At 49.0% G+C, this 142,215-nt stretch overlaps 1 protein-coding gene across 4 annotated transcripts; it reads left to right on the top strand.

Annotated features, from left to right (window-relative positions):
• Positions 1-29,358: 29,358 nt before the first annotated feature.
• Positions 29,359-135,138, top strand: SLC8A1 (solute carrier family 8 member A1). Of its 4 annotated transcripts, none has more exons than XM_071424064.1 (9): positions 29,359-29,722; positions 39,487-41,322; positions 121,387-121,490; positions 123,561-123,581; positions 124,326-124,343; positions 125,949-126,079; positions 126,694-126,793; positions 130,314-130,589; positions 132,638-135,138. In XM_071424064.1, the coding sequence occupies exons 2-9, from the start codon at positions 39,494-39,496 to the stop codon at positions 133,012-133,014; spliced, it is 2,856 nt and encodes a 951-aa protein (XP_071280165.1). In that variant the 5' UTR covers positions 29,359-29,722; positions 39,487-39,493; the 3' UTR covers positions 133,015-135,138. The 4 variants fall into 4 exon arrangements, with proteins under 4 accessions (XP_071280165.1, XP_071280185.1, XP_071280155.1 ...); XM_071424054.1 differs by lacking the exon at positions 121,387-121,490 and adding an exon at positions 120,935-121,041 and having other exon boundaries at positions 29,361-29,722; XM_071424084.1 differs by lacking the exon at positions 123,561-123,581 and having other exon boundaries at positions 29,360-29,722.
• The last annotated feature ends 7,077 nt before the right edge of the window (positions 135,139-142,215 follow it).

Genomic DNA, 142,215 nt, shown 5'->3' with positions numbered 1-142,215 from the left:
CTGCAGCCTTTAGAGATATCTTCACCAGCCTAATGTAGCTCCATCTAATTTTTCTCCCTTTTTACCATGCAGCATGGATGCCAATTTAACAACCTGACAATCATTAAGATCTTTCAGAGCACTGCTCAAGTTACCAGTTATTCAAGTTCTCTTCTTAGGTAGGACATGAAAGATCTCATTGGTTTAATCAATGAAAGCTTCTGTCACCCAGCATCTGCCCTTCCCTGCCCCCAGCAAGGAAGGGGAAATTTAAAAAACCCTCAAAAAAAAAAAAAAAAAAAAAAAGAAAAAAAAGCTGAAGTTCTTAATTTAGACAAGGAAGGGGGGAAGGAAATCATACCATAAAAGTTTATGAGGGAAAAGCAAATGAAGGGGCTGCTCTGGAGAACATATGTTCGTTCTGCAGAGACACCCCAGCTGACGCCAGCAGAGCACCGGCTGCTCCCAGGCTTATCTTAGCTCCTGTTGACTCAGTTCCAGGCAGAGAGGGAACCTTAGCACCACCACACTGCAGTTCCACTCTGCAGTGGGGTCGGAATTATTAAGAATCTCTCACTGCTTCCAGATACACTGGAAGCACAGGCTTGAAAATGCTTGGATATTCTAAAAGCAGAATCCTTGCACTTCTGGCAACCTTGAGATCTTAGACCATTAAGAATAACTGTGTGGGCTTGAAAAGAACAAGTTTAATCTAGAAGATCTAGCTAGAGTTCAAGTTAAGGCTAGAGTTAAGTAAAACCATAATCTTGTTGCAAAAAAATCCTGTTGGGGTTTATGCAAATTTTTAAATTGTATTACTAAATCCACATCACAAGATACCACATCTCCTACTCTGAACTGGCAAACCTGCTGCTGTAGAAAAAACCATGTTATGTGGTCACTCAGGTTTCCAGGAGAGCCATCCCATGGCCATACACCTGCAGGACTGTTGACCAGGGCTGACTGTGGGGAGTGGACAGGCAGGTAAGGTGGGCTATTTCTAAACCTAGGGCTAATTTTACAAAGAGGTTTTCTTAAATAACATCACTTTCATTAGTGGAAACAGCATATCAAGGGAAAGGGAGGCCAGGACACTTACACAAGGACTCACTGATGCAAAAGTCTCAGTTAAAAGGTTTTTCAAGTGCTGTGAACAGGGCATGGATACCCATGGCCTACACTAAAACAGAAAGCCTACTGGTATCAGGAAGGCCCAGGCATTTTCCTGAAAATTTTGCACTCTTTTGGAGATATCCCAGTGCCCTGCCCTCTCACAGTGCTCGTAAATGTGCCTCAGCCAGCCACTTCCAGCTGTGGGTTGTATCCACCTCTTTGGAGAAAAGGAGAACTTTCCTGCTACTTTGCAAATGTTATCCCACTGTCCTTGCCATAGGAAGGAGGGGAAAATAGTGCCTCTTACTGCCCCTCCTCCCAAAATACAGCTGTCTAAAACCCTCCTCGGGCAGAGGCACAGCACAGAAAATTTTAGCCCCAGAGGTGAATGTCTCTGAAGGTTATGGGGAAATGAAAACAAATGGGATTGAATAGAATCTGACTCGTGACCTCAGTGCCAGTGGTTGCTACGAGAGCCCAGAGCAGGGATTGCTTGTGACAGGCTGAAAGCAATCTTCCTCACACCACTCACACCACTCACACAGATTAATCAAAGACCTTGGAAATTTTGATTTATAGATCATATATTCCTAACAAGGATGTATTTATTATTATACATCAGAAAGCATCCATACAAATGAGACATTGCTAAACTAGAGCTGTCAGATATTTATTTTTGCAGTCAATAGAAGTAATGTTATTAGACTATCCAAAGGCAGCCTTCAAAAGCAAGAAAAATAAATTCCAAATTGGTTTAAATGAATGAATTCATAGTAATCACAGCTGAAATATCAAGTGATCAATCTCTGTCTCCATTGCCTTCCAGTGCTGAATATTTAATTAGCAGAAGATGAAACACAGTGCGAAGGTTAGGGTGTCTGATGGCGAGGTAAATCTGGAGCCAGCCCACACCCATGAAAGGAGCACTTGGCTCTCTGCTCTAGGCCTCCTGCTGGGTAAACAGCAGTCATCAGTGCCAGAAAAGTTCCTCTGCTCAACTTCTTGGAAATACAGGGAATTACAGGATAATCGAGGTGGGAAGGGACTGTGGTCAGGCTCAGATTAGGTTGCTCAGGGCCATGTCTGGCTGAAATTTGAGGGTTCCAAGCAGGGACATCCTACAGCCTCTCTGGGCTTCCATGCCCATGTTTGAACATCACAGAGAAAGAAGATTTCCTGGCAAATCTTCCTGTCTTCTTCTGGCTGCTGACACTGTCCCCTTTCCTATGCCTCAAGAAGAATGGGGATGTTTCTGACAGTACAAAAGGAAGCAGCAGGCAAAATCAGCTCCTCTCTTCTTCTTTCTGCCCTCCAACTACCACCAAACAGGGGGTAGATTTAGATCAGGTATAAGGAAGAAATTTTAGAGGGACATTGTGGATACACCATCCCTGGAAGTGTTCAAGGACAGGCCAGATGGAGCTTTGAGCAAGGTGGTCTAGTGGGGGTACCCATGCCTGTGGCAGAGGGTTTGGGACTGGATGATCTTTAAGGTCCCTTCTAACCCAAACCATGCTGTGCTTCTGTGATTCTATTATTCTGGGCAGATAATCTTGAGGAAGGGGAAAAAAATGAGGACACTTAATCAATGATGGGACAGGCCGTGCAGGACTGCAGATCTGCCAGCCTGGAGCTCGTTTTCAGACCCCTGAGAACATGCAGGAAATTATTAATGATTAGCTGGTAATTATTTTAATGGCATATTAAATCTCTCCTGTGTTGTATGAAATGCATTAACAGCATTAAGGAGCAGCTTGTGAAGTATAAGCAGCCATAGCCAGCAGTAAGAAATTCTGCTTTCTCCTCTGCTTTCCTCTCTCTTTCCAGGGAGGTGGTAAAGAAGGAAGCCATTCATGGAGGCTGAAGGTAGGAAAGAGAATTTTGGGTTGCCTCAGAGCTGTGCACTTGCAGCTTTATGGCCCCAGCACTGGCAGTGTGAGTAATTTCATGCTTTTTGGAGGGAAGTGATACTTTTAGTCTTTGTATTTCTGTTTTATAGGCCAGACTTTCTGAAATGTTTCACCCTTGACAGGTTTACAGACCTGACATCTTTCTTTCATATTTAGTCATGTTCATGCACAAATTACCTAATTCCAGTCACACCAACACTGACATTACACCCTTGCTTTGCTCTCTGGCTTTGAATATTTATCTACTCCAGTTTATACTGGAGGTTGCAACAGGGAGGTGCAAAGCAATGCCTTTCCCCAGCCCCCATGGGAGAAGCTGCTGCCTTCAGCAAGGCTTGAACATATCCAGGGGAGTCTGGAGACAACCCCTTCCACAGGGAGACCAATAAAGGACATCATCATTGTCACCCCTGGACTTCTCCCCTGACCCTGCAGGTCCCTGAGAGCCCTGGAACATCTATGGACCATACACAAAAAAGGGAGAAAATTCTGCATCTCTTCAGCAGGGCAACAGGATCTGGAATGAGGGGCCCTGCAGCAAGAAATGGGCAGCTTCCAGTTTCTCCAGCACAGGCATGGGCCAGGATTTCAGCTTCTGCACTGCCTTCCAGGAGCCAAAGATGCCAGAGAGGCTGGCCAGAGGACAGCACAAGGGGGACACCCCTGGCACACTGAGGAAAGCAAGACTGGAAAATGTGGGGGATGAGGACCATCTCTGCTGGGGCTCCACAGAGGGGCCAGCCCCTCTGACTGTGAGCATCCCTGGCTTTGTCAAGCTAGCATGGAGCTAGTGGATAATGGTGGCTTTGGATCAAAATGCATGTTCCCAGTGAAAGCAATTTTGCTGAATTTAGACTCTTTAATTTCAGCAATACTCATCAGAGGCTCTTCATCCTGATTACAATGTTCATCTCCAAAAGCACTATTTCCACAGAAGTGCTGATTAATGTTATCACACCAACAAGGTTTCAGAAATGAAAACACTCTGGAGAAAAGTTGTCAAAATCCCATCACCTCGACATGACTGCAGATGCAAGGGAACCCCTGATCTCCAGGATGGGAACTCCTTCCTAATCCCAGAGGGCTAAAGATGATCTCTGTGATTCCCTGGATGACAGATACCTTCAGGCAGAATTCTGTGACCAAGCTTTCTTCAGATAAAGCATTGCTTTTATCCTGGCAGCTCCACTGGCCTGGGTGAAGCTGGTCATGGTTTCACAGCAGGGGAAGAAACCAAAATATGGGATCTCCTTTCTAGTCAGGACAAAGGAGTCCTGCCTGTAAAGATGCAAAATTTCTGAAATTCACAATATTCAACCATTCAGGGCTCAAAAATCCCGTCTGGCTGCAAGGAAGATTGGCAGAGCTATGCTAGTGACATTCAGTTGTGGCTGAACCAGACCTTCCTCTGGGTGGTTTGCTGTGATTAGAAGTGTGAATCTCCTTTCTGTCTGCCTTTCTCTTGCCTTCATCCATCATAAGACTGTGAACATTTTGAAACCTTCAACTGTTGTGTTACTACACTTCTGTCATGTTTGCTTCTGTTTTCTGGGACAGGTGCTGTTTCTTTTTTGCCATTGCAGTTTTGCCATGTGCATCACTAGTGAGAAAAATAACTGCTTTCCCTCACTGCATTATAGCTGTACCCAGAACCCAGCAGAATCAGACACTTCTGCCATAAGTGTCTCTGTACCTCCAGTGACAGACAGAAGTTGCCCCATCAGTCCAAACAGACACAGCAACAGAAAACAAACTCACTCCATTTCTGCTTTGCACAGGAATGAACAAGAACAGAACAAGATCAAACCCAGTTTCTGCTTGCAGGCTGAGGTTCCAGATGCTAATGCACCAGGCAGCTGTGAAGATATGGGGTGATTTCCATAGGAAACTCTTTCCCTGCACTGTCCTTGTGTGCTGGCTGTATAAACAACTGGACTGCAGGATCAGCCAGGGCCTGAGGCTATGAGCTGGGCAGGGTTTGTAGCCAGAGGCAGTGAGTTGGACCAAGCCAGCAATTCAGCAGGAAAGCCATGCAGAGCAGAACCTTGATCTTGCCACTTTTTGCAGGTTGAGAATGATTTTCTTTAATTACCCAGACTCATACAAATTACACAGATTAGAGAGATGGGCAATCACCAACCATGTGAAGTTTAGCAAAGGCAAGTGATGGATTCTGCACCAGGGATGGGGCAGCCCTGGATGTACAGCCTGGGGAATGAGAGGCTGGAGAGCAGTGCCATGGAAAGGGACCTGGGGATCCTGGTCCATGGCAAGTTGAACATGAGCCAGCAGTGCCCTGGCAGCCAGGAGGGCGACCTGTGTCCTGGGGGACATCAGGGACAGCATCCCCAGCTGGGCAAGGGAGGGGATTGTCCTGCTCTGCTCTGCTCTGCACTGGGGCAGCCTCACCTCGAGTCCTGGGGGCAGCTTTGGACACTAGAAACATAAAAAAGATATAAAGCTGTTAGAGAGTGTCCAAGGGAGGCCACAAGGAAAGTCAAGGAAGCCATGTGAGGAGTGGCTGAGGTCACTTGGTCTGTTCAGCCTGAAGAGAAGGAGACTGAGTGGAAACCTCAGTGGGGTCTTCAACATCCTCACTGAAGCAGGTGGAGGGGCAGGTACCGATTTCTTCTCTCTGGTGACCAGCGACAGGACTTGAGGAAAAGGCATGCAGCTGAGTCAGGGGAGGTTTGTGTTGGATTTCAGGAAAAGTTTCTTCACCTGGAGGGTGGCTGGGCACTGGAACAGGCTCTCCAGGGCAGTGGTCATAGCACCAAGCCTGACAGAGTTCAAGAAGCATTGGACAACAGTCTCAAGCACAGGGTGTGACTCCTGGAGTGTCCTGCACAGGGCCAGGAGCTGGACTCGATGACCTTCATGGGTCCCTTCCAACTCCACATATTCTGTGACTCCATGGTTTTATGAATTTAAGAAAACAGGGTGGTGTTTGGGTAGCACACAGGAGAACCAGAGAGGAGGAAGGTGAAGAAGTGGCTTAGACCACAGTGGTGGATAGGGAAGAAAATAAAAGCGTGGTGATTCTGCCCAGGTCCCTCAGGGGCAGCTGGACAAAATTCCTGTGCACTGTACAACCAGCAACTCCTGTTTGCCAAGACCCACTGCAGGTATGAATTTTTGCTCCTAGGCTGATCTTTTGATGTCATGTTTGCAGATCTCCCTTGATGATCACGATGAGAAAATGAGAAACAAAGGGACTGTGTAATGCAGAATGTTCCCTCGCTGGTAACCAAGTGTGCTGTCCTTTACAGACTGTTTGTCTCTGTTTGTGCTATTGTACCACGGTTTCTTGGCTTGCCTCGCATAGTTTCCGTGGTGCGTTGGGTTCTTTTGAAGCAGATTGTGTTACATAAAGCAGCTCGGTTTAGTGGCGTATGAATGGTGCCGCCGTCCCCCTGCCCTGTGCTCCGGGCAGCGATGTGATATGAGAGAGAGATGATGCTCCTGTCACAGCCAGCTCCGAGCAGCCTCGGAGGGCTTTTATCAGGCAAATGACGGGGCTATCAGCACCTGATCAGGTGTAAATGGTGCAGCCCCTCATGACAGGCTGCTCTAGGCAAACAAATTAAAAATAAAATAAAATAAAATAAAATAAAATAAATTAAGGAAAAAGGTAGGAGGATTTTTTCTCCTTGCTTGGCAACCAGCAGTCCATTTTTTTTACAGCTGTGGCTTTCGAGTTTCAGATGACAACCCAAATATTTTCACTGAAAGCAAAACTCTCAGGGAAACCCTCTGTCTCTTTTACTTTTTTTTTTTCCAAAGGCAAAACTTTCAACAAAATTGTTGAGCACATCCAGTGTTAAAACATTGTCTGGATCCTCTGCTTGCTTCTGCTAGCTGGGAGCCTGGCCTGTTGAGACCTGAGGTTTCTAGTAGAGAATTTCAAAATTGTCATTTCTCTGATGTTTTAAATAAATGTAGGCAGCTGTCTGAACCATACATCTCCCCTAGCCAAAATTTTGTTCATTCCAAGTGGATTTGCTCCATTATAAGTTGCCTACAAATAATTTTAAAAAGTGACAGTGTTTCTTAAATTACCTTAGCTCTTTAAATATTGAAATGCATCAAATATTAATGCTTAGCAATTCAGAGTATCCTTAGTCCTGGTTCCTGCAACATTCTGATCAGCATTAGAGCCACGTTCTGCCAGCTCTGGGATCTGAAGAGGGGGTCCTACCTAAGGGAAGGTCATGACCACCACCCTCAGAAGCTGGTGCCCTGCCCCAGGGATGTTTTTGGAAGGGGGAAATGGGGAAGGCCAAATATCTGGGCTGGTTCCAGCAGGAGTGAAGCCAAGGAGTGAGCAGGCACAAGCAGAGCCAGGAGCAAGCATGGACTGGTGCAGGCACCATCCAAACATGCTGCTGGTGGCATGTCTGGTCCCCAAGGCCAGCAGAGCAGGTCTGGAGTGGGCTGGTACCACCAGACCCAAGCTCGTGGGCTTTTCAGCTCCTGTTTGGCCATAGAGCCCTCAAAGTTCCATGCAAATTGAAGCCCATGGAGCTGTTTCTGAATTCATGACTATCACAGTGCTGTGATCCTCATCTCTCCACCTGCAGAGGCAGCTCTGTCAGAGGACAAGGAAGTGTGAGATATAAAAAAGCACTGCATGTGGATTTGGCATGTCACAGCTGGAAAAGCTGCACCTGCAGAAGCCCGAGTTCAAATGAACACTGATAATATCAGAGCAGCTTGTCCTTTCCTCCCAGCAGAAACCCCAGAACAAAATTCATGTCTTCTCTTTTATAAGCTGAGGAGAAGGTCTGACTCAGCTGCCTGAAGTATCTCATCTGGGAATGCTGATATGCCATTCTGCATGCACGTTCCCAGGCTGGTGTCCAGTGGAAGGGAGCTGGGGAGATGAGGCAGGCTCCCTGACTTCTGTATTTACAGCTCCCATCCAGGAAATGGGAATTTTCACAACTTGTTCATCAGCACGTTTTCTGCATGGCAGATTGCCCCAAACTCTGATCCTCAGCAGTGCCACAAGGCTGGCAGCCAAGCAGATGAATTGTCAGGGAATCAGCAAGAGGGTTTTGATGGATTCCCTCTTTCCTCACTCCCACCCCACCTCAGCTCACCCCGTGGCATTTGAGGCTCAGCAAAATCAACATGTTCTTCTGGAACATTTCAACTTTGACTAATCAGGAGAGTTTCTGACAGAAAAATGTTCCACTGGAAAATTTTTGACCAGCACTAATTAGCATTTTTTCTATTAGCTTTGTCCTGAAGGCACAGTAATTTATGCCTTGGTGAAATAAACAATCACTAAGAATTGGACACTCCCCAGGTTCAAGGCATATTTGCTTACCCTAAACAGAAAAAGTCTTATTTGCTTGCAAAACTTTACATACTTAACACAAGGAAAGAATGACTGCCTGACTTTCTTGTGCTTTACCTGGGCACAGGCCCAACTGCATTTTAATCACTTCGCTTTTAAAAAAAAAGGGGTAAGTAGTGGATTTTCACTTGCAGAGCAGTAAGGTTCAAGCAACACTGGAAAAAAGCCATGGATGTGGAACAAGAGCTGAACCACACTCAAAGAGCTTGAAGGTAGTCACAAGAAACAAGAGGAAGACAGGAAATGTCACAGGTGCCCTAGCAGTTCAGATTTCCTTGCTATTCCTCTACCATGTGGTTATATCCTAAACTGAATTTCTCACAGGATAATTAAGGCTGTGAGGGACCTCTGGAGGTCCAGCCCCTGCTCAGGGCTGGGCTGGCTTCCACGTTAGATCAGATTGCTCAGAGCTGTGTCCAGCTTTCCTAGCACATAATGCCACATAAATGCACCTGAGCTACACATCTGAATGTGTTGAAGCCTGCCCATCCATCCTCTTTCTCCAGAAAGCCTTCATTTTGGAGCCCTGTGCAAGCCAAATGCAGAATGACAAGTCCCTGGCGGTCTCTGGGAAGCGGCTGCGAATGCTGGGCAGATGGTGCAGCCTTTGCTGCAGTGAGAATACAGCTACAGGGTCTCCCAGGAAAGCAGGCTGCTATATTTAAATCACTCTTACGAAATCCACATTGATATTCATAAAAGACACTTCAACACCTCTTTGGTGGCTCCAAACTGCGGCACACAGCCTGGGGAAGAGCACACATGGTTCTGAAGACCAAGGCCTGCTTTCATTTTGTGGCTACAGCATTGATAGTGGCAGGCAGGGAGGACAAAGAGCACAAAAAAGCTCAGCCTCCTGGAGCACAGTCCTGGACAATCAGCATCTAAATGCTGTGGGAGAGCCTGGGGAGGATTTTCCCCAGGAAGGTGTTTGCCTCTGGGATGGGACTCAGGTGTTGGGGGGCTCTCCAGGAGGGCCAGGCTTCAGCAGATGAAGCCCCACCACCCTCACCTGGCACAGACATGGGTCCTGGTCCAGCCCTGCATCCACCAGCACTCCTGCAAGTCCAGCTGATGCCAAGCCTGGCAGAGCTGCTGATGTCTCCTGCATGTCTCACCACAAAGATGGACTTTATCCTCCTGGTCTGCTTGTTCTGGGGAGGAGGAGAGAAGTCAGTGGGCACAAAGGTCAAAGGTGCTTTATTTCCATCTCCCTGAGGCCCTCTCGGTGCTTGGCAACACTGCTGTCTGCTCTTTCTTTTGCTTTAGGAAAATGCCTTTCACCTTATCACCATCCTGATACAGACTTCACCTCTCCCAGCACGGAAGAATGGAAAAACCTCTCAAGAGAAAATCTGAGAAGCTCTTTGGCCACTCTCTGTGGGGAGCAGAGTTTAAAGGGGGTGGTGTCACCCATCTAGAGGGTGATACAGCCACTGTGCCAAAAGGCAGATCAAAGCCAGAAAACAGCCTACTCCCTTGTCCTTGTAGCTACTGAAATTCTGAGTGCAGCTTTGTCATGTTATTCTCAAAGCCACCTAGGTTTTTCTTTGGCACTGAAAACCACAGACACCTGTGGTTTTCAACATTTCCCTCATGGAAAGGAAGACACATGCAATGAACTGAGATTTTTCTCATCTTAGCCCATTTTTGTTGGCCCTTAGACTTCCTAGGAGCAATACCTAAAGTCAAGATACTTGTGAGATGCAAATACACTCACGTGTGAGTGCCAAACCTTGTTTATTTCTTGTGCTGCTTCATGCCCATTTGTGGGCAACCTAGTAAAGCATAGAATGGAAATCACATGAATAACCCCAGAGGAATCAGAAGCATTATTCAATATTTAAAATTAAGCAGGAATTTAAACGCTTTGCTGAATCATGTTCTTATTTGCATTAGAGCACAGACCTCCTGAGTCACCAGGTGTGTCTAACATGCAATGGTGATATTCCTGTTCAAGCACCTTCCTAGGATCAGCTTGGCTCCTGCTCTTGAAAGGCTGGAGAAACTCCAGGGCAAATTTCCAGAAGGAATTTTTCTCATTCCTCTGCATAATCCCAAACAACAGGGGGCTACATTGGAAAATGTACTGAAAACTGGAGGGTCTCCTTCATAACTACTTATCTTTTCCAGAAGACTCCTTTTGCTGCCTGTTGCATGCTTCCATTGGCCTTCAGCTTGCTCTGGGATGTGCTCCCAGGGAGGCTGTGCTCTGGATGCTGGGGAGATGTTGGGAATCTCCCCAGATCCCCATTTATACACACACTCCCATGCATATTCCCTCCAGTTTCTGAGACAGCAAACAGCAGGAGTCAAATATGCCACTTGAAGAGGCATTTCTACTTGGGCAATTTGTTAATGTAGAAAATGTAGTTTATCATTAATTGTAAAAGTGGAGCTGGTGAGCTCTTTTAAAAACTTTTCTTCCGCCTGGTGTTCAACAGATGTTTAGGAAAAATCTCAGTCAAGGTCATTGGTGTGTGGGAATATACAAGGAATTTCCATCTCCTGCAATGAATCAAAGCCACCATGTTTGAGGATGCCATTTTCCATGCAAGTGCCTGAACAGGGACACTTACATTCAGCCTTAGATATCTTAAGTCTCTCTGAATATGACTTTTACCAGATTTCTTTCATCCAGAGAGTCCAGTATGAAGCAATTGATTAACTCACTAATATCTTTTCTACTCCCAGCTGCCACTCAACAAACAATAATAAAGACATCTATTTAGTGTTCCCCTTTCATTGGAGCCCTTAACATTTCCATTTGCACAGCAAAGATTACAAAGGGCAGAGTTAAGGGTAATTATATGACTTATTTCCTGACCTGTGCCACAGGGCTCTCTCCCATATTTGTTCTTTATCAGCCCTTTCTGAAACTGAAATCGAGGAAGCAGGAAAGTACCTAGAAAGATAGGGAAAAGAGCAAGGAGTGATTTATTCATAAATAGATCTGCAGGAAGCTTCCAAACTGCAGCTTCTCTCTTCAGAGTTTCAGGCATGTCCCACGGTGGCTACTGTAATATCAGAGGAATGCTTACTCCTGCTACTGCTGCTAATCTGGGAGCAGTCACGTGGCTCAGCTGTATTCTCTCTCTCCAAAAATTTGACTTTTAACCTTCCTTTGCTACAGACATGATGTATATTGCTTTGACATGATTCCAAGTAGCAAACATGCAAAACTCTGACCTATAAGCAAAGCAAATGGAAAAAAAAAAAAGATATTTATGAGAATAAAATTATGTGAGCCTGCGGGAAGGGGAGAGAAAAATCTGCCTGGGTCATTTCTGTTTGCTTTCCTCTAGGAATAACTTTGGGAAAAACAGCAAAATGTTAATCTGGGGAGAAGGAAAAAAAGAAAAGGTGTCCTGAGGTGCAAATAAAAAAAAAAAAAAAAAAGGAGAGACGGCAGCAAATGTAATTATTTATTCGCGCTCATTTACGTGTCAGATGAAGCTGAAAGCTGCCAGATAGCTTCTTTTCGACAGCTTGGAGTTACTGTTGGGAACAGATCCATGTATGGAAGCGAAAGCAGAAAAGCATAGATAAGCTGAGATCCAGCTATGCAAACCATCTTTAGAGACACTTAAAGGACAAGCACCCCAGCTCCTTTCTTTCTGGTAAATATAGAGACACTATCATATGAGGGCTTTTTTCCATTCTGCATGACCCACAACTGCTGAGCCTCGGCTGGGGTAAGTGAAGAGCAACTCAGGCATTTCTTGGGAACACCTGGGGATTCGGTTGGACTGACATCCTGGGAAAAGCCATAAATCTGGGGCAATGGGATGGCTCCAAGAGCTGGATAATGGTTAAGCTCTCTGAGTAGGAAACATGACATATAACAGCTCTGCCGCTGGAGGGACAGGAACTTTCCAAGAGTCTGAAGGAGGCAAGAGAAAAATGTTGGAAAACAAGAGTTTTATCACTCAAGAAGTGGATTCACAGACTGAGTGATGATAGAGCTTCAGTGGGCAGGAAGGATCAGTGGTGGTTGCCAGTGTCAGAGTCTCTCTGTGTTTCTATTTAAAAAAAATTCCTTTCAAAAGTCAAGGGCTTTTTCTTCCCTGCTTTGCACTACTTTCGTTTTGAGAAACATGTTTCACTTGGGTTGAGCTGACTGGACATTAGGAAGAGCTCGTTGTAAACGACTGTTGTTTTTCTTGGCACTTAAAGGCAGTTTCCCAATGTTTCTCTGTAGATTTGAGGTTGATTACATCCTGTGCAAGGATTTTTGGTTCAGCTTAACTGCCATTACAGTGTTGTGAAAGCCAGCTCCAGCAAAAACAGCTGTGTGCTGTTGTGAATATTTCCAAAGTACTGAAGTAATAGGTCTCCTTCAAACTAGCAGAGAAATGTGTCAGCTCTGGGAATTGGGCACTGTCACAAAAACAGAGCACAGCCTTGGCAGAGAGGCTTTCTTCACCAAGTGTTTTGTTAAAAAGAACACAAAAAAAGCTTTTTATAGCCTTGGCTTAAAATCTGGTTGGTATATGGTGGTACAGTTAAACATGAGGTTTTTCTTTAAATGCTAGTGAATTGCTTTGGGTTAACATTTCATGTGTTTTCAGGTGTTATAATATTGTATTCATAGTCCTACTGCAAAGTTCTAGGTAAAGCATTGTAATTTTTCAGGTGGTTAATAGACTGGAAAAAACCCATCAGAGCAGGTGAAGTGAAATTATACAGAAAGAACTGAAAATAATATCAGGAGTATGATTGAAATTGTAAGAGATTTCCAGAGATATGAAGGATGATTGTAAAGGGAAATCACTCGGCCACAAATGTCATAAACATTTCCATTCATGAATGAAAATGCCTTCCCTTGTCCTTACATAAGAGGAACATAATGGAAGTGTTTGCTTGTAACCCCATAGTTGAGTCTGCAGTTGAAAGGGCCGATGCCCTCATCTTCCCTTATTTGGCCAGCATCTCCACAGATATTCCCACTTTGCTCAGCTTTCACCCTCACTGAAATACACATCTTGTCTTTGTCTGGTTTCCCTTGTCTGTGCTAGGCAAACTTTGATTCTTTTGACAGGTACCTTTTAAACACACGCCACCTGCCTACAGGAATGCTAACGCAGAAATCAATCTTTAAATAATTGGGGTCAATAGATAGCTTTTAAATTGCTAGTGAGTCACTAACAAAGAAACCTTTTAGCTGCTAACGCTATGAAATAAAATTTCTGCATTTCATTCTTACTCAGATTGTTTCTATTGCATATGGTCCTGGTTCATAGGTTGCTGAGAACCTGCTGATATAAAAAATTTCTTCCTCAATTTTTCTTTTTTCTCCCCACCCCCCTTCCCCAGATTGTGAGCTTTCCCCTCCCCAAGAGACACAAAGAGCAGCTGATAGTGTGTGGTCCCCTGAGCAGGGCGTTACCCGACAGCTGTGCTGGGTAGGCCAGGAACAGGATGGCAGGATGGGGCTGGAAAAGCTGGGACTTATTTAATTTGCTGTTTCCATTTGGTGCAGGGCCCGGGGCAGTGAGGCCTGGTAGACAAAGCCCTGGTGGCATGAGTCATCTCTTGGTTGCCAGCCCCAAGGCAGACTGCCCTTTGTGCCCCCCTCCCTCTAGCAGGAGCATTTTCAGGCATTAGTGTTATCACTAATACTTATTGCTATTATCAGTGTGCTGGCTGCTGTTACTATTTACTATTGATTAGCCAGGGTACCGCTGGGATCTCTTCGGCCCCTTGTGTGCAGCGGGTGGGATCTCACTGAGAGACCCCAGCCGTGAGCACAAAGAGCCCCAGGGAGCATCGGTGATAGTATCACTAACATCTTTTAGAAGTGACTCGTCATTAGGAGCGCTGCAGCCTCCGAGCATCCGCCGCCAGGTCCTCCCACGCTCCATTCTCTGCCAGAGTGCAGGCAGGAGAGGGGGAAGGGAGAGCTCTGCTCTTCCTCACCATCAGCCTCAGCAGCAAGGCTCACTCGGGGCAGCGCATACACCAGGAGCGAAGGATCAAGGGCAAAGCTGAGCCCTGTGCCTATTCCTGCTTTCCTCGCCCCGGCGGCACCTGGAGGGAGCAGGAATATGTCCTCTGTCTCATGAAAGGAGCCAAGGCACACAGGACTTCTAGATGCACTGGTGGCTTGTGCTCCCAAACCTTGGTGGCTTTAAAAAAACAAAGCCAAACACATCTGGATTTCAGATAATACATCTGAAGAAAGTCTTTGCACCAGGCATCCACAGTTAGTCCCTGAATTCAGACTTTTGTGTGAGAAGGCAAAACCACCTTTGTGGTTTGCAGGGTGCCCAGGAAGAGAGCATCCCCAAAAAGAAATCAGCAAGGAGAGCTACAACCCTGAATTCACTCAGTAAGGATTTTGCAAACTGGCTCTGACTTGAAGTAAGCCCACTGCACATTCTCCTCCTCCAGACACCTCAATGTTTTTGTGGAAGGATGGTGTTTGGACACCATCTCTGTCTTTTCTCTAGGAAGTCAGAAGACTGGAGCACATTCTGACGACACGCTGACAGACTGATCCACCTCTCTGGCCAGATACACATTCCTGCCTATGTCCTAGCAAAATGGGCTTTGTGCAGTGGTTCTGCCTGCTCCCAGCCTCAAAACCTGCAGACCCATTTGCCAATTGAAATCTGATTTGGCCCAAGAATTGAGGCCTCTTCAAAAAAAAATCTGAAAATGTCCAGCTCTCTTCTTTGGCTTTTTCACAAAAACATAATCTTCCTATTCTTACAGGAAGAGGAAACAACATGACAGCTTTTAGTAGTGGTGGTGTTTTCTGACAATTTACAAGTAAAGCAGGGAATTTATGAGTGGACATTCATTCCAGACTTGATCCTTTGGGGAACTCACTATTATTCTGGCAGCATATAGGGGAAAAACAGCAACAATGCAGTAAACCTAGAGGTCTTCAAAACTCAGTTTATCCTATTTAGGGCTCCAGCCATCACTGTTATCTAATCATAAATGTATTCGCATTGCATGGGGTCACTGCAGGGCAAAGCTTAAGTTATTTTGATTTCCATTCTTCAATATATTTGGATTTCTCTTATATTTAATGCTGAACTTCCTCCTGAGTTTGAGATGTTTGTTTTTAGGATCTTTCCCAAATCCTTGGAATGCTGAACTCTGACATTGCTATCATAAAATTCAGGTTTCCATTTGTGATGTCTCTAGCAGAGTCTTTTCCAGAGACATGAGGGAGAGGGAGAGGGAAAGGGAGAGAAGAGAAGAGAAGAGAAGAGAAGAGAAGAGAAGAGAAGAGAAGAGAAGAGAAGAGAAGAGAAGAGAAAAACCATTTCACTCTGGAGGATTCCACATCAGTTTATTTATGGAGAAAGGTGGGCAAAGGAGAAGGAAAATGCTAACAGAATTGGTATTCTGCAAAATGTGACTATTGGGTAAAGGTACAGTGTGAAGACCAGTTTGGATTCCACTCAGCTTAACAATGATTAATGACTTTTCTCTAAATAACCAAAAAGGATGAATGCTCAGAAACTACTTCTGCCACAACGAACTGTTCAGGTATAGATTTTCCCCTGCCAGGCAGGAGATTCAGCACTTGGGTTGCTTTACTCCCCACAGGAATAAAGTGCACTGAATAGTATATAGAATCCTTTTCTTGCCATCAGTCCCCCAGGGCTCTCAAGCTCTGCTCAGGATGAGTTTCACCAGAAGTTTTGTCCCTGTGGTATTTCCCAGGTTATCCCACAGACCACAGTGTGCCCTGGAGGTTGCAGACTAATCCTGCATGACACCACCAGACATCATTTCCTGCTCTTCCAGAGAAATGTTCCTTCTTTCACTGTAACATCAGTTTGGAGTTTTTTACTCTCTAATATAAGAAAAAGCAGGAAAATAGAGGAAAATGTAAAAATAAGAAAACATGGAAAGTGCAGGAATGGGGCCTGCAAAACTATTGCTGCCTTTCTATGTCCCCCCAGGCAAAGGTTTCCTTGAGGCCCTCTTGGAAATGGCACAGGAAATGCTCCCTTGTTGTGGTTTAGGAATGGTATTCCCCAGTTTAATACAGCCACTAAAATCACTCTATGCTGCTCCCTCTCCCCTCCAATTGGAGGCACAAAAGGCAAAGATCACGGGTCGAGATGAGAACAATTTACTGGGAACAGCAATGGGATAAGAAAATTAACAGTAACATCAATAATACTGAATGTCAGTGGAGATAAAGAAATGAAACAATTCACATAGAATCACCTCCCCTGATAACAGCAGTATCTGATGGCTCCCCCAGCCACATTTTCTCCATCAGGAGGAACCCCTTCTGCCCAGGACAGTTCCCTTCCCCTTACTCCTGGCAATAACACAAGGGGCTATGGAATAACCTTCCAGTCCCAACCATGTCCCCTTCTGGCTACTACAGCCCTGCAGGTACCGAGGTCTCCCATGCTACAAGATCTCCCATCTCAGCAAGCCTTAGGAAGAAAGGGACAGCACATGAGCTCAGTGGAGGTGATGAAGGGGCCCACAGTGACTTGGACATGTTTTCAGCCTCAGGCAGAGAAGTCATGGAGGAGTCAGGAAGCAGCTGGTGGGTTGTGCATGTCCACCTAAGGCATCCCTCAGCACCCTCAGGGTTCCTGCAGGGGCCTAGGGTTTTGTGGAATGTATCTCTTGCCCTACAACCCCTTCACCCATCCAAACCTTCTCAGTTTGACACCTGTTTCTAAGAGGGAACCACGCATCCAGGCTTTAGTGTGGGAACGGGGATCCCATTTCCTTGAAAGAGCACCTTCCCAGCATCAGCACTTGCCACATCCACACACTGGAGCAAGGAAGCAAATCCAAGTTGACAACTCCTTTCCCAGCCTCTGATTCCCAGCTCACTGCTTTAGCTGCAGCCTGACAAGCAGGACAGGAGAATTATCCTGTGTTATTTTTTTGGCTTACGGAAAGGCTCCAAGCGGAGATCTTATGCTTCTGCCCGAGACGCAGCAATAAACTTCTGGATTTGCTGCTGCTGTGCTGAGACTGCCAACATGTACACAATAAAAGTAAAGCCTTCCTGTGGCCACAGACCACAACATGCTAGTGATCCATGGTATTATCCTGTTATTTAGTGAGTCATCCTTGCTGCTGAAAAATACACACAGCCCAGTAAGTTGTTAACAATAACACTGGATGTGAGAGACTGGTGTTTGTTTTATTCCAGTGTAACTTATTCCATATGGTCTTTTAAAGCATGCTAAACGTTACATGGCTTTGGGCTGCCAACTATTATTTCAAGATGAACTCACAGATCTAGAACATAGCTACTTGAAGCGAGGCTCTGAAAGCATTCTCTGTCCAGGAAAAATGCCCAGTTCGGGAGCAAGACAGATGTTGGGGATTGCCCTCTCTGTATCTGGATAACCAGGTCCCCACATTTATTGAGTGGCCACAATAGTGATGTTTACTGCTGCTCTGCTGCCTGCTATGACATCTTTCAGATGTAAGCTACATGCACAGGGCAGAAGCCATATCCTGACCAAGGAAATAAGTTTAATTTCTAGCATTTACCTCTTATGCATGTTTTTCCAAGTCACTGATGAACCAATTATCTGTGGAATCCTAGTATGTTTTCCAAATCTCCTTGGTAGCCTTAATTAATGAGAAAAATACTGCAAAAAGAGAGACATGCAGCTGTGAGAGGTGTCCTCGCTTCACTCTGGCTACATCACTCAAAAGTTTAACCCAACAAGGTCCAGCACCACAGTGTCCTTGTGCTCCTGCCATGTTCTGTCCTGGACTTAGCCCACAGCACTGCTTGGAAAACAAACACATTAAAAAGTTTGTCTTGTCACTAGGGGTGTTCCCCAGGCCTCAGTATCAGGATAAGTCCTGTTTATTTATTTAGGAAATGGTGGAATCACCATTCTTGAAGGTATTGAAAAGATGTGTAGACATGGCAGCTGGGGAACATGGTTTAGTGGTGGACTTGGTGTGTTAGGTTAACAACTGGACTCATGATCCTAGAGGCCTTTTCAACCTAAAACATTCTGTGATCCTACTTTTTTAGCCACTGGTTGAAGAAAAGAGATGCTCCACAAAGCATCTTGATAACTGAGAGATTTGCCTTTTGGCTTGAGTTGATGTGATCCAAAGTGAAGTTTTGAGAGCAAGAGTAACTGACACTTAGAGTTTTTTAGAGCCTTGCTGATAACCTCACCCTTCCCCTGAAGTGTGACATGTGTCCAAATTAATCTTGACAAAAGAGTTAATCTTGAAGGTTCTCTGCTGTGAGTGCATACAAGGACCATGGAGATGTGTATGGGGATCATATGAAGGAGAATGGTGTGTGTGGGATGTGAACCTCTCATCGTCAGAGAGGAGAAATCTTTGTACTGCTTGCCACTGACAATCTGCTTAGTAGGCAATGGTTTGTCTGTTAAGTTGTCAATCACCAGTTAGGATTCAGGACAAATAATGACTATTTTAGAAAAATTACTCAGACCTTTTCTAGATGCTTAAAACCTCCAAAATAAATCACCAAAGACCCACCTGAGGATCTATAATTTGGTGAGAGTCATTGCATTTTTAGAGGCCAGGGCAAGTCTGTCTATATGTGCACCATCTTCATGTGTACCTGGAAAGGGCCTTAAGGTGTTAAAATGCCTGAAGATGTTAAAATGCCTGAAGATTTACCTCTACAATAATGAACTAAAAAAAGTATTCAGCCTTTTACCCTTAATTTCAATGTTCTTACCTTAAAACTAACCAGGCAGACTATTTTGAGCATGCCTTGAGGCACGACCTAGAAGATTGCTACAAAACAAGACAAGTTTGTAGGCATTACAAGCTGTGCCATTACCGATGTTTTCTAGACATTTTCTGTCCCTGTTGATAAGAACATGCCAAATTTTAACATCCTTCTCTTTGAAACACATTCTGGTTATCTTGAAACGTGCCTTGATGTACACAGCTTACAGAAAATCACACAGCAAGACAAGTTTGAAGGCTCTAACCTTAATAAAGTTGATGTTTCTCCAGCATAGACACCCTGCCTTCATCCTGAGTTGTAACTTCATTTCTTGCCTTTGGCGTGGATGTCATTTGATGCATGTCCCTTCTTTTGTGGCAGTGTCTTATGCAGACACTGCACTTCAGCAGGGTCTTGGGCACACAAAGCCATCTGCAGGAAAGCCCTGTGCTGAGTCAGGCTCTCTGAGGAGCTGGGGGTGTGCTGGATGTGGAGGATGTTCGGGACCTGGCTGACTTCAGGTACAGCCTCACACCTACATTGCCGTGGTGGTTTTGTATAGGAGGTATTTATGGATTATGATGTAAAGTTTTTATGCAATTGACAATCTGTTTGAACTACTAAAAAGTTGTAAATGCTTTTGTGAAAAATACATGTTACAGATGGAAGAAACATGTGAATTTTTTCTTTTTCTTTTTTTTTTTTTTCTTCTGGTTGGTAAAGAAGTAACATGGCTGGTCCAGCCCTTGTTTTGGTTAGGTTAGGCTGGGCTGCCCCTGCTGTGGGCACTTGCTGGGTTTTCCTTATTAGCTGCTGATTAAAGGGAGAGGAGAAGTTATTAGCTTCTTTCTTTAGTGTGTTACTGCTGAGTTTTAGTTTAGTTCCTGAGATCTTTGTTACTTTTCTTTAGTTATAACTTTGATCTGTAAGGTACTGAGCCCAGCTAGGGTTAAGTGACTATTTGTAAGCCTTGGGTGAGACATTAACTTTTTTTAGTGCTTTAATTTTCTTTTGAGTGAGAGAAAATAATAAAATCTAGACATGTGGAAGAACAACATAAAAACACTGAAGTCAGTAAAGAAGAAGTCAAGTCCCAGATAAGAAGGATGAAGAAATGCCTTTAGTTTTAAGGTAAAATCCTCTTGTAAAAACGGGAAGAAAGACTCTTTTTCCCTACAATGCATGAAGGTATAAGGAAATAAAAGTGTTCAAATTATAGGTATCAAACAAAGGTCTTCATGCTAAAGCAAGCAAATATTAAGCTAAGTGGAATCCTATGAGAAGTTTGAACAAAGAAAGAGAGAAGAGTAATGAAGGTCCTGTAACCCCAAGAAAGAGAAGAAGATCTCTGTTCCTAAAGATGAAAATTATTTCAGAGATAGATAATGAGAAGTTTTACCTTTAAACACTAAAACAATACCCCGTAAGTTGAAATACCCCAAAAACACAGTTGTAAGAAAAGCTTATAGAAAATGGGAGGGATTTCATGATTACAAATCTCCCTGGGCAGCTGCTATTCATGAGAATTACAGAAAATTACAGAAAAAGAGCCACAAAAGAACTGTTTTCTTGTGGAGAAGTGTCCATAACATTAACAAAAGAGACTTCTCTCCCTAAGCAAGCTGAAGAAAGTCGATTCTAAAAGTAGTAAACTAACTGAAACTTTAGGCATCATCTCTTTACATTGTCATCAGGAAAGAAAAAGAGAAGAAGGAGAAGAAAAAATGTCCTAAGAGTTTTGTTCTAATTCTTATGACTCTTTCTCTTAGTTACTATTAATAAATTTTTCTTTATACCCTTTTAAAATTTTAAACCTTTTACCTTTCTCCCAGTCCTATCCCACAACAAGAAATGAGCAAGTACATTCTAGTAAGTACAATAGCAACTGGCCAACACCCAACCCACCACAGTTGCTCATTTGTCATGTTGCCATAATCAAGCATGCAGCTGACCAAAGGCCCCAGATCAGTCTGGCTGTGTCACTTCCTTTACCTCACATTTTGGTTTTGCTTCTTTTTTCCTTCCTGGATTCTGCTTCTTTATCCAGTCCCTCTCCCCCAGACAAGCCAGTGATTAAGCTGGTGCCCTGCCTTTGTTATCAGCAATGTTTCTCTTTCCTGCCATTTTTCCTGCTGCTGTCTAGTCAGTGCAGCTACTGATCACGCACGGTCAGCTGCATGTGCATCACCCCTCTTCATATAAATCTGCAGGTTCTGGTAGCTTCTCATATCTTTATTTCATGTTGTTAGACTGCCATAAGTCAGGGTTAACCAAAGATATTATTTTCATAGAATCATAGAATCACAGCATGGTTTGGGTTAGAAGGGAGTTTAAAGATCACCCAGTTCCAACCCCCCTGCTGTGGGTAGGGACACCTTCCACAAAACCAGTTGGCTCAGAGCCTCATCCAACGCGGCCAGGAACACTTCCAAGGATGGGGCATCCACAGCTTCTCTGGGCAACATGTTCCAGTGCCTCACCACCCTCACAGTAAAGAATTTCTTATTAACATCTAATCTAAATCTCCTCTCTTTTAGTTTAAAACAACCAGCATTGTTCTATCACTACCTGCCTGTGCAAAAAAATGGCTGTCTCATGAGCACATTGGCATATGAATCACTCTCTTTCTTTTGTACACTTTTAAAATTAATAGTGTTGCTGTTACCATTCATTTTCTTATCTCTCTGCTGTTTCCAGTAAATTGTTCTCATCTCAGCCCATGATCTGTGCCATTTTTGTTGGAAGGGGGAGTGGGAGCAGCACGTGGTTTTAGTGGATCATTAAACTGGGGAATACCATTACTAAACCACAATAGCCTGGACAAACCTTGACAGGACAAAACATAACTGGGATACACCATGGGCTTCAGAGCAGCAGTCAGCTCTCTTCCCTGGTGTCCTGTGAGCTACGTGGCTCATCCACCCAGGAAATTGGCTGCCAGCCTGGACTGAAGGTCAGTCTGCTCCCAGGTTGTGTGAAATTGGATAGTATTGCCACCTAGACTTTGCTATGCTCTCCCAGCATGGCCTAATTTCCAAAGTTCTGACTCTTCAACAACACCAAAATTTTGTCCCAAGCCTAAGGCACATCTTCTTTCCTTTCAGCCTAATCACAACCTTGGTGTTCTCTTTGTGATGTGCTCACTGTCTTCTGATTGTTCATCTCAAATTTTTCTGGTGAAATGATGTTGAGAACTAGGTCACCTACACTTGATCTGAGGTTTGCTCATCCTGATCTTAAAACTTTTCAGTGATAAAATACACACTTCTCCTTCTTTACAGACAACCCAACTGCCTACACCATTCCTCTCATGGCTATGGAAAGTTTTTCCTTGTGCCAAACTTCAGTGTCCCTGCCTATAGTTTAACCCCCTGACTTCTTATCATGTCCACAGGAGGAATGGAAAGCATCTGCTCTTTCAGATGTGCAAGGATATATGTCTCCTCTTGACTTGTCAGTTTGCATTCCTGCAATGTTTCCTCTTGAATCATGTCTTTGAGACCTCTCACCCCTCTTATTTCTTATGCAGCTGTTGTCTGCTTCCCTGATGCCACTGGCCATATAAATACAGCTGTTAACTCTGGAATCCACTGATGGCAAATAAAATCCAGGTACTCTTAGCAGCCCTGGCACCATGACCAAAACACCATGCTGGTATCTTGAGGTGCAGGGGGCAGAAAGTTTCTGAGTGACTGAGGTGCACGTGGAAGGGAGCTGAGTGAAAAGAGACAGGTTGTGTTCCCATCAGGCCTGTAAGACACTGCCCTACCAAACACACCAGCAAACTGGTCCTACAGCCTCAGAACCAAAACAGATCTCAGAGAAGTTGGGTACAGCTTCCCCAGAGCAGCAGATTTCCTTAAGGGACTTGGGGATTTCTAACCATGAGGCAGGTGGCAAAGAAGCATCTTCAATCATTTTAAAGAATCATCACAATCCAGAAAGGCATGATAAAAACATTTAGCTCAGGGCAGCTTTTAAACAGGCCATGTTTGAAATTTCAAGGGGGAAACAGATTAGCACATGAGAGCATGGAAATTTGAAAGGAGAATCCAGTCTTACAAATGGTGCAGTTTCATATCTCCAAAGTGTCCAGCAAAACCCCCAACCCCATAACCACTAAGCAATCAGGAAGTTACGTCTGTTTTTCTTGTTTCTTGCTTCTTTTTTCTTTTTTTTTTTTCTTTTTCTTTTTTTTTTTTTTTTTGTAAATTCTCTTTACATGCAAGGCTTCAATTCCTACATTTAGGGCATGCAGCAGTGATTTCTGCTCAGCACTGCTCGAGCAGGCAGCACAGAGAGGATGAGCATTTTTGGTTCATACATCTTCAGACAAAAACAGAAGAACTGGAGCAGACTGTGCCCAAACAGCAAGATCTGTGCACCAGTGTGAGTCCCTGGCCAGCAGACTAAACTGTGGGGAAGGAAACTGGGAAAAGAACCCAGCTGCTGTCTCAGCTGTCCCAGGGGGAAAGTCAACCAGGAGCAAGGACACAGGATTTCTGCAAGGTGCCTTGGAAAGGCTAAGGAGCACAGAAATTCCAACCACATGGGTCCTTGTGGCTAAAATTGACTGATAACAGCAGACAACATGTTCCTCTCTCCCCAGGACTCGAGGACTCCGGCAGAGCTTTTCTGTGCTGGAGGGACACCTCGCCAGGCAAGGCCACTTGGAGGTGAAACAAAGCAGAGCTTGGTAAAGTCAAAGCAGCAAGGAGTAAGGGAGCATTTCTGACCACCCCCAAGGACAGCAGATCAGAGCCCACTACAGAGAAGAAAATTTCCCTTGAGGAGAAATCGTTGCACAACCTCTCACCTAATGGGCCTGGCTCTTGCAAGGTGTTCCTCCAGCCTTCTTCATTTAGAAGACAGAAATAAAATATCAATACAGTGCTTTGTGCAGCTGAGGCCAGTCACATCCCACTTTTAATAAAAAAGGCCATTTTCCCTGGAATACCCAGCCTTGCTGAAGGCTGGCAAACAGATGATACAGAGGAGGCCAAATCACTTTCACAACCAGGGGCCACAGCCAGAACCATGCACTACATCTGATTTGCCTTGTGCTCCCACTGGTAACTATGGGAACCTTGCTCATGGATCAAAGGAGGAATAGGGCCAGAGCTGCTGGGGAAGCCTCACAATCCCCAGTTTGCAGGACACGGCTCCCAGACTGTGCCACATCGTACTTGCACTTCTGTTTTTCTGGAAGTCCCAGCTCCTGGAGTCATGTGATTACTATTTCAACACGCTTATGGTTTTTTTAACTTGCTTCTGGTTGCCAAGTAAATTGGAAAGCACCAAACTTTAGGGCTCAAGAGCAGAAGAGAACACATTATTTGTTACTTTATAATTCTGTACTTATGGGGGATTATTTTTTTTTCCAACCAAAATTTTTCCAGGCCTTGGAATGGTGGTGAAAGGGGCAGGAGTGTCAGCTGGAGAGTGCTAATGCCTATCTGATGGCAGTGCTACCCCAGGGCTGGCACACTGCACTTCCATGGCCCTTTGCAGGGAAGCAGCAGAGTCACTGGGCTGTGGCTTTCACTGGGAAACAAATTTCCGTCAACCTCACATCTGCATTTTGAGTCCCTGCGTTCTGAAGTCTTGAAACAGCAAAACAAAGCTCCATTGGTGTCCTGGTTTTGCTAGGGAAAGATGCTAAGGGACAGCCAGTTCAGCAGGGGACATCTGGCCCTTCATTTTCCAGTGATTCAATGACTCCAGCTAGGAGCTGGGTTTTGCCTGAGAAGTGGGAGTGAGATGCTGGTGTTAGCATGCACTGCTGGTGAGACAACTGGCAGCTGCCAGAAGGCTTTTTTGTTTCCACCCCTTTGAGAAGAGTGAGGAGACAGTTTGCACCTTGTACATCTCTCACAATAAGCCCAGCTGCTGAAGTCATTCTGTGCACATATTGAAGTTTTCCTGTACATTCCTGGTGACCAGAAAATGAGTTTTTTCCACAAAGAAAAGTATGACTGTGAAGCAGAACTTGAAGAGAAGAATGTGCATCTTGTTTTTCAGCCTAGATGTTTTGCAAAATATGTGCAACTCTCCTCATTTCCAAGCTTCCTAAATTCAAGTTCAGCCCCTCTAACTACCCCTTCTTTCAGTCCCCATGCAGCAGGTGGTTTCCAGTGCAAATGTACTTTTGTGTCTGTTACACATAAGCAGTGCTCTGCAAAATTTGGCCAGTCAATGCTTCTTCCAGGAAAGCTCTCTCCCAAGCTGTTAAATGCTATGCTCATGAATTACTATTCTGGATTTATTGTTTAAACATGCATAAAACACAGCACAGAGCAAATATCCGGGGGGAAGCTCTAAAGGGGCACAAGCTTGGTTTCTCCATTTACCCCTGCAGGCTCTCAAAGCAGGGGAGGGACAGCAAATCACACATGGCCCATTTTTCACAGGTGTGCCCAAACATTCCATCAAACACTGCCTCCTCCCCAGGGTGCAGTCTGTACTCTCAGCTTTCCAGGGCAGAAGATACCTTTCACATCCAAGCCCCCTGGCTGGCTGATGGACAACTGTGGTGCAATCAGACCTCCACAGGATCATCAGGGCTCAGACTGCACCAGGTACTTGGAAACAGTTACAGAGGCACTGCCTAGAGAGCTCAAAGAGAAATATATTGATGTCCAGCACACGAAATTGCCCTTCCTACTCACTGCTGTGTCCCACTCCATCTGCCACATTTCTAAATCCCTGATTTATCCTCCCAACAGCAAAGGCTGGTTTGAAGGTGTCAGTGAAAGGAAGTGCTCAAATTGCTGGAAATGATGTTTCTAAGCATCTTTTTTAGAAACACCACTCTCCAGGGATCTCCAGGTCTCTGCCAAGAACATGCATAGGAGAGCCAGAGAATGTTCAGGGAGCGCATGCTCAAGCCTGCTGCAGCAAGGAGAAAAGACAGATGGATGGCAAGCAGAGGTGACAACCCATCTGCTTCTGCAGGACCTCTCTGGCATCTCCCAGATGAGGAAAACCATGACCAGAGATAACCAGCCAAAGCAGACTCACTGGTTATCCCCAGCATCATCTGAGACCAAAGCATTCCACTGAGGAGATGTTCCAAAGAGGGACAAGAAAGGGTGGTAGGACAGCTCCTCAGAGATGAACATGCTTTGGCTGGGCTGAGCATTGTCCTGACCTCTTCTCTCTTACAGGGAATACAAGGCAGAAATTTTTCAAGCAAAAAGTGCCTGAGGCTTTGTGCCCCCCTCCTCTAAACTGTGCAGCAGTTCAGATGTCTTTTTTCACAAGGCCACAGCACAGAGAATTGGCCTGCACCATTCTGTCCTGTGCTCAAGGCTCCACAGCCCACTAACCCCATTCTTCACCAGGAGGAATTGCCTTTGTGCTCTGCACATGCAGACAATACCCAGAAACCTCCTCCAGCTACTGCAGAGAGATGCAGGCTGCTGTCGGGGAGAGCTGTGGGTGGGCATGAATGAATGAGGGAATGAATGAGCTGTTCCCTACTACTGGCATGAGAATCTCCATGATTTGGAGACAAGGAATCCGTGCTGTAAGCATGGCTGCAGTGGCAGGTGCTCTCTTGCATGGCTGCAAGGAGTCACAGGCAGGTAGAAGTAGCTGGAGCAAACAGCTGCCTCTCCCAGCCCAGTGCAGGCTGCAGTCTGGAATGCTGAAGCATGGATGTGCCCACACGGTGACAGAACTTGCTGTGTCAGGACATGAGCAGTCCTGTTGGGTTTTTGCCTGGAGCACCAGGCAGAGCGCAGGAGCGTTTGCTCAGCTCACCCAGCAGATCTCACAGCCCATGCAGAGCTCCATTCTGTCACAGCCACCACTTCAGCTAGCTAGGCTGAGAAAGAGCAGGGTGAAGCACGGCCACTGCAGTGGGGAGCAGTCCTGGAACACAGCACCTCCTCTCAGCAAGTGGACTCACTGTCTCTCCCACTCCCTCACTTCCACCCTTTCCTTCAGAGCCCATCTCCACCTTTCTCTTGGAGACTGTAAGAAATGAAGATCTAAATGTTCCTGGAAAGGGATGTGTGAGGGACCAGGGAGTGGGACACATCTTCTCCAAGCCTCCCAGCCTCATGTTCTTCCTAACCAGTCACTTTTGAAGCAGCCAGATCAAAGCTGCTCCCATGTTCAGATGGGAAAGGGCTGCTTCACCTTTTCTGTCCCAGTGCCATTAGGGCTGGGTGGGTACAAAGGGCTCCTGGACTGATGAGCATCACCACCAACACTGACAAACTCTTTGTTTTCTCCAGGTCCCCTGGAATGTCACAAAAATCCCACAGCTGAAGCAGCCTTTCTGAGGGGCTCAGCAGGAGGCACTGGAGACAGGAACACCACTGCAAGCTGCAGAGAGAGGTGAGTTTGGAGGAGCTGTGGGTGTGCCTGGCTCTTCAGAGGGCAGCTCACCAGTGGATGCCCGTCAGCACAGCCTTGGTGATCCAGAGGAGCTGGGTACTGCATTCACTGAAAGAGCTGGGAAGTAGGTCAGCAACATTACTGAGGGAATTAGGGAGTTTTAGGGAGAACTCCATGAGTAAAATTTGAGTTTCACTGCTTACTGGTGCAGTGATTGGATTTCAGTGTGCAGGGTGAAAAGCACCAGCAGGGATTGTGTTTGATGCACCCATAACAATTTCTGCTGCTCACACTATCCTTTTGCCATGCCAGCTTGTGCAGTGCCTTGCATCCTGCAGCCCCTGCCAAACCAAATGCCACTGAGCCACATCCACTGCTCTGCTCAGCTCCTGAGCCCAGCACAGCACTGGGCATGCTGCACACATTTAGCTGGGCTCATTTATATCAATGGCCCTGCTGGGAGAATTGAGTACCATCAAAGTACCACACATGGCCAGATGCAGACTTATCCCTCCTCTAAAGAGTTTTAAATCAAAAGAGGTGAGGCAGAAAGTCAGCGTTAGCTATTTGACACAAAATCCTGTTTTTTTCTAAACCAAATTCTTATATGGAAATGCCTTTCATTCCATATAGAGGCAATAAGCTCTTAAAGTGAGACCAAAATAAAATAACAGCCATAACTGCTGCAACACTAATTTTAAGTAGCTGGTTTGTTGGTTGGCAGCTCATCACAAAGTGCTTCACAAAGGAGTTTTGTGACAGTGTCCATGTTGAACAGAGAAATTTAGTTTTCCAACTCTGCTGAAAGACACGGTGGTGCAAAAATCTTCCCAAAAAATTTTTTTTTGAAAGCAAGTAAGAAAAGCACAAATGAAATTGACAGGTAAAATTCTGGGTTGCTGTCTTGCCAGTGGTGACCAAAATTACAGGCAGAGCTGACATGGTAAGAGGGAGAGGGTGCAAGAGGGTGCAGGAGCTAAAACAATGTCTCTGCTTCCCCACAGTTCTTGTTGCACCGGGGGATCTGGGCACAGAGGGTTCATCAAGGTCGCTGGGTACTTGCACACCAGTGTGTGAGCTATTAGCTCTGCTCCTATTTTAAGTTCCCAAAGTCACAGAGTTTTGCCTGGAGGGTGGGACAATGGGTTCATCTGCTCCTTGCTGGAGCCAGCGAAGGGTGGAGGAGTCATTCAGGCATGGTGAAAGGGGAATTGCCCACAGGAAGGACACTTTGGTCAGCCTGAGGTGCAGCAAGTCCTTCTGTGCCAGGCTGCTGCCTTCCTGCAGGACCCTCCTGTGGGGACAGGAGACTCTGTGGGTTCAGGGGCTGAGCCAGCTGCCAGATGTGAGGCCAGCTCCCAGGAGGGTCCCAGCTGACCCATATGCTCCTCGCCTGTCACCCCACGTCCCCTGCTGACCCTGGCCACAACTCTGAGGATGAGAGAGGGGGGTGAACGTCAACCCAGGGCCCCTTGGGATGCTCCTGACCTCCTGCCTCCCCACAGCTGCCATGGGCAACACTGTGGGGCACGGGGACAGACACAGCAAGGCACTCCTTGTACACACACAGACACACAGACACAGACACACACACACACACACACACGGACACAGACACACACACACACATGGACACGGACACGGACACGGACACACACACGTTTCCTTTCTCTCCATCTTCCCCAGGGCTCTCTCCCTCCTGAAGGGTGCAGAAGGGTTCAGGATCGCCCTGGTAGGCTGCAGGTCGGCCGGGGGGATGCGGGCAGGAGCTGACCGACCAGGGCTGTGCTGGAGGCAGGCAGGGCATGGATGGGGACTGTCCCGGGCAGGCCGGGCAGGGCTAGGGGCAGGCAGGGCAGGGCTGGGGACTGCCCCAAGGAGGGAGGGCAGGTCTGCTGGGGGTGGGTCCGCAACCAGCCCTGCCTTTCAAAGTCCCTCGATCCGAGGAGGAATTCGGGAAATATTTCCAGCAGCGGGAGGACGAGGAGGAGGGCTGGAGCTGCTCCCCAGGAACGGCAGGGCCGGCGGCCGAGGGATGCGGAGGGAGGGGAGGCAGCCTGCGGGGCGGGCCGGCTGAGCGCATCCCCGGGGCGCGCCTGGGAGAGTGTGTGCGCGCGCGCTCCCTCCATCCATCCCTCCATCCCTCCCTTCCTTCCTCCCTCCCTTCTCCCTCCCTTCTCCCTCCCTCCCTCCCTCCCTCCCTCCCTCCCTCTCTCTCTCTCTGCCTCCCGCCCGCCGCCGCAGCCGCGCACCGGGGCTCCGCCGCCCGCCCCGCCGCGATGCCCCGCCGCTGCTGAGCCGGCCCCGGCGCCGCCCGCTCCCGCAGCCCGCCAGGTAGGACCGAGAGAGCGGCCGGCCCCCGCCCCGACCCTGCCCAGCCTCACGCTGCTTCCCAGAGCGCGATCCGAGTGCCGGCGGAGGCTGCCGGGGGGCGGCATGGGGCACCGGAGCCGTGCGGGAGCGATGGGGAGGCGGGGGTGGGATGCTCGCACTCGGCACACACGCCAGGGAACGCTCCCTACAACCCCGCCGCGGCACCTCCGGGCGGGCGGAGGGGCTCGCCGCCCTCCCCCGGCGGCCAATCGCGACATGTCGCGACGGGAGGCGCGGCTGCGGCGGGGGTCGCTCCCCCGCTATCCCGGGAGCCGGGCATTGCCGGGCATTGCCGGGCATTGCCGGGCATTGCCGGGCATTGCCGGGCAGGTGGGGTCGGGCAGGGGCTGAGGCACATCTCCTTGCCGGGGGGCTCGGGGCGCATCCCCCGTGCGCGGCGGGGCGCGGTGCCTCCGCCTGGCGGGGCTGTGCGAGCCTCCGGGCAGCGCTGCTCTCTCTGCCTCGAAACGCTGCCCGAGGGGAGTGCTCGGAGGCACCTGCAGCCACGCCGAAATTCCCATTTTCCTCTCGAACAGCGTGCGGTATGAAGGGCTGGCATTAAGCACTGCTCATCACGTAGGCTTTGTCTAGGTGGAAGCATGGCTGGGGCTCTTCCGTCATCTTGAGTTTAATTCTTTATTCACAGCCTTGTTGCTTCCCTCCCCGCCGAGCCATGCAAAACAACTCCACACTCTGCTCTGTCTCCAAGGCGAGAGCAAACTGCCAAAATGTTGCAGAAATGCAGCAAGCACTAGGGAGGACTGGAGTCTGAAAATGAAAGCTGTAGTAAAATCACAAGGTCACGGGTGTGAGGGTGCGAGCGTGTGCTTTCAGGGCTCCTTTTCGCCTGCGCTTTGCAGGAACCTGTTCATTCCTCCAGTCCCAGATGTTGCAAATTCGCAAGTCAGGCAATTGAAATGAAGGCTGAGAGAGGCTGGGGTTCTCTGTGTGCTCCCCTGGCACCTGCCTAGGAATTCACGTGCTGTTTGTCGCCATCGCAAAGGGAAGGGGTGTGCTTTTGTTTAGAAAAGGGAAGCTGGGACACTTGTGTATTGATGTGATGGTGGCATCCAGGAAAAAAAGAGCTGTGACATATGGCTTTGGTTGGGGACGTGGCTATTATCAAAGAAAGGCATTGGCATTTGTGATCATTTGGGAACGTCTCTTAGCTGTTCCTTTCTCCCCTTTTCCTTCTGATTGGTTCTGCAATAGCAGCTTTGCCCATTGTCCAGCTCAGACATTAAGGCCAAATAGGGAAATAATGTGACATTTCTAGGACCACCACCTGCCAGACAAGCCATGAGCCCCCACCACCAACTCCTAGGAAAGCTGTCTGACTCCTCTTACACCCCCACCAGCTCACCTCACCAGCTGACATGGACTGTGCTGAGGAGCCACACTGGTCAAAGCTTCCTCTCTACCAGACTTTGCATTCCAGATACCTGAGGAGGTTGGACACACTCTCTGTGTCCAGCACCCCTGAGTGTCAGCAGCAGCACAGTTCTAACCTGATGAAACTTGGCTTGCTTCTCCTTCCCTCACTTTCTCTAAGGTTTTTGCAATCTCTTGGCTGTGAATGGCTCCTGAAACTTAAATGTTCACTGTCCTGTACCTGCCCAGGCTGTGCCTTGTCTTCTCACCTGGCACTACTGCACATGACATGGCACAAACTTTGATTTATGTCCTCACTGTTGGGAGTCTCTACAGCACCTAAAAGGATGCTATATAGGCACAGCCTCTTCTCTGCCTTTTGTAGTGCCCTGATACTCTCAGGACATTCAGGGTTGCGATTTTCAGGTGTTACATCTGGGACAGAATTTGGATTTTTGCTGTGGCTTTGAGGGGACACAGTCCTCATTGCTCACTGGGGAAAAAAAGCCCTGTTCTCCAGCATCCTAATGAAACTTAGATCCTGTAATAAAGCCCAGTGCCCTGCAAGATACAAGCATCACTGGGCAATCCACCAACAGGTTGGTCATAGACAACACAAGTGACAGTGGCTCTCCTTGTGACTGGCATGGGAACAACCTGGAGCTCTGTCCAAGCTCAGAGTGCTGGGATCTGCACGTGCTCCCAGCTCCTGGACTTCAGCGCACACAGCTGTGCAAATCCTGGCTGCACCTGGGGCTGCTGCAGGCTGCTGTGCTCTGGCATCCACTGTGGGCTGAACTCCCTGGCTGGGCTTTCCCTTGCCAAGGGTGTGAGTGGGATCTCTCCAGCTGCTTTCAGGAACCTTGGAGGAACTTGGCTTTTGCTGTTATCTCTATCCCTCTGGTGATTTTAACTGAAATTGGAAAGAGGGGGGAGCCATGTGAACAGACAGACAGACATGGAAACTGTGATTTCATGTGCCTGGCTTCCTAAGGAAACCTGGCTACAAATAGAAGTGAGATTTGGTGCTGCAAAGAGCTCCTGGGGAGACAGAGAAGGCGGGGGAGTCTGAGGAGAAGGAAGGGTGGCTAACCTTGTGTGTGAGGTAGGTAAAGAAAGGCTGGCACACACCCGGGCTTAGAATCCCTTGCCTGAGGTCTGGGGGTCTAAAAGCTAGCCCTCTGCTCGGCACTAGCATCCAGCTCCCTCTAGAGTCAGCCGTGCCAGAGCTGTGCCTCTGGACGTGCCTCTGCTGGGAGGTGCTACCACCCTTCCCCAGGCAGGAGCAGCCACACAGATGGATGGAGCATGCCAGGGTGAGCCCCAGCCCAGCCCAGCCTGCCCAGCTCCTGCCTAGTACCGTGCCTGAATTGCTCAGGTCAACAACCTGCATCTCCATCGGTCTTCCCCCACAGCCATCCCCATGGACATCTCCCCCTCTTCATCCCTGGATGTTCACAGGGACCTGGGGATGAGGATTTATCTCCTCTCCCTTGAAGCTTTCTGTTCCTGCCCAGGGGAGCATCCTGCTGCACAGAAGACCCATACACAGCTACAAAACCCAGTGCAAAAACAGTCCCAGAGGGAAGAGAGGACACAGGCACAGGGGAAAGCAAGAGGCCTGTTAATTCCTCCCTTCTGGCCTCTTTGGAGCACCTCTGGGCAGATACTTCCTCCCCAGGCTGCCCAAGAGCCTCAGGCTTATTAGCAGTGTTTTACTCCCCCAGCACTCACGGGAGATGCTCTGCCCATGTTACACAGAGCCATGGAGCACAGGGAGATGCTGGGCTGCTGGGCTGCCAGCCAGGCAGCCTCAGGGCCAGCTCATGGAGAACAGGCAGACTGTGCTAAAATCAGCAAGGGAGACGCACAGGCACAGAGGAAGGCATCAGCAACTCAAGAGGAATCACAGGGAAGAGCCTGATGCTGCTTGATAAAGAAGAGACCAAAGGCAGGTGGTAAGGGTAAAGAAATGGTCTGAAGACAGCAGCAAGTAGGAAGACAGTTGTTTGAGAAGCAGACAAGCAAACAAACAAAAAACCCCAGTCCCAGAGAAATGTGGCATTTCCCCCTTGCTTCTTATTTCCTGGTATATTCCTTGCTGAGATCTTGAGTCGTGGGAGAAAGGGACAACTTGACACTTGGTCTCCATGTGTGAAAAGCAAGACTGCAATCTCCCTAACAAACAGTTCCAAGCTCATTTTCTGCAAGCTGCCCCCAAATTCATCCAATGCGGTTGAAATTTTCTATCAGGGATGTTTTATTTTCTCTATTTGTCCGTTTATTTTGGAGAGTTGCTGGGGAAATTGTGGAAGGAGATTGGATGTTTCATTGAAGAGATAGGATACTCGGAAAAATCAGTTGCAGACTGATAATTATTCTTACTTTTTAATGTCCTTTACAGAAACCAGGGTGGCCTGATGTGTGTTTTACTTGATCGGCTTCATGGAGGGCTTGTGCCTCTGACTATATTTGGAAAGGTTTTGATGTTTTTTGTACTGATGCAATCAGGATGCTGATGGCCTGGAAATCATTTTCCTGATGTGGAGATCTCCAGGGTCATGGGTAGGGGATGCCAACAGGCTGTGCCTGTTTTGGAGTGGTAGAGCTGGGTGAAAGGGAGCAGGAGCCAGGCAGAGCCAGAGCAGGGAAGCGAGCCAAGGGTTTTCCAAGTAGTGTTTAAAGAGCCGTCACGCTATGCTGCCCTGAGTGGCAGCACAGCCTTTGGACTTAGCAGCTCTCCTGCACGATTTGGATGTGCCAGTGCAGCAGAAGGGTCCTTTTCCTGTCCTGGTGGGTGAATCTCACAGCTGTCAGGAGCTCAGTTTTACCAAAGCTGCGCCACGGGGTCAGTACCAAGATCAAAAGCGAAGCCAGCGGAGCCTGTGTCTGCCCAGACAGATCTCCAAGCACCCTGTACCTCCTTGCAGGGCTCTTGGCATCCCTTTTGTGTCCCTTGGCTGCAAGAAGCTGGACCTGTGATGGTCAGAGACCAGATGGTTTGTTTGGGTTATTTTTTTCCCTACAGCCATATCTTTTCCCAGACCAGGCTCTGCCCAAGCTGTCTGCTGGAGGGCAGGCTGCTGATTCCAGTGAGTCTGCACAGGTGTACAGGCTTGGGCACAGCCAGGCAGGGCCAGCAGCAGAGGAGAAGTTCACTGTTCCTCCAGAGATGGGGCCATGGCTGTAAGTGCCCTGCACGGAGGCAAGGCATGCAGTGCTTCTTCCCAGGAAGATTGCAGTAGATTCTTCTTCTCCTGCAAGAGAAAACGGGGGACAGGTGCCGTAACCTAGGGACTTCAGGTTTGACCATGGGGTAGGAGAGAGTCAGTCTTTTTGGGGCTTGCTGTCTTTTCCCCTGGAACAGGGTGGGGAGCAGCTGAGCTGCTTTGTGCCTCTGATCTCTGTGTGCAGGCTGGCTGTACCTTGCAGTGACCACTAGCTGCTTCCTCCTCAGTTTTTGGCCCCTCTGGTTGAAGGGACACCATCTTTCTCCAGCCTGTGACACCAGAAAAGGTTGGCTTAAGCTGCCTTCCCTGTCTCTCCCTAGTGCACTCTTGCTAGGAAAAGGTCCTCTCTTGTCTAGCTCTGACTGTTGGATGGGAATCCCCGTGGTGTTGCAACACGCTCCTGGTTGTGCTCCCACATCGAGCTGCAAAGCAACCACTTTCCTTGAATAACAAACTTTTACTGGTCCCAGCAAGCAACCAGGCACCCTGTGGGGAGAGGGTGCTGCTCCAGCCTCCTGCACACTGGTGACACAGCTGTGGTGACACCTCCCATCTCAGCTGGCAGTAAATTGGCAGGAATGATGCTCATGATGAAGATGATGGTGTCGCAGTGGGGTGGGCACCGTTGGGGGCTGTAATGGTGTGAACACTGCTGTGTGCCAGCTGCTCTGTGCACGTTTTCTGTGGGATGCTGGGAGAAAATTTCCATGTGGAAAGCCTCTCAGTCTTTCTTTGTGTGGCCACTGATTCCTCCTGAGCCCAAGCCATTTCCTTCCTTGCCCAGTCCTTCTGTAATTAAAGTGTCTGGACCAGCAGTGGTTTTTTAGTGCTCTTAAAAATAACAGTGCTTCTAGTGTGGTGCAAATGGTCATAGACCCCTGTGTGATACCAAGCTTTAGGAAAATAACAGGGAGGGTCTTACAGGGGATATTTCAAAGCTGAAGTGCCTCAATGGAGATGGGACTTTTGGGAGGCTGCTGCAAAGAAAAAGCTGTGCTTTGTTGAAATGCAGAGCAGCTCTTAGGCTGGCTTTGCATGCAGCAGCCAGTCAGCCTGAAGGATTGATGCTGCCAGGGAAAGATCAGAGCAGAGTCTAAAAGGCTGTTTCCTCCCCATCTGGCAGCTCCTCAGCTGGGGGGCAGGAGCATGAGCTGGCAGCAGGAGCTCTCTCCTACCAATTTGTAAAACCTAGAGCTCCCATGTCCAGCAGGAAGGCAAATATCTCTACAACCCTCCCAGCCCTGCTGTGGGCAGCAGCTTCCCTCCTGGTGTTTGACAGCACCAAGGGGTGGAAGAAAGGCTGGACTGACAACCCTTGGCCAGAGCTCCACCTAAGCTGAGCTTGTTCTGGAGCCTCTCCCAGGCTTTCCTCCCTGACTGTGCAGAAACACCTGCTGGCACCCCTGTGGAGCTTGTCTGGAAAGGGAAAGGGGCTCAGGAGAATCCAGGCTGGGCTCTGTCTCTCCTGGTTAGTTTTGGCTGTCCCTGAGAGCTCTCCAGCAGCACCAGGACAGTTCCCCTGCTGCAGTGGTAAAAAGGGCTCAGGGTGCTGTCCCTGGGTGTCAGGTGGTGCTTGCAGGCAGGGCAGTGCTGGGATTTTTCACCACACGTGTATGGCCAGCACCCAGCCTGAGGGCAGCCTGAGCCCCTGCCCTGTGCTGCCCTGATCCCTCTGTCCCCAGAGGCTCTGGGACAGTGCCACCAAGGCCATGAGCACCGGGGCAGGCAGGGTTTGCCAGGCCTGCCAGCCTGGCACTGTGCATCAGCTGCTGCGCACGCTGTTATTGCTGATGGCCAGGATGGGAAATGCAATTGAGACCTTAATGAAAAGCTAACAAAGTTGGGTTTGGAGGGAGGGCTGCTCTTCAGGTAGCCCTGCTTCCCCTTGCAGCATGTTGGAAATGATTTTTCTGGGAATATTCCTACACTATGCCACAGTGTGCCTTGCTTCCCCTTGCAGCATGTTGGAAATGATTTTTCTGGGAATATTCCTACACTATGCCACAGTGTGCTGACTGTGAGCTGAGACTGTAGGCAAATGCAGAGCAAGAGGGTCTCTGGGGACCAAGCTGTTTATTTTGGATTGTACAAATAAAGAAATGCTGATGATTTAATAGCAGGTGCTTCTCAGAGATATTTTGAGTGCCAGGCTCTGGTTGCATGTGTGTAACTAGCATGTTGTGGCCAAGCATTTTCTAGCCCTTCATAATTCCTGAGCCTCACTGTAATTGGTTTAAGTAGGAAAGCTGGTCATGATGTGTGAACCTCGCTTGATGACTACACCACAAAATGCTGGAGGAAGTACAGCAGAGTTGGGGGATGCTGCTGCTGCTGCCCAAAGGATGCACATTGGCATGCTTGGTGGATGTCTCTTCCAAAGCTCCAGCCATTTCTTATCCCTCTCCAGAAAAGCTCCACATTTCTTACCTCTTGACATCTGAGGGAAAAATATTATTTGTACATGGAGTGCTGGTTGGGAATGCCAGAAATACGGATTGCTCAGATGCAAGCTTCTAGGCCTTTTTTCCTCCTGTTTAAAGTAGTATGGGACTTGATTTCAAACAAACAAACAAACAAAATAAACAAACCAGAACAAAACCCAGCTTACATTACAATGTTTGAAAGGGGAAACACATGATAAATAAAGTTTAAATTACTTATTAATTTGATTTCGTGGGTGTCTTTTTTTTCTGAATGAGACTTCCAGTATCCAAATCCTTTTAAGACTGGAGAGTTGGTCCAAAGTGTGATGGGACTCTCCTATTCTTCATGACCCAAATCAGTGACCCAAAGCATAATATTTTTTCTAGAACCATCTGTTTTCTCTTCTTGCCAAGGGGATTTCACAATGCCTGATTGCTCTGAATAATTGTACATGTGCAGGGATATGACTTGCCACAGGGAGAAAAATTAACTGAACAAAGACAGGTGGATGTTCTTGAGTTTTCTGAAGAAACTACTACCCTTTAGAAGGAGACGGTGAAGAACCATGCAACTGAGTAATATTTTATGCCTACCACGAATTTTTTTAAGCCTACATATTTAAAAAGGAAACAAAACTACACTTAGAAGCTATCTGGGATTAACAGAGTAGGTACCAAGTCAGCCTGTGTTTGACAGGCCCTTTATCAAATGTCTCCATGACTTGGTTTGGAGCAGTGTGAAACACAGGAGTACAGATGTTGGGTGACTAATTCATGCTTCAGCTAAATTTCAATGACCATGAATGCACATCTGTTTCAGCTTAGCCATCCACTGAAGGGTGTGCAACAAGGTGCTCCTCTTTGCAAACATCATGCTTGCATTTTTTTCACTTTGGGCTTGTAAGCAGTGGTCACAGCTCACATTTGGGAAAGCAGAAGATACCCAGGCACTACGATCAGGGGGGCAATGAGTCTGGTAGTAAGAGCTTTTTTGTGGCATTAGCAAGATTCCTAATGCAAACAACTTTATTTTAAATCTGGCTTCCTACAAGAGACTTGCTTTTTCTTGTTCAATTCATCTGTTCTTATCACCCAGCTTTCTGATTTGCTCACTTCCTCCACTATGTATCGTTTTATTTTCTTAATTACAATACCAGGGAGTGGGGGGTTGGAGGCAGACCAACAGTTCCTGGTGAGAAAATGCCATTTATATGAAACTGTCTTGATAAATTCTCAGTATTACCTTCCCAGACCAATAATAGTGCTACAGCATCAATAAATAAAAGCAAACGGAGGAGAGGGCTTTGATCCGCCATTACAGTGTCTCTTTGTGGAGCAGATCCCATACTGTGGTGTGGGATGGTACTCCTTGATTCCTCCAGCCAGTTGTTCCCTTGCACACAGCTCTGTCCCTGCATGATGTGCCCTTGCCCTAACGAGGAGTTAAAACCTTTCATGGCTGAGCTTTGTTGGTTTTTTCTTTCAGGGGTGGGGGGTTTTTCTGAGGAAAATCAGCTCAGCTTTTTGTATTTCCCAATGCAGTCGAGGTATTGATGTGCTCATTTTCCTCTCTTCATAGAAACATTTTTAAGTACCATCTGATTAAATTAACTTGGATTGGAGAAGCGTGGTATAGCAAAGGCTCTCCTTGAGGAGAAAATACAGCTTTAATAACTAGGGATCTAGCTTTATTGGCTAGTAAATTTGAGAATGTAACACTGAGCATGCCCAGGCTTTTTTTTTTTTTTTTTCCACTGAGCATCTCTTTGTACTTAAAGGCATCTGTTCTGTCGGTTTATGCACTGTTAACTAACTGCAAACCTCTTTAACAGCTCCTCTACATTGCTGGAAAATCCTGAGGCAGGACAAAGGCAAGAACGGCTGTCATGCCTGATGACTGATGTTGTAAATGGAGTGAGAAAGGCCCTTGAAGGGGAAGCCGTCAAAGCTGACCTAGTGGGAAAAGAGCGTAGGGACATGTTTCCTCTAGAAGCATGCCAAGAGAGCCAGGCTTCGATGCATATGCGGCTCTTTCCAGTTTTGGGAAGGTGCAAAGTGATGCACTGTGGAAGGAATGGCTCCAAAATCATTAATTACAGGCTGCCCTTCTGGTGCACCTTATGACCAAGTTACTGTTAAGAGTAAGGTTTTGCCAGGGCTCAAGCTCACTTTGTGCAGATTTCCAGTGTGGAGTAGATGCTTGGGAGGACTGTGAACAAGAAAAGACTGTGAAATACATAGCTTACAGTGATTAAAAAAGTATAAAAATACTTTTTAAGTATGATGAGGGGATAGTAGATTTCCCTGTCCTCTCCTGCTCTTACCCTGAATTCCAGTGAAGTGAGTGCACTGTAATTTTGAAATGGGAAACACTTCTGCCGGCTGTGAAGCAGAACGATGGGCTTTAATTAGATTAGAGTAACAAGAAAATGCAATTGAACAAATAGGTTTTCAACAAAGAGAAAGATTTCATCATGGTAGCTAAAGGGGGTAGGTGCTAGCTCGCTGGTACCATCTGAATCCATCCTGGTTCAGATGACTGAACTAGAGGATTTCTACAGGGAAAACATCACCAATCATAACAAAATGGGCTCATCTGCTGCATCTTCTTGAGTAACAGGATAACTTGATCCTATCTTCAGAGAGGAAAATCTGTTATCTCTGGTTGGCTTCACTTAATCTTTGCTTTTTGCCTCTTCAGGTTGAGGATGTTCGGGACCCGTCTGGTGGAAGCGGCCATGTCACGAGTAACTCCTGCACACGCCTCCTCAGGGAGCTTCCCTCTGCTGAGCCTTGTCCTGGTGCTGCTCCTCCATGCAGAGGGCACACGTACGGAGAGCCCCAGTGAACTGCCCTCCAATGACACCGAGGAGTGTGCTGGCTCCTACATCTGTAAGAAGGGAGTGATTTTACCAATATGGGAACCCCAGGACCCCTCGTTTGGGGACAAAATTGCTCGGGCAACGGTGTATTTTGTAGCCATGGTGTACATGTTCCTGGGAGTGTCCATCATAGCCGACCGCTTCATGTCCTCCATCGAAGTCATTACGTCCCAAGAGCGGGAAATAACCATCAAGAAGCCCAACGGCGAGACCAGCAAAACCACCGTGAGGATCTGGAACGAGACTGTTTCCAACCTCACGCTGATGGCCTTGGGCTCGTCTGCTCCGGAGATCCTCCTGTCTGTCATCGAGGTGTGCGGCCATGGCTTCACGGCGGGGGACCTGGGGCCGAGCACGATCGTGGGGAGTGCTGCCTTCAACATGTTTGTCATCATTGCAATCTGTGTGTACGTGGTGCCAGATGGAGAGATAAGGAAGATCAAGCACTTGCGAGTGTTTTTTGTTACAGCGGCCTGGAGCATCTTTGCCTACACTTGGCTTTACATTATTTTATCTGTGTCTTCTCCTGGGATTGTGGAGGTTTGGGAAGGCTTGCTCACCTTCTTCTTCTTCCCCATCTGTGTGGTGTTTGCCTGGATAGCTGACAGGAGGCTTTTATTTTACAAGTACGTCTACAAGAAATACCGAGCCGGCAAGCAGAGAGGCATGATCATTGAGCATGAGGGTGACCGGCCCTCCTCCAAGGCCGACATTGAGATGGACGGAAAGGTTGCTAATTCTCATGTGGAGAACTTTTTGGATGGGACACTGGTGTTGGAGGTGGATGAGAAAGACCAGGATGACGAGGAAGCCAGGAGGGAAATGGCTCGGATCCTGAAGGAGCTGAAACAAAAGCACCCAGACAAGGAAATTGAGCAGCTCATAGAGTTGGCCAACTACCAGGTCCTGAGCCAGCAGCAGAAGAGCAGGGCCTTCTACCGCATCCAGGCCACCCGGCTCATGACCGGCGCTGGCAACATCCTGAAGAGACACGCCGCAGACCAGGCCCGCAAGGCCGTCAGCATGCACGAGGTCAACAGCGAGGTGACCGAAAACGATCCCGTCAGCAAGCTCTACTTCGAGCAGGGCACCTACCAGTGCTTGGAGAACTGCGGCACCGTGGCCCTGACCATCGTCCGCCGGGGAGGAGACCTGACCAACACGGTGTACGTCGACTTCCGGACAGAGGACGGCACGGCCAATGCCGGCTCTGACTACGAGTTCACTGAGGGGACGGTGGTCTTCAAGCCTGGAGAGACCCAGAAGGAAATCCGCGTTGGCATCATCGACGACGACATATTTGAGGAGGATGAGAACTTCCTGGTCCATCTCAGCAACGTCCGTGTGAGCACCGAGGCCTCAGATGAGGGCGTTCTTGAGGCCAGCCGTGTCTCAACACTCGCCTGCTTGGGATCACCGTCTACTGCCACCGTCACCATTTTTGACGATGACCACGCCGGCATCTTCACCTTCGAGGAGCCAGTAACACACATCAGTGAAAGTGTAGGAACCATGGAAGTGAAAGTGTTGCGAACCTCTGGAGCGCGAGGAAATGTAATTGTGCCCTACAAAACCATTGAAGGCACGGCCAAAGGTGGAGGAGAGGACTTTGAAGACACCTGCGGGGAGCTGGAGTTCCAGAATGATGAGATAGTGTAAGTCAAGGTTTTATTTGTTTCTTACAGTCCCGGTCTCTCCTGAAATAAAATGCACTTATCTCCCAGAGCTGCACTGGAGGTGTTTGGGTTCCAGTGCATTGCAATAAGCCATGAATGGCCTCAGGTGCTGTGGGGAGCCTGAAACACTGCTGTGTCCCTGCCTTGCCAGCAGACTGGAGAGTGATGCCTGGTCAGGGGCACTGCAGCCCTCCAGCAGCAGGGAGGTGGAGCTGATTGGGAGCTGTAGCCATGCACTGAGCAGATCTCTACAGCCTCTGCTGCAGCTTCTACTGCTCTGCAGTAGAGCAGAGAACAAACCCCACCCAGGCATGAGGGCCTGAACTGCAAAGGGCTTGAACTGAGTGTGTGAATTGTGGTACCTGCTTCCTGTTTCCTGTTGAGGCTCAGATCATCCAGTACTGGGTCACAGCTGTCCTACTGATGCTCTGCTCAGGGCTTTGCTGAAGGTTGCTTCACCTCTTCCTGTTCTAAAGGGTGCAGGCCTGGGTCATTCTCCAATACGTGTCTTGAAAAAATGCTGTCATGCAGGGAAGCCTCATGGTTAGGATGTAACTGCAGCCACATTCAGCTGCTTGCAAGTAAAAAAGGAGGCTGAAAGCTGTTGGAGGCTGCTCTTGAGTGTTGCTATTTGGATGGTGGGGAAATTATTAGTGCCGTAGCCTTATTACAATATGTGGAGAGCATAAATTTGCTCAATAAATCACAGTAGACAACATCTATCCTTAGGTATGTCATGAAGACATTTCCTTGCCCAGCTGGTGCTCTGGAAGGAGTAAGGGCTGGGAGCTGTGTTTTTCCAGTCTGAGGCTCTTCCTACAGTGAATTCTGTGTTTGCAGACAACAGGGACTAAGTTCTGTAGCACAAAAACACTGCGTAGAACTGAAAGAAGTAACTGGTAAAGGGCACTGCTGTGTAAAGGGAGAGCGAAATTTTGGCTTGGGTGTTATTTATTGTGCTGCTGGTCTCCCAGGAGCTGAAACAAACCATGGTGTGTGCCCAGAGTGGTCCCTGTGTTCTGTCTGTCACCTGTGTCTGCTGTGTCTGCAGAGGGAGAATGAAACTTCTTCATAAAACTTCTTGAAAGTAGATGGCAGGGGGAAAAAGGTGATTTGTAGTTCTCAGGCAGGATTTATACCAGTTGGGATTTTGACTTCCCAGGAAAAACTGAGCAAAAAGTTCACAGCTCTACAACATTGTAGCTCTGGAGGCTACAACAGACATGCTGCTCACACAAGGGTCGAGAGCACATGGCTCCTGACTCCTGAATGCTAAATATAGTAGAGAGGAATGCATTTATTTGAATTTTTTTATCATTTTGGGAGAAGCAGGGAGTTGTCTGCAAAGATCCAATGAACTAGGCTATAAGGATATCTCCCAAAGGCTCTTTGCTTTTTATCCAGGTCACTCAGCACTACCAAAACTGGGCTAGTGGCAGTTAGCCTTTGCCATTTGTTCCCAGCTCCCATGGGATGTGACATGTTTACATGGCAGGCCAAACACACGGCCACAGGCTCTGTAACAGTGCTCAGAGAGGCTTGGAATATGCCTTTCCTTGGATCCAGCACTGTGGCCAGGATCTCTGTGCTGTCCTTCATCCAAGACCTGTGTCTGTGCTGCCCCTTGGTGCTTGGGCTGTGATGAGGCAAGGTGTTCTCCCCAGCACTGCTGTGCCTGGTGTGGCCTTCCCTCCTCTGAGCTGTTCACCTCTGACTTTTGCCGACAGCCCAGTAACCAAGGGGTGTGCTGGAAGCCAGCTGACCACATCCTGTGGGATCTGTGCTGGTGTGCCCTCACCAGGGCTGCAAGCCTCCTCCTTCCTCTTCTTACTAGCTGCCAGAATGTGCACAGCCAGCAAGAAGCAGGGGAAAGGAGCTTTCTCAGAAACCCAAGCCTGCCATTGTATCTCTACTGTCTTTAAACTGTCCCTCCCAGGAATCACAGTGAGTGATGGCACCTCAGAAGTGTAAGGAGGTGGTGACTGCAGGGACAGATGTTGACCAAGGGGCTCTCTCCATTCAGGTGGGAGAGGACACTGGCAGAATGAAACCAATGGTACATATTCCAATCTATCCATGGGCTCAAAGGCAGTATTAATCTAAGGCTCAGCTATTAATCTAAAACTCAGCTGCCACAGTCCATGCTCAGGTGCTGGTGGTACAATCTGACTGGCAGATTTCCTGCCAGGTCCATGTTTTGCCTGGACACGAGTTTAGGACAACACAGAGGCAGAGGGTTCCTGATGCTGAGCTGCTGCTTACAGGCATGCTCCCCTGGAAGAATTTGCTCCAATAAATATATACTAGCACAATATGTGGATTATGGAGCTAAAGACTTTTTGCTCTGTCATTGCTTGATAGTGCTGTACTTCAGTTAAGCCATGGTTATATGGAATGGTGCAATTCCCTAGCATACTGGATCCATTAAAGTTCTAAAATTCTGGGTTTTCTCATGCTCTGATGGCCAAGAGATGTCTTTGCTGCCCTTTCTAAAGGTCTTTAGTGCCTCTTCAGTTCTGCCATTCAAGTCTGAATGAATCAGCTTGATAAAAGTGAGTAAGATGTGTTTTTCTGGGGCAGTAATAACAAAGGTAGGGCAGTACAGGGAGACATGAAGATGAAAGAAAAGCATGCACAAGCCTCTGTTAGTAGAGGGCTGGCTTGCTGGTAAGTCCCAGTAAAATTAGAAAGCGCTGGGAGGGCCCTGATCTTCTGGAGACCTTCCTCTGGTTCCCAAAAGGCCTAATTATGTAACATGTTGTTTGTTTGCAGTGTCCAGAGAGACTTTCGCATTTTGCAATCTGTTGATGTCCCCCCTTCCCAGAATACACAAAATAGCAGTTTAACTGCTGAAGCCATGCTGCTCCTGTGCATTTAATCAAACATCTCATTCTGATGCTACCAAAAAAAGATGTGTAGTGGAGAAGATGTTGGTCCTCCTGTGGAACATTCAACCCAGCACTGCCTCTTGGAGTGGTGCTTTTCTGCTCCTTGTTCCTGGAGCACAGCTTGTGTGTTCAATGGATGCATGTTAGGTGAAATAAACAGCTTTTAGATGGGGTTTGCATGGCACATTGCTCCAAGCTTCTTGGGAAAAGGTGTCTGGCTGGGGTCTGAGCAAGGTCACTCTCAGTGATGCTGCACAGGTACCTGGGGCTCTGAGATATCAGTGTGGGTGCTGTGATTTAAAGTGTAAGAGAGCCTTTCCTCTGAGCCCAGCCTCAACAAGGTGGCTCCAGCCTTGTCTTGCATCTCCATTAATGATTGAAGCTTTCTGCAGGAGAACATGGGGAAAATGTGCACTTGTAGCCCTTCCTGCCCCCCCAGCTACTACAGCTATTGTGATCATAGAAGAGGTCACTGGTTCATCCAGGCAGTGTATTTTTATCTGCTGACTGAATGCTAAATAATTCAAAAGAAGTCCAGCTTCCTATATTAGAGAAGGAAGCAAGCTTTCCCTCAGCTGATATCCCATCAGCTCTTCTCCTTTCTGTCTCAGCATCAGGAGGAGCACTTATTCCAGATGTGACTGCAAAGCCCTTTGAAAGCAGTGTGTTCTTTCATGTTCAAAAAACACCATTTTTCTAGGGATAACATTGCAACTAGAGATCTGTTACAATCTGCACTCCAGATGTCTGCACACACACCCCAAAAGAAAAGATTTTACTGCATTAATGTCAGTGAAGAAGATGGTACATATGGACAACCAATTAAACTCATATTTCACCTATGCAGTCACACCTGTAAATGCCTGGAAAATCTTATGTCAAATGGTCTTGCTGTTCATAATATGCAGTTTAGTTGTTTTCATAAAACATGTCTGCTGCAGATTTAGGAAATGACACTCTTTGCCCACTGAATTTTACTTGTCCAAGTCAGTTTTGGCATTTCTCTGGAAGCATAAATTTAGGAGCTGAATACTAAAAGAGACACAAACCATCAGTTACATTCTCTGATTTTTTTTTGGGAAAGTGTCCTCGGAAACCACATAGGCTCCTTCCCAAGAGCCCTTTAAAAATGTCAGTGTCAATAAATAGAGATGGTGGCAGGAGGGGAACCAAGTGGTACTGCTTTTTTAAGTGCCCCTTTTCTTTTCTTCTCCAAAAAGAAGTTGGGTCAGGAATTTCTAAAGAAACAGCAAAAATAATATCCTGACTCAGCCCTGGAACCCCTTTATATCAGTTTTTCATCTGTGGCTTGCAGCTTCAGAGGAAAAATTAAAGCCTCCAGCATGAGCAGCCCTGCAGTAGGATGCAGTTGAAGAGCAGGATGTCTTCTGATGTGGTAGAGAGAATGCTGTGAACCAGGCTGGAAGGGAAGCAAAGAAACATTCCCTTTTTCAGGTTTCACTGTTGAGCACATTCTCTTCCTCTTTGTGGTCCCACTCTGTTCCTCTGGGCCAATGTGCATCCCCTGACTCTACAGGCCCAGCTTGCACAGGGTTAATGTCTGGCAGCACACTGTGAGATATCAAAGGAGACCAAAGAAAGATTAAACTCTTGCTTGGCCTGCTTCCAGGGCCCAGCATGGGCTTTGCAGAGTATTCTCCCCTCACCACTGGAAGTCTTGCCTGGCCCAGTGGGATTTGCAGGCAGTACAGACAAGGCCAGCTGGATCTAGGGCTTGGATCCTTGGTCCAGTGGGATTTGTAGGCAGTACAGATATGGCCAGCTTGGATCCTTGGCAGAAGCACCCAGTTTTCCTTGCCCATCCAGTACGGATCCCTCTTGGCGAGCTGGCCCCAGCCGAGGCCCACAGCAGGGGTGTTGCACCACGCTGGGACATGGATGGGGCCTGCTTCCCTTTTGAGGAGGAGAAGTTCTCTGGGCCTGAAATGCATAATTTCTTTGGTTCCTGAAGGCCAAAAGCTGGTTGTTGCCTCTTCAGAGGGGAAGATACAGCTCTAACAGGGTCAACTGTCTTTTCTTTTTCTCCTCTTCGTTCAAACAATGTTTAGTCTTTCCTGAAGACTCTTAAAATATTGGTCTTAATATCTCCCAGGCATGGGCATCTCTCTTAAAGTGCTGTGCTCCTGCCTCAGCTGCATGGTCAACCACGTCTCTGTTAGGAGACAGCAAGGGAATAAGGCCATGTGATGTCCACAGACCTTCCCCTTTGTGCTGTGCTCAGGACATGGCAGGTGTTGAAAAACTCATTCCTAAGTGCCACATCAGGTCTCAGGCCCCTGAAGGGCAAACTCACAGCTGTGTCTCTGAGTGTCCCGTGACTTCATTTGCTCACCAGGGTGAAGCCACTGCGGGCGCTCCTGTGGCACTCATCATGGTAGTGTGGGACAATTCCTGCCCCTGGAGGGGGAGGAACAGAGCACGGGATGCAGACTGTGCTGTTTGCCCAAATAAGTCAGGAAATCCAGGAACTTGATTGCATGATGTCCCCTGTGGAGGGGATTAGGCAGTGAAGTCGTGTTATTGGACAAAGCAAGTTGTGCCAGCACATCACTGGGGGTGAGTGGCGGGGGGAGAAGGGTGAGGACAGGAGTTAGCTGAGGAACTGACACAGTTTTTGTCCTTGGAAAAACAATGTTTCCTTATTTGTAATGAACTGTTGTTGGCAATTTACTGCTGCCAGCTGCATCTCTGTGGTTGATTAAGGGAGCTTGGATCTTAAATATGTAATAACTCCCTGAAAGCCATTGAGAGGTAGTTATTAGCTTCATCAGGGCCTGTGCACACATCCGCTGCGCTCCCTTATGAAAAGGCTACCTATTAAATGCATTGTAGTGATTCACAAAATGCAGGATCTAGTCTTGTTTTAAGAAGTTAAAACAACAGCCCTAGCAAAGCTTGTTGGCACAGGAAAGTTATCTCAGAGTGAAGCACTGCTCCACAGCTCCCTGATGGGGAGACAAGAATAGGAGGTAGGAGGAGTCCTATTCCTTTTTGCAGACACTTCTCTCCCTGGTCTGTGTTTGAGCACTACTGGGAGCAGCATTGGCACCAGCAGGTTTTTACAAGAGAACAGGCATCTCTCCCTCTTCCAGCTGTGCACACAAAATCCATGGCTGTGGCAAGCCCTTGAGCAGGGAGAGGTAATTCATTGTTGCACAGGATCCCAATGGAACTGGAGTTCAAGTTGGGCATTTGCCTTGGGAGTAGACTTCTTTCCTGTGACACTTTGCCCTTGGGTTTGAACTCAGAGGATGGCACTCGGTATTCTTCCAGCAGCAGGGCTGAATCCATGGGCTCAAAATGAGAGTGACAGGACAAAAAGCAGACAGCTGACCACAGCCAGCATCCAAGCATCTGTACAGATAGGCAGAGAAACATCTGCTGCCATCCAAAGCCAAACAGAGAGGAGAAGCTGGACCTGGCAGAGTGAGTCAGAAGCAGCCCCTCCTCAGAAGGAGAGGCTGAGCCTGGAGGCAGCATCCCGCATGCTGCAGGCGAGTGAGTGTGATCAGCCAGCTCTCTGCTCTCAGGGGGATGTGATGCTGCCCTGCCCTTGCCAGACCCAGTCTTCCATGTCTGGAGCTGGTTTCTGTGTGTCTCCACTGGCTCTGCTCACACCAGGGACAAAATCATGTGTCCACTAGCAAAGACATGCACATCACTGCCATGCAAGGGGAAAGTCACCTATCCTATCCCTTGTCTCTGCTCCTTCCCCTGTTCTCCAGCATCATAGGGGAACTGTTTTAGCTTAACCTTCACAGTCTGGTCTTGCTGACCCACCTGTGTTTTCCCAATACTCTTGGATGAGGAGCTTTGGTTAGCAATGTCTCACAGCCACAGTGTTTGCCATGGTGTGTGCATGGCCTCGCTGCACTGGTACTATGGGGTATGTGTTCCTCTTTGCAGTCCTGAGCATGGCTGGAGTTAGGGTCAGTCCTCTCCAAGTCATAAATGCCACTTAGCCTGAGGACATCTTGGGAGATATCAAAAACTCTACTAATAAAGTTTCTGACAATGACATTAGAAGCACTGTGCTGGTTTCCAAGAATGGCAATGCTGGATCCTGGGTGACAACAAACAGTAACAGCATTCTCTGTTTTAAAAATATCTTAGTGTAAGAGAGAAAATATTCCCATTGCTGTGTAAGTAAGAGGGTGACCAGCATGAGCCTCCTCTGCCCAGTCCCTATATGGTTCCATTTCCATAATGTCTGGACTGCTTCCTACACAATCAAAGTAACAATCAAATGTGTCTGGCAGTGAGAAACAAAGCAATAACAAAGAATGGGGGGCATGGCTGGATCCCTGTCAGCTGGGTGCTGGAAGGAGAGAGATGGAACTGATGACATATTCTTGCACCCTCAGAGCAAAGTATTTTCCAGGGAAAGGTCCCCTGAGTGCAGATGGCTGGGGGCAGGGATAGGGCACAAGTGAGTGGAGTCCAGTGCAGAGACACTACCTTTGGAGTTTTTCAAGCAATGGTTTAAATTCTATGGCATTGTTATCAGGAACCTTCGTTTGAGGGCTTGAGTGATTTCTCTGGTTATTTGCTCCCATTAAAACACTGATGTGTGCTTGTCACACACTGTGCTATTTTGGGGCCATGCAATATGGCTCTAATTCAACCACAAGCCCAGTACACCCTGCAGGAGACCTTTGTCCCAAGGGCCAGATGCACTGTCACCAGGTGGCAAAGCTGTTGTCTCGCTAGCTGGGACATAGGAAGGACATGAAGGCAAAAAGGGATTGATTTGCTCAGAGTTCTTTTCCAAACTTGGTTGCTTCCTTCCTTTGAGATGTGCTTGCGTGCTCCTGGTTTAATCTGTCAGTACACGTGATCCTAAAGAACAAAATAGTTACGCGTGGGTTTTTGCAAACAATTTGGAGTAGAAAACTATGGATCCATGAGCACTCAGCAGCCCTCAAAACTGCCAAGCAGGCTCTCAGCATCCCCCTGCCTGGCCCTCTCCCTGGTGCTTGCCCTCCCATCTCTGTACTGCTCATGTGGCCATGGCTGTGCCACCCTCTGCCCCCAAACCTCCCCCGTGCATCCTGAGCAGCAGCCTTGTGACAGATGCCTTATTCTGGCATGCCTTGGGATCAGGGCAGGCAGCAGATGAGTTCTTCTGGCATGCCTCAGGACCAGGGCAGGCAGCACTCCTGTCTGGAGCCCGTGGACACTGTGCTCCCAGGAGCTGTGTGTCTGTCCTTGGCCACAGCCACGCTCGGCCCTCGGCAGTGCCACTGTGCTCACGCTGCACAGCCCTCACTGAAATTCACAGCCCTGTCACAGCGTGTAAGGCAGGAAAAAAGCCAGTTCTGCAGGGAGTCTGGAATGAATTGAGCTGCAGAGAGCAAGGGAGAGACGCCCTGGTTTCATTGAGAAGAGGAGGATTGATCTGAAACAAAACCTGTTACTTTGGCTCAGGCAGGTAGGGAGCAGGTTTTACCTGCACAGGAGCCAAGTGCTCACTTGGTTCAGTAGATTTCCATTCACACTTTAGGTTCGGTTATTGAAATTTATCTTCCTCCTCAGTGACTGGGTATGTGACAGGACCAAGGGGAATAAGATATCACCCCTACACAGGGCAAAAATAATGTAAACATAGTCTGTATCAATGCCCCAGGCATATATCATCCTGGGAATAAGGAGGGAAGTGTAGCACGAGATTTACCTGACTCATGAGCTCTCTGGTGACCTGAAACTCAGAAAGACTCCTACAAAAATCTGAAAATGGGTCAGTTTAGTAGGGAGGATTGTAACAGAGAAGTGTGGGAGGGTTGGGTCAGAATCAGGCAGAGCATGAACTGGACAAGAATTAGATGGGAAGGAGATATTGTGGACATTCATGCCTTAGCAATGCAGAGGGAAAAGGGGAAGGGAGCTGAACAACAGCTTCTGCCAAGAAGCAGGCCCCTCTGTGATGTCTGTGATCATGAGGCCTGAGGTGGAGGACAGAGATGACACAGCATGCCCTGTCCCCAGAACAGGAGGCACATGGAATTCTGGCCTCGTGCTGTAAGGGGAGTGCATGGGGGGTTCTTAGCAGTCCCTCTGGAAGGTTTCCTGGCCAATAGGTGACATGTGCAGGCAAGCTCAGAAGCTGCCTTCAAAAGCAGCTCAGCCAGATTAGGTCTGCTTTTGTACCTAAAAGAGCCTAGAATAAATCAACACGTTATTTGTAAGTACCTCAAAGATAACAAGGAGATGAATAACAGCCAGCATATATTTGTCAAGAACAAATCTTATCAAGCCAACCTAATTTCCTTTTATGCCAGCCTTTTGGGTAAAGGAGAAGCAGTGTTGTCATATCACTGAGCTTCAGAAGGGCTTTTAATGTTGTCTTGTTTAGCACTGTCATAAGCAAGCCCTGGCTAAATGGGCCACTGGGGTGAAGGGGGCTAATCTGTCTGGAAAGAGAAATGTGTCACTGGATGGGGGTGAAAAGGTGTTCAGTAGGTGCTTGTCTTGAAATTGAGCTTGTTGGCATGGGAAAGAGAAAATTGGTGTTTTAGCTTGAAGATAGAATAGTTTGAAAGTGTTATCAGAGGTAGGATGGGGCTTTACAGAGATGTGAATTAGCCTGAACAGAAGCAAGACACTGTAAAGTGCTTGTGTAAGAGCAGTCATAAACACAAATTCAAGTGGGAGGGGAACAACTAAGTCAGGAGGTGCCATTATGACCTGGCAGCCAAATCTGAGCTCAGAACACTGTGCTCTTGCAATGAATGAGACAGATGATATATCCTGAAGATATTCAAGAGGAGGGTAACCATCCTCGTGGCTCTCTCCTGGGGGAGTGAGTGGCCTCTGTCAACAGCAGAAGACAGCTTAGAAGGCACTGCCCAAAAACTGACTGAAGGTATCAGGTGTATTGTCTCTTTCAATACACCTTAGGTCAGATGAGGCCTTGGGAACTCCTCTCCTCTTGCTATGTGCTAGCCAGGCAAAAGTGCTCCTCGTGTGAGCTGCACTTCAGTCAGGTGGCCCCTTGTCCAGCAGGATCTTCTGCCATGAACCTGTGATGGGATAACATGCAAAGCAACCTACAGATGGAGCAGAAAGACCACATGCACACATGGCACAGCTTCCCTGTGGCCACCCATTCTGGGCTCCTTGCTCTCAAGGGACACCTGGGGCAGGGGCAGTGTCGCCGTCTGTCTCCTTTGCTAATAATTAGATGCAATCCAAGGCTCCCTGCAGGAGAGCCCTGTCCCCGTGGGGGAAGAAGCAAGGCTGCACACATTAAGGAAGATAATTAGAGGAGAAGAGAGCATTGGTACTGAAACCCCAACAGTAAACTTTAAAATCTAGATAAGGGAGCAGTATTTAATTATATACAATTAAAGCACCGTATCTCAGCCCCCTGAGAACTGGCAGTCCTGGAAAACCCTCCCAAAGGTGCTAATGAACAGATCTGAAGGCAGAGGTAGGCTAGGGGCTATGCTTATCAGACTTTACCTGGGAAACACACCTAAAGAGAAGAACTAGGAAAATTCCCTTGGACCACCACCTCTTTATTGCTGCACGATGTCCTCCCTCTCCTAGAGCAGGTAATGGGAACCCAGTTCTTAGGAAGAGAAAGGGAGATTGCTCTGCTCTTACATGCAGCTGAGCAAGGCCATTGCAGGCACCTACCTAAGGAAAGGCAAACCTGAGAATGCAGGGGAAGTCAGAGAGGGTTGTAAATACTTGGTCTGAGAAACAACTTTTGTGCCCTTTTCTCCCATTGTGCAGGAAAAAAATCTCTTGCCCCTGTGCCTGCCAGCCAGGGGTATCCTAGAATCTCCAGGGAGCACCATGCCAGTGTTCCCCTTTGCTCCACAAATCCTGCAAAGTTATCTAGGTTATTTTCCTACAAGTTCCCTCCAGCCACTTAAGCAACCACTTCCCCTCCCTGTTCCTTTGGTGCATCCCATATACAGTCCCTGATTTCTGATCCTTTCACCTGTCCTCTTCAAGCCAGGAGGGCAGTTTGCTTCCCCTGCAGAGTGCCTGCCTTGTGCTCAAACATTCCCTGTCAGCTGAGCCAGCTGAGCCAGCTGAAAGCTCCCTGGACTGCAGCAGCAGCTCTCATCCCATGGCTGCTGCTGGGTGTTAATGCAGAATCACGACGAGGGAAAGCTTGGATGGATTCATGTCATCTGACAGATTAGAACTGCAGAACCAGCCTCAAGTTATCCAAAATTCCTCTTCCTCAGCAACTTCAAACCCTTAAGGAAGGCTTTTAGTTCAGCCTTGGCTGCCGAAGGAAGTGGTTCCTGTTTTAATTTGTAAATATAAAGTGCCAGAGGGCTTCTGCCTTCTGAAGGCAGCAGCTTTGAAAAGCACAGGTGAAAGCCTAGGGCTCCTTTTCCTGCATCCTTGACGCCTGTTCTTGTTGAGGAGCACACCTAGTGCAGGTCTCTTGTTGTGCAGCTGCAGTGGGAGCTGCACGTTGTGCCCGGGGTGGGGGAAAGAACTGAAACTTCAGGCAAGGGGCCGTGACCTGGCACCAACTCTTTGTCTGACAAAGGGGACAGAGACCTGCAGCACTGCCTGGGGGTGGCCAGTCCCCTGGAGACTCTACAGAACCCAAATAAACAAGCAGAAGACCCCAAACAGATATCAAGTGTAAGGGGCATAAAGAGCACGAGGGGAATGGGGGCACAGACTGTAGGGGTGCAGAAGCCCAGGGATCCCTTCACTGACCCTGGAGGCATCAGCTCAGGCTGTTACTGTGTGACTGCACCTCGATTAAATGAAAAGAACCAGACATCTGCAGGAAACCTGGGACTGAGTGAGAGAATCTGACAGTGTGAGTGGGGTGTGGGGTGGGAACCAAGCTGGGTTCACTGGAGCCTCCTGCTGCCAAGGGGCTTTGGTCCCAGCAGGGGAAGCCTTGGATGGTGCACTTGTGACTCCCAGAGTGGCTCCTGAATGGTCACACAGCAGAGATTCCTTAACAATCTTTTGCCTGGCCTTTGCCCCCACATTCTGCCCGTGAAGAGCCTTGCTCTTTCAATGTGCAAAGCCCATGAGTCACATCTGTGATGTTGTCACAAACAGCCTCCTTCCCTGGTGATACAGCTGCTTAAAATGTTACAAGACCCAAAAGTGATGCCTGTGCCATTGAGGCTCATTTTATTTGTCTGAGCCTTTCTGGTGATGTTTTCCTCTGCTGTGCCAAGAGCTAAAAACCTCAGGGCATCCTTCACTCATTGTGTTTTAGGTGAAAATTGAATTTGTTGTTGAATCCCAGGGCTCCAAGAGCTGCGGTCATAAGAAAAATGCTGACTAATATCTAGTGTGCCCTGTCTGGTCCTTGGTGTGCCAGGGAAGAAGCTGCCATGCTTTGGGAGAAGAATTGCTCTTAATTGCCAGTCCTCTAGAGCTGGAAGGAAAGGTGGAAGGCTTAAGTTGCTTCTCAGTTCAAGCATTCCTGCATTAGTATGAATGAGCATGTTGGTGTCTTGCAAATACACAAACAGATTTCCACAAAACACTTGCTAATGAGGCAAACCAGCAGTTTGTCCTTTCAGTGATTTGTGGGGAGTCAGTAAAAGACTCAACCTGGGGAGCTCATTACCCTGCTGAAGGAGTGCATTTTGAGGGGAGATGCTGGGAAGCTGTTAGCTGCCAGCTGTGAGGCAGGGCCAGAGGCTTGGCAGTGCTGGGAGGAAGCCTGGGAGAGGAGATGTCCCTTGCCTTTGTGGGCACAGGCACAGGGCTAGCTCACAATGAGAATAATTTCTCTTTCTGTGGTTGTGGGGCACAAGAGGGGCTGATTTCCTCCCCCAGTCACTGTAATCTCAGGGCTAGGCACACTGATACAGTGCTGGGGTTTCTGGTGTGAAATGGAGAAAAGTAGAGTCAGCACCAGCAACAAGGGAGAGCCACAGCAACCTGCTTAACCACACACATGGTATAAACCAGAGGCCTTCTGGAAAACACAGCCACACTCCCAGGGCTTGAAAAACAGGCACTTAATCCTATAAATCCTATATATCAGAGGGAGTGTGGCACTGCTCAGCCACTGCTCTGCCTCACGGGCACTGTTCATTTGTCACCTGCAGCTACTGCACAGCTCAGCCAGCTAATCCACAGCACTGCCTTTCCTCTGGTGTGAGTAGATGGGCTCAGGCAGCAGCTGCAGCCATTTGCATCCAAAAGGGATGCAAATACCTCAAGGTGCACGTGTACCTGAGGGCTGCACCTGCCCATGCCTCAGCAATTAGGGAAGTGAAAGGATAACGGGGGAAATGCATCTGTGGGGATGAGGTGGGCTAAGGTAAAATGTGAATAACTGGAAAAGGAGTGGAAGGAAAAAGTGAAAGAGGAGCCAAAATCACAATGGTTTTTATGAATGCCTCCTCTTAGCTGCTGCTGAGCACTTAAGAGCTGCAAAGTGCTTGGTTCCCCTCAGAACCCCCCTGTCCCATCAAACCTTAGAGCAAGGTTGTGCTGCTCAGGTTGGCAACAGGTACTTTGAAAAAGCTGTCAAGTGTCATGTTCAGTGTGTTTGCAGGGAGAACCCTGGCTTGGCACTAGGCATCAAAGGTAAAAGCAATGAGGGAAAGAGAGTACTTCTAGCCTTGCCAAGAAAAATCACTTGTCTGGGAAAGGAAGAACTAAATTGATCTGAATTTTCCTGCTATTCATCAGCGTTTTGGTGCCAACGCAGTGCATGTGAGAGAGGAAAGAAAAAGGATAAGATGAAGAGCTCCATATTTAATATTGTGTTAATCTCTTCCCTCCCAGCTAGAGCAGAGGTTTAAAATACCTTTCCTGTAAGTGAAGGAAAATGTACTGATCTGTGTGAGTGTTATTGTTTAGGGAAGGAAGATTTACCTTTTGGGAAATCTGCAACCTGAATAACCCAATCTGGAAGTCTAAAGAAATGAATTGACGTTTGGGGTGGTCAGATTTTTTTTTTAGTTATTTCCTGCTTCACAGAAGATTCATTTTGCATTTTGACCCAAACTTTCCTCCATTGACTTGGGAAACTGAAGCAGGGGGGTTACATTTCAGGCCAAGTGTTTTGGGAAACCCTGCTAACAGCAACTGTGACAGAAGGTGAAGCAACAACACTTCAGCACCTCAGCTTCTCTGTGAAAGCCCATACATTGGGAAGGTATAGATTGTCAGGCAGCTTGTGCAACAGCTCTTTGCAAGTAAGGATTTACTTCTAGCACCCCAGTTATGTGGTGGGAAATCCTGCAGAGGAGCAGGTGGAAGTGGCAAAGCCACGTGCCAGTTTTGGACCTGGAACTCAACGTGACAGTGACCTCCCCCAACCCCCTTGGGGAGTGGGGAGCAGTGCCTGCCCTCCAGCCCTGCCTGGGTGCAGGCACTTTGATTTGTGGCTTAAGTTTTATTCATTTATTTCTTTCTGAGCTTAGGCTCATGGACTAATTAGAGGAGAACTGGTGAGCTCAGCTAACGCATTTGAACGCTGGTAGCTTTAGGCTTGCATTTGGGTCATTAAAAATGAAGTAAAATGATGTTCTCTTTGCACCAGCTATTGTGAGCAGGGGCCTTGGTTTGGCAGCAGTTATCTCCCCAACACCACTGCACTAATGACTGCCAGCACAGAAAGAGCAGCATGTCATTAACGCAACAGGGTGGTGGGAATCTGCTGCAGGCAAAGCAGGATCTGGGACAGAGCAGTTTATGTCACACCTGTAACAAAGCTGGCACCAGCAGGCTGAGCTTAAACCCTTAGGAGGCTGGAAGGCACCATAAGGGGAAGCCCTTCCCTCGGGGCCATGCTCCCAGGGGTGTGGGCACGCTGCAGGGGGAGTGAAATGGGTCTCCTGAGGGCCTCTTCTGCCTGCTGGTGAGTCCAAGCAGCCTGGGTGACCTTGGTATTTGAGCAAGGCTTTCTTCATTGTTCTGTGGGATGTCTCTGCTGGCTGCAGGCTGGTTTTGGTTGAGATGGAGGCCATCAGTTTATAACATAAAAGGCTGTGGAGAAAGGCTTCATCTCAAATTTGTCTAAAGTGCAAATGCAACATAGCTACATACGCCAAAGCAGCTGGGGATGGCCTCTGAAGATAATTTGGCTTACCTCCCTGTGGGACAGAGGTTGTATATGTTTGTTGGTTGTCATTCCTACAACAGCAGAAACTGAGGAAATGTTAGATTGAGGATTTCCCCCACAAGTACCTTGCTGCATTTTCTCCCCTCAGTGAAATTTAGGAAAATTGGAAACTCCACAGAAGCATACCTGCTTTTCATTTAAAAAGCTGGAGGAGGAGAAACCATATAGATTTAGAGGTGTTGTTTGCTTGTATTTTAGAGTAAACACCTGGTATGAAAGAAAATGTCTTTTTTGTCTACTTCAGTCCCTGATGACAGAAACCTGCATTGCAACACTAAGGATGAGTGACCTGCAGAGATTTACAATGCTGGGAGGGCCCTGGGCCATTGTCCTGCTGTGGAGATGCAGTCACATTGCTCCAGGTTCCATTGAGAGGGAGGTGGAGGTTTGCTTGCGTGCTGTGACAGTGGAAATGGCTCACATTTCTTGAGCTGCAGAACAAAATTACCTTCAATTTCTTCCTCAGTCGCTCTGTGCCTTGTAGCAATGCTCTCCAGCGGTGGTTGCAATGCAGGCATAAATAAAATTTGGCATGCACTGGGACTACACATACCTGGAGCCATAACTTAATGAGTTAAATCAGAGCTTTTATTATCTAATTTCTCATTGTCATCCAGTTTCTTGCATCTCTGTAGATAATTGACGTGGAGAATAGTTCTTGCCTTCTGGAAACTGGCTGCCTTTTGAAATGCTCCCATCAGAGATGCTTTTTTCAGGCTTGTACTTCTTTCTTCTCATTATCCTGTTAATAGGTCTGACTGGGCCAAGAGGAGGAAGGGGAATGTACTGGCAGGGTGCACGGTGTGCCTTTGCCTTGGGGATGTGGGCACTGGGGCCTGGGGAGCAGCCCCTGCCAGATGAAGGGAGGATAATTCCCCTTTCTGCCAGAAGAGCTGTAAGGGTGGCTGCAGCCTTGTGGAGGGAAGCCTGCAGGTTGGTTGGTCGGTGGTTTCATGATCACACCCTGTGAGATGCAGCATGAGTTACAGCTGAACCCCAGCTGGGGCTGAAAATGCCTCGGAGCAGGAGGGCTAATCCCCTGGCCACTGCTCCTGTTGGGAGGCTCCATGGCCGCTCTCTCGGCAAAGGAGCTCTTCTGAAATCTCAAAAATCCCAGCTGCAAAGGCAGTGCATCTCTGAAGTCTAGAGGAGTATAAGAGACTGCAGAGTTTTCCCCAGTAGCTAAACCCCTGGGTTATATCTATTGAGATTGCCGAGAGAAGATCCAACAAATATTTGTACCAGATTTCTACTGAGGACGCTGCATATTCACATGAAAGAGTGGAGACGGCTGCTCCTGCAGCTGGGGAGAGTGAGCCTGCATGCAAATATCACTGTGCTCTTTTGGGGACAGCTCCTTTTCCTTTCCAGCCTTGTGCTTGGGCATATCTGGCAGATGTCTCCAAAAAATGGCCTTTCTTTTCAGATCTGTCCCTGTGCAGTGTCTGGAGCAGCACGTGTTGGCTGTGGCACGAAAGGCAGGGGGAGCAGTGTGCACTGGGGACAGAAGTGGCCAGGCTTCCCAGGCATGTGGAGTGAGGGTTGACAGCAAAGGGGCTCTCACATAAGGCAGCAGGCATCAAGGTCACTCCTCACTACACCTAATCCTCCTCTGAGGCTGGAAAACCCCTTCTTCCCACAGAGACCTCTTGGCTTTCATCAGAGTGCCCCTGTTTCAAGCTCTTATCTCTGTCCTGCCATTCCAGCTTCCTCTGCTCAACTTCTGTGTGATGATCCCAGGGTTAGGAGTCTTGTGCTCTGCCTCATCCTGCCTTACAATGTGCTGTGCCTACCCACGCAGGTGAAACGCTGCTCTCCTGGCTCGGCCTTGCAGGCTCCCTGCAGAGAGGACTGGTGTCTGTCAGGCCCAGTCCTCAGAGGTCACAAATGAGCTGTATTTTCCTGGGATAGAATTCAGGATACCCCGGTGCCCTCAGGTGCCCCGGGCCGCAGTGGGATGTGCGGTGGTGCATGTGCGTCCAGCCTGGTGCTGCCTGCAGGATGAGCTCCTGCTGGGAATGCACCAGCACTGCTTGGATGAGCCCAATAGTGCCCTCTGATGCAGCCCACACAATAAAAACTAGCACAAATAACAGCTACCAGCACAACCCCCCTTTTGGGGAGGGTTCTGTTTCAAACTGTAGCTCTCAAGCCTGCATATCCTTATTTGCAGTCACTGCAGAGAGGTTTGCTGTATCCAGGGTTTGTTTCCACCCTGGGAACTCACCCTTTGCTGTGTCACAGCTGGCTGGTGTTACTGCTGCTTTGGCACTGAGACAGACCAAAATTTGGTTGGTTGGTCGGTGGTTTCATGATCACACCCTGTGAGATGCAGCATGAGTTACAGAAAGAGAAACAAAGAGTTGGTATTGAAATAGAAGTGGTTCTCATAGTTTTGACACCCCATATGGCAGGGACATATGCAGAAATGGATTTGCTGCTGTTTGCTTAATAACAATAAGCAGGTTGAGACAGTATGTTAGATCTCGGAAAGGAAACGTGACTTTTTGGTTATAATCTCTGCTTTTTAATTGAGATGTTCGCTGCTGTTTTCTTGAAATTCAGCTGCGAGTAGTGGGAAGGCATTCAACTGCAATGAAAAGGAAAGGCTGCCCCAGGGGCACATGCCTGTCAGAATGCTCTATGAGATGTCCAGTGCAGAGGCTGATGTCTTGATGAGGACCAAGCGTTGTGAGCTCCAGCTCAAGGCTTAGACATGTTGGCAAACTCACTTGACTGGTTTGAGATTAACATTATGGGTGAGCTGTTACAAGCCTGCATGCAGCAGGCTGAGAGCAGGAATGCCAGCTCCTTGCTTTTGAGCACGGTGCCATCTCTGTGCTGGAACAGCAGTGTCTAGGCAAGAAAAAGCTTTTAATATCACGGGGTCAGAGCTGTTGATTCTTCAGGGGCCACGAACCTGTTCCTCCCCCCTGTAAGAAAAGCCTGCAGTGCTGTTTTTCAGGCCTGTCTGGTTTTGAACATACATCATAGAACCATAGAATCATAGAATTATTTACTTTGGAAGGGACCTTAAAGATCACCTCAGTCCTACTCTCCTGCTGTGGGCAGGGTCTCCTTCCACTAGAGCAGGTAGCTCAGAGCCCCATCCAGCCTGGCCTTGAACACTTCCAGGGATGGGCAGCCACAGCTTCCCTGGGCAACCTGTCCCTGTCAGCAAATGCTTAGGAAAAAGCAGAGGAGGGCAAAGTGGAAATGCCTCAATCCCACCCACGCTCCAGGGTGGAAAGAAGGACCTTGTGCTCTGCACCAGGGGGGACACAATGTGAGTAAAGCCCTGCAGTTCATTTCCTGCTGGTGCAGAAGGAGGTGTGGTGGGAGTTCTTAAAAAAAAAAAAAAAAAAACAAAAGTGTAAAATGTGGACTTTTGCTATCAGAAGAACTCCTTCAAAAAGGATAAGTCATAAACACTAGTAAAGTCTGAAGCAATGCGTTTCAATGCTTTGTGATTGTCTTGGTCCCTTTCCATGCAGGAGTTGGTTTTGCTCTCGTTTTTTGCCAGCCTGAATACCAGAAAGCACCATTCCTCTGTTCCTGTGTCTTGTAGAACGCCCTGCCTCTGCCTGGCAGTGCTTTCCTGCAGGAGTGCAGGGGGTCACCCCATAACTTTTGCTTTGTAATTCCCAGCTGCTGTCACAGGCACACGAGGCCGGGGGACGTCTCAGCATTCAGAGAATGCTGCGCCCTGCCGTACACGTGGCTGTGAGTGTGACATGCTGAGACATCCCTGGGAGAGCAGAGCTCTTAATGCAACAGCGTGACAATCATACTTCAAAGCTAATTGACGAAACGGGCTTGCTAATTTTACAGAGGTTAATGGATCTTCTTGGAGCCCTGTGTGTGAGCAGTGCTGGGGACTTAGCATCTTTTTCTCCCCCATGGAGTTCTTTGACCATATATAGCCAAGGTATCAACTTACAGGCCTGGGATTTCAGCTTTCTGTTTAGATTTCAGATGAAAGGCTGCAGTTGGAAGTGATTGTTATAAATATTTCCTGCTATCTGGTAGCAGGCTGACTTCAGCCCCTTCTAAGGAATTTGCCATAATTATCCTTTACCAAACAGCAGTGAAAGCACCGCTGCTGGCGGAGGCCGGTGACTGGAGCACGTCCTCCTGCTGCCCCAGGAGGATGGATGGAGGGACACCATGAACCAGAGAGCTCACTGGAGGCTGGACTGCTGGCTGAGGGGCTCACCACGACTGCTTGTGCAGCCCTCACCCTGCCTGGCTGCTTTCTCCTTGCTGGCCAGAGTGACCAGGGCTGGGCTGGTTTACAGGAGCTGGGAGAGGCATCCTGAGGCTTGCAAAGGAGATGGGAGTGCTCAGTGCCAAGGGCAGCCTGCTGCTGTGGCCACACAGGGCACAGGAGGTGGGACTGGCACTCTTCACTTTGCAGGAGCCAAAGGATTCACCTGGGCTCTGCTCCCTGTTGGCCACCAGCAATGAGTTCCCAGTGGAAGGAAGGGAAGGAAGTGTAAAATGTGGACTTTTGTCATCCAAATGCTCAGAGTAATAGGGATGAAAAGTGCTGTCACCCTGCCCAGGACTCTTCCTTTTTCATTTTTCCCTTTATCTCTCCATCTCACCTATCTCTTTGAATCTCTTCATGTATCAGAAACCCACATCAAACCAGCCAGAGCTGCCACTACATGCAGTAGGGCTAAAAAAAAAATTTTAAAATGCAGCTAGATCAGTTAGAAATCCTGACTCCCGGGGCCCCTGGAAATTTGTGCCACAGAAATGCTGCACAGTTGTGCAATTTAGTGCCTCTGAAGAAGAATAAATTTGCTTTAAAAAAAAAAATCCATCAGCATATTGCATATATTTATAGTTAGCTGCAAGCCTTTCCAGTGAGAACTTTTAGAATTTATTTTAAATTAAAGTGACTAGCATGACATACCAGTACTTAGCCTTTTAACAAAAACATTTTAGTCGTATAAATACAGTTGCTATTATTAAACTCTAGGGAAAGCCAGCAAGCTGCTCCAAATAGCATTGCTCTGGCCTGCCTGTCCAAGCTCCTCTGTTCATACCCAGAACCAAGACATTTGAACACCTTGTTGGAAAGCAGGGGTTCGTTTTATTTTCTGTTCCCTGGATGGCTTTTTAAGCTTGTTTTAAACTTTGTTTCCACATTCTCTTCTTTAGTCCCTTCTCCATTCCATTATGTTACTCATTATACTCTTTTTCCTTTTCCTTGAGACTTTTTTTACCTTTTTCCTCTCTCTCTCTCTCATTGCCAGGGAAGCCCAATTCTCCGTGGTACTTTCTGGCCTCTCTGAAAGCTGTTTGCTAAATTACTTGCTGGAACTGACTTTAAGGACATCACAAATTGCCCTCTGGGTTAGCAGAGAGTAAGGGTGCTTCTGTGCATTGAAAAAGTGCCTGTAAATGAGATTTCAGAAAATCTCTGCCCACTTGTCCTGTCTGTATTTACATCTTTCAGAAGTGCTAAGCGAGGGCAAGTTCTGATGCTGCAGAGTAAACACCAGACACGTTGCCAACAGAGAGACAGATTTTGACCTGTGAGCAGCACAGTGCAGGGAGGACCTCCTGTTTGGGGACCCCTCCCCAGCAAAGAGCTGTCTACAGTTAAAAACCAGGCAGGCAGTGCCTGGGGTTATTCCCATCTCCTCCACGTTAGCCTTCACCCTGCTCATTTCCAAACAAAAGCTGAGCAGCCATTCCTCATGCAGCTTTTAAGCCTGTGTGGCTGCTAAGAGAGGGAGGATGCAATAAATCATCCAGTCAATTAACCAGGGACTTTCTCCTTATTTGTAACCTCCCTTCAAAGCAAATGAGTATGACTGGTAATGAAAGGAAACATATGCAATAGTTTAAAAATAGGTGTCTGAGGCCAGTGGGGGAAATGTTTGCCCTGCTGCGTGTGGCATCCAGCATCTCCAGCTTGCCTAGGTCACCTCTCCTCCCAGCACCCACTGTAGCTTATTCCTTCAGGTGATGGAGCAGCATTTCCACATCCAATGCCATGCCAGCACCATCCCATTCACAGAACATAGTAGACTTTCTACAAACCTAAACCCCCCACAAATCTTGTCCTTGCAGATGAGGAATGGAGGCAGCGGGGTCTGGGAGCAGCCTGCAGCATTGCAGCAGCTCCCCTGCCAGCCCAGGGCCTTTGGGGTGAGCTCTCAGAAATTCAGCAGCCCACAGGTGGGACCTGAGTCTGCTGGGAGGAGAAAAACAGCAGCTGTGTTCTGGTCAGAGCCTCCTCTTGCTGGCTTCAGTCGAGTGTCTCCTGGGGGAAACCACCAGACCTTCCCAGGGTTTCTGATGTGCTTTAGCATTCACTGGGCTGAAAGGCTGGCTTCAGCTCTACACCCTGCATTTCAAACTGGACTAGAATCTCATGGGTTTGGGACATAGATTTTTTTGTTGTTTGGTTGCTTTAACTTTTATTTTATTTTAAAAATTCTTGAGGTCTTTCATATTCCTTGGCTTCTACCTCCTAGTCACTCTGTGTCCCTTAATGTGCATTATGAGGGAAGAGCAGGGCAGCTGCTCATGGCTTGGAGGTCCTGATCTGTGTACCTGAGAGACTCAAGGCTTTCCAAAAATGTAAGAGCATTGATTTGATGGCCCAAACAAGGGCACATCTGGTCAGGCTGGATGGACAGGATACTGGGCAGCAGGAGCATGACGTTATTGTCCAAAACAGTGTGGGTCCATGGTGTTCCCCTGCAAAGCCAGGATTTGCTGCAAGTAGGAGAGCTTAAGATTTTAGCATTTATCTTCCTCTCCAGAATGAGAAATTGAAAGGTATCAGGAGTGTTCTCTGAATGTTAATTTCTGTTTGCTTTGTCCTTATTCCAGGTTTTGGTTTTGGTTTTTTTTTCCTCTCTTAATTCTGACAGTTTAAAGGACTCCAAGAGTTATGCTTCAGAATTAAAAGCAGACAGTCTTAGTTGTGCTCTGAAAATAGCTGAAACTTTGCAATTATGGGGCAGTGATTCCCTCTGTCCCTGTCTGAGCTGGTCACTTGCCCTGAATTGCTTTTCCCCAGCTCAGCAGCACCCACCTGCTCACACTCTGCTCCCCTTCTCACCACAGAAAACAGGGCCAGAATGGATAGGGCAAGTATATTATATCCTTAATAACCAGTAACCAGGAAAAAGGCAAACACTCAAGCAAGTATGGGGAAAAATAATTTAATCCCCGTAACAATCACTTTATTGTTGGGTTTGGTTTTTGGTTTATGGCCGTGGGGTTTTTTTTGCCTGGAGGTTTTCTGATAGTTCAAGAGATAAAAAAAGCCTTTCTGCCGTAATCTATAGCTTTAATAATCACCCAAGTAATTGCATTGTTTGTAAACTGTGCGGTAATGAGCATGTGTAGAGCTGTGATGCAGAAAGCAGAGCTAAATCTGGCCGAGGGTGCCAGGCAATATGCAGTGCAGCAGTGATGATTATTAATAGTGTGTGTTGACTGAGGCTGATAAAGCCCCAGAGTCTTTGTGCCATCTCACCAGACAAATACCTTGTAACCTGGAAACTGCCTGTTCCTGGGCTTCCTGGGGCTGCACTGACCTTGGGGACAGCATTTCCCCAGGACACAGCCTTGGGGTGCCCCCTGAGCAGCACCAGGGCAGGGGATGTCACCTGTGCCTTGCAGGTCTCTGTTCACAAAGGATCCCAGAACTGTGTTCGGACACAATACACAACACAGGTTTGCCTGTGGGGAGTTAATGATTCCCATAACCAGAGATAATCAGTGCTGAGCCCTATTTTTGGAGGCAAATGCCAGGTGAGCTGGTGAAATATTAAATAGGAAAAGTTATTGCATCGTTTGAATTGCATAGTCTCTCATTGAAGAGGGAGAAAAGAAATTTAACTGGAAAAATACAAAACCTCAGAGTATTGAAATAAGAAAATGCTGAATTAATCCAGGAAAAATCCCTAAACCAACCCAAAACCTAGAATCATTGCCTTTTCTTTCTTTTCTGGCTCTTATTCAATCTTTTCAAATAGGACCATATGTGACTGTCAAGGCCCTGGGAGGGGTTGGGAAGAAATTCTTCATTTACTTTCTTCTTTAAATATCTCTTTTTCTACCCTCCATCTTTCCCAGAATTCCCTGAGTTTATGGGAAGAAATCTCTGATATGGCAAATGAAAAGTAAAACCACAGCAACGGTAACTTGTAGCATTTCATAATGTAGAAAACTGTTTAGCAAAGAAAATGAAGACAACAGTAATTCTTCCCCTCCAATTTTTGACAGTTTTGAAAAATTAATGAAATGCTGAAAGTCAAAGAAATTGGTAGGACTCAGCAACAGTGAGGATGTAAAGTGGTGGCAGAGAAATAAGTATAATAATAATAGGAATTAAAAAGAACACTAAAATAATACTGTAAAAAATAGTCAGAGGGAATGTGGTACTCAAACATTTTGTTTGAGGAATAGAGAGGGCTTGACATTTTCAGAAAGTAGTTCCAAGATAAGTTTTGGGTGGGGAAAAAACTTCAAGCAAGACATTTTTGGGAAGGTCTGATAGTAAATATTATTCTTCTAACGAGAATTGTGGACATTTAGAGGAAATAAAGTGATTTTCCTTAAGCCAGAGCTGCAAGTGGCCTCCACTCAAATGTAGTGATTCATGCTGCCTTGTTTAAGGATCTGAGATCCCTTATATTCAAAAAGAAAACTGGGAAAGGCTCCAACCATAAGGGCAATTAATACTTCAGATGTGAAATGTAGAGCTAAAATTTTCACAAACAAAGGTATTTCTCATTGTAGAGCACTACTTCTCATACCATGTGAGCTGGAATTCCAGTAGGTGAAACAAGCAGCTAAAATGTCACCTATGATATTTATAAAAATGATCTTATTGCACAAGGTGGTGATTTTAAGGGGTTATGCCAAACACCAGCGTGCATCTTAACACTGTCAGAGCTCAGGAAATATCACCTGCAACCCAAGGCCATTGGCATTGTTTATTGAAAGCTTTCATAAAGATTTCTTCAGCTATCCATCTAGGCCTGGATAAGACCTCAGAGGGGCATTTCTGGCAGCAGAGAGCTGTTTCTTCTGTTTTCACTGTAGGACTAGGGGGAACCAGAAACCCTGGCTGTTGAGATCTCCCAAACCCAGTCTGTAAGAGATGGAGGACACAACCACAGAGGCAGCACAAGTGCCTCTTTCCTTCTGGATATTTAACAAGAAGTGACTAAAAACCTGTGCTTGGCAGTGGGGCACTAAATAGCTAAGAATTGCAGTAGTAATAGTGGGAGGAATTGATTTTTTTCTTTTGTTACTTAGACTTGTAAGCAAGTTTCTTTAGTGCCCATGGAACTAAAGGATCATTTGGGGACTTGGGGTTTCTGCTAAGAAACATCATATTTGAGAATAGGTGATTGATCAGGCATCCATATGGACTTCTGTCATGACAGGCCTTAGGAAGTGCTTTCATTGGTTTTCTCAAGCTGAAAACAACCAAAATCGCTTTTGTTGCAGAGTAAGTGGTTTGGATCCTATTTTCCCACTGCATATTGTACTTTGCAGACAAAAACGACATGAGAAATAGAAGTGACTGATTTTTCCATTCCTTAAGCTGCCTCCATGTGGGCTGATTGCTCAGGGGATTTCAAGGCAGACTGAAACACAGACAAACGCTGGCTTCGTATACGCTCTTAAATATTGCTGTGTTTTGAATTTTATTAGAAACTTGGCAGGCTTCTGCTTGAGCTCTAACTGCCTTTTCTGCCTTCAGTTTATCAGCTACCATAATTTTAGATGCACAATCACAGTGTGCAACCGTGTAGCCCAGCACGCATGAGCAAGGGAAGCACTCTAAAAACATGTCTGGTTAAAGTACTTGTCAAATTAGTAGCTGTCAGCCAGGATGAATTAGACCCAAAATGGTACACGCACAAGTGAGGAAACACGTTCTCCAGCACGCCTGGTACCATCAGTCCTGCTGTGCTTGGACAGGGAGCTTAACCCAGGAAAAAGCCAGGATCTTCTCTCTCTCATATTGTTGGAGTTCTGCCCAAAGACACCTTGGGTCTACGTACTGGAGGGGATATGTGTTCAAAGGAGAGGATGTGATAAACCCATACATCTGTCAGAAAGTAAACACAGCCTCGTGATCTTCCTGAGCTGGTTGCAGCTCTAAATCCTGCCGATGAGGCAGCCATAATTCCTTGTGCGAGACGCTGAAGGCAGATGTACAAATCCTGGTTTAACAGGGGAAGTAGGTGTTTTTCCATTGCTCCAAAGAAGCATTTCACTTGTGAAATTAGTGCCCTGTGTTTAATTTTGCTGCAGTTTGTCCTGTCCAGGATCCAAAATGCAGGATGGCAGGTGCTGCTGGGTCTGGCTGATTAGGTCTCACAAACCCATAGGGATGTGGAGGACACGAGCAATTTGGGAAGAAGAGATGGGTGCAAAACTCTTGCAGAAGGAACCAATTCTTTAGAGCAGCACCAGCTCTCAACACTTTGATGACCAAGAAGGCAGGAGAGAAAAAAAGCTGATTGATAACTGATAATGCTGTTAATGTGATGAGATGCTTTCTTGAGCATGGTCCAGGCCACAGCACGTCTGGGAGTCATCGGCAGCTTGCCACCTGCGAGGGAGATGTTTGTGGTCTCTGTCAGTGTGAAACAGGGAAACTCCCTGCTTGATTCTGCTTCCCAAGAGATCCTGTGCTGGCTGGTGTGCAGACTCTCTGCTTGTGAGGAGCTGGGATGTGCCCTCAAAGGGGGGGACACAGTTGTTCTTCAGGGCCCTGCAGCACAGGCCTGCCTTGGGGACAGCAAGGGCTTTGCCTGGCGTGGCTGGCACAGCTCTCTGAAGCAGAGGTTTCATCACACCATGGGGAAACACCAGGGAAATAAACAAGGCTTCCAGGTAGTCTGTCAAACGCCCACATCACCCAGTCTCAAGGTGGAGTGATAATGAAGACAACATGGGGAAAGGCAGTCTGTACCCAGGGAGGTTTTCATAAGTGAAATTGGAAATAAATCACTGCAGATGTGATGGCTCATGCCAGCTCTCATCCACGCTCATCCCCTCGCTCTGCTTTCCTCTCCATTTGCTAATTCCTCTGCTGCAAAGCACTGTTATCCTGGTTTACTACCCAGCTGGGATAGTCTCTGAATCTGCCTTGTAGAGGAGCTGCACAGGCACAAATCAACCATCTCAGCCTGGGAGAATAAATTAGGAAATGAGAACTGGAGAGCCTGACACATTTGATGTGCAGAATTAGGTGTACTGAACTGATTAACAGCAAAGCCCTCAGCACTTTGGCATATTTGTGTGCCCCCTTGAAACTGAAAGCCTGCTGTCATGGTGCCAAAAAGCAGCCCCCCAGAAAGGAGGGCTCCATGGCTGCCCCTCCCCTCCCATCATTCCAGAGAAGTTAAAGCAAGGTCTGGGAAAGCAGCCGTGTGCTGGAGACCTTATGAGATGTGGCTCAGAATAGAAACGCTCTGCCTCAGCACAGCCCTCTTGGAAGCCGTCTCTCAGCCAGAAGGGGCTTGTTCCCATCTCCTTACTGACAGTCCCCCAGCTGTAGAGCAGGAGAAACCAGGGTTTGCACACTCCCCTGGGTAGTTTTTGTGTTCTTGGGTGAAGGGCAGCTGTTCTTGCCTTGTTTTTTGCCATCAGAGATGTGGATCTTTGTTTTGGAGCAGATGGACAAAGGCAGCAAAGCACAGGCATTGGTCGTGCATGTGGGGGGAAGGCTGGACTGTGCTTATCTCACCATGCTTTGGGAAGCCAGATGGCTCCCCAAGCCAGCTCGGTGTGCTCCTGGTTCACACCCAGCCAGCCTGGCTTGCACAACTGTGCCTCACCCAGCTCTATGGTGAAAACCAACCCTTCAGGGTTTTAAAATCAGCTCTGGGTAGTACCAAACCAGACAGAGCAAGAGGTGCTGGAACAGCAGGGCTGCCTGCAAATGTCAGAGAATGGAGAGCTGCATTTGGGGCTGCTGGTGGAATCTGCAGCCAGCAGCCTGCTGCTGCTGAGCAGGAGCAGATGAGCTTGTGGGGGCTGGAGGGTGCTGTCTGTGCTGCATCAAGCAGCAGAGAGCTGTGAGAGATGGATGAGTTTCAGGAAATGGCCGTCCTTGGGGTAAGCCAGGACCACTGTCACCGTGCCTGAGGTATATCACTGTGCCAAAGTCCAGCCAGGGGATTTCTCAGGCAGTGGCAGTGGTGCCATTGCACACAGGGATGCAGAAGGGAGGGTGGCTGGGGTGGCTGTCCCTCAGCACAGTGGACTGAAGTGCAAGGCAGTGATCCAAAGCATTTTGAAGATGTTTTCTCCTGATGTCTTTCCATTTGGCATGAACCCAACTCTGCTGGCAAGAGCCCAGGAGTGCATTGTTGCTGAGAATCACAGAACCATTAAGATTAGAAGAGACCTCTTCCCAGATACCTCTGGTATCATTGAGGATGATACCAGAGATGATTCCATCTGGTATCATCATTCTCTTCCGAAGATACCTCTGGTATCATCAAGCCTTTGACCAAACACCACCATGTCAGCTAAACCACAGCACTGAGTGCCACCTTCACATTTCCAGTGATGGTGACTCCACCACTTCCCTGAGCAGCCTATTCCAATGCCTGACCACCCTTTCAGTGGAGAAATTCTTCCTGATGTCCAATCTGAACAGTTTGAGGCCATTTCCTCTTGTCCTGTCACTAGCTACCTGGGAGAAGAGGCCAACCCCCACCTTGAGTCAAATCTCCTGTCAGGGATTTGTAGAGAATGATAAGGTCTCCCCTGAGCCTCTTTCCTCCAAGCTAAACACCCCCAGTTCCCTCAGCTGCTCCTCACAGGACTTGTGCTCCAGAGCTTTCAGCAGCTCCACTGTCCTCTGGACTTGCTCCAGCGCCTCGGTGTCTGTCCTGAATTGAGGGGTCCAGAATTGGACACTCAAGGTGTGACCTCACAGGTGCCAAGCACAGGGGAAGAATCACTGCCCTGCTGGCCACACTATTCCTGATCCAGGCCAGGCTGCCATTGACTGTCTTGGCCACCTGGGCACATTGCTGGCTCATTTTCAGGTGCTGTGAACCAGCACCCCAGGTCATTCCCTGCCAGGCAGTTTTGCAGCCACTCTTCCCCCAGCCTGTAGTGCTGCAGGAGGTTTTGAACCTTCTACCATTGGCCTTGACCCCTTAGCCTGTCCAGATCCTTCTGCAGAGCCTTCCTGCCCCCCCAGCAGAAGCTCAGTAACAGCAAGCAGGACTCACCTCACAAGGAATGTGGGGATGAGCTGGCTCATGCTCATCTGCCCACTCCAGCCCACACTGTCTCAGAGAAGTGTCAGGGCTGAAGTCCTGTTAGTCCTGGGTGAATGCTCACATGCTCACTATCAGTCTGACCCTGTGAGTGCTCTGCAAAGAGCCAAGTGCCTTTTGGCCACATCAGCCTTGCTGTGCATTTCCAGGCAAACCTGCAAGGAAGCACGTGCCTAGGATGTAACACACATGCTGCACGTGCAGGAAGTTTCCTTGTTACAGGTAGATGCAAAGATGCTGACTCAAATCTCTCAGGAGAACTAGCCAAGCTCTTTGCTGGTTTCTCCACGTCTCTGAATTATTCAAGCAATTCAAAGTAGAGAGTAGGTTACTCAGGGACCCTCTGTGAGCAGCCAGAATGGAGACAGTCTGGTGGAAAATGCAGGGAGATTAGGAGAGCTGAAGCAGTAGGATCCCCTGGGCAGATAGCCAGGGAGGCTCTGCTGAGGCAGCAGGACTGCTGATGCTGGAGGTGGTGATTGGAGCAGAGAAGTGGGTGCTTGTCAGGGATCTCCTGCACCTGACAGAGTGCAGTTTCACTCTGGGTCCCCTTTGCAGGCATTCTGTCCCCTGAATTTCAGCAGTATTGCACAGGGCAGAAATCAGTGCAGTTTTATAGGATGTAAGACAGTGGCTCCAGCCAAATCTGGTTTTGAATTCGGGAGCAGCAATCAACCAGCATGGCCCCCTTCTTGAACTTTTCACAGTTGTGTGTCCATGTCAGGCTTTGCACACCTGTGCATATCAAGTGCTCCCCAATTACAGAAATCTGGCATACAGAATCACTCATCTCTTTCAGGAGCAAGGGAAAAATTTGCCTCGTGTTTCCTGGCTTTGGCAGCGATTCTCACCCTTTTATCTGAAGCCCTTGAGATGTGAGAAGCAGTGATGGTTCCTTGCACACTGCAGATGGGCTGCTGCATGACAGAAATGAAATGATTCCTCTTGTGTGTAATCCAGAGGCTCAGCTGAGTTACTCATCAAGCCCTTTATAAACCACTTTGTAGACTGCCACTGCTGCTTATTACTTATGATATCTTACATTGTCTGATGAGTTACAGGATTTTGCCTGCTACTTCTTCCATCACATTGAACTCTGAGCAGCTTTAGTGTCTCAGGCAGCTTCTGCTGACTCAGAGCCACTCAGCCCTGCTGAGGAACTGTGAGTGGCTTAGAACTGCACTGTGCAATCCACTGGAACCTGGAAGCTGAAGGGTGAGGGCTTCCAACAGGTACACTTGGAAATATTCAGCATGGTGGCATTTGGGTAAGGAGCTTTCTCCAGCTCTCTGTGTTTTGCTGCTAAGCACACAGCCACTGGTCTCAAGGAGGCACGTTGTCTGTCTGATCTGCATGGAGTTTGGGTGCAATAGGATTTCACACACATTTTCTGGAGTTTTGAGTTTCATTTCCTCATCAACAAATACAAGTCTGTGCAGGAATGGAAAGCACTGAAGTGCTGGAGAAGGTTCTGATGGAAGCTCTATGGAAGAAGCACTGATATGAAAGTGTCCAACTTTGGCTCATCACAGTATGGTGGAAATAAAGGGATCAGCTGAAAGTCTCTTACACTGTGTGCTGCTGGCTCTTGCTGGAAACTTCTTCCCCTTTTTTTTTTTTTTTTTTTTCCTTGCAGTGTGCAAGGGGAAAATACCACAGCTGCTTTCTCTGAAAAGTCATGTCTCCTAAACAGCTCCTGAGTCTGGGAGGCAGGCAATGAGGTACTCTGGATGCATCAACATGAAACCCCCTGGAAAACATCATTTATGTCCCAGCCATCCTGCTGGCATGCTGGAGACAAGCCTTGCTGGTGGCATAATTCAGGAGCTCACTCTCTGCTTTAGAACATGATTCCTGCTAGCAATATTTCCAAAATAAAACAGCCAGGACTTCCAGAGATATGGGGGGGGGCAGGGGGGCAGCCTGCCTGCCTAGCCCCAAGCTATGGGTGGTTTTGGGCATGGCAGGGCTGGATTTGAGGCAGCCTGGCACAACCCCCAGAGAAAGCTGCCATGGGAGGAAGGGTCCATCTATGCTTCCAGCAGCAGCACAAGGACAATGGGCAGACATTAACAATGTGAGCTGGCCCTCAGGTTCTCTGTAGGCTCCTACAAATTTGACCAGGGTCTGAACTATTAACCAGTTAAGAGAAAAATGCTTTCTTCTTTGAAAGAAGCACTGCCTGGGGTTGGATCTAAGGCTTTAGTAGGTATGTTTAGCTTTGACTCACTTGTATTTGTTTGGCAACCCAGCTCTGTTTTGTATCCATGTGAAATGAGAGGGATTTCCAAAGAGATCTGGAGTTTTCCCCACTAGCTCTAGCAAGAATCCCTCCCTGCAGCCTCACAGTCCTGTTCCCTTCCCAGAGTCCAAGGTTCCCCTGCACTCACACCCTGGGTTGCTGAGCTCCCTGTGCAGCCTCTCTCATCCCTTTTCTGTGTTGATGTCACAGTCCTCTTCTGAAATTGTTTATTTCCCCCCTTGCTACCTTCACCTTGTGGAATCAGAAAAGACCAAGGGCAGGACATTTTCCCCATGGGTTGGGTGAGGAGAGAGGGGATGGAGGGCACCATTCCATGGGCAGAGCTGGCTGGCAGGAGGAGAGTGGGGAAAGAGCCCCAGCCACAGCGCTGGCCCCAGGCAGCGTTGGCCAGGCTGGCCCCAGCCCCAGGCTCCACTGCATCACCATGACCTACATACACCCCTGCTGCTGGTGGATGCATTCCCAGACTTCTAAAGAGTTTGTTCCCCTTGGCCTTGCTGGGAGGAGCCTGGGATGTTTTTTGGGGCCAGGCTCGGAACATTGCTCGCCTCAGAAGAGCTTCCTCAGTGTGCTTTTTTTTTGTGGTGTAAATAATGAATTGTACATTTAATATTAAACATCCTGTGCACTTACCAGACCTTGCTGTGCACGTGAAATTTGACAGATGAAGTGCGTGAAGGTGGTTTGTCTTCACAGCCATGCAGGATTCCTAATGTGCCCCATTCTTTTTTTGGGGGGAGCAAGGTTTGGTCCTTTGCTCTTCCTTCTGCTGCTCCAGTCACTCCTCAGTGCATCTTCCACTGTGCTGAGCAGAGTCCTCAGAGTTCCTCTGCCTTGGCCATCCTGCCCTTTCAACCACAACTACCCACATCTCCTCATCCTTCTGCACTAAAACCCCAGCTGCCTACATGGGCATGGTTCAGTGCACAGCCCAGGAGGACCACAGACACAGGCAGAGAAAGCCTGAGGGATTTGCTTATGGTGAAACAGCAGAAGTGTGTGTGCAGAGCCTGGTGGAACCAAGACAAGACTGTTTACTGGCAGGAAACTCAGCAGGATGCTGGAGCTGAGCAAGGAGATGGAGCAAGAGAAAATTAGTCATTTGGGAAGGAAGGACTGTCAGTACAGTGGGTGACGTGTGCATGGTTAGCTCACAGCCTTCCAGGGACATGCTGGAAACCCCTCCTCTGGAGTGATTAAAATCCAAATGTTCTCATCCATAGACAGGGATCCTGGTGGCAGCAGGGAGCTTGTGTGTATGGGCATGGATGCACCCATAGGTGAGGTGGTGGACAGCAGCATGATGCACTTGGCTTTTCCATCTCTGACTTCTGTGGCCCAACAACCATTGATCATTTTGGAAAGCTAACCACATTACTCCACAGCTTCAGGTGAATAAGGAAGCAGGCAGACTCCCTGGGGACCTGGCACACTGTGAAGCAGGCATCCATCTGGGAGAGCATTATTGCATTAGCTCAGCATTCCTGTTGGTATTGATGCATGTTCTGCTCCTGTGCTGCTCCTTGCAAGCAAAGGCTGCGTGGGGTAACACACACAGGGTGATGAGACAAGGCTGGGCACTCTGGTTTTTTAGGTGCTGTTGTTTGTTTGTGTAAAATTCATGGGAAGCAGAGGGAGGGGAAAAAATTGGGATGAAGATGAAAAATGATGCTGCACATAAAGCTAGCTCTGAATCTATAGAGCTGGCCTTTAATTCAGTCATCATAGTCTGAAAGCAGCACACACACACACATGTGCAAAACCCAGGCTGCAGATAATGAATTTTGAGAAAATGAGCCCTCAGCTCCCTCCTCCCAAGCTTTACTTTTTAGAGAATGCCCTTCCTTAATTTTGGAAATGATTGCATTATCTCAAACTGCTTGTAAATCTTGTTAGCCAAGTAATATAGTTTGGACTAAATGTCTGTTCCTACATGAGCCTCAGGGGAGTATGGAAAATAACCAATGCAGCCCTGTTGCAACCTCCCACCAGCTCTACAAAAGAGACTCCTTTTTTCTGATTAACCTCAGTTCCTTTCAGCAGTGAGGCAGAGAGAGGCAACAAGATTAATGAAAATTAGGTCTATTAAAGCCAGCCTTGTTTTCTAGTCGTGTGTACAGCCTTGCCACAAGCTGAACTCGTCACCAAATGCACAATTAATCAAAGTCAAGTGCAGGCACTTGGTGTCTCTGTGTGCATGTGTGTGTGTGTGTGTGTGTGAGCATGCACTAAGGTGGCTGCTCCAGATTAGCAATTGAAAGGAGCAGAGGAACAGAAGCAAGATGTTAGTTTTCCTATTTATTATTTATGTGGTTGAGAGTCTGCACCCAGCAAAGCTCGGGGAGCTGTGACTGATGAGTTAATTGGATACCACACTGGCATCTCTGGAAGAAGCTGTGGAAACCCAGGGACAGAAATAGTAGCTGGGACTGCAGGAGAGCATGTCCAATGTGTGTTGACGTGCTTAGTGATGCAAAGCCACAGCTCCTGCTCCTTCTCCTGCTCCTGCTCCAAAGGGAAGGGACTTGTCATCCTTGGTTTTATTTCCCAAAGGACTCCGGTGTAGGCTGGGAGCTTCTATAAGGATCAAGATTCCTTACATTAAAGCTGTCTGATCTCCAGCTTTGGGGAATTGCTGGGGAGGTGCCAGAGACAGGCCCAGCTGCATTTCTGTACATCCCAGATGAGTCTTAGACTCTCACTGTTGGCACTTTCCTCCTACCAGCTGCTGCCATCCACCCCCTTTTCCTGCTTTTCTGACGGGGTTTTAGGGAGTGGGGAGGACACCCTGAAGCCACTGGTGGCAATGATTTCTCTGGCCATTCCCTGATGTGTGATTGCCCCGCTGACCTCCTTGGATGTGTGTCTGGGCACCTCCTCTCTGCCCATGCAGAACCCACAGCCTTTGCTCTGTCTTGGTGGTGGTCCAGCTCTGAGTTTCCCTTTACCAGGAGCCAAGTCCAGTTTCTCTCCATGGATCCTCCAGGTGAGCTCCCAAGGCCCCATTAAATTGCAAGGGGAAATTAAATGCATCCATTGCATCCGTTCTCCTGGCCCTGGTGCTGTGGTAGAACTGGGTCTTGGCCAGACATGACTCCCCTTGTCTGGTCCCATACCAAGGGGTTGTTTGTTTCACAGGGACAATGGAAGGGGAGTGAAGGGACTTGGAGGCTTTCCCACTGCCCCTTTGTGAGACAGCCCCTGTTGTGGTGTGAAGCAATATCCTGTTTCACCCTTCCCATCCCTCAGGTGTGCCAACCTCTCCCTTCCCCTCCCCCTTGCCCCCTTGCTAAGTGCTGTCCGTCAATCTTAACGTTCCAGCAAGGGCATCGTCTGGTTGGTCAAGTTCAAAAGATGCTTCTCAGCCCTGGGGTCATTGGCCAGTCCAGGTGTCCTTGTCCCCTGAGACTGTCCCCCTTTCCACCTGGTTGGTGGCACACCTACCCCTTCCCTTCCCCCTTTCCCCGGGCTTAAAAAGACACGGGACCATGCGGTCTGGATTCTGTTGGGGCTGTTACCAAGATTTGGAGATCTGTGACCATGGAATAAAACTCTGGATTAACCCTCCGGCAGAATCCGTCTCCTTTTCCTCTTCACCTCACCTAAAGCCCTTCCATTAGAGGTAAAAACTGAATTCCTGCTTGCCTGGATTTGTTCCAAGTGCCTAGCTGCAACATCCAGGCAGCCAGGGGTGTCTCTGAGGTGAAACACCACAGTTGCTGCCTCTGGTCAAGCAGCAAAGGCCAGAAGATCCCAGGCACATTCCACCCAGTAATATTGGGATCTTATTCCATAAGCCCCCATGGGGAGCAAGAAGGAAACCCCCCCAGCCCCTCTGCAGCACTGCCTGGGACTAAACACCTCTGAACATTTCTCATGTGATGCCTTTAGAAGAAAATCACAAACTTACATTGTCTGAAAGCCAGTCTAAGCCTGCTGATGGCAAACAGGATGAGGAGAGTCCAACAAGTCCAACACTTTGCAGAGAACCTGGGCAAATGTAGATCTTCTCATTCTGGTAGACCATGCTGCCTCTGGGAGCAATGCAACAGCTGAAAATGATGGGTTTTACCTTTCCAGCCTCCCTATAGAGATTGTGGGGAGATCTGCAGTGGAGATTTCCTGTGGGCCTGTGTGCTCAAGCAGTTCCAGAAGGCTGGCTTGTACATGTCACCCATCTTCACCACTCTGCAGCAAACAGGACAAAAGATTGTGGCCCACTGGGCTAACCAAGGTCACAGCAGGGCTGGGAATAGCCTTAGGGTCTTTTTTTCCCCTTGGTGGGACCACTGAAAGGGAAGTAGTAACCAGTTCTAGTGACCAGCAGGCCTCTGTGCACCCCTGCTTTTGCTGCAGGCAGCACCATGCCCAGGCCCTGGCTGCACTTGCTCAATTCCAGGCAAAGCTCCATGTTTTCCTGTGGCTGGGAAGCTCTGATCCAGAAGTAGTCACTGCTGGAGAGCACTCTTAGGGGACCAGATGGGCAGAGCCCCCCAGCAGACTCAGTGCTGTGCCCAGGGCAGGTGCTGAGCAGGACCTTGGCAGAGTCACATTGTTCCTGTGTGGCTTCTCCTCCCTCTCCATCATCCCAGAGCTGTTCCACATGGAAGATGTCAGTGCTCTATGGCACAAGAAGAAAATATCAGCATGTCCAAGGGTGTACACAAGGATCAGCAATTAAGCTGTTTCACTCTGCAAGCATCCCCCTACCACAGCGAGTGGTTTGATTGGGCTTGGTTTGTGGATCTTGCCAGGAGCTGTGGTTTCATTCCCACCACAAAGCTGAGCCCACTGTGGGAAGATCTCATCCCTTTCTGTACCACTGATAAGGAGCAGCCCCTTTACTCACTCTTTTCTCAGGGAGAGTAATTTCTGATTCTGGAGGACACCATCAAGGTGCCAGCAAAGACAGAGAGAGGAAAAAGCCTTTTGTTCCTGCAGCAGAGCAGCCCTGCCCAGGGTGCCCCAGCTGGAGAAAGACATCGCAGGCTTGTGACTGGGTGGTCAGCTTTGGGCTCTGAAACTGTTGGGGAAGGGTGTGAGTAGATCTAGAGAGCACTTTCCCATAGGAAAGGACAGGAGGATGTGACCTCTGGAGCTGCACCCTGGGCTGCCTGTTTGCCCTCTGCATCTTGCAGTGATTTCATTTCCATACCCTTCTCTTCCAACCAGGCACTCAGCTGTGAGGCACAAGGTTGAAGGGAGTCAGGCCAGGGAGGGAGCATGGGGAAGTAAGGCTGCTGTAGGATAAAAACAGCTGATGGCTGAAATCCTATCCACTGAGAGCCAGGGGAAACCTTCGTCCTGGGTTCTGCTGAGTCCTGCATGGCTCAGAGAAAAGGGAGTTAAATTACTCCCCTTACCCAGTAAATTCAACCCTTTTTGCTTTCTACAGACACAGCAAATTTTTTTTTGTTCATCTTACTGCATGCAGTTAAATGTTTCAGAATAATCATCTGGATTTCTTAGGATCCCATTATTACTGTAGTGTTGGCCATGCAGGTTAGGTCAGACTCTCCCAAAGGAGCAGAACCTGCCCAGAACCACTGGTCTGGGTCCACACTTGCCAGGTGAGCTTTTCAGACCTCAGCTGCTCTTCAGCCTTTACCAGGGCCTTGAACAACCAAGTTGAGAGGTGGCCATGGGAGTTGAAGGACCTTTTGGTGGCCTCACTGGTGCTGGGCTGTGATGTCCCTGACTCCCTGTGCCCATCATCCTCTCCCTTTCTGATGCACCCAGCTCAGGACACAGAGAAAGGTGGAGGGAGAGCTGCACCATTTCCAGAATCACTGGTTTGGGGCTACCTTCCAGCTACCTTCCTACCTTCCATCTTTGGACCAATTCTTTGTTCCTAGTTGTTTGGCCTGGACTGAATGAGAAAGCATATTTGTTAGTATTTTCTCATAAAAGCACAGGGGCTTGCATGGGTTTTTTCCTAAACTTTCATTAAAAGTAACTGTATTTTCCTCCTAAACATCTGATTCTCTCTTTAATCATGCTAATTTCCTGATCTCAACAACGTGTCAGTGCCACAATTTGGTGCACTGTAGGTAAGAATATAAAAATCCTTTTGTTTCTTTGAAATACGTTGCTTTTTCATTTCGCCGAGATGATTTATTCTTGTGTCAAGGAAGAATAAATGAGAAGTGTCAGGCAGACCTTTTATATATTGCTTTATCTTTAAGCTAAACAAATCCCCCGTGTGCAGCAGCCTGGCTTAGTATGGAAATCTCTGCACTCCTTTATCAGTTGTCACCCTGTTACTTGATGTTCTCCCTTTCTGAGGTAGAATAACAGAAACCTCATATGTACCCTTGCAGCTGCTTTACTGAATGTTATTGTGCTGGTTGGATACTATTTTTTTCAATCTACTGTTTGCACAGCAAAAGGTTGTATTTTGTTTTTATGATGTCAGAGTTCTTCGCCGGGCTGGCTGCTGGGAAGACGTTTTCAGGAGCAGCTTCAGCTGATTTACAATGTAGGGCATGTAGGAGTAGTTTGGGTCTTTTGCCATTGGTATATGTGCTGCTCTGCATTAGTTTCTTCAGACTTCATCTTCCCACTCCCTTGTCCTCCTCGGGTGCCTTTGGAGGTTCTCACAGTTCTCTCTAAGCTGGAGTTAAATATGCATCCACGTGTGTTAGCCTCAGGTGAGGTCGGTCTCTTCCACGGGCAGCACTGACAGAACCAGAGGACACAATCTAAGCTATGTCAGGGAAGGTATAGGCTGGATATTAGGAAAAAAAATTCACCAAAAGAATAATAAAGTACTGGGATGCTCTTCCTAGGGAGGTGGTAGAATCACCATCTCTGGATGTATTTAAAAAAAGACTGGACATGGCACTTGGTGCTAGAGTCTAGTTGAGGTGCTAGGGCATAGGTTGGACTTGATGATCTTAGAGGTCTCTTCCAACCTCATTATTCTGTGATTCTGTGATTCTGTATATGTGTACATCCATGGACACATCCATACATTTTTCTCAGCCTGTTCAAGGCCTTCTGCAGCCCTGTACATCCTCCCACGCACCCCACAGGTGAGCTCATTCCTTTGAAAACTGACCACTTATTCTTCCTCCTTGTTTTCCACTTCTGAGGTATTTTCAAAGCCTCAGCCTCTCTCAGATCCCTTAGCCATTGTCAGTGGCTTTCACTGCTGTCCTTTCATGGGAGCTGGGCCAGGCTGAAGCCATCTGAACTACGCACAAGATACGCACAGAGTGCTCTTAGATGCTTATCCTGAAATTTCCTGCTCTGACACCAGACACCTCTGGTTGATGGCTCACTTTCTTTTCAAATTTAATTCAGTTACTGCACAAAGCCACTTTGTGCCCTGAAAAAGAGATTGGAAACTTTTCGTGCCGCACGTGAGCTGGGGGCAAGAGAGAAAGACAAAACATCAAAGGCCTTTTCTTAGCTCTGCCAGCAAACCAGCAAGGCAGATCCATGGCCACTGGCCACTCACCCCACTTGGTGCACTGAAACCCAAATAAGCCAGCACATAATCAAATCTAATTCCCATCCAGAAATGCAGCCAGGTCCTCACAGAGGGTCAATCACCACAGCCTGCTGAAGCCAGTGAAGAGTCCATGCAGGACCTGGGCCAGGCTCTGTGTTTTCCAGGTGGGCCATGAAATGGTATCACTGCTGCAGATCCAGGCAGCCTCCCTCAGCAGGGGAGGATGGACAGCTCCTTTGGGAATCCTTCAGGAGGCCAGGAACAACATGAGCAAGTTTTACACAGGGCAGTGAGGCTATCTGGCCCCTCTCCATCCTGAATTAACATGAGTGGTGCATCCTCTTGGGTGAACATGAGGAGAGCTACTGCCTAGCTTGCTTTTGCTGTAGCCTTTCAGCTTTAGACCACCTTAGAAGGAGCCAGATTCCTTCATTTTATGAAGGGCTTTTTTTTATTATTTTAAATTTAAGCTAGCCTTACATTCACTGAGTCTCTTTGTGACAAATTTCCCAGTGACAACTCAAGGGGGGAGTGTTCCACTCTAGTGAGGTCTGGTGTCTCATTCAGCACAGGGAGTGGCTCTCTGATACATAAAATTCGGGTTCACCATGCTGGGAGAAATGGAGCATATCATGCACGCTGTTAATGAGTCTCTGTGAAACAATGTTAAACAGTATAGAGGAGAAAGAAAGCATAAAAACAATCCTTGAGCTTTTTTTATCCCCAAGCAGCACTGCAATGTGCGTAGGGGAGGGCAGAATTCAGAATTGTTGCTTTTCAGTGAAGTCTCATTTCCCTTCAGACAGGGAAACCAGTCCCAGCAGAAAAGCACTTGCTGCCCTGTGAACTTTGCAAGGAGAAATACCAGCAGAGGCCTAAAGTCAGCAGCTCTGGTTGAGCTGTGTACTGAAACAACACAGGAGATGGGCTGGTGCAGGCTGCACACGAGTGAAGCCCAGGGACAGCTCTGCACATAACTGATCATCCTGCCAGGGTGGTGTTTGCTTTCCCCACTGGGTGCAGGTGGCTTTCCACTGCTCCCACAGGTCCTGTCTCTGGCTGAAAAGGAGGCAAAACCCCCCTGTGGCTCCCATCCTGCATTTCCTTCATGGGTGCAGATGCCTTGCTGCTTTGCAAGGCCGCGGGGATTTCTGTATCTTTAAGAGGTGAATAAGAACTCCTGGATTAGACCCAAATTGTGCATAAACCTTCTCTATCAGGGCAAAGCCTTAAGGCTGATTTGGGAACTGAACCTACCCAAGGGTTTAAATGTCTTTGAAGCCCATCTTCATATGACCTGCCCTCATTACCTCGAGTGAGACACTGGAACAGGCTGCCCAGAGAAGCTGTGGATGCCCCACCTCTGGAATTGTTGAAGGCCAGGTTGGAGTGGCCCCAGGCAACATGCTCTAGTGGGTGGCATCCCTGCCCATGGCAGGGGTGTTGGAATTAGATAATTTTCCAACACTGAACTATTCTATGAAAATACTTATACAGGCATGGATGGTAATGGCTCCATTGAGTGATTGGGTTGTGTCAGTGTCCTTGGCAGGGCGGCCTCAATCAAGCTTGGCCGACATCACTGACTGAATTTACTGAGGTTTCTCTCATTTTTTCATCATCCTGCCAATCTTCCCAGCTGGGCAAGTGATGAAAGGCCATGTTTACCACCACAGGATAAGAAGAATGTTGAGAAATATGGTTGTTGCTGGAGGGGTGTCTCCCAAATTTGCTGCATGAGATTTAGGCAGAAGTGAGTCAAATTTAATTCAGTTACTGCACAAAGCCACTTTGTACCCTGAAAAAATAGTTGGGAACTTTTTGTCCCACATGTGAGCTGGGGGCAGGAGAGGAAGACAAGCCCTGATGTGAAAATGAGGCTCCAAAATCCAGCTTAGGGCAAAGGGTTCTTGTCCTGCATGGTGCTGTGCTTCTCACATGTCTGCACTCCACTGGGGAGTTACACTCTCACCTCTTTACTCAAGCACTGTGAATAGCTCCCCAAAACTGTGCAGCAATTCTTGAGCTGTCCTCAGGAGTCCTGGCCTGACACCAGGAAGCAGGACCCCATCTCTGACTTTCAGTGCCAGTGGGGCAGGGGGTTGCTAATACCAACATTAACACTTGAAGTCTCCTGTGGTTTAAGAGCTGAGACCTCTGGTCTCAATTGCACTGAAATGAAGAGCAGATCAAAGGGAAGAATTTGGCCAAGATTCTGATGTGCCTCTGTGTTTATGAATGTGCACTGCACAAAATAAGTTACAAAAACCCCACTTGGGTGTGATTCACCCAAATATTGTGTGGGGGAATCATTTTCCACCAGGGAGATAATTGCTAATTACATGAGTGTGATGCAAATTCATTTGCAAAGTTTTGCTCTTTGCGGCCAAAGAAACCAAATTTTGCAGAAGCTGAGCTGATGGGTATTTAGGCAACAGAGGTATTGTTATTTCTGTCAGAGCCCTGAGCTGAAGTTTTTAAGAAAGCTATTGCTCTTTAAAATAACTTCACTTTATTTATTATCTCAAAACTTTCCCAGAGTGAATGACAAATAAAGCCTGTGTTATTTTTCCAGGGCTTATTTTGAGATAAAAGCTATCTGATATAAGGGGTTCCTCTGGCAGCTGGACAAGGAGACCATACATAGCATCAAGGGGCAGGGAGAGCTGCCTGATGGATGTGAGATGTGCTGGAGGCTTTCTCTGCCCTGCTTGAGAGCTGCTCAGGCTGCTTGATATACAGGTGTGGGGCATGAAAATGGGACATGAAAACGGTGGAGTGTGGGGAAAAATATCCCCTCTCTGCTCTCCTGTCCCCTCTGTGGTGGGCACCTCCACAGCAGAGCATTGGTGTGGTCATGGGGCCAGAGCAGAGTGGCAGAACAGGGCTGGGGGCTGCCAGGGATGATTCCATCAGGAAATGCAGCCTGGATGAACGTGTGGCAGCAGCAGTATTGTGGTTACACGGCCGTGGAGCTGCTAATTAGGGATCATAAGCTCAAGCAAATGTGGCTTATTTCTGTGTGCCTCAACAGAGAGCTCATCCTCCCCTTATGAGTCCTTTAGTCCTCGCAGCCCAAGTCCCTTTAATTTATCCAGCCTGTGCTGGAGTGGCTCCCAGCAGGTTTTGATCAGGAAGAATGGAGAGGGCTTGGGTTGCAAGAGCCGAGGGAAGCTGAATGAATCATTAAAAGCAAGATAAGAACCTAAAAGCCTCCACCAAATGCCCTTATTAATGCTGATTTGATTGTTTATTCCACTTGACAGGGATGAAACCAGAGGCAGATGCAACAACTAAATCCTGGGTCACTGCAGCACCCTGCCCGTGGTGCCTGGCCTTTGCTGGAGACGTCCCTTGTGCATCCAGGCACGAGGTTATGTGTTTGGGGGAGCAATTCTCCTCTCTGTCTCCTCAGGGCTGGCTGCTGCAGGCCAGGCAGGGTGTGTGGCTGCCCAAGCAGCTGTGGCCAGATGCCGTGCAGGATTTCTCACAGAAGGGAGAGCGGCGGTGGCACAGCTCTGGGCGGCCACGCTCAGCAGAGGCAGGGGCAGGCTTGGTCACTGTCACCCATCAGGCTGGGGGCATTGCTGGTGTCCCCCAAGGGCTGCTGTGGGTGCCTCGGAGTGCTTGCTTGCTGTCCTTCCTGTGCCTGCAGGCTTTTTGCTTGCAGCCAAGAAAAGGAGGCTGAAGAGGGAGCTTTGAAAGGCTTTTTTAAATATAGATTAAAAAAGAGGAGCAGAAATCAAGCTCGTGTTCTTTGCTGCTTACCCCAGGGTAAGGCAGATGCTCGTGCTCTGGAGTCATTATCTGCAGGCAAGGGGAGCAGGCTTTGTGCAGCCTGGCAGAGAGGGCAGAGGGGGACATCTCCCCTCCCCAGGACTCACACATGCCATCCACACCAGCTCCCCACCTGCTCCAGCAGGCAGCAGCAGCTCCCTGTATTGCAGAGAGCTGGGAAAGATTGCAAGGTGCTCAAACACCATGGCAAAAGTGATAAATGCAGACAATTTCAGGCAGATTATGTGTGCTAAAGGAGCTGCCAGTACCTGGAAGAGTCATTGAGGGACAGCTGCTGTGCAGCAGTGGAAGATGTTTCCTTTTCCTGCCACTCCCGCATCAGCAGTTGGGTTTAGGTGCCTTTTGAGCATTCTGAATGCTGTTTTTCAGTGCATGCTGGAGACACTCCACCATGGAGCAACACTCTGCCTTGCTTTGGTGTCCTGCAGCTGGAAGGAGAGAAATGAAAGGCAGGCCAGCAGCTCCACAGGAGCAAGTCATCAGAGGGATGTCCTGGCACATGTCAGGACAGAGCTCTGAGGGTGTTGAGGTCTCTCCTGACCCCTGCAGAAGACAATTACTGGCAGTGTTTCACGTCTCCTCTCTGTTTAACAGCATTTCTCCAACCCACAGCAGTGCACAGTAAAAACCATGGAGGGTTTTTAGAGGAGGGCCTGAGTATGCACCAAGGAGCAACGTGCCAGGCTCTTTGCAGCTGCACACAGGCTTTGCTCGGTGCTTGTGCTGCTCTGAAACCTTGCCAGTGCCCAGTGCAGCCCTGCAGAAGGGGCGCACAGGATCAGGTGCTGGAAGCTGAAGAGGTCTCAGAGGCACAAAGCAGAACTTTTTCTGGTCCAGGTCTTCGGCATGTCCTGCATCTTGCTGTTAGTGGCAGATTGTCATTGGCAAACTTTTAGCACCATGCAAGCCAAACCCACCCCTGGGAGCACTGGGAGAGAGTTGCCCTTATTTCTGTGAGGTCTTTCCATGTCTTGGCTGCCTTGGATGGCCGGGCTGGCTGCTGAGCTCGCTCACTCGCGGTGTCTCAGGATAACTGCGGCTGGCTGCACGTGGCTCTCACCCCCTGCAGCATGTGCCTGCTTCTTTGGCTCCAAGGGCTGAATTCCTGGTGCTTTTCATAGCATTGTGCTTCCTCCCATCTTCAGAGCGAGCCATGTTTCCCAAGGATAAAAGACCAGAGCTAAACCAGGCTGAATTCAGAGCTGCTGCGTTTGTGAAGCGGAGCTGATCTGGATTTAGATCAGCAGAGCTCAGCTCACAGCACAAAAATAGACAAAATTCTTCAAGGCAAACTGGAAATGTTAGCAGCTCTTTGAACAGCAGCTCTTTCAGTCTATCCTCCTGACTTTCTCCCTAAAATGCTGCTTGTTGCACAGAATGGGCCCTGTTTTCTCCCTCCTCAGTCCTGCAGCTGTCTGCAGCTTTGCTGGCATTTGGAGCGGTCTCTGTGGCAGGGTCTCCTGGGGTTATGTCACCCTCCAGCTCAAGTGTGATGGTCTCCCTGGGAGTGCCAAGCCAGGGATGTTTCTTCAGTCAGTTTGAGAAGAGGAACCCTCTGATCAGGTAGATCCTTGGCTTTGGTGAGGTGGGGCTGGGAGGTGGGAAGGAAATCCTCTCTGCTCTTCAAATGCATCAGACTTCAGCCTCGTTGCTTCCCCCATAAAATGTCTTACAGGGAGCTGTGTGTGCACACAGGTGCAGCTGCAGCCCCTCATGGCAGGAGAGAGAGCTTTCCAGGGGGGAGCTTGCATGGCACAGTAGAGGAGAATCAGTCCAGGCATCCCCAGTGCTGCAAGGGTCAGAGCAGCCCTGAATTAAACATTTGGTTTAGGAGGGTACTTGTATAGGTCAGAGCAGCTGCCACGTTGTACCCAGTCCACACTTCCAGCTTTTCCTCTGCGAGTGTACAAGGTGAAGTTTATGTTTGCAAAAAAATAGAGGAGCTTTTTTGTGCTGGGCATCCCCTGATGCAAATAAGATCCCTTGATGGTAATGCCATGCCAGCCCTGATCAGTAGATGCCTGGCTGTTGATGGCAAGAGGTGATTGCCCTGAATTAGCAGCAGTCCGTGTTCCAAGATCCCTCTCTGCCCAGGCTGGGCTGGCCCCTTGCACACCTGGAATCGGGGGGATGAGAGGCTCAAAACTCAGTGCCTGCTCTGTTTTTCCTGATCTCCATTTTTTTTTCTCTCTTTTTCTCACATCTGCCCTGCGCATTTTAAATCACATCTCAGGGCAGCTGCAGCATCCTGCCTTATTGCAGTGACATGTCTGTGTGTCGTCCACACTTGCTCTCTTCACAGCTGAAGAAGCTTTTCAAAATAAAAATTCCCTCTCTTGCAAGCACCACGCAGATGAAATATGCTTTCCTTAGTAAAATATTAAAACAAATCTCTTCCACATAGGCACAGCCCATGGAAATGTCTTTAAAACACACAGGGAGGCATGGATGCAATATTTACAATCTTGAGCAAGGCAATTTATAATCTGCCTGAGCTCCCTGATGCTATTTGAGGGTTTTTTTTCTGAAGTGTATCAGAACAAATTAATCAACATTTTCCTAACTATATGCATATGGACTTGTAAAATTTTTTGGCTGTAGGTTGCAGCACTGATTGCTCACAGGGCTTATCCAAGTGTCTGGGATTTGATGAGCAGGAGAATGCACCAGCCACTCCAGTGAATTTCTAATGCAAACTGACCAGCCCATTTTCCCTTCTGCAATTATTAAAGGTCAGCTCAAAATGAACCAGGGAAGGGGAGGGATCTGGTTGCTTTTTGCTTTGATACTGGGCTCTTATTTCTCTTCCTTGGGCTGGGGGTGGGGGCAGGAATGGAAGCAAAGTTCTCTTCTCCCCTTGTGCTCCTGTGTCCTCACTCTGGGCACAGAGCTGGCCAGAGATCTGGACCCTGCCAGTCCTGGGAGCCCTGGGGCTTGTAAAGGGTCTTCTACACCACTTCCTTTGGCTTTCTGCTCATTTGCCCCTCCCTGAATTTTCCCCTTAAAAGAAGTGTATAAAAGAGACCGTCCCACTGCTCTGGCAAGCTCTTCCAACCCATGAACTCAGCTATCACGTGCTGAACCATTTCTCATATGACAAAACACAGCTCCAGGCACCTGCCAAAAGACTGACTTTTATTGTTGCTATTAAAAAAAAAAAGTAATAAAAACTGTCTCCCCCCCAGAATGTCAAATTTTATTGCCAGGCTTTGCCAGAGCTTGAGAGATCCCAGTGCTGACCCCTTGGGTACTCCACCTCTGTGTCCCCTGCAAGCACTGGTGCTGAAACTGCAGGGGCACAGCAGGAACTGGGGTGAGGTGGAGCCTTTTTCTCGTGAGGTGCTTTGGAAAGGCTTGCTCCCATCCCCTGCCACTGCCTGGATGTGCATGGTGTGCCAGGGATTTCCTGCATGTGCTTCCTGCTGAGCCTGAGCAACACTTCCACTGCCTCAATGAGTTTTCCTGCACTTTTCTGTGTGGCAGCTGCAGTTGGGAGAAATACAGGAGAAGAGGAGTGAGGAGAGGAGCAGAGAGCTGCCTGAGGAAGCCAAAGGCATTTCTGTGTGTCCCTTTGCTGCCTCATGTCACAGGGTGCTTGTGACCTGTGGGTGTACGTGGCTTCAGCCAGACCCTGCCAAGCATTCCCAGGCATGGGCTGAAGTGGTTGAGCATTGGGAAATGCCTGCTCACTGCAGCCATGTGGCAGGAAAGCCAAACCTGTTTTCCATGTTTCAGGATCCATCTTTTAGGAACATGGTTGCTGAATTTTAAGGCATGCCTCATATCCATGAATACTGGCTTGCTCTAACTTCTCATGTGGAGACCAGAAATGCACAGAGCTATGAGGAGGCGGCTCTCTCACAACTCAGGTCTGAAACCAGAGCAGACCTGGATCACATCACATCAGGTCAGGACATCTGCAGGCAGAGAGGGGCTGAGATTGCTCTGGAACAGGTGACACTGCCTGCACACCCCTCTGGGGCCAGAATTTGCAGAAGTCCTGGTGAATCTGTAAAGCTTTCAGCACAAAGCAAACTGCTCTGCAGAGGTTCAGAGCCTGCTGATTGCCACTGGAGAGAATCCACTCCAGCATCTTCCAGCAGGAACTGCCAAGCCTTTTGTACCAAACACTTGGAGATGATTTTCTGTTTGCCACCATAAATTAAGACTCGGTGTTTCCTAAGTTTGTCCCAAGCAGCTGAGTTGTGTGCCTGGTAGCCAGAAGGAGAAGCTGACCAAGGAAGCTTTGCAGCACTGCTGACAGGTCCCTCTCCCCCAGGGCCCTGAGGGACTCTCCCAGAAGAGCTGAGTTTCTCTGGTGGTGCACTGGGGCAGGCTGGCCAGCCTGAGCCTAAAACCACAAAACAGAGCTGCAGCCAGAGCTGGGCTGCTGCTTTGGCCATGCCATCACTGCAGAAGGTCGGTGCTGTGGCAGAGTCCCTGCTGCAAGAATGGCAACACCCAGCAAACCTGAGGTTTGGAGACTCCCCAGGGTGGAGCCCTTCTAGCCATGGCAGGGTTCTGGGGGTTTCACAGCTCTGCCTTTGGCCACCAGCAGCTTGCAGGGCCTGTTGGGTAGCCCAGCCCTGACTGTTCATCCCCAGAGATCACAATGCCCCAGTCCAGTGGCAGGAGAGCTGTGGGCAGCTGGGCACTGAGAGGTTGATGCTGAGACCGAGTGGAAGCAGATGAAAGTCTCTTGGATGAAAGTCTTTCACAGTGTGACTTGTGGGACAGCTAAGGGCCAATGTCTGCTCCCTGAAGAAGCCTGGCAGAAAAGTTACATGTGGTAAATCCCTGCTGCACAGCCCCTCCCATGCCTGCCATGCTCTTACCATCCAGCTAGGCATTTGTCAGCATTTCCTGGGTGCTTCAGCAAATGATCCTGCAATATCTGAACGAGGCATGCATGTCCTGCAGACCTTGATGCTTTTTCTGGGAAGTGGAGGGTCAGCAGAGAGCTGCTGACCAAGGTTTGGCAGGTCCCTTCTGCTCCAATGCAGCTCTCTGCTCCCCTGTACCTACAGGGAAGGGACAGGAGGAATAAATGTGGAGTGGGGTGCAGCCAGCTTGTGGCCTCACAAGAGTGTGGGGAGGGCTTCCTGAAATTGTGGCATGCTTGGTTTCATTGCCTTTCCTAGAGCAGTCACTGCCATCATTGTCCCTTTTTCCCTCAACTGAAGTGCCACTTTTAAAGGTGCTGCTGAGAGCTGTGGCATGCAGTGTCCCAGTGCTGGTGCCAAACAGCCCCTTGGGGTGACAAAAGCCTGTCCTCCCTATTCAGTGATGGCAGCAGAGGCTGGAGTTTCTGCCTGACCAGCAGAGTTCCAGCACAAGCTTCAGGAGGGCCAGGATTTCTCTGGCTGCCCTAGAGCATAAAGATGGGACAGCAGGAGGGTCCTGGGCACTTTGCCCATGGGCACCCTTGCAGCACACTGGGAATACCAGGGATGGGTGTCCAGCACCCACTGCATGGGCAGAGTCAACAGGGATATGGCTGTGGGGCTGCTGGGACTCCAGTGAGCCCCTGAGAAGTTTTGGGTGAGTGAAGGCTTTGAAGCACCTTTATAAAGCAGCTGGGCAGCTGTGGAGTCACAGCTGTTGGCACAGGGACTCCACAAGTGCTGGGTAATTTATCACTGGGGTACTACCCCCCAAAAGTACCTCCCTGCACTTGGTGCTTCCAGGATCCCTGTGCCAGGCACCCAAGCTCCATGATGGCTGGGAGAACCAAGAGGCTGAGCCATTTGGTGAATTATTTATCCATTATTCATTTACTCAATATGTGTATAATGCCGTGCACTGAGTGAGCAGGCGCAAAATTAAAAACCAAAATGATGGATGCTGCCTTATCAAGTGCTCCTCATCCTACTCTGGAGACTCATTCAGCTTTAAATATTGATGGTGGATGGCCTGTTGGCAAACAGAGATTGTGTAAATCCATCCATCTCCTCTCGCTGCCACGCTTTGGAGGCAGAGCTGCAGCCCTGGCCAAGCCGTGTGGTCTGTGCTGCCTGGGATGGAGAGGGGGCTCACAGTCCCTTTAATTACCTCCTGAAGATGGCAATTAATCTGTGCCTGAGTACTCACCTAGGTGGCAACACAGGGAGCTGCAGTGTTTATTAAGCTGATCCTTAGAACATCCCTCAGAAGCCTGGGCCACCTCAGCAGGGACTGCAGCACGGCTGGAATCGCAGGGCTGCTGTTCCCTCTGCGGAGCTGCTTCAATAGCTGCTGCCTTCTGCTGCTCTTCTTTTACTTCTAAACCTGCCAGGCACACATTAGTATGGAGGATTAACTAAAAAAAAAATAAATTAAAAAGCAAATCCCTGCTGAGAAAGGTGGTGTGATGCCAGAGGAGCTTTGGGAGCTGCTGTGTTGAGGGACTAGCTCAGTGAGGAGCAGCTTCCCAGGTGCAGGGAGAGCTGCATTCCTGCCCAGACAGTCTTTCCAAAGAGCTGTAGGACCCTGCATTTCTCGGGTGGATCCTGCCCCTGCCACCTCCAGGCCTTCTCACACCTTTAACAGGAGCTGCATTCCCAAAACCAGGCACAAGCTGAGCAGACCAAGAGGGGCTGCCTGCACAAGGATAAATTCAGGGCTGTCCCAGGTGAATCCTGACGCTGGGGATTTGCTGTTTTCCTCTCTCTTTTCCTCCTCTTCTTGCTGGGCCCATGCATGTGGCCCGAGCTCCTCACGAGAGTAATTTCTGAGATGAGACCATTGGGTGCCAGCTCAGGAGGCAGCAGGGCCCATCACACGTGCCAGCTTCATCCACAGCATGGAGTGGGGAAGCAAACACCTTTCCAGGCTGTGTGAGAGCACCGGGGAGATCTCCATCCACAGCCTCCTCTACCCTGCCAGCATTGCCACTGCATTTCACACCGTCCCCTGCCCTCCCTTTCCCAGCTGTCAGGAGTGTGGGGAGGGATGGGGGCTGTGCACAAAGGGCAGGGATTTATCTGCTCCTCGGCAGCCTGGAGGCACCCTTGGGAGCGAGGTCGCAGATGGATGGCCTGGGGGAGATGCCAGCAGAAAGCACACTGGAAACATCTCCTCTGGCCCTCCTGAGCTGAGGCATGTGGCAAGGTGCCTCTCTGGGGACGCTGTCCTTGCACGACTCCGGGGCTGATTCACCACGTGCTGCAGTGTGACTCCCACGTGGCAGCTCCTGCCTGCTCCTGCCTGCTCTGGCAGCCTGTGCAGGCAGCTCAGGGCATCACAGGGCTTTCAGGACAGCAATAAAAAGCAGGTTTTCACGCTGGCAGCATTTCAAGGGACAAAGCAGCGTGACTTTGGGGTAAAGGCCTAGAGGATATGCAAGCTGAAGAAACAAATGCCATCAACCCCTCTCATCCTTTCTCTCTGGGAGAAAGAAGTGCTATTCTTTGCACATTTGAAAAGCCCAAGACAAGTATCTAAAACGTGGAGCATGGCCAGTCCAATTACTTCTCTTGGTCTCGTGCCCAGGGTTTATTCCGTGAAACATCTCAGTGACAAATGTTCCCACTGCAAGAAACTTTCTAGTACTTCTTTTTTTTCCATTTCTTGACACTGTAAACTTATGCCAGAGGCTGCTCAGAACCAAGGTGTAATTCAGATCCATCCAGACCTCTGCAAAGTGCAGCTGGAAAATATCTCAGGAAGGAGATAATCGCTACAGCCTTGAGAAACAGCTTTGTGTAAATGAACCAAGAGATTTCTTTTGTGGGAATAAACTTCTCTTGGAGATATGTCCTTTCACTCCTTTAATCTTTCCACTGGGATTTCCATATCAGCAACCTAAGACCCAGCCAGACTGTATTGCTTATTTTCAGTGTGTTTTGAGCACAGATTAATTGCAGATACCCAGGTGTCCTGCTCTAACTAACCATCTCATACCATTAAACTAAACAACTTCCAACCCATCTGAAAGCATGCATGAATAACATTTCTAATTGCCATTCTTCATCCACTGAAAAGAAAAAGTCCTGGTGGCAATTCAGGTTCAGACCTTTGCCTTGCAAAAAATCAGTGCCTCTCTGTTGAGCACACTTGGCCATCTTGTGCTGGCAGAGAGCTGCTGTGTGTGCTGCTGCTTGAATGCAAATTTTTACACAAATGCTGCAAGAGGATCAGAGAGCAATGGGAGCTGCCATTTCCAGAGGTTAAACTCTGCTCTGCACCTCTAGGCTGGATCACAGCTTCTAAATGGGGAAGAAACTGGGAGGCAGTGGTGCATTTTGGAGGGACAAGGAGTGTGCTAGTGGCAGAGCCACAGGCATGGAGAGTGCTAGGAGAGGAGCAGGTCACTATCCTGGCCCTGAATTGAGTCTCAGCATTGGGGCTTTTTATTCAGTGCAAGACCCTGTGCCAGGTCTGGCTGCTTAGCCAAATTAATAGTGCCAAGCAGGAACAAGATGTACTGGCGAGTTTCCCTGGGACCAGGTGGGTCCTGGCTATCCCTCCAGGGGAGCCAGGGGAGGAACAGGCTCCCCTCTCCCAGGCAGAGCTCAGCCCTGATGGCCTGGCTCTCTCACAGCATCCCCAGCTCCCTTAAGCTCCACTTAAGCGTTGCATTGATTGGTCATGTTGGAGTTAGGGACAGGCAGCTTGCAGAGATGTGCAGAGATGTGCAGAGATGTGCAGAGATGTGCAGAGTTGTGCAGAGATGTGCAGAGATGTGCACCTTCTCCATCCCCCACCACCGGCCCTGGGTGGCACAAACCCTCCCAACCATGGCTGTCCCCTGCATGTGCCTCATTCCCTCCAGATATTTCCAAGCACTCATGGCACAGCAAGCACCAAAATCCCTCTTTTTTCATTATTCTTGCAACAATCCAGTTCAAGCCCCCCGTCTGCAACCACAAACCACTTCCCCTTTGGAAAGCACAGGGACAAATGGACTCCAGGGGGGCCTGAGAAGCACTGTGTGTAGAAAATCAGCAATACCTGGGACAAAGCAGTCACTTGCAGCTCACAGAGCAGCTGCTGTGTGCTGATGTCACAGGCCAGCAGGCTGTTTGTCCCTGCCTTCCCTTTTATCTCCCATGGGAAACCTCCTGCGCTGTGTGCGTGGATTTCCCTGATGGAGCTGCTGGATCTTCACAAACCCATCCCTCCTCATGCCTCTCTTGAGGTCTCACTAGAAAGTCTGGAGTCTTGGCCATCCAAAGGTGCAGACAAAATGGGAATTTCCATTTTGAAGCAGCCTGAAAGCCCCAGGGGTTGCACACAGACAAGGGCTCCCCAGCTCCTGTGCTGCCATGCACCACTGGCAGTGCTGGCAGGTACCAAACCATGTTTGGGGTTTTTTACCAGCCAGGGACTTACATTTACTCCTTTGCTTGCTGGAGGGAAGGCTGCCTATGGTTCTGGTCCCCAGCATTTCACAAAGGCTTCGTTCACAGTTCAGTTTGGGGTCCAACAAAGCTTCAGATTTGTGGGAGACTGCTGGGAGCTCTGGTTGGTTATTAAAATAATACTGGTATCGCTTCCACTACCCTCACCCTAGCAGAAGGTGCTGGAGAATGTGAGCAGTATCCTCTGCAGCCTGCAGAGGAATGGAAACCTCCTCAAACCAAACTCAGTGACTGAAATTCAAAGCATGGCATTGAATTTTTTTAACAAAATGCTGTCATTATCCTAAATATAAAAATGTTTGATTCCAAACCATTTTTCATAGTAATATTAGACAAAAGTAGCTTGTTCTAAACATGTCACTTTTGACAAAACCAGCATCTTTGTGGCTGAAAATAAATACTCTGCGAATAAATCTCTATGCCAGTACTAGTGATAAGTCTTTCATTTCATGCTCTAATTGAACATTGGCTTTACAACTTAAAAGCAATCATCCTAAATTGCCTTCTGCTAATATTAATGCTTCAGACAAAGGGTAGCAGCCAGATTATAGGTTCGTATATTATTCAGGCAAATCTGGGTTCTTCATACATCACTTCTAAAAAGAAAATTAATTTTTCCATGTGTCAAGAATGAAAATAGTAATAATGGATGATACCCTTACATCACCCTGTATTGCTGAGATTGGCAAGAACATTGCCTCTGAACAAAGTGAGCGTAGATAGCATGCGTGCCTTCACGCCAAGCAGGCGGGTGAGCAACCTCAAAAGTGCCACCGCCTGTGACTTAAACCTGCACTTCTCCAAGTGACAAACTAGATCTCACATGCTGCACTGATAAGCAACACCCCCTTCCCCTGTTGAAGGCACACAATCTATTTAAATCCCCCACCTGGCAGGTGGCTCTGTGAATTGGCAAAGACTCGCCCCCTCAAACAGGGCTGAGAGCAGAGCTGCAGGGGGCTGTTCTGTCACCCCACAGTGTGCCATGGGTCTGGTTTTGGGCAGGGTTGGAGCACTGCTCCAGCCAAGTGACCAGCAGCACCCATGCAGGGCTGACACTGAGCCTGGACAGATTCCAGCCATGGTCGTAAAAGTTTGGTAAACAGACAGGGTCTTCCAATAGGAAATAAACAAAAGCTCAAACTTTAGCCATCACCTGAGGCTGTGGTGTCAGGGCTAGGCCTGTCTTTGAAGCATCTGGACTCTCCACTGGATGGGAGTCACTAATCATTTGCACATTTTCCTCCTGCTTTATCCATTTCCCAGCCCAGCTCCCTCACAGGGATGGTGGTGGGTCTGCACAGCAGCCCTAGTGCCACTGTGCCACCCTGCATGCCCTCTGCTTTTTTGGCTGTGCCATGGGAAACCCGCTCTTTCCCAGGCCTCTGCTGGGAGTGGGGTATTTTTAGCTCTTGGTGCCGGGGCCAGGTGTCCATGGATCCCTGGGAACTGCCTGTTCCCACTGCAGCTGCTGCCCTCCACTGCAGGCACAAGCACCACCATCTCCTCCTCACTCAGCAGCTTCATTCTCTCACACCTTGCTGTCTCTTGCAGGAGCACATTCCCTCTGTCAGCTTCAGAGAGCCGCTTGTACTCACCCTGCAGTCTGAGATCCTGTCTGCCTTCTCACTCACCCTGGCATGCTGACCCTCTGACCCAGCCCAGCATGTTCAGGGACTCACTGGCGCCTGAATTGTTGGGGGGTGACTTTGGCATCAGCTGGAGGAAGTCTGTGCTTGTTCTGAGCTTGGGTGATGAGGGGATCACAGCTGGCTCCAGCCATCACATCTGCAGTGCCAGATCACCCCTTTGCCCTCCTCAGGTGCTCTGGGCCTCATGCAGGAGATTTGTGACCCTGGTAATGATGGTGGGAACTCAAGGTCCCCAGGCTGCTGAGGGAATGGAGGTAGCAGGTGATGAAGGGAAACCACCACATGCAAACTGTGCTGTCCTAGCACTTTTTCTTTCTTTCTTTCTTTCTTTCTTTCTTTCTTTCTTTCTTTCTTTCTTTCTTTCTTTCTTTCTTTCTTTCTTTCTTTCTTTCTTTCTTTCTTTCTTTCTTTCTTTCTTTCTTTCTTTCTTTCTCTCTCTCTCTCTCTCTCCTTCTTTCTTTCTTTTTCTCTCCTTCTTTCCTTCCTTCTTTCTTTCTTTCCTTCCTGGAATCCATCCTGGAATCCTTCCTTCCTTTCCTCCTTTCCTTCCTTCCTTCCTTCCTTCCTTCCTTCCTTCCTTCCTTCCTTCCTTCCTTCCTTCCTGGAATCCTTCCTGGAATCCTTCCTGGAATCCTTCCTGGAATCCTTCCTGGAATCCTTCCTTCTTTCCTTTCTTTTCTTTCTTCCTGGAATCCTTCTTTCCTGGAATCCTTCCTGCCTCCCTCCCACATGTGGAAACAGCTGCCCAGCACACTGATGGCTCCTTGGGCAGAGACAGAGTGGAAGGTTGTGTGACCTGCAGAGGCATCACCCAGTAAGAAAAGGCAGCTGTAGCTGGGAGCTGTGCCTGGCTCTGGGAGCATGGCCCCAGCAGGGTCACATCCCTGCAGGCAGAGGCTGGAATGCCACAAGCAGGATGGAGCTGTCCTTGCCCTTGTTGGAGCAAAAGCACTCGTGGCTCTCCAGCTCTTTCCTTGCAGGAGCTGAGGCTCCAAGGAGGGCTGGGAGGGAATGTGTCATAGCCCAGGGATTTCTTCTTGAGGTCAAGATGCTTGGACAGGCAGAGGGTGAAGAGCAGCTGCAGCCCTGGGGAGTGCACCGTGCCTGGCAAAGGATTTCTCTTGTGTTGACTGAGGAACATCTGATACCAACAGGGCTGAAATGGTCACACAAGAAATCCTGAGCTTCTTTAGGCTCAGGAGGCCAAATCCCAGTTGGTCATGGTGCCATCTATGTCCCATACACTACCATCATGCCATGTCCCATACACTACACATGCCATCAATGCCAATCTGCAGTAGCTCAGCATTTTGCAGCAACATCCAGAGTCTCATGCAGCACTTCCAGGCTAGAGGTGCCCAGGTGCTTCCCAGAGCCTGGCTGGCCTCGTGCTGTCCCAGAGGTAGGAGGACAGTCATGGTGAGGCTGGCACAGAGGTGATGTGAGCTCCCCAGCACGGGGCTGGCAGGCTGAGCACTGCCCTGGGCTGTGAGCAGCACCTCGTGCAGCCACAGAAGCACTTGGGGCTTATCTGCAGCCTGGTATTTACTCTGCAGTTGTCAGTCTCCTGTGAAGAGCAGAGCAGTACAAAATGCCTCTTGTTAATGGCTTGTTATCAGGACTGGTGCAGCTATGTACAAGCCTTATCTCCTTGATCCCATCTGTCTCAGGAAATGTGGTTGAGGGGAGAGCAAGGGTGGAGCTCAGTGGCTGCAGGGGTCTGGGAGAGAGCCCTGGACACCCCACGGCTGCATCATGGCCATCTCTAATCATCCCTGCTCAGTGGAGCACTTGGAAATGTCACTGGGGAGCTGCAGTGGCCATGATTGATCGTGTCTCTGCTGCATGCTGACGGAGGAGAGCGACTTCAGCAAGAGGAGACCTTGGCTCCTGAGCCTCCCCTTGAAGTGCAGGAATGAATTATGCAAACTAATCTGTCCCTTGGCTCCTCCAGCAGCTGCTGCCTTCCCAACACCTCCTGCCTTCATATCTTTCTTTATCTCTGAGCAGTTTTAGAGCCATTGAGGCTACATATATTTTTAGTCTATTGTCTGTGTGTGTCTCAGGATGCCTGTGGGGATGGGGGCAGCTCATCACCTGTTGTAGGATATTGTCCCATACACAAAGATAAATTGCTAAGCCAGCCTTGAGCAGAGCCTCTGGGCTCCCAGGTGCATGAGGAAATCATAAACCATATTAAATTATAACCAGTTTCTTCTGGCAGCCTTCTTTTGGCTCAGCTAATGGATATATAAGGGCTCCTCTGCTGGATACACACACAGGCTGGGGATGGGTTATTAGGCTCCCTGCATGGACTGATGCTGTCTCCAGTGGATGGGAAGAGGGAAAAGGGTGGACAGAGAAGTGGCCCAATGGAGAAGGGCATCTGCAGAGAGGTGTTTGGTCAGGCTTTTGTATCCATGTCCCATTGCAGAGGAGATTTGGTCCTCACTTGTCCAAGCTAAGCCGGTGTCCCCTCCTGCCCATGGCTGCTGCTGCACTGCTTGCCCTGGCTGCCTGCTGGGATTTTGGTGCCTGAGAGAGCTGGAAGCTGAGGCAGGCAGAGAGGAGGGCAGAGAGGAACCAAGGGGGAGCAGGATGGATGCATTGAAGAAGGTGGACACAGGACCCTCGCAAAACTCATAGCTCAGCCACCTCTTTGCCACATGCTGTGCCTCTCTCCCCAGGGTGATGTGCCCAAGCCACAGGCTGCCAGCACAGCACAGGAGCCAGGAGAGCTGCCATTTTCCCAGCTGTCCTCCTGCCCTGCTGAAAGCCACATTTTATGTAGAAGTGAATTGGCAAATAGCCTGTCTCATTTTGATTCAAAAAGCTCCCAGACTGGAGAGCTGCAGTGAAAGTGGATGTTTTAATCTTTCACTTGCTGGCAGGTGGGGGAATGGGCTGACCAGAGACAGGGAGGTCATCAGCTTTTGGGGGAATTAAAATAGAAAACCTTCTTTTTCATTCCAAGTGTTGGGGAAAACACAACCTAAACATCTAAAATTGTACAGAAATGGCTTCTGTAAGGCAGAAGGAATATTTCCTTCCCCCTGCTCTTTGTCCATGCAGAGCAGGGGCAGGCAGGGCTCAGCTTTTATGCCAATATTGTCAGCCAGAAAAATGTGTATTAGTGGTGGCTGAATCTTGGAAGTGATGCTGAGCTGGGAATGCTCCCAGTGATGGCAGCTCAGAATGGAAATGGTTTAAAAGGGCTGTTACCCTCCTGCTCTCCCAGGAGCACTCAGTTGCTCATGCTGGCCCTGCTGTGTGCTCAGAGAGGTTTGGGCAGGCAGCACTATCACACCTGACTGCTGGAGGTGTGGTATGGGAACACTGAACATCAGATTTATGGTGAATTTTTATAGAATTAAGGTTGTAGGGACAAGCTTTGCTTTCCTGCCCGTGGGCACTTGTGTGCACAGGTAGCTCTCAGCACACTCCATGCAGTGCAGTGACTGCCAGGCCACTGAGAATATTGTGTGAAATCATCAGGACACTTGCTTGAGGCAAGACAGCACTTGAGAAGGCCATGGGGGCAATGCTGTGTCTGCATGGTCACACTGCCCTGCTGCTGGGCAATCAAAGCATTAAATTCCCACAAATCACTCATCAGGAATCTCTCAGCAAGCGGATGCAAACAGGTTAACCCTGCTGTAATGGGCTGAGGTCATCATTCTTCCAAGCAGCTCTTGTACAGTTTACATTTTTGAGATACAGAGTTTGAATTTTTCCCTTTGCTTTCAGCTGTCTGGAGCACCAAGTTTTCAGCACACAAGATAATAAAATCCAAGATTATTAGCTTTTGTGGTTTGCCACTGTTTGCAGAAGAAAATAATAACTAGCTTAAATACCTATTAGTCACCCATAGCTCTGCATGTCTGCATTGTGAGTTTAGAAAGCAGATGCAATTTAGAAGGTCAGGGTATTTATTTTTTTTTAATTTTCTTTATGAAGAATCTCTTAAAAGTGCACTTGGGAAAAATCAGCTTTTAAGTATGGAAAACTTGATACGGCTTGGCAGCTCTCACCCATTAAAAAGCCAGTGCTCAAACCCATTTCTAAAGTGCCAGTAGGAAACAGAAATGATTCCTGCCAGAGTTTAGAGCCCAGCTTAACCCTGAGCCCAGCTTCAGGAAACAGATGCAAAATGCTGTGTGTGGTTTTGTGGTATGCTGTTGTCTAGGGCTGGTTTTGTGTCACTGGTCAGGGCAGGGAAGTTAAAACTCTTTGCATGGATCTTTTTCCCTTCTTAGTGTTGTTTCATTTCACTTTACAGATGAAAGCATCTTCCTCTGAGCTAGGGAGCCCCAGAGCTCTTCCCTATGTCTGTGGGATTTCTGGCTGGTTTCTTCCAAAAGGCTTTGGAGAGAGGGCATGAAATAACCAGGGGGTTATTATGGGAAGCCTCCTTCTTGGCTTTGCCTAGGAAAACACCCCAGCAAGATGGACCCTGCATCCATCAGGGAGGCCCTGACCCAAAAGCCTGAGCCTGCTGGCCAGGTGTAAGGTGGAAGGCTTAGGTTGGTGGGGAGGATGAACCCAGAAAAGAGAGAAGGTGATTTTTACTTGGCATCATCTCATTTCACTTGGTTAAGCTGCTGTCACCACCATTTCATGGTCTACAAGGGCCTCACAGAGATTTCAAAGTGCTCTTCCCAAACCCTTGCAGAGGGAAGGCTGGGAGGGTGTTTTGTAGGTTTGTGCTTGCATTATAGACAGAAAACCAGGGAAGAAACATTTGAGAGTGGATTGGAGATGTCAGCAAGGATCTGTCCAGGGCTCATGGGTTTCCTTGTGTAGCCCACATCACCAAGGCAGGGCTCAGAGGGACCAGGCTCAGCCATGGAAGGTGCAGAGGGCTCAGGGAGAGAGCCCCAGCTGTGATGGGCTGAGCCAGTCCTGCTGCCTGTGCCTGGGGAGCATCCTCCATGGATATCACACTGGGCCCCTGCTGGGCTCACAGCCTAGTGTTTGCCACCAGGGCTTCTCACTCCTTTGCAGCAGCAGAGCAGGGAAAGGCTTTTTCTGTTGCAAACCAGAGCATTCAACCCATGGCATGCTGCAAGCATGCTGCAGTGCCTTCATCAGCCTGGAAATATCCCAGGGAGGTGACAGACCCTGCTCACTAAGCCCTTTCTTGCAGGGAGAGATGGTGCAGGTCTCTCCACTGCCAGTAAAATTCCACTCAAAGAGGCAGAAGGGAGCTGAGCAGATATTCCCACTGCAGGAGCTGAGAGCCCCTTGCAGCCTTTCCCATGGCAGAGAGGGACAAGCACATCTCTGTGCTCCTTGTCCTCACCAGCAGCACCAGTGCAGCATGCAGGGCTCAGGGGATGAGCTGTGTTGAAAACTAGGGTGAATCTGATTTCAGGCTGCTGATCCAATCTATCACTGGTCTGGGGAGAAGAAGGAGATGCCCTTGCTGCTCAAATCTAGGAAAAGTTGCAACTAATGGGTATTGATCAGAGGAGAAAGCGGATCTGTGGGCACAAATTTATGTGTGAGCTTGAAAGAAGTATGTTCCCTAAAAGAGGAACAGTGTGAATAATCAGGCTTTGAGACAAATGCTAATCAGCATTGCATCTTGCTTCTGAATCTCCAAACACAGTGTTTAATCTCTGAAATTAAAAATTTCCCTGGTGAGAAGTTAGACAACTTCAAGGGGCTTGTGTTTGAAAGATTCAGCTTGGTGTGCGTTGGCTTCGGATCTTTCTGATTGTGTGGAGCTCAATCTGTCCAGAAGCTGGCCCAGCCCCTGGGTCTCTGAGCAAAGCAAAACCATCCATTTCTTCCCTCCTTCATTCAGAGACCAAGAGAGAAACATGTATTAATCAAAGGCTACCCAGGACAGCTTTCAATCAGATCTAAAGGCACAGAGTTCCTCCTTGGGAGAGCCAGGACACAAACATTTTCCCATTTTTCCCATTGGGAAATATTTGATCGAAGTTTAAAGCTCAGATGTTTGTTATGTGGAGAAGTATCTATCTCCTGCAAGTAGCATCTTGGTTTTGGTGGTCTGGAACTATCTTGCTTTGGATACAGGAGCTTAGCCATAGCAGAAGAATGGATTTATAGGGACTTGACTTGGACATTTGACAACTGTAGGTCCAAGCAGCTGATTAATCAATAACTGGTATCCACCCTAGCTTTTCACTGCACTAGTGATTTCTAGTTTAAAGCAGTCTCAGATGGATTCACCTTTTACTATGTGCTCTGAGAGCCTGGAAAGTGTGCACCTGCATGCATCTATACAGAAACCCATGTGAGCACCCTGACCTTGCTTAGGGGTGGGCCTTGCTTTGACCAAAGACCTCTGGAGATCCCTGCCCTGACCTCTGAGCCCCCCTACAGCTCTGTATTTCTGTCCAGGCTTCAGCAGAGGGTATCTGTGCTTCCCTGAATGCTGTGTGTCCATATATGCACATATGTGACGCTCACTACAGGAAAACAAGCTGAATGAAGTCACAAAGAAGCAAGAATAAAAACTGTGCCTTGCTCATTAAAAAATGAATTATTAAAAAAAAAAAAAACACACCAGCAACAACAATATATAAGGCAGAGGTTTGTTTGTTCCTCTTAGGAATAAGTGTTCTGGTATTACAGTACTTATTTTGGAAATTTCATGACAGTGATTTCATCCTTTGTAGCCACGTGTGGCTCAGTACATTTTTACCATGGTTGCCAAGTAACAATCACTAAGCATTTGTGTCTAGATCAGTAGAGGCAAGTGGAGGGAATGGATAAAATCTATTTTCAGAGGCATAATCATTGTTGGCTCTTTGTAGGTTAATGGTTAAGTTCTCTCATCAGGGACAGTGTTTTGAAGGCCTTGGGATTTACAAACAGAAAAATAAAAAGCAAAGAGACTAAAGAGGGGGGTTTTTTATCATTATTATTTTTCTTTCAGAGCAGAATGGCTTATGAGTGATTAAGAAGGCATTAACTATGTTGGATGTCAAGTCCCGCGTGCAACAGGAGCTCTGTAATCCCCTCCTTGGGGCTGCTCTGTGGCCTGATGGTTTCCTCCTGTGTGTTTACTGTGCCAAAACCTGCAGCAGCACAGAGCCCACTCTGGCCTTCATCTGCTCCTGGGGGCAGTTCTGCTCCTTCTCCACAACTGGTGCAGGTGCAGGAAGGGTTTTCCTCGCTGCAGGAAAAGTGTTGGAGCAATGGGGTGAAAGCAGGGAGGGAAGGCAGAACATCTGGCTAAGTGTGGCACAGCACAGTTACAATATCTGGCTAGCAGGCACTGCTCCCTGCTCGGCCAGCCTGGGCCAGCTCCTGCCACGTCCCCAGGCTCAGCTGTGTCACAGCACCTTCACTGCCCCGGCAGGGCTGCTGCTATCACTCAACTCCCCTTCCCCTTTCTCCCAAGAAGGAAAAGTCAACCCTGGAGAAAGGGCCAGGTGTTCATTTCATTTCATTTCATTTCATTTCATTTCATTTCATTTCATTTCATTTCATTTCATTATTCTTTCTGTGGAGGGCCAGCATGTGGGGTGTACCTGCAGAGAGGGTGTGGCTTCCTTACTTCATTTCCATCAGGTGTGGGCTCAGAGGAAAGAAACTTAAGCGAGAGGAGCACCTGGACACATTTCCAGGAGCCCTCTGTGACCAGCCTGGGTTTGTCTTGGCAGCTCAAGACTCAGGGATGAGCCAAGGAGGCAGCACTCACTGCTGACTCTGGCACAATTCAGCATCCCCTCCTGGGAGAGGAGTCAGGGCTGCCCTGCAGCTCCTGCTGTGACAGAGGGAGTGATGAGGGAGGGCAGGAGAAATGCAGGGAGCAGGGATGGCCTCAGCTCGGGGTGCTCGCTGGTGAACACGCTCAAGAAGGGAGTACAAAGAGGGGCTCCCCCTCCCCTGTCATTCCTGCTTCTTGTGGAATGATACCTGGCAAGTGGCACTGCCCTGTGCCTGGATTACAGGGATAACAAACCAAGGTTTTACTCAAGGGGATGAGCACTCTGTGAGATGGATGATCCTGCTCACTCAGGGGAAATCATGCCCAGTTTATCAAGGTCTGAGACACCCACGGGTGCTGCCTGCTGCCCACAGCCCTGGAGCACCAGCAGCCTTTGCCTGCCTGCTTTTGACGTGGAATGAAGAGCCAAATGGCATGGGTGTTCTTGGCAGGAACAGGCTGTGAGGAAGGGCTTGGGAGCATTGCCACACCTGGCACTGGCAGCACATTTCCCTCCGGTTTCACAGGGGCATGAAATTCCTGCCTGGTGTCCCCCAGCCTCCTGCACACAATTCCCACCTGAAAGCCAGGCTGTCAGCAGGGAGGAGCAGGGGAGAAAAAAGGATTTTCTGAGTGTTTTTGCAGGTGCCATGGAGATGGCAAGCGTAGAGGAGATCCATCTCACACACGCTCTCCCCACGGCAGGAAGGAGTGGTTCCTGTTTAATTGTGGGATGATGCAGGATCACTGTTCCACAGTGCTGAACAGGCTGGAAACCAAGCAGGGCCAGACCAAAATGTGCCAGAGCAGAACTGCTGGCACTCTCCCACCCAGGCCCTCCCCCTTGTGAAACAGCAGTATTTTTAGAGGATTGGTCATATCAGGGAGTTCAGTTCGTGTCTGTTGGCTGGGATTGCTGAGTCCATCTGTGATTAGTGAGTGATGTAAGAGGGGTGGAGCTGGAAACCACCAGGATGAGTGGTGCAACACAAATGGGAGTCCCAGAGTGTGCCTTGGATGCGAGCATAGGTATTGCAGATCTGTCATTTGGGCCAAGCAGTTTTTGTGATCTGCTAGGCTGGTGTGTGGTTTAATGAGGATATAAGGACAGCTGGATTTAGGGCTGGGAAGTTGCTTTCATAGACGTGAGAGTTTCAGTCATTTTGAGGATCTTGTGAGTGTGTTCATAGGAATGTTGTTGCCTCTATATGATTACAAACATGGAAAGTAAGATTGTAAATGAATCAACTAAATGCATAAGCATTTAGGCTTATGCAATACCAATATTGCATAAGCTCAATATTAATGCAAATGCAATATAAATATTGCATTCAGCTTATGCAATACCAATAGCATAAGGTACATTAAATGGATCCTCAGACACAGGGAAATGCGTCATTTTTAATAAAAGAGGCATCTACGTATTTTGGGTCACAAATACCATATTTGAGAAAATGAATCTCTGGTGATCTCCCATCCTTCAGCATCTTTTTCCTCCAGAGCAAGAAGGTTTTGAGGATGGGAGGGGTAACAGAGCCAGTTCAGCCTTTAGTGTCAGTGAGGGCATTGTCACTTGTGCTGCCAAACCCCAGAGCTGGGGACAGCCACTGCCAGGCTGAGCCAGAGCAGAGCTTCTCTGTGTGCAGCCCACTGCTGACCACAGTCCTGAGCAGGAGGAGTCCAGATGTGTCCAAGTGTGGGCTGTGTGTTATACTGCTCCTTGGGGAGTTACAGTCAACAGCTGCAAAGGGAGGTGCAGAAAAGGCTTAGTTCTCAGATCTGCACAACAGGGCCCCATCTGTTCTGCAGGAAGTGCATACTTGTAATAAATTAACATCTTATACCTTCTGACAAAAAAAAAAAACCAAACCATAAAAAAACCCCACCAACCCTGCTGAATTCAAGTGGAAAAAACTTTCTCCTTTCACTTATAAAATCCAGTAGCTAGAGCAGCTCCCACTCCAGCAGGTATTTAAGTTCACACTGAAGAGTTTCAGGGTTGGGTTGAGCATGTTTTTTTCACGTAGAGTGATTTTTTCAAGTAGATTTTGACATCTAGATCCAAACTTACTTGTCTTGTTCTGATGGACTGAGATTTGGGAACAACTAGAGGCAGACCACTAGTAATTGCCTATGCTTTTAAAAACCCTGCCTTCCTCTGAGAATCACAAGTGGGGGGGAAAAAAACCACACGGCTTCTTTTTCACGTCTTCATCTGACTGCATTTCATGGAGCAGCAGAGATAAGGAGCCCTTCAGGACCTTTGCTTTTTAAACAGGGGCTGAATGCTGGATTTCACACCTCACTATCAGAGAGTTTCTGCCTGTGCAGTGCCTTACCTATTTGGGAAGAGGCACACGGCATTCCTGCCTGGTGTGCCAGCACTCAGCCCTGGAGGTGTTGAGAGAAAGGCAGCTGGAGCTGTTTGGCTTGGACCCAGAGGGACATCATTTCTCCAGTGTGTTCCAGGCAGATATGGACATCTTGATGTGCCAGCAGCCCTCCCCATGCCACCAGCTGGCTGGGACATTTCACTTGGCACCTGCCAAGGCTGCTTGGTCAGATCCAACATGGCCACGCCACTCCTGCCTCACAGCCACTTCAGTCCCATTGGGTCTCCTGCCTGGTGAGGTGTTTTGGTGCATAAGCCCAAGCAGCTGCTGCTTGCAGAGGTGTGTCTTGTCATTTTTTCAGCAAGAGGAAGCTGAGAGGCAGCATATACAGCAGTTTGTTAGATCAGCTAAGCCCCTGAGGCTCGGAGGAGACCCCGCCGGCGTGTCGGGGTGGTTTTGTTGAGCAGCATCCCACTGGGCCTGGCAGCACCATTGCTCCAAGGCAGCTCTGGGGAAGCACTCCACCAACGTTTGGAGACACCCACTCAATGGTGTGGATGGAAACAGCCTGAGGTGGGCATGGCATGGGGAGAGATGGCAGGTCAGCACCGTGGGGACATTGGGGATGAGTAACAGAGACAGGAACACTCATGTCAAGCCCCTTTCTGAGTCGGTTCAGGCTGAGAGCCTTCACAGGCAGATGTGGTAGGGCGGCACGTGGTCAGACTGTTTTTGGAAGCTAAAAATAGCAGCAGAGTGGAGTCAGTCCTTGGTTAATCTGGGCTTGTTAAGGCCAGACATCCCGATCCAGTTCAATACTTTTGTTAAAAGGCTGCATTTGCAGCGCTGCTGGACTGGCCCGTCGCCCACTAGGGTGACACTGGCCACTGGGCACTGGGCCAGCTTGACTGGGTGACTTCAGCATCCTCCTCCAAAGGCTGCAACAAAATATTGGCCTGGCTCATTCTCCTGAGACCTCACAGAGTCCGTCACAAGCAGAGCTGGGATTTCTCTGCTGGAGCCCCAGGCTCACGAACATCCACTTCTGTCCCCAGAACTCTGCTGGCAGGCCAGAGCTTTCTAATGTCTAATAAGAGCACTATGCCAAAATGCATTTTTGAATGTGGCTAAAAAGTCCAGGCCATCACGGACATCCCAAGGAGAGGGGAGAGAGGGAGGCAAGGTGGGAAAACGAGTGTGCATTGGTGATCCACTGTGTTTGGCTTCATGACAGCCTGAATGTTGTTCCCTGGACATTCTGAACTGTCCAGTGATGGAGGAGGCTGCTGAGAGCAAATGCTGCTGAGAGCAAATCCATTGGCTCTGGAAGCACTGGGATGAGTCCTGTGCCTCTTGTCCTAGAAGAAATTATCACTGCAAGGGAGAGGGAACCAGAGGAGAGTGAATGGGCAGAGCAGCATGTCCTGGTGTCTTCAGGCTGGCTTGGCTTGCCTGGGAGAAGCCTGGGCCATCCAAGTGGCAATTTATGTCATTTCTGATGCCAGGACAGTAGGTCACTGACTTAAAACTGGGAGAAAGATTACTTTGCCCACAGACAGCTGATTAAAACCATATTTTCCACACATTTGAGTAGTGATTAGTGATGAAATGCAAATTTCATGTAAATTGGTGCAAATGGCTGGTGTGCACAGCCAGCTCCAAAGTCAGGCATTTTTCTTTCCTCTGAGGCATTTGGGCACTTTTAATGTTCACGTGGAGGAGCTGGACAAACCTATTTGTGATCCAAGCATGTAGCTGAAGCAAACAGTGTGGAGAGTGTAGGAAATCAACTGGCACCTGAATACACTCACCAAATTTGGGTGGCACCTAGTTTGGGTCCATCAGTACATGGATCTTGTGCAAAGATCTTTATTAAACAAGCAGTTTATTAAATAGCTCAAACAGGCCTTGCACATCCCTCACTTCCCAGCCTTCTTTCTCTTGTTTGCCAGGGCCTTCCTGCAGTTCTGTCAAAAGCAAAAAAAAGTCCCAACCCCTTGCCACAAAGAATAATCACAAATATATATACACAAAAATATGTGCATATTTTTAACTTGATTCCTGTTTTCCTTTGGCTTGCAGATCCAGAGCATTGCTTCAGCCTGAAATGCAGTGAGGCCAAGTTTCCTCACTTCCAGGCAGCTTTGTGGGGACAGCAGGGCCGAGAAATAAATAAATAATGGCTCACAGAGTGAAATATTATATTTAGTAAGGCTGATGGGTCCTCCTGAAACCCAGTTGTGAAAACTTTAAAAAGTGTCTGTTTCCTGTAGCTATTAACATGCTGGAAAAGGGGAAGCCTTACAGGCTTGTCAAATTTTTCCCAATGGCTGTAGCTTTCCCAGCTGGTCCTGATTTGCCTGGATATTGCTCATTTTTCTAGAGCTCGTAACAACCCTGGAATGGAAATCCTGGCTCCCCTGGCACCCAGTGTATCTCCATGGTGTGCTGGTGGGTGAAGGCTGCCAGCCCAGAAATTATTTGTCCTGATTAGCTCTTGGCTTTCCCTGCAGTTTGAGAAAACGAGGCTGGAATCATGAATAATAGAGTGGATAGAGGAGACCTAATAAAGGACAAAATTCCATGTGTGTGTAAGTCCCATCAGGTCAGCAAACAGATTTGTGCTGCTTGTGGCACTGCTCTTCTCCACACACCGTGTTCACAGGGTTTGAGTGTGCTGGGAAACCACCCCTTACCTGTGCCTGGCTGCTGGTCATGAATTGCAGGAGGGAAACTGGGCTGCTCCGGACTTAAAAAGACAAAAGCAGCCCGAGCCAGCAAGGAAGCTGCAAGTGCTGGGGCTGAGTGCCTCCAGGCTGTGCCTCTGTGTGTGTGTGTGCCTATTAAATATACATGGCCCTGCTATTTGTGGGACACAGACAGGGTGGGTGGGGAGTCACTGGGATGATGTGGGAGTGGCTCTGCCCCATGGCAAACCCAGAGGAATCGGTGCCTGTACCCAGATCTTCTACAAATCAGATGTAAATCTCACCATCTTCAGCTTTCAAACCAGCTTCCCTCTGACGTTTTTCATGGCACAGCTGTTTCAGGTGGGAAACAATGACATTTTCTGCCCCTCTGAAAAAGCTGTGGTGTCCCCCTTGCCTGAGTATGTGGTGCAGGGTTCTCTGCTCTTCAGCTGGAAATCATTTCTGTTTCCTGCTTTCCTGGCAGGGCCCACTGCTCGCAGATCGTTGTCCACTTGGAATATACCTTGGGCATTTTTATCTGGGTTTCTGGGAGCTGGGAAACATGTTTTTCTGCCTATTTCTAGGATTTTGACATGCAGCTGTTTATTTGAGACATAGAAATGGAAATCTCATCTTCACGAGTCACTTTGGAATTTTCCTCCAAAGATCAGTGAAAGCAATCATTAATATGGGGCATCATTTATAGCTCTGTGCAGAATAATCCTCCAGGCTCTCTGGCAGCTATGAATTGGAAAACAATAAAGACCATTGCTAGAGGGTTCTTAAAAAAAACCCAAAAAACAAAAACAAATAAACAAAACAAAACAAGACCAGAAAAAAACACCAAAAAACCCCACCCCAAATATGTTCTTTGATATATCGTCTAGCTCTCAGAAAAGGAGGCAGCAAATTGAAAATCTCTCTCAGAAAATGCGTGCAGCACCATTCCAAATTCTTATGGTTTTGGGGTTTGTTTTTTTTCCATGCCATGACGTCTTCCCTGAGTAGAGTCAATAAAATTAGAGACTTTTTCTAACGTGCTCTGTGCAGGTGCCTGTGGGGAAACAGCAGCCATGGGCAAATGTTCACTCCCAGGGAGAGCTCGAGGCTGCTGCAGCTGCCCCTGGCCCCAAGGCTCAGCTGAACACGAGCCCTGTGCCTTCAGAGCTGGGGCTCACCCCAGCTTTCCTGGTGCTGCCACGCTCAGAGCCCTTCTGGAGCTTCATCCCCTGCTTGCTGCTGAGCTTTTCCCCATTCATTTTGAAATGCAGTAAAAACCTGCTGCAGATTGAAGCAGGGGGAAATTTGACTGGATTGTGTGGGCTCACAGCCCCTCTCTTCAGCTTTGGTTGGGGTCCCCACTCATTTTGCTGCACAAAGGCTGAGTCTTTGGGTGCACTTGCAGCTTCTGGCCCATCACACTCCAGCACATGGCCAGGAACCCTGACTCACTATGCCTGAGCCCTGCTGAGGTTAGGGTTTAATTTAACCTAAATAGCTTTAAAATGTGAACACTGGTGAGGAAATAAAACTTAACTGTGTGTGGCTACTAGAGGATCCCTACCTGACTCTAGTAAATAAATAAATATGCTCATGGTCAGTTTGACATCCTGATATTCAATGGGAGGCTAGGTATCATGATGAGATGAAGTGAATTGATGTGATGAAGGACAGCAGGGGGGCTGCATTGCAGAGCATTTGGAAGGGCACTTCAGCCTGTCTTTGAATGCAGTCTCCAGCTGAGATTTCATTCTCTTCTTTGAAAGCATTAATAGCCCCACAACAGCACTTGTCCATGCTTGAAGGAAAAGCAAATGAGTTTCAGAGAGGAAAAGGGGCAAGATACAAAAGGCAGCTTGTGTTTCCTGGATGGTTGGTTTGGTCAATTTGGTTTCCTCTTACTCCACTTTACTATGGTTTCCTTGAATCCTGACAGTGTGTTCAGAGCACTTCTTAAAAGCTACTTTTACTTTTACAATACTGCAGTTGCCATCCCTAGGGAGGCTTTCTGGAGCCAAAGGCAGCTCATGCTGGCTTTGCTTTTATCTTTCCCTCTCCCCCTCCCCAGCTTTGCACTGGGAGGACTTTTTGGGAAACCATTTTCCCCTTGGTCTCCCTCCTGCCTTCCTTGCACCCAACAGCTCCTAAACCATCCCAGTGGTTCCCCACCAGGCCCACACTAGGGAGAAACTCCTGAGCACAATACTGAGGTGAGTTTCCACTTCTTCATGCTTTAAATGCTTCTAAGTCTCCTGGTATTAAATTGCCCTCCCCAGGAGCAGCAGGGTTTTTTTGCTAGCATCACTGCACCTGCAGCCAGAGCACACAGCACAGGGAGCAGGCTCTACTGACCCAGCCAAGGACTTTGGACACAGATAAACTAGCTTTGCCAGCAGCCCTGGCTCACTAGGTCAAGCTCAGGATCAGGACAGAAAAGGACAGAAAAGGAGAATCAGCCCCTGCAGATCCCAGTCTGAGTATGAGGGGGCAAGTATCCGTGTCCCAGCAAGCTTCATTTCCCTCCACAAGCTGGTAAAAACACTGCAGAGAGCCTGTCATCCTCCCAGCAAAGATGCAGGGTCTGTGGTGCAGAGTCCATGTGCCTGGAGACACTGGTAGCTCAGAGGCCAGCACTGAAGGAGGAGGAGGAGGAGGAGGAGGAGAGGCATGGCTGTGGAATTTCTCAGGCCCTGTGGTTGCCCCTGCCATGGGTACCCAGGCCAGCCAGCTTTCCTGCTGCTGCCAGAGCTCCCAGCTCCCCAGCAGCTCCAAGGCACAGGAAAAGCCCTGCTGAGGGCACAGCCTGTGCAAAAACAGGTTTGGCACTGGGAAAGAATGGAGCATTTCCAGAGCAGATTAAATCTTCCAAGACTTTGAGCTGCCAGTTTGAAGAAGCCTACGCATTTTGCAAGTTTTTAGAGTCTTAGGACTTGGTCTAATTTAAGCAAATTGGCACATCCTGAGCACTAGAGAGAGATCCTTCTGCTAAGTTTCATCCTCTGCAGCAAAGAATAAGGAAGAGAGAATTACTCAATATAGTGATTGGGAAAAAAATGTTTGCATGGGCAGAGCAGCATTTCTTTTTTTTCCCAAAGCTGAGATGGTGGTGCTTTTCATTACTCTCTCAGCAGTGGCCACTCTGCATGGAAAGTTTCATTCTGAATGGCTAAAGTCTGGCAAAGCACCAAGCAGCTGAGACAGACTCTAAAATAGTGGAAAGTCGTGGGCAGGCTCAACAACAGGCACTGCCTTTAACTCACAGCCTTTGACTGCATCAGGCATCCGGATGAGCATGTGTAAGATATGAGGATCTGCTGGAGAAACAGCATCTGGGAATTTTTCCCTCTCCTTGTCTTAACTAAGGGTTGCAGAAGGATGGAAAGCAGCTTACAGGTTCTGGGGTTTGTGTGGGAATTGCCACTTCCATGTAACATCTGCAGTTCCCAGCACAAGAGAAATGTGCTGCTGGACCTGAAGCAGCCCCTGTGCAGCCCTGGCATGAGGTGGGGCTGGAGAGAGCCCTGTCTTCTTGTACAGTGTGGTGATGCTTGTCTTCTGATCTTTAATGGTGGATCTTGATGATCTTAAATGTCTTCTCCAACCTAAATGATTCTGTGATCCTGTGGCTGTTACAGGAGCAAATCCAGCACATGTGTCTCCATGGGGCTCTGCAGCAGGATTTTTTCATCCCATATTCCATGTATCTGCCAGCCCTCTGATCTTACAGACAGACACTGGAGCTGCTGAGCGGGCCACAAAGTGTGGAATTTTGCCCAACACAGAGCTGGATTTAGTTTGCTCCCACAGGGAGATCTCCTGTGAGAACCTGAACACCCAGGTCCAGGCTGAGGCCACCGAGTGCTGTGTCCTGCTGCCACAATTGCCATAAATGGGGCTGGCACATGGCTGAAACCTCTGTGGGCAGGGGCTTTTCTGAATTGCCATTTTTAAAAGCTCTTGGCCACTTTCAAGCAGGTACCTGCAAACCAAAATGTGGAAATTTTCCCCTGGGAAAAGGGGAAGAGCTGCTGGCCAAGGCTGAGCCCATCACAGGCACCCTGCCCAGCAAAGCCATCACAAAGCATTCAAGTGGCTCTTCCACTCTCACGTTTCTCTTGGCCACTTGGTTCCTCTTATTTTAGCTTTGAACAATCTCCTTGGTAACTGGAGACAGAAGCAGAATTTTTTCATTCTCCTCACTGGATTGGTCTCCTGCCTATCTTGGCATTGGGAGGGATCCTTGGCAAACCTGTGTTTGTGTTTTTGTTCCCACCACAGGCTTTAACCCCATGGATCACTGGGGACTTCAGGATATCTGGTGTCTCTTTCAAAGGGTTTTGTGCCCAGAGTTTCAGCCGAGAGGAATGTATTCACAACTGAATTTATTTGGCAGTGAACAGGTGGTGTGTCAGTCACAGTGTGAATGATGGTGACTCCTGAAGTTGCCTACATGCTCCTGACCTCCAGAGTGTCCAGCAGCAGGGAAGCTTCACTGGAATGGCCCTTGTCAGGATGCTGCAGCCACCAGAGTGGCAAAACCCTTCAGCAGGGGCAGGGACTGGCTCCTGCTGTGGCAGCACCCTCCAGCCATGTCCCACAGCCCTGCACACTCCCTCCTGGGGACATTGGGGTCCTTTGGTCTTTTTGGAGCAGTTTCTGTGGGGTAAAGGCATGAATCCCTGGCAATTCCTAAAGACCTGGAGGTGTTTGAAAAGGCAGGGGAAAAATCCTCTCTCTACTGACATACTTTTTTCATCTCAGTTCTGGAGATGGAAGTCCTTGAAAAGGAAGAGGGGGGGAAACCAACAAACCAAACAACTACCAAGCTGTCTGCAGATTTGCTGGGCTGGAGACAAAGAACCCCACTGCTGGTACTCAACCCTACCACATGCTTTTCCTTGGCCAGAGCCATCCCCAAAGGATGAAAATAGCAGTGTGAATACATGAGGCCAGAACCATTAGTGCAGACTTGAGATTTTGGGGACATCTGTTGACTTAATGGTCCAGTGTCCCTGCTTAAGGCAGCACTGTCCCAGAAGCAGCCCCTCTCTGGGGGAGGCTGATGCTTTATGGGACATTGAGCTTGCTGGCCTTATCCCTGGATAGAAAGGACAAGAATGCAGGACCTGCATCACCTCCCTCACAGGGCTTTCCTTGTGGCATAGTGACAGCATGGCAAGGCACTGGGGTCTAGCTCTCAGCTTGGATCATGGTCTTCAGAAATCCCTGCACAGCATCCCAGCATCATGATTCAAGCCTATATAATGGCAGCATTTCATGTGCTGGTACCCAGACACTTCACTTGGTCTTTTATACCATCAGGTAACCTCTGATACTGTCCCAGCACAGGGAACTTACCAAAGGGAGCCTGGACCAGGGGTGAACTCTGCATTCAGTCACTTAAATTGCTAAATTGTGAACCTTCCACTTGAGCCTCCCTAGAACCCTGGCAGAGGATAACTTACAACTTCTTCTAATAAAAGTTCAGTGTGAGTCTACTTTCCAAGTCTTGAAATCCTTCACTGGGCAGGGGATGATGAATGTAGTGATGGCCAAGTGTTTATTCCTGCCACATCATCAGGAGGTTTTGATCCTGCTGCTGGGTCACCATGCCAAGGATTTCAGAGGAGTGTCTGGAAAAGCAGGGCCTGATCTTTGGGGCCAGCCATCAAATAAGAGGAGTCAGACTCATGCCTGGCTGAGCATGGAGCTGAAATGAGGTGGATGCTGCTCTTGAAAGCAGACCTGCACATTCTGTATTGATGTTTGCCGTTTGAATTTTTGTGGCATGCCCTCTGCTGTCACTGAGCATTCCTCGTCTTCTCCTTCTTTTCCCATGTACAGCTGCTTTTCCAGCAGCAGAGCTGGCTGTCAGCAGCCCTGGCAGAGTGGCAGGGCACAACCATGACTCCTTGTCAAGTGTCTTCCCAAATAAGAAGGGAAATTGTCCCTTGCCCTGAAACCCAGGCAAGCAGGAATGGAAATGTGCCTTCCCTGGGAGGGAAACACTGCCAGGATTGATACAAAGTCTTGCTGTAGTGGCGGTGCTGGAGCAGTTCATGCACAGCACATGTTATTTTGGGCTTCCTTGAATCCTGATTCCTGATGCTGAAGCCATGCTGTTAGACATTGACCTATTATTTCTGGTGGTCCCCACTGTCTTGTTTAGTCAGGTTTAACTCGGCAAAGTTTGCTAAATGATTTACAGAACTGCAAAAATGCCCTTTTTTGCTGGCAGTTGCTCATTGAAATTCATTTTGTGGAGGCCAAAAGCCATATAAATAAGAGTGATGTCTTCTGTTTGAGGAGCATTGTCATGGCAACTATCCAGGTGCACACAGGGAAGAGCAAGTCATATTTATTTGAAAGGTGAGAGCAATTATTGTCATGAGGGGGAACCTGGCTGCAAAGAAAAGCTGGATGTGTATTTGGGTGCAAGAAGCAATTGTGTGCCAAGTTTCTGTCTCCTAATTTACCTGCCTGCACTACCCACAGACCTGACTGCCCAGCCAGGTCAGTCAAGAGAAAATCCCAGAAAGGCAGACTAGGGGAAATGCCAGATTTTGGCTCTTAACCCTGTAGGCTTAGCAGTGGGATTTGCAGGCTTTTATTCTGAGCAAGGGTGCTGGGCTGGGCTGAGCCCTGGGCAGTCAATCCTTTGCTTGCAGCACAGGCTGGATTTTTCAGGACTAATGCAGTTTTCAGCTGGCATGGGCAGGGCTGTGCACAGCCAGGGGAGAAGTTATTTCTACTCTGTCAGCTTTCCTGGGTACCTTAAGTAATTGCTGCTGGGGGTGTTTTTGATCAAATTCACATCAAATGTGTTTTCCCTCCTAGTCATCAGTGGTATTGCACTCTTTGGGCAAGCTGTCCTTGGACCTGCAGACACTGATCTAGATGGGTCTCTTCTGTTTGATTCCTCAGGGATCCTGCCTCCAGCAGGCACTCTGGGAGCTTTAAGGGCTGTGGATCATAATCACTAGACATGCATGGCAATGAGATTGGGAAAAAGCAGGAAAACAGCTTTTTCCTGGTGTCACCACATCCAGAGCCATGGAAGAGGAGGCCACAGCTGGAGCTGTGGAAACATTTAAGCATGACCAAAGGCTCAGGCACTGGTTTGGGGCAGATCAAGAGAGTCCCATTCATCTTCACCCAGCTGGTCCCTTGCAAGATGTGACACTGGCAGATGGATGAAGAAGTGCATTAGTCAGAGCACAGAATTCACAGTCACATCAGAGCAAACATTGAGGATTTGCCAGAAAAACATTTCTGATCTGACAAATCTTTCTCAATATGGTCTTCCTAGGAGGAGAGTCAAGCAGCATTCAGTCTGGCATGTGAAATCATCTTACCTGGCAATCGTTGCTCCTAAGAAGTATTTTCTGAGACACTGAGCATCAGCTGTGCCTGTCATCTCCCAGCTATTCGAGCAGCAACAGCCCTCAGTCTTCCTGTCTCTGCAGACCACCTCTCATGCCTTGTGTTTCTGCAAGGCCAGAGAAGAGCAGGCTGGGTCTTTTTCCAGGGTTTTCCTGGTGGTGATGCTCTGGAGCAGGACGGTGTTATGTATTTGAGCCTTATGTTGTCATTTAAACTCGGCACATCCCCAGGCCAGGGGAGCAGTTGGTTTATGCAGACATGGAAATGACAACACAGCCCTGCGGCCTGATGGATTCAGGAGACCTTGGGGAAGGAGGTGGAGGGCATACAAGAAAATGAGAGTAGCCAGATGAATTTTGGCTCCAGAGGTGGGGGGAAGGTATAGAGGGACCATTTCCACTTCCCCCTCCCCTTGTTTGCTGTGTCCAGGCTGGTTTGCTCATTCATTTTGGGAAGCATTGGAGTGTGAAGCCCCGTGCAGACCTGGGCTGCTGGACCAGCAAACCAAGCTGCCACATCAGATCAGCTCACATCCATACTTCCCAAAACATGCGTCATGCTTCGTTTCAGGCAGGTTTTCCTTTTCCCTCCCTGTCATGTTTGCACTGTGCTGCAGGCAGAATTTTCATTAAGTACAGACATTTCGTGTCAGCAAGGCTTGGTTTGGCAAAGGATCCTGCATGGGTGACTCATGGGACATCTTACACAGATGGGAACCCATCAGCAGGAACAGAAACCCTGACAGCCCCTCTCCTCTGCCAAAGACCACTGTTGAGCAGCTAAAAGCACAAGGTGTGGCACGAGGTCTTTCAATTAATCTGGCCCATTTCTGCCCCTCTTCTGTCCCTCAGGAAGGTTTGTCCCTGTGCTGGCTGAGCAGGTGTCATGTTGTCCTCACCTGTGTCCCCCCCCACACACACACACGCCCTGTGGCTGGCACAAACACCTCCACCGTGGACTTGGGTGCCTCTCTGTACATGAGGCTGCCACCTCCTCACCATAAGGTGCAATTTTGTTGTCAACTGGTGAAAGAAAAGCCCCATCACCTCCTTTTCTTCCCAGCAACAAGCAACTTCCTTCCTCAAGTATCTGTCAGGAATTTGAGCAGGAAAGCTGCTCTTGGTGCTTGGTTCCAACCATGCCCAGGGGTCTGGTCCAGGCTCCTCACTGTGACTGGGGGCCATTTATGTGGCCCTGCCCTCTGGCTCAGTGGCTCAGGTGGTGCCCAGCTGTGATGGTGATGATGATGATGATGATGATGATGATTTGGGAGTTTTCTTGCCCTGAAGCCCCTCTGCACAGGCACTGCCCAGTAACCTGTATGAGGCTGGGAGCTTCCCAAGCCCATCTCCCATGGCAAGCTCTAACTTCAGCTAATTAATGAGTGGCTGACAGGCAGATGTATGAGAAATCAATGTGGCAGGGTTCTGTGGGAGTCTGGGAGCCCATACTAGGACAGGCAGCACCGATGGATGTGGCTTTGCAATGTCACCTCCAGAACATGTGTCCCTCATGGCTATTCCTCAGTTAATTGATGGCCCTCTGGGTGGGAAGTGCTGGTCTGCTGGGACATCAGGGCTGGCAGCACCAGGCTTCGGCAGCACAACCCACTCCTGGCTGCCCAGCCTGGTTGCTGTAGCTGTGAATCTGCAGCTGAACATCCTCCAAGCTACTCCTGTGGCTCTGCTGGGCAATCAGTGGAAGCTGGATGGGTGACAAGCTGCAGAAGTGCATCATTCCCTCTGTTGATTCAGGAACAAGTGTCTGTGCAGGCAGCAGCAGCGTGCCACATTCTCATGGGCAGGTTTGTTACTGACTGCTCTGACAGCTGGTTGTGTGTGTGTTGTTTTCCTGGCCCACTGAAGACACCACTACTGACTGTGTGCAGAACTTCTGGGCCATTCCAGCTCTGGCATGACTGTGGTTCTGAAAGAAAGCTGAGGAAGTGAGAGCTGGACTTGGGACTTCTCTGCTCCTGGAGATCTGGCCCTGCCAAGCAGTGCCCTGCATGGTGTCCCCTGTCCTCCAGCATGTCCTGCCTGAATCTTTCCAGAGCTGGCTGCTGATGCTCTCCAGGCTCCCATGGTCCTTGCAATGCTGGTTGCTTGTCTGAGCCAGGAGAGGGGTTTCTGGCATTTCATTGAGCTAAGCAGTGCAGTGTAGATTGGGAATGGCAGGATTTTTGCACATACACTCAGGATTTCCACAGGTGTGTCATGACTGGGCAGATGTTTGGGTTCAAAAGGAATGCAAAGGTCCATGGAGATCCTCACCAATAATTTCTGATGCCATTTGATCCCTTGAGGGAAAAGGCCAGTGCAGACAGGAGAGTTGGGAGTCCCAGATCCTTATATCTTTGCCCTGTGCTGTGCTCATCTTCTCTCCTGTGGTCAAAAAAATACTCACAGAGAAATATTTTGCTGTTGATCTCTGTCCTACTCCTGGCACCCTGTGCCAGACTGTTCTAGCTCATTACACCTGTACCTGTCCCTGCACCACTCATGGGATTGCTCTCAGGGTGCCTTCCCCAGCTGGCATTTTGCTCTAAGCTTTGCTTCTCTTCTTGTCCTGCTTTTGCCATTGTACATTGTTGTAGCAGCTCTTCCCTAGAGCATCACCAGCCAAGAGGACTTTTCTATGGGCTGTGGTAACTAAGGGTTATGTGTGGGAATGCTGTGATAAAAGACCTCTTCAGTTTGAATGAAATAGTGTGGTTTGAAATGAAAAGTAAGTCCTGATGGAGAGCATTGGGCTTGGAGCGAGGGCAGAGCTTTGTATGACACCTCCACAAAGTCACCACCCCTCTCCTGTTGCTGCTGGGTGTCTGCAAGAGGAGAAGAGCCAGAGCTGAAATTCAGCAAGACCTGTTTACTCTTTGATTTCCAGTATATGGAAATGGGATGAAATTCATTCCCTCAGCAATTGCTTGGGCTGCAGACTCAGGGAAGTTTCTGGCACAGAAGTGCCGGCAGTCGGATGGGTCATGGATGCCCTTGGTCTTCATGGCAGAGCAGCTCCTTAGCTCAGGTGAGATGGACCCAGCACCAGTGCAAGGAAAACCCAGCAGCATCAGCCCTGGTTTGCTGCTAACTTGCCCCATGGTGTCACTGGAGGAAGGAACAGGGAGGTGTGTCAAGACTGGTGATTTATGTCAACACAGGACCTCTATCCCTGTGATTCTTCAGAAATTGTTCTTTCCCACCTGCAGTGTGACTGAGGGTTAAAAGAGGGAAAACTAATCCAGCTGTTTAAAGGGCTGTGGTGTTGTGCATTCATAGGATCTTGAGTGTTTGGCTTAAATATCCTGAAATCCTGCAGACATTAGGTTGTGGCAAAAACACCACTGTCAGCCCCAAATCAAAGCTGATTCTTGGCCTCTGTCTAGAAGAGGCAGCTTGGAAACACCTTCTGTATTGACCCCAGATTCCCACGAGGTAAAGAAAATGTGTAATGGTTTAGAGGCTGCTTTTATCCCTTGTTTTTCTCCCTCTATCTTGTGGCTTTGGGACTCCTGGATCCTGGCCCTGCAGTGACACAGCATGAGGGGTTTTAGGGTGCTAATAAGTGTCCCTGTGGTTTTCTGTTATGCACTATTACAGCTTTTTCTGGAAGAGCCCCTGAGGCACAGGAGACAGAGATCTAAAATACAAATTTCAGCAGGTACTTGTGCTGTGGGGACTCTGGTCTCCCCATCCTGCTGTGTCCAGCTGGGAAAGTGCAGGGACAGATGCTGCAGGCAGTGCTGTGGCTGCTCTGGGAGCCTCAGGCAGCCATCCTGGCTCTGCCCCACCTCATTCCCACCACGTCCCGGGAGAGGAGTGAGAAGCAGGGCCCACGTGGAAGGGTCCAGCAGGAGAGGGGGACACCAGTGTCTGTCCTAGATTGCTGTAGCCAGCAGTCCTTACTGTAATGCAGGATAAAAGGTGCAGTTGCCTGGCCCTCCTCCTCTGCACTGCCCAAGCCCTGCCATGTGCTCTGTAGCAGGCAGAAGGCTGGCATGGAGATCAGGCACGCTCTCACAATAGCCTGTGTTATTTTCACATCCTTGCTGTTTCTCAAACACCATTAGGAGGTAATCCTTTCCTCCAGGATTGCAGTCTCATCCTAGGGACAAATTTGCCTCAGCAATTTTTGCTGATGGGAAATTCACCCAGAGAGCAGACTTGCCATTTGTTCTGCCTACCCATTTTCCCAGCAGCCTTGTGCAGCAGAAGCAGCAGCACACAAGTCTGCCCAGCACAGGGCACTTGTTCAGACCCTGGAATGATCACTTGGAAAACTGCATAACACCACCACCTCCTGGCAGTGGCACTTAAAGCCCCATTATTCTGCTTTATTCTGTGAAGCCTTATTGCTGTTGTACCTAAGCATCAGATTTTTTTTTTTTTAATTGGCACACAGATTTCTTTTTGTGAGGGAGAATTATTTGGTGGGGCTTTGAGGAGTGCCACACATGGCAAGCCAGAGTACACCCATAGAAAGTTTATGTCTTGATGTCTCTGCTGTCCTCAGAATTTAAAAAGGCACCTCTCTTAATTAACTTTCCTGAGGGGATTTTTCCTGCATGAGGCCAGGATGCAGTGTACATTTTAATGGGAGCTGTCAGAAAAATTATTGATTTGGTTAGTAATGTTTCTGAAATTGTGTCATTCTGGTAATTCTATCAGGTTCTCTTTGAAAGCTTAACTGAGAGCATTTTTATATCCTTCATTAGTTTTTTAATACATGATAATTTCCCCTAACTCATCAACGCAAAGCGAGATCAGCTGCCTGCTTGGTAACCATTTTTCCTGTGTACAAACCTATTGCAGCAATAATTACAAAGTGAACAAATTATTACAGATATTCATTATAAAATACAATTACACTGAGCCGTGCTGCATTGTTACACTTTTCACAGCCATCACTTGCTCTTGAGTAAATGGTTTCATTAAAAGCATGAAGGGCAAACTTAATACACTTCTGACTCACAGCAAACAGCACAAGAAATCATCCTGGCTGTTCCTCTGAGTGCTTGAGGTGTTTACCCTGAATGAGTAGAAAATGTTGACTCTGCTGCCAAATATTTGTCAGCTTAGCAGAGGGGCTCTGGGTGGCCAGTGCAGATGTGCAGGGAGAGGAGAAAGCCAGAAATCACGGCAGTGTGGCCTCAATTTCACTCCCCTAGAGCGTGGCTTTCTTCCATGTTTATGGGTTTTCAGTGCTGGGACCTGCCAGGAACAGCAGAACCTCCTTCATCATATCTTGGAGCAGCCTTGGGGCTGCTTCAGCTTGTGCTGGGTGCCCGTGGAAAGTGCAGAGGAGCCAGGGGTGGGATGGGAAACATTTCTTTGAAGGACAGGGCATTCAGGCTTGGGCAGGGAGGGGGGAAAGCTGGTTTAGGTAAAAGCATTCACAGGAGGGCAGTGTTGTCAGGTGAGTGGGGGGGGAAAGCAAACACAGCCAGAAGCAAACACAGGACTACAATCACTGCCTTGGCTTTTTGTTTGGTGCTGTTCCTTGTCTGGATCAAGATGAGAGCCAGGAGGAGGTCCTGTCCCCACAGCAGTGCCAGGACAGTGAGCAGAGCCTCCAGGGAGGAGCAGAGGCTGCTGGATTTCTGTCTGTGTTGTCTTTGCAATGGCTTTGCTGTAGAAGGGACCACAGTAGCACAGGTCCACCACCCCATATTTATACCCCAGGTTTGGCCACCTTCTGGCGAGCAGCTTTCAGCCAGCTGTTTCTGTGAGTCCCTGAAAAGAGCTGAAACACCTCTGTGCTAATTTTCTTCCTCTGAAAGAGCAATTTTTACTTCATTGGGTGGCTCAAGGAACAAATCTCTCTCCTGGTGGCCCCAGCCTCCTGTGAGGCTTTCAGCTTCTGTGGTGTGTGCTTGTAGCTCTGCTCTGAGCGGTGACTCTGCCTTCAGACATGTCCTGATGATGTTCCAGGGGCAAATTCAGTAACCCCTGGTCATGTGAGAGGGCATTGCTGCTCAGCTCTCTAATGGGAGAGGACTAAACCTTGAAGGCTTGGGAAAGGGTGTGCTGCTTGTAAAGTAAAATTTAAGAAGCAAAATCCCACTGTCAGTGAAGCTTTCCATGTGCCTGCCCTAACCAGAAAGGCCATTTTTCCTTTGCACTCCCTTCACAGAAAAAGTCCTAACTCCAACATCCCTTTCAAGCTTGTAAATCAGAGCCTCCAAAGCCCAAACTAAGCAGCTGATCATGATGTTGTTCGTGAATCTGCTGAGCCTGGGGAGACAGAGCCTCTCCCATGCCCAAGCTTGAGAATCATGCTTCCAGGGGGGCTTGGTCTGTGCTGGTCCCAGTGCTTGTGCTCATGCAATGTGTGCAAGGTGCCAAGGGGCTGTTCTATACCACAGGTTTTTGGAAAGGGACTTGTCTTGCCAAGACACCTCTGGGGAAGGTTGGCCCAGCCTGGCCATGCCAGGGAGGATGGCACCTGCAGGCTCCTGGTGTTCTGTGGTCCATGCCCATACTGAGGCAAGCTTGGCCCATTGGCTCCTGCCCTTTGCTTTTGACTGTGCTGTCCCTCCAGCCTGTGCCACCAAAACCACTGTTTTCTGTCCACAGCCCCCTTTTCCTGCTCTTTCCACCTTCCTCCTCTACCTTCTTCTCCTTCTCCTGTTCTGCTCCCTGTTTTTCCTCCTCCCTTTTCCCTCCTTACTCTTGAATCTCTATTTCTTCTTCTCTGTTCCAGCAAAACGATATCAATCAAGGTGATAGATGATGAGGAGTATGAGAAAAACAAGACCTTCTACCTAGAGATCGGGGAGCCCCGGCTGGTGGAGATGAGTGAGAAGAAAGGTGGGGGATGTGCTCCGGGGCTGAGCCCAGCCTGTGTGTCCCTGTCTGGCTCACTCATGTCTGGCACCTGCAACACCGAGCTCACATCCCCGGTGCCTATGGAAAAGGGCAGGAGCAAGGCCACTCCCTGTCCCCCTTGAGCACAGCCCTGTCCCCAGGCCAGCAAGGCACGACCTGGGCCAGGTGGTGAGGATGCTCCTGCCCTTCCCCATATGCCCCAAAGGGGGGATGTGCAGCCCCTTCCCCCCAGCCAACCATCTCTGTCACCACAGCACCCGGGCGGACGTGACCTGCATGTGTGTGCGATGCCAATCATGTGTTTGCCTTTGTCTTGTGTTCCCACAGGAAATTCATTACCCTTAGAGTACTTGACCGTGAGGAGTATGAGAAAGAGTGCAGTTTCTTCCTTGTGCTTGGGGACCCGGTGTGGCTACGACGAGGAGTGAAAGGTGTGAGAGTAAAACCAGACCAGCTCTCGAGGCGCTGCCGCTTTCTCTGTGTCTCCCTACTCTCACACTCCTTTCTCCTCGCACTTTGGCTCCTGGCCGTTTTGCCCTCCCTCCTCTGAAGCTTGGCCGCTGCACCTTTTTGCTCTGTTTTCTTCCCTCTTTCGTTTGGAGAGGACTCCATCCAAGCCCAGGGAGCGAGGAGTGCTCCTGGCACCACCCCAGAGCAGGAGTCACCAGCCCCCAGAGACATTTTGGGAGTGCTGCCCTGCTGTGCCTTCATTTAATCCAAGAGAACATCCAGCCTCGACAAGTGAAAAGGGCAGCGCTGCATCATTTTTATCAGAAGATAAAACAGCTTTCACTTGAGATAAAATGCATGGCCAGAGCAGTAATTTTAGCCTTTTTATACTGGCACTAGGATCCGAAAATAGACGAAAATCACAGCCCAAGTAGGTAATATCATGAGATGCAATCAGTTTAGGTAAATCAGGTTATGCTCAAATGAAGTTTCATGGCTCTGCATTGGATAATAGCTTCTCACAGGAATAATAAAAACAATTTCCTCTTTCATCACATTTCTAAACCAAATGCCAAACTTCCCAAAAAGACAGAGTTCACCTATTTTCCCATGCTTTTTTTTTTTTCTACTAGAAAATTAAATGAGGATTAATGGCAACAGCTGGTTCTGCACACTACTGGTGGCTGAGCAAGAAGCGGTTTTAGAGTTACTTAAGAGATGGACCATTATTAAAGCCTCTGCAGAAGTTTTGGTCTGTGTGCCTTGGAGCTGCTTTCTAGTTTCTGGGACATCAGCTCTCCTTCCAGCAGGCATTAAGCTGTAATATTTCTTTGATCAGAACAGAGAGGCCCTCAGTGGTCCCCACACTGAGTGGGACCATGCCACGTTCCTCTTCCGCTCAGGTGCTAAGTCAGCTGCATCATCCCCTCCATCAGCTTTCCTGATGGTTTACGTGACTATCTAACAAAAGCTGGGCTAAAAAATCAGCCTCTGGCATGACTCAGGCACTGCAGGTGGGGTCTGTGTCATTAAATGGAGCTGGTGGCATCTGTGGAGCATGGACTGTACAGCCAGGATAAAGTTACACATGGACAAGTTAACTCAGCAGCTCTGTCCTTGCCCACAGGGGCCAGTGTGGGCTCAGCCTTGCAAGTCCAGCAGGAGCAAACATGCTTTCCAGATCCAAGGCTTAAAAGTTGTGGTCCCAGCTCTGAAGATCCCAGATGAAATTTTTATCTAAAAATAAAAGGAAAAGGAAAAAGAATTCTTTTGGTCACAAAGATAACTGGGAAAACCTGAGAGAAGCTCAGGCTTGTGAGCTCACTAAGTGGAAGGCAAGATAAAACTTTAAAGGACTATTTAAAGCAGCTATTTGCTGCTTTGGCCATGCAATTTTAAATTTCTTATTTCTTTTAAACTTGTTTCTTTGTACTTGATTTGGTACAAGAAGCAGCAAGGCAGGAGGAGCAGTGTGCTCAGAGAGACGAGGGCATCTCTAAAATGTCACCCCTGGGCTGTGGTGGGGCCAAAGAGCCACCAGGGCACCAAGGGAGAGGCTTTTTCTTTCATTTTGGAGATCTAAAATGTTGACCAAGAAGACCCTTGAGCCAAGCCTTGCCACAGACTTTTCTCTCATTGTCTGTGCCAAAAGTGCAGCTGCCACCGGAGCCATTGCTCCCCATCAGGCAGCTGGAGGAGGTCAAAGCCAGTAGCTGCTGCACATGGGACATCTTGTGTCCCACCCCGGGGCAGAACTGCCTCTGAGACCAATGGAAGATCTTGCACATACAATTCAAAGGGGAAAAATGAATTTTTGGGAGTGTGTCTTCTAATCCCATATCCACCCCATGTTTGCAGTGGTTTTTATTTTAAATTCACAATCCCATGAAACATTTCTGTTCAGTGTCTTTCTCTTAACACTAATGGTATCCTGCAGCTTTACAGATCTGAAATCTCTGCCCTGGGATCTGGTGTCTTTCTGTGGATATCCCTTTTGATTTCATTATTCATTTACTTTTCTTCTTCTGTGTTTGTCTCTGTCTCCTTCACAGCCCTGTTGTTGAATGAGCTTGGTAAGCGCATTCATTTTTCCTTTCCATTTTTCTGGTTTGCATATCTTTGGAAGACAGTCAATTTTGCTTGATGTTTTTCTTTGCTCACAGCATTCTCTTTTAGGGTGGTCAGCACTGTTTAAGCAAGCTCAGGTACCTAATGCCCCATCTTTCCTTAGAGTAGAGCCCCAAAGTCACCAATATTAAGAGGTGGTGCAAGGAGCATTTTTTGGGGGGTGGTGCTGTTACAGCCAGAGTAAATCTGCCAGCACCCCGAGATACAAACCTGTGCCACACAAATGAACTCATCACCTCTAAAGTGGTGTGGCAATACAGGATTTCCTGGTGACTGAGAGATGCTTGTGGCTGGACAGGAAAGTTGGCCAATCCTTTTTGAAGAGACAGTACAAACCTTACCTCCTGTCTTGGGGAGACTTAGAGCCTAAGCAACCTTTGAATTTCCTTGCTGGCCACCTCCAGGGTAAGGCAGCTGGGGAGTGGGCATCCTCATTCCCCATGCACCCGCAGATTTCACCCCTTCCACAGCATATATCAGACACCAAGGGGTGGCAGCTTGCACATGGGGGTTGAAAAGCCTGTGTCCAGGTTTCCCCACACTATCCCTGAGGTGTGTGCTGGGGAGCAGACCCCATGTCCATAGTGGGGCAGGGAAGGACCACCATGTCTGTGTTGATGTGCAAATGCTAATCCTCATTTATTCTCTCTCTCTCTCTCTCCCTTTTTCTCATTTTTTGTTTCATCTAGGTGGCTTCACCATCACAGGTATGGATTTCTACTCTTCCCCTGTCCCCCTGTTCCTTTCTCTTAATGGCCATATGCTCACCCTGCTCTTTCCTCTTGGTTTCCTCTTTGCTTTTGTTCTGTCCTGGAGGGAAACTCTGCCATGGTAAGCAGGCGCGGCCTGCCCGGCCCGGCCGGTCCCGCTAACTCCGTGTGCTCCCACAGAGTGCTCTGCCTGCCTCACACACCTAACCCCCCCTTGGGGACGGTCACTTGTCACCCCCCAAGCCACAAACAACTCCTCTCCATGTCTTGGAGCAGGGTGGCCTTCTCCATTTGGTCCAGTTGTCCCCTCCCTGCGCACAGGGCTCTTTCCTCGCTTCCCAGGCCCAAGTGCTGCGGGAGGGGCAGGACCCCATGGCTCCTCTGGCATGAGCCAGCCAAGCTTCCCTCCTTCAGCTGAACAGCATGGGACAAGGAGGTCCTGGGTCCCCTACATTGCCCCTCAGGAGCCCTGGAAACATAGATCAGATTTAGGAGGCTCTGGCTCCAAGGTGGGTCTCTTTGGCCTGCAAGAGGAAAAGGGCTTTCCCTCAGCTCCATGCCACCTGAGCAGACAAGGGGCGTCCAGCAAGGGAGCAGCACTAACCCCGTGTGACATAAGAGTGGAGTTTACTAACTGCACGGGGACAGCTTGTAGAGGGTGTGCAGTCCCCCCTGCTGATCTCCTGCTGATCACTTTAATAGGCAAACCTGTCTTCAGGAAGGTCCAGGCTAGAGATCATCCTCTTCCTTGCACCGTGGTCTCCATCCAAGGTACCTGTGGTGTGGCACCATGTCAGTCTCACATGGACTGACTGGGGTGTTTGCCTACTGACAGATTAACTCCAGTCTTCTGTAGCCCTAATGTTCTCCTGCCCATCCCTCAGGTGGACTGGAAGGGAGTTCAGTGGGGTCTGCTTAAAGGACAGTGACAAAGGGTGTGCTGCCTGCAGTCCCCATGCCCCAGAGGTCACACAGATGACAGTGGAGATGCAGACCTGCTTCACTGATCTTGTACTCCCTCTGCTGCCTCCTCTTTTAGAGTTTGGAGCCAGGCATTGGCCTGTGGATGGTTTCTTACATCTGTGCTCTTCCCTACAGCCCCGCCATCACAGCAGGCATTGGCTGCCAGCCCCCTCTCCAAGGCAAAGCCCTGCTCAGAAGGAGGCATAGCCAAGATTCCATCTGTGTCTCAGCCCAGGGGCTGCTGACAGAGCTCTCTTGCTGTAACAGGCTGGTGGAATTGCCCTGACTGTACCTCAGTGCTGACCTGGAGTGCTGGGGAATGGAGCAGCCTTCGTGCTGATCTTTCCCCTTCCCAGCAGCCCAGTGGCAGAGGCAGCAATTAATAACCAAGCAATTACCAAGCAATAAGCTATTCCTCAGCCCCAGGATGAGCAGGACTCCTCCTGAGGTTGGATGAGTTGCAGACCTCTTGGTAGCATTCCATAGAACTATCCTGTCTGTTGCTCCATGAACTCCTTCTCTGCTGTTCTGTCGCTCATGCTCCCACCTGGAGGACTCCTGACCTCCCCCTCTGACAAGAGGCCAGATCCAGAGTGCCCAGCTGGGGCCTGCTTCACCCACGGGCTCTTTGCTTTGCAGAGGAGAATGAGGAAAAGCAGCCCCTGACCAGCAAGGAGGAGGAAGAGCGTCGAATCGCAGAGATGGGGCGCCCAGTCCTGGGGGAGCACACCAAACTCGAGATCATCATTGAGGAATCCTATGAGTTCAAGGTACTGTTCACATCCTGAATCCCTGTTCTTCTTCCCCCCTCCTCCTTTTGGGTTTGTGCAGCGCTGAGGGGCACATGGTGATGGTATTGGAACAAAGCAAGGCAGTGCATGGAATCACACAGGAAACAGGAACTGAGGTCCCAAATGCTGCAGGTTGCTTTAAAACATGACCCTGTTCTCACAGTGAGTTCTACACACTGCTCCTACTTACAGGCAGCCTTGAGTGAGCCCCAAGCCTGGCACTCCCAGTGCAAAGGGCTGATAACCCCAAATGCAAGTAATGGTTGTGTGGCTCAGCTGCCGTGAATGCATGTGCCAGGCCAAGAGCTGAAAACCGGCCATTTCATTATCTTCTCCATTTTTCTGTAGTATAAAAATATAACAGGCCACCCTTACTATGGCTCTGAGATGGTTTAAACTCCCATCTATGAGCAGGTTTCCTAAGGTCTTTTTTAGCAGCAGCGAAAGGAATTGCAAGTACTTACATTTGGGTCTCTTGAGCTTAAAATCTAATGAGCTTGCTCCATAAACACATACCCATAAACAGTGGCATTGGTGGGCTTTAGCCCTGTATCTCCAGCCCCTAATTCTCTGCTCTGCATCTCTCTCCACAGAACACAGTGGACAAGCTCATTAAGAAGACGAACTTGGCCCTGGTGGTTGGCACAAACAGCTGGAGGGAGCAGTTTATTGAGGCCATTACTGTCAGCGCGGGTGAGTTTGGGCCGCAGCTCCAGGTGAATTACGATCACCCTCGCCTCGCCTCGGCAGCATTACTAACACAGGCTGTAGTGGAGCAGCAGGAGGCAAAGCAGGTGGCAGAGTTATTTACAGCTTCTGCATAAATAAGGCAGCTGATTAAAGCCTTTTGTGAGGGCACCTTGTCTCATGTGTAGGAAACCTTCTGCATGAAGCGTGTCTGTAGCACCATCAGAGCAACACCTTGGCTGGTAGCAGACGGCAGAGGGGGAAAAGTCAGTTCAGTGGGAGAGATCTGGGAGGAGAACACAGTGTGGAAATTCAGAGTAGCATAAATAAGGCTGGTGTGAAGCAACAGTGCTCCCCTTCCCTGGTTCTCCCTGTACCTCTGTGGTGAGGACAACGCAGTAGTGAGGGTGCAAATCCTGAAGGCAGTCACTCTCTCTGAGCCAAAACTCTCCCTTGACACACCCTGCTTTCTGGAACTCCTGCTGCCCCAGCCAGCTGTGGTTGGAGGATTATGGCTCAGCAGCCCAATAGCTGCAGCAGCACATCATATCTGTGGCTGATCCAGATTCTGTGTGATCTTATCTGCCCTCCCTTGGAGAATTGCCTTTCCCTCAAATGCCTTGTTGTGCCATTCTCGCCGGTGCCACTGCCATGTTTACCAGTACAGGATATTATTCCCATATATGTGGAAGAAGGAAGAAAAGATCTCCTCCAGATGCTGTTTTAACAGCTGGAAACACTGTTACTTACTGGCTGGATGTTACAATCCCAGAGCCCAGCCTGGGCTATGTGTGCACACATTAGGGCAAAATCAACCAGTTTAAATTAAATCCCTGGGGAAGGCAATTACCTCTCATCTGGCTAATTGTGCGCTGAAGTGCATGGGGGAGTGCTCAGCTTCCTACCTCTAACTCTGCTATACAAGGTAACCTCTGCCCAGCACCATATAATTAAAAATGATGGCAGTACCATTTGCCCTCTGCCTCTGGAAAACAAGGGCAGGACACTGTGCAGCAGCTTTCTCCTCAGATTGTGATCCCTCCTCTTGTAGCACAGTTCTTCTCAGAGCCTCCAGGCAAGAGCCTCCCATTATTTTGGATTCAGCATGAACTTATCATGCAAGACAATCCTTGCTGCAGGTTTTGTAGCTAATATGGCTAAACTAATCTATGCCAGAACCAATTATGTAATTGCATCCCATGTTAAAGCAAAGATAGTCACTGATGGTTGGATCCCATTTCTGTGACACACATAAAGACTGCAGTTATGTGGATGCCCTGTTGCCCTCATATCTGGAATATACAGCCATGATCAGAGCTAACAGATGATTAACATGCATTTAATAAATGGGATGTATTTTGGTGGACATGAGCTGTCCCTTGCAGTTGTGGATCTCAGTGGTAGTTTGTCTCTGAGCTCTGGAGGTACCCTGGCTTTAGCTCCTCAAGCTTTGTGCCAGATAAGTTAAAATGCCTTAAGCACTGGAGATTGGGTTTGAGTTTTTCCCCCAAAGCTCACTCTGGATACCAGGTGAAAGTCACCCATCACCACTTCAAAATGTAACATCCCAGCTGAGAAAAGAAACTTTAAACCCCCATTTCCCACCCAATGATCAACTCAGGGCAGTGTTTACCGGGGGATGGAGCAGCAGAAGGTGAGGTCTGTGGAAGGGCAGTGCACAGACAAGGCTGTGCCACACTGTGCTGTGCCATTCTGGGCTGTCCAGAGCCTGTCACTCAGCTCCTTTAGTCTGCTCCCAAAAGCTATAAAGTTTCTTCCACAGCAAAAACATTCTGGGGCTTGCAGGCCTGTTTGTGAATGCGCCCCTGGGTCACCACTCCGTGTTTCAAGTCACCTCCACAAGATCTGGCCAGCTCTTCAAAACAGAGACATCATGGCTGCTTAACACAATGATAGGCAGATCTGGATGAGTGTTATGACAGTGGCATTCATGTTCATTTTTCAGTCTGTTTTATCATCTCCATAAAGATTCAGGTCCATAGCAGTCCTGATGCTTCCCTGAGCTTGGCAGAGGATTGAAGTACCTGCTGCAGAATTACAGCTCGAGCACAGCATGGTGTATCCTGCCATTAGCAGCCTTTGCACATTGAGGGAAAACACAGGCCAACATAGGCTTTCCAGGCTGGAAAACTGCTCCTTATCTTCACAACAGTGCGCAGGAATGGGTATTTATATCTGCCAAAATAATAACACTGATTAGCTGCTGTTTCTGCCATAGTGAGTTTGAAGCTCCAAAGCTTGCATCTTCCCCTTGCTAAGGGGCTTCTTTCAACAGCCATGCAGGGAGACCTCGTGGTCCACATACTTGGTGGGAAAACAAAAAGCATCAAAGACATGGAAAATCACCAGACAAAATGCAAGAGATGTCTTTAGCATGACTTAGCCTTGGAATCCCGAACATTTGTGACTTAGAAACTCATCCTTGTTTCTTAAGGGCAGCAGGAAAGCTCCCACTGGCTTAGCTGGAAAAGTGTCACCTCCCCTTCAAGTCTGGGAGTGGTTCCAGTGTGAGCAGGAGGAGTTTTTGACTATGCCACAACAGTGATGTTGTGCACTGTGCCAGGCTGGGGAGGCCCCACATTTGCCATGCAGCTTGCCCAAGGCACAGGCTGGCCAGCAGGCTCTCCAGACAGCTCCTCAGAGCTGCAGGAGCCAGGCAAGGGGCCACCAGCCCCAGGGGGCTCCCTGGTGGGGTCACCCCCACCCCGTGGGGACTCCCTGTAGGCTGGATGCCAAGTGCTTTTGCAGAGACAGGTGAGGTGCCAATGCCTGGAGCAGGAAAGGGAGTTCCCACTGACCTAGGACAGACCAGACATCAAGGAATGGGCAACCAGAGCTTATAGGGAAGCATGTGAAGGGGCAGGGAAGTGCAGCAGGGAAGGACAGCCAGCAGTGATTGAGCAGGGAGGCTTTAGGGCAGGCAAAAATCCATCACTTGATCCTGGTTTGCAGCAAAGGTAAGGTGAAGCACCAGAGCAGCTCAGCAACCACCAAAGCCAGCTGCCTTTCCAGAGAGCTAAAAGCAATTGCAGGCACTTGTGGAAAGCAGCTCAGAGCAGCCCAGAAGGAGCTTCCCTGTGGGAGTCTCCTCAAGGCAGGAGTTGCTCTCAGTGGGTTTCCCTGCCACAGTCAGCTCCAGCCAGCACAAGCTTGGCTTTTTCCCACTTCTTCTGGAGGAAGAGCTCTTGAGCAGGAGCTGAGTCCCAGAAAGCAACTGATGGTTAAATTCAGGCAGAGGTGCTGGCACAAGGGTCTGCATTTTCTGAAGTGCAGGTTGTTTTTTTAAACCATTGCCTCTGGGGTCTGTCTCTGTGCTGTGGAAAGGGTAAGGAAAGGTCATCGAGCCACTCTGATGATTGCTCAGAAAATAAGACATTTGGAAGTCAAGGCCTTCCAGGGCCCAAATCATGAGACACAGCATTTTAGGAACTGCAGTTTGCACAGGAGCTTTGCCCAACCTCCCCCAGGATGAGCAAATCTGATCAGGCACTGCTGTGTTCTCCAGGAGAAGATGACGATGACGATGAATGTGGGGAGGAGAAGCTGCCCTCCTGCTTTGACTACGTGATGCACTTTCTGACCGTCTTCTGGAAGGTCCTTTTTGCCTTCGTGCCCCCGACAGACTACTGGAATGGCTGGGCTTGCTTCGTTGTCTCCATCCTCATGATTGGGCTCCTGACAGCTTTCATTGGTGACCTGGCATCCCACTTTGGCTGCACCATTGGCTTGAAGGACTCCGTCACTGCCGTCGTGTTTGTCGCCCTGGGGACATCGGTGCCAGGTAAGCACAGCCACGGGGTTTGCTGTGAAGCTCCATCTCCACCCAGGCTGGGGCTGGGGCTGGGGAGGGCTGTGCTCTGCAGGATCCCAAAGCACAGGTTTGAGATATAGATGGAAATTGGTTTATGGTCTCAGATGGGCTGAAGGATAGAACCAGGATGTGGATTCAGTCCCGTGGGTATTATTTCAAGGCCCATCCCACTGTAAAGACTGTGAAATATCTGTTTCTGTGGGCAGCCTCCCTGGTATCCACTTTCAGGGTTGGAATTTGCCTTCAGTTAAAATGCTGCCAGCATTGGCAGTCCTGCATCTTAAGCATCTGCTGCTTTCACCTTGCTCCTGGTGAATTAAGTGTGAGTCTGTACTCAGGGCACACTTTCCAGCATGGACACCTTTGTGTGAGACAAGGTTCAGATGGATCAAGGTGAGGTTGCTGAGCTGGGGAACTCTTGAAATGCAACTTGTGAAGCTCTGTGGATTCCCATGTCAGCTTGTGTAAGAGAGTCTGTGCCTTTCACTCAGCTTCTCCCATGGGCTGTGCTGGGCAGGCAGAGCCTGATTTCTGGACAAGGGGCTCTGACCCACCCCAACCATCCTTTGCATCAGTCACACCTTCCCTCACCACCTTCAAACTTGCAGTTATCAGCACCTAGATGCTCAAAGATCCTGAAATTGTCCTACTGCTAGCAAAGGCAAAGAGAAGAAGCAGCAGAACCAAAAGAGAACAGATCTGGGGCAAGGAACAGAAGAAGGAGCATTTTTTAGACCTCTGGCAGCAGAGGCTTTAGCAGAAGGTTTGCAGAGCTTCTTCACATGTTTGACAGTGAAAGTCTTCCCTCCTGCTTTGGCTGGCATAAGGTGGCATTTAAGAAGTTCTTTTTTAGAATACATTGGGCTACTCTTGTTTCAGTTGGCTCCCAGGCCTTGCTGTGTTAGCTGGGTGCTGGTTCAGCCCTGCTTTCCAGGAGATGGGCAGGCACCAGAGGAGGGCACACAGAAATCAACACTAACAGGGACTTTCTCTGTATTGAAAGCACTGCTCAAACTTGCAGAAGTGCATGTGGTTGTTTCTACACTCATCCCTTCTCCCCCAGTGGCAGCTGCAGAGCCACAAAGGCATCAGCACTGTCCCACAACTCTGTCACTGCACCATGATCAAGGCCTTTTCCTTCCCTTAGGTGCATTTCCATGGCAGCTTTTTTTTTTTTTTTAATAAAGCAGACTTTTGATTTCTTTGCTGCAAATGGACCCTCTCACTGTGCTTCTATGTGCCCATCCCCTCCTGTTCCATGGAGCTGGATCTTTGTGCCAGGCTGCACTTTGCCATCACACCTTGGAGCCCATTGGGGAGGAACAGAAAGGAAATTCTGTAGAATATAAAAATGTGAAATATGACCTCATTGTTTTCTTTTCCTGAGCCACACTGGGCTGACTGTACTCAAGGGAATCTGGGAGTGCAGATATGTTCAGGACTCACCTTCTCATTGTTAGCTGAGGGTGCTCACCTGAACCAACCCACGGGCTAATCCCTCCTGCTTTTCCTTCCCTCTGCAGATCCAGAGTGGGTTTGGATGTAAAATCAGCACTTCCCTGGGGTGCAGAGCGGAGTCAGGCTGGTCTGCCTGACACAAGGTTTTCCATTAAAATGGCCAGCCAAGTTTTGTCACTGGTACTAAAGCTGGCAGAGCACCTGGGCAAGCATGCACCCACCCACACAGTTTTTCTTCCCAAGGGTTGGAGGATGACCTGGTTTACCAAGGTGTCAGGGCCTGCACAAGGCTTCAGGGAGGCAAAAGGTGCTAGAGGCCATACTGGGGGAAGCCCTGTATTTCTGACCATTGAGATTCCCCCCTGTGCATTTCCAGACCCTGATGGTCCAAGAAGAGCCAGATGGTCCCCTGATTCCCTGGAATTTCCATTAGAAGGGGCTGTACCCTATCCCCTTACCCATTATTTTCTTTCCCCAGGTGTTGCCATTGACATTTGTCCCCAAGCTGCCCTCTTTTCCTGGGTGTTTCCTGAGGGTTTCTCCCCGTCTTTCCTTTGCAGACACATTTGCCAGCAAAGTAGCAGCAACGCAGGACCAGTACGCGGACGCGTCCATCGGGAACGTCACCGGGAGCAACGCTGTGAACGTTTTCCTGGGCATCGGGGTGGCCTGGTCCATCGCAGCCATCTACCACGCGGCACACGGACAAGCCTTCCAAGTCTCCCCTGGCACACTGGCCTTCTCCGTCACCCTCTTCACCATTTTTGCTTTTATCAGTGTGGGAGTGCTGCTCTACCGGCGGAGACCCGAGATCGGAGGTGAGCTGGGCGGGCCGCGGACTTCCAAGCTGCTCACATCCTCACTCTTTATCCTCCTCTGGCTCTTGTACATATTCTTCTCATCTCTGGAAGCCTACTGCCACATAAAGGGCTTCTAAAGGGACAATCAGAGATAGTAAATATGTGTATATCTATATATATCTATATAGAGTGATATATAGGTATAGATATAGATATAAAGCTGTGTATAATGAACAGAGAAAGAATAAAAGAGATTTGCCATGTTCACACACCTGCTGATGGAAAGCGGCTTTGGAGCATCCTTTGAACTAGGCAGGACCCCAAAGCCAGCAGGACCCCTCCCCAGGCAGCGGCCCCAGCCAGGAGCCAGGGGCAGGGCCCTTTCTGCAACTCGACCAACAGGAGCGGCCGATGGCCACCAAGCCCCTTCCATCGCTGACTCCCACCCGCTGGCCCCGGGAAGATGGATGAGAAGGCGACCGGGGTGCGTCGGTGTGAGCAAGGCCAGAGTAGCTGGTGAGAAACAGAGCAGTGGGCAAGGGAAGGAGAGGAGAGCAAGGGTTCTGATCTCCCACCGCCATCCAGCTGCCTTCACCACCCGGGAACAGGCCCTCTGGCCCTGCTGGAGAGGAGCGAGAGACCGAACTGAAGACAAGGGGAAACTGGGAGCTTTCTAAGGATAGAACACAAACCGTTTTCGTCATTGCTTTGGGGTTGGTTTTTTTGTTTCGTTTTGGCGTGTGTACAACTAGCATTTCCCACCCACATGCCCCTCACCTTTCCCTGTCCATGCTTTGGGGGTGCACAGCCGCAGCCTCGTGTCCCGTGTCCCAAGCCGAGGCCGCGCGGAGCGGCGGGAGCCTTCCTCCCACTCCTCCGCCTCCTCGGGCATGCTGTCGTGGTACTTGTAACATTTGCATGAATGAAATGAAATCTATCTGTATATAGCATCCTATAGCGATAGTCCTTCCAACCATGTGGGTTGAGCATTGCAGATTACAAGCATTTTCTTTTCACTGGGTTTTATTTATTTTTAGTTAGTTCAGTTTTGCCATAGGGTTTTGCTCGTTTGTTTGTTTGTTTCCTTTTAGCGGGGGTGGAAAGGAGGGAAAGCTGTCCCCACTTACTGCTCGTGGCATGGCTCCATGAGAAGCAATAACAGCCATGCAGTTGTAGGTTTTCAGGGGAGGAAAACCCACACTCCAGAGACTTCAGGCTCTGTGCAGCTGTGTGGATGGGGTCCTCTGACGTGCTGAAGCCAGTGTGAGGCCTCCTCTGCCCACAGGAGGTGTTACACAGGGTCCCAGGGAGTGGGGTGAGCAGTCTGAGGGGAACAAGCTTGGCTGACTCCCAGCACCTCACATGCTTCTGCCTTTCGAGTCGGTGGCTGCCTCAAAGCCCTTGGCCCCCTGCTATTGCCTGTAGCCCCAGAGGTGTAGTGACAGCCCCTGTTTCTGAGTGTTAAGCCATCAGGACCAGTCCCCAAAGCTGGTCCTTCCCCACAGCCATTTGGAGGCAGGGCTGAAGGGCCGTACGAGATCTCCCACTCCACTGAGCGGTGACCAGGATGCATCCCCCCAGGAAAAGGTCATGTTTTGCACTCTCCAAGTCACTGGACAGGATGAGACAGGGAGGTGTGACTCAGCATCACCCCTAGGTGCCAGGAATGCAGGCTGGGATAGAGAGCTGAGCCAGGGAAATGTGGGTGTAGAGCTCCCCAGGGCGCAGCACGGGGCAGACACTGGGCACTGGTGTTGAGAGATGTCTCCTGACCCGCTGCCCTTTGCCAGGCTTCCTCACATTCCAGCCAGGCAAACTCCCAGCCTGCATGCCCATGGTGAACTCTTCCCACTCAGCTGAAAACCATGTCTGATGCTTGTACCATAACCAGCTGGCTGGGGGTATTTGTACTCATCTTGAACTATCTGTGGAAATTTTAATTAACCTGCTGTAAGATTTTCTCTAGGAATATGAAGTTGTGGGGTTTTTTTTGTTCTCGAGCCTTTTTTCACTTTTGATTTGTTTTGGGGTTTTTCTTTTTTGTTTCTCATTGTTTTGGGGGAAAAATCAAACACAGGTGCAGGTTGTTCAGGTTTATGATTACCTTTATGTACAATGATTTCATTTTCATCTGTTTGGCTTCATTTTTTTCTTTGTGTGTATTGCCCACCACTATAGGCAGTGAGTCCACTAATTGTGATAATCCTTATCAATGGTACACAATGCACAGAGAAATAAAGTTTGTAATGATTCCTGATGGATCCAGTACTGCTCCTGCATATTGTCTATGGAAAACTCTTCTCTCCCCTCCAGCTGTTTCCATTGTAGCCATCTTTCCTTGACTCATTGGTTTGCCTTCCCCGTGTTTCTGCCTCTGGCAGGGGCAGTGGTGCCTTGGCACGGCCGCCCCTGCCCCATCCCATGCCCTTCCTCCCTCTCCATCTCCATGGTGCCTCAGGCTCGGTGTGTGCTGCGCTACAGCCAGGGCTCACAGCCTGCTCCACTCTCAGGGGGATGCAGGAAACCACCCAGGGACAAAACTGCAGGGCAGCCCACCCTCCTGGGGCCAGGAGCTGCCCCTGTGCTGCCTCCCTGGCCAGTGCTGGCTTGCCCTAGGCTTGGGGAGAGCCGTGGATGTGCCCCCAAGGTACCAAGCAGCTCTTTCTGCTTGTGACCTCTATAGAACTGCTCTCACTACAGCCTCACAGAGACCTGTGAGGGTTAAACCATGAGCTAACTATGAGGGAGAATGCAAGAGGTGCATTACCAGGGCAGGGTCCATGGATGCCAAAGCAGACCTGAGGTGCCCCACGAGGCTGGGCTGCTCTCAGGAGGTGCCTGCCCATGCCCCAGCCCAGGTGCCGTGGGCCATTTCAGACCCATCTGTGCCTCGACACAACTCAGCCAGCACTGAGGAGGAGAAAAGTCTCCCCATGGCCAGGGATGTTGCTCCTCCCTTTGTTTCATCCAGCGTCTGTTGAGCTGTCCCTAGATAAACCCTCCCTGCAACACTTGGGAGGTCCTGCTCTGACAGCTGAACTCAAACACGAGCCCTGGAGATGGGCCCCAGGCAAGCACTGCCTTCAACACTCCCCAGCAGAGAGCATGGCCAGCAGTGTCCCTGTGCTTGTCCCAGGCAGTGGATTGTGAAAGCAAAGCAGCTCTTCTGACCCAGTAATTGCATCTGCTGAAAGGTGATGTAGGTGTTTTCCCCTCATCATTTGCTTCTTCAGAATGAATTGCCTTGCTGAAGTAATTAACAAGTCAAATGGGACTTGTGTGGCAACTCAGGTTAGCAGGCAGTAAATAACTCTTGTGCTCATGGAGCTTTCCAAAGGGAATGATGGAGCAGTGCTTGCTGAGGACAAGGCTGAACACCAGCCCTATTCCTGCAGTTGCTCTCTGCCAGCTGTGTGCTTTTGGGCATCTTTACCAAGGCTGTGCAGTGTGACCTGAGTGTGCCCAGTGTGACCTGAGTGTGCCCAGTGGCTCATGGAGAGGTCCCGGGGGAGCAGCCAGGGGAAGCAGTGTTCCCAAGGGTGCCAGGCCTGCTCTTCTGCACAGTCTCCTCTTCAAACCACACTCTCCAGAGGCAGAAGAGAACTGTCCTCCCTGAGAAGACACTGGCTGGCAGTGCTGGGAGGCAGCACATCCCCGGCACAGTCACGCCTTGTCACAGCTCAGCTCCCTGGATCACCTGCCCAATGCCAGAACTCTCCCATCTCTTCCTCGTCCAGCCTCCCACCCTTGCCTGCACAGGGAGAGCATCAAGCACCTCTGGTAAAGGCCTGGGTTTATGGATGTTGCCAGAAGCAGCAGTTCAAACCCTCGGCCTTCGTCCATTTCCCTGCCCCATTTGCTCTCACCCCCTCTCATCACCCCACCAGCCAAAGGCAAACTTTTCCATGGAAAAGGATGCAGCACATATCCAAAGGACATTCAGAGACAGGAGACACCCAAATAACTCCACAGGCTACTGCCAAGCACGTGGGGACAAGCAGAAGGAGCACACCAGTGACAGCCCCAGCCATCTTGGACAAACTATTTCCAGCTCTTCGGGGCTCAGCAGGCGTGGAGGCAAATGCCAGCCACAACCTGAACACTGGGAGAAGGCACAAGAAAAAAGGAAAGAGCCACAGATCTGCAGTGCCTCGTGGCTGAGCCCACCCCTACTGCCACCTGTGCCAGGGCAGCACATGGACTGCTCCATGCCAAGGTGTGAACCCCTCATCTCCAGCCAAACGAGGCTCCTGTCCCTGTGTCACCCCTGCCAGGCAGCCCCTGGTGCCTCTGGGCTGAGGGACCATCACAAGACTCCTTTGTGCATCTTCATCCCTGCTCCCTGGAGGGACAGGGGGGAGAAGGGAGGCCTGGAGCCCGCCATGGTCACAAGCCTGGCTGTGAACTCTCTGCTCTATTTCTGCTGTGGGCAGGGACTGGGGAGGCAGAGCCCCTGTGTTATTGTTACAGCTATTTTTAAATTCTCGCGTAAGAATCGCCGGCGTTGGTGGCCGTATACATAACTCAGGAGGAAGTTCAACTACATTCCTGGAGGGACAGAGCTGAGCAGAGCCAGAAAGTGAGGAAAACTGAATGCTGGATGGTGTAATTCCAGGACAAAGCCTTGCATTATTTTCTGTAGGCTTTGGCACCCAAGCCCACCTGGAGAAACGTGTTTGCAGAGCACCTGGAACCTCTCTGGCCTCTCTGAGCACACAATGACCAACTACTGATGCCTATACCCGTGCTCAGTACAGCTGTGGAAAAGCCTGTTTATCTTGTAAAACACTGGCTTGCACAGGAAAGCATCCAGAGGCGTCCATATTCTTGCAAAAAGTGCCGAGGGACAATAAATACAGAGAGATTCCTCACCTTTTAAGGACTTGAGCCTTTCTGCTGTTGGAACTGGAGGTGCCAAGTACCTCTTGCCAGCCAGCAGCACCCCTCACACAGAGGGAAGGCACACTGCAAGGGAAAGGGGCCTGCCTGGCCACATAGGAGCTGTTATCAGCAAAGACAGGCAGGAGCTTGCTGCTACCAGCAGGGTTTTCTGCCTGTGGGATGCCCCTGAGAGCATCCAAGGAGTCTCCACAGGGCCTTGCTCTCTCTGGAGCATCTCGAGAGCAGCCAGTCCTGCCCCTGGGACTCAGTGCCCCCAGGGTGGTTCAGCACCCCCTCCTGCAGGCTCTGCACCCTCCCTTGGCTCCTTCCCCTTTCCCAAAGCGAATGCCAGCTTGGGGCTGCCCTCACCACAAGTGGGGAAGAGGGCACTGGGGCACCCAGTGTTCCCAGAGCAGTGCTGTGGAGCCCTGCTGGAGCTGGGTGTGCCAGTGGGATGGCCAGCACCAGAGGGCACAGGGAAGGGACAAGTGCCAAGGGCTCCCACCCAGACCTGGAAACCTTGTTCAAGCACTGCCACAGCATGTCCTGGCTGCCACGGGCACGGGCATGCACCTGGATTTCTGCACAGACACAGCACAGCCTCCAGCTTCTCTGGCTGCCCATGGGCACCAACCCCAGACAGGATTTTTATCTCTGAGTCAAAACAGCCCTTGGCCTGGAAAGCTTTCTGCCCCTCCAGTACACAGCCCCACCCAGGTTTGGGGGGCAATGGGAAGGACCATTAGTGACCCACCATTAGTGACCCCACCTGATGCCAGGGTCCTCCACATTCTGCCTCAAGCCATCTCAAGGTCCCAAAATCTACACGCAGTGACAATCCAGCCTGCAGCCTGCTCTGTGCTTGCCTCCCCTGTGAAACCTCTTCACATTCCATTTTCTCCCAAGCTCCCTGCAGAGGAGCATCCCACAGCTGGGGGTTTCCTGTGTGGGACAGATTTCCTTCCTCACTGCACTGAACAACAGCACTTGTTAGCTCAGCCTTGCTGTTTGTGTCTCAAGGCAAAGATGAACCACCCCACATCATGGACCTGGAGCAGGTCCAACAAACCAAGGAGCAGGCAAACTTCCACACAAACCCCACAAATCCTCCTGCTCATCACCCAGGCACCATCACAGCCACTGCCCACAGGCACAGTTTTTATTGTGCCATTGTCCTTCACTCATTAGTCTGTGGAAGATTTTTTGCTGAATTTCCACCATTATGGAGTCCCACAGATGCTCCAACTCCATCCCCTAACCCAAATATCCTCTATGCTTTCAAAACAAACTAATTTGCTTTATCTGGGGGTTCAAGGCTTTCCTGCCCTTGCTTGAAATGGGCACTTGAAGTAGAGCAAGTTGCAATGGCTTGGGATGCTTATCCACATTTCGAGCTCCTAAACCCTTGCAGCATGTGGGAAACTGCCACAAAGCTCTCTCCCTGCACCTCCCAACCTCTTTGTGGAGGTGGGATTTATTTCTCCTCCATTTCTTCCAGCTCAGAGGAGTCTCTTGACAGATGGGAGGCTCAGACCTACATGGAGCACAGCCTTGCTCTGCTTTCCTGATGGAAATTGCCTGTCCATGGCACTGCCATCCCCAGGAGTGTGTGCCCCTCTGCCCCAGCCCACAGCCCCTGGCAGGCTCCTCGCTCACAGAAGTGTGAGATTCTGTCAGATGAGCTGCTTTGCACAGATACTTAGAAACATGCAGAATTTCTAAGTCCCTGTGAAATTGCTGCGCTGGCACAGGCAAGGCTGGATCCTGGTGGTGCAAAAGTGTCCCAGAGCTTGTTTGGGAAATTTATTGAAAGGTTTCACAAACTGGCAGCTTTGTGACTCCCAGGGACGCGGGGAGGTGCACAAGTGGATTTCTCCTTGTTTCATGTAATGTTGAGATGCCTCCCTTGGCTTCAGCTCCAGCCCTGTGCCCTGCCCTGCCTTGCAGTAGGAGCTGTGATGAGCTGGCCCTTGGCTGAACTCCTCCTGCTCAAATGAGAACAAACTCATGACTGTTTGTGTCTTCATTTGCTGGCCCCATGTTGCCTCCTTCATCTTGCGAGCTCTTGAGGAAAATGTGCCCATGCAGGGAGCCTTGCAGGAGCCCTGCTTGTCTTGCTCTTTAATCAGGCAACTTACACTACTTTCTGCAGCTCAAGAGAGCAAAAGATGGCAATAATATCTCTTACATTGCAGGCACTGTGTTAGCAAGGAGGAAAATGTTATTTATTTTTTCCCTGACAATACTTGTCCTACTTCTTTTTTTCCATAATGCATTAAGCATTAGGAGGCACAGCTCTGCACACAGTCCAGCTCTCAAGACTACCTGTTGAGGACATTGCTCAGCAATCCAGCAGTTTTATTTGTGGATGAAAGGCAGAAGGTGGTGAATTCTACTAAGATTCCTAGCTCCTGCTGGAAGACACACAGCCATGCTGGCAAAACCCATGAAACACAGGGTTCTGTGAAATGCAGCCCTTTGCATCCTGGGTCTCTGTGACAAGAAGACCTGGCATGAGGTTCTAAAATCCAAATCATGAACTTCCTGAAGGCCACTCAGCAGTGATGGGCACCTTTATCCCTCCTGCTGTCTCCAGGCTGCCCAGAGAGGTCTCTGGCACACCCAGTGCTCACCACGTGGGAACACGGTTCTAAAATCCAAATCATGAACTTCCTGAAGGCCACTCAGCAGTGATGGGCACCTTTATCCCTCCTGCTGTCTCCAGGCTGCCCAGAGAGGTCTGTGGCACACCCAGTGCTCACCACGTGGGAACATCACCGCTGATCAAGCGAGAAGAGGACACGGAGTAGACAGACCACATCCTACCTCCCACCCCAAATACAAACCCACGGGATATTCCCAGCAAAAAGCAGCCAGACTGCCAGGCAGTGCTTGGGAAACCTCCCCATCTCAAAGGCAGCAAGTTCCCCATGGTACTCACTCCCTCATCGCTGCCCTGAGGGAGGGGCTGCTCCCTGCTCAGCATCCTGCAGGCACAGCCAAAGGAGACACCTGGGCTCCCTGGGCTTCCTCGTGGGAGCGTCAGCCAGAGAGGCCTGCAAGGAGTGGCCATAATATTCCAAAGGAGAGATAAATGAGATGGGAATTAGTTAAAAACCCCTACAGTAGGGGTAATTTAGATCCACCACTTATTTTCTGCTGTAATGAAGTGGCCGAATTATCTTGATGCTTAAATGACCACTCCAGTTCTCAAAAGTCATTTCTGCACACTTGAATGGCTGCTCCTCCTTCTAGAGAAACCATCTCAGAAAAGAGGACATCTTTCTTGGCAGAGATGTAATCCATGTCAGCAGCTCCTCCCACTGTCCCTCTCAGGAGCAGAGGGACACTCGGGCAGGGATCTGCCTGCACAGCCTGTCCCAGGGCTGCTGGACACTCCCCACAGCAAGGGTCCCCTGGAACAGTGGGATGCAGGAGGGAAGGAGCTCAAAGTGGGCCTGAGAAGTGGTGGGGACAGCTGGTGGCTGGATGCAGCCCATGGGGGGAGGCAGGCAGCAGGCGTGTGGTGAGTCTCCTCACAGGCACCCCATGCCAGGGTGATGGCTGGGGACAGCACTGCCAAGGCAAGTTGTCCTCTGGAATTTTGGATGTGCTCCAGAAAGAATGGCTCTCACTTTCCTGCTCTCCTCTAACAGGCGCCAGTCTCTGACAGGCACCAATGTGCCCCTGCTCAGCCCGGGGGCAGCTCCCCCGGAGCAGCACGGGGCAGGCAGGCAGGGAGGAGGCTGTGACCACCCTTCCTGACGCACCCAAAGCCACCTGCCACCACCATCCTGTCACCCATCACCCTGTGTGTGTCCCCCCTCACAACCACAAGGCACTCTAGGGCAGACAGACATCTTGTGCAAACCTTGACAGAGAGAGAGAGAGAGAGAGAGAGGGAGAGATCTCTGACAGCCCAACCAGCCCCCTGGTCCCCCCAGCAGGGACAGGGCAGGCAGACCCCAGCTGGACAGAGCCAAATTATTCCAAAGCTGGGCTGAGAGTTTGCAGGAGAGCTGGTTTGCCTGGAGACAGAAACCAGAGCGTGGGTCATAAATTGAGCTCCACCTTCCCTCTGCCACCTGAGCCGTGCTTGGCGCCACGAGCTGGCCCTGCCCCAGCTTGTGCCCCAAGCTGAGGGTCACCCCCAGGCTCAGCAGCTGGAGCCCCCCAGTCTCTCTGTCTCTGTCACAGTTCCTCACAAATTCAATGGCACAATGCAGCTACACTATTTGAAAAGCCATAATATTTGTTGGTACGACTCTTTTATTACTGTCAATTTATATATATATTTGTTGATAAAAGAGGTCATCTTGGGAGACACTTCCAGTCTACTGGGAAATAATTGTCCGATGCTGTATATTCTGTACATGCTGTATAAACAAAGCAAAATATGTAAATCTCAATGTTTGGTGGACTCGGTGCTGCAGGGGGAGACTGGCACCAGGCGAGGC

This window comes from Agelaius tricolor, unplaced genomic scaffold (genome assembly GCF_023055355.1).
Source record: "Agelaius tricolor isolate 1412-34295 unplaced genomic scaffold, bAgeTri1.0.p SCAF_1, whole genome shotgun sequence".
Lineage (NCBI taxonomy): Eukaryota > Metazoa > Chordata > Aves > Passeriformes > Icteridae > Agelaius > Agelaius tricolor.
The sequence above is the reverse complement of the archived record's forward strand: the minus strand, read 5'-3'. Positions and strand labels throughout refer to the sequence as shown.

What these genes read in the sequence shown, in the direction of transcription:
- SLC8A1 (XM_071424054.1), top strand. Translation starts at nt 39,494, where the DNA reads ATGTTCGGGACCCGTCTGGTGGAAGCGGCCATGTCACGAGTAACTCCT. An exon ending in TTCCAGAATGATGAGATAGT is followed by an intron (nt 41,323 to 120,934) that starts GTAAGTCAAGGT and finishes TCTCTGTTCCAG; the next exon opens with CAAAACGATATCAATCAAGG. An exon ending in GGAGATGAGTGAGAAGAAAG is followed by an intron (nt 121,042 to 123,560) that starts GTGGGGGATGTG and finishes TCTCCTTCACAG; the next exon opens with CCCTGTTGTTGAATGAGCTT.